This window comes from Aotus nancymaae, unplaced genomic scaffold (assembly GCF_030222135.1).
Source record: "Aotus nancymaae isolate 86718 unplaced genomic scaffold, 86718_ANA_hifiasm-v0.15.2.pri h1tg000007l, whole genome shotgun sequence".
In the NCBI taxonomy this organism is placed as follows: Eukaryota; Metazoa; Chordata; class Mammalia; order Primates; family Aotidae; genus Aotus; species Aotus nancymaae.
In genome coordinates this window covers 23,962,094-24,106,272 of record NW_026988418.1, presented here as the reverse complement: position 1 = coordinate 24,106,272, position 144,179 = coordinate 23,962,094, and the positions used below count along the sequence as shown (strand labels likewise).

Genomic DNA, 144,179 nt, shown 5'->3' with positions numbered 1-144,179 from the left:
GCATTACAGCCAAGTGATAAATTGCTTAAAATTATTCTTAAATGAAAATGCTGGAAAAATGCAGCTTTTTGAATGGAGGGAGGGCAGGACACTTTCCAAACTGCATATATGAGAGATTCTTTCAGCTGATTGATTTCTTCTTCATCAGTCACATTACCAACCTTCAGAGGTGATCGTCAGAACCAAGGGCTTACCCTATTCATGCTACTCCGATCGTACGTGGCAGATGAGTTTTCCCCCATCACCAGTCTTTGCTCCATGCTACCCTTTCTCTCAACAATTACCCCCTCCCTTACTTCCTTCTCCCAGCATATAGCAGAACGGTTCTCCCTGGAAAGCTCCTACAGCTCCAGTGACTACTACATAATTAACAATAACTTGTAGTAATGCAATTTAGGAGTCCCTTTAATGGGCAGCAATGGTAGAATGTATAGCCCATCTTTCTTTGTCATCTGAGAAAAGCGGCCTCATGCAGAGCTGCTGGTTGCTGAGTGACGCTTTGTTGTTTGCACCAGACACAGTACCAGCTGCACTGGCAGGTAGCCGAAGTGCAAGGAGATAGCTGCCAAACTATGCTATACAAAGGGAGCCGTGCCAGAGAGAAAGGGACCTTTGCATGTGATGACCTTTGACCCCCAAGCCAGCATGGATCCCATATTCATCCCTTCCAGACAATTGCATCTTTCATTCCACCACAAACTATGATTAGAAAGGGACCATTTGTGATCAGGGTTGGTTAGCTTATAAGTTCCCACCAATGGAGTTACTGGATTTTTCTTCTCTTTTAACTGTGACAATATTTTCCTTAATCTGGGGTAGGAAGAGATAAGCAATTAAACAAGGGAAAATTATAAAAGCAAAACAGTAATCCAGCCAATGGTGAGGGGCAGGGATTCAGGGAAAGTGAAAAGGGTTTAGATAATGGCCATATGGCATTTAAAAAGTCAAACGGAAATTGAACTCTACCTGATCATGGGACCTTCCCATAAGGAGATCAATAGAGCTGTGCATTTTTAAGGAAATCGCTAACTTTCTCAATACTGCTATATAATACTTCCTTTATTCCACCAGCAAAGCTTTTGTTTGGGCAACTTAGATTAATGAGAAACTAACAGCTTGCATTTGAATATGTCCTAGCAAGTTCACTTTTGTTCTTCTTTGAAAAACATTAGTGATCTTTGGAAAAACGGCTTTTATTTTGTGTTTTAAAGCCATTCTCCATCAGGACCTGTGAAAAGAGGCCTCAAGCTCAAGTAAAGACCACCTCAAAGTCACAGCAGCCTTTTTGAACCTAACTCTTCACCATCTTGTCGAGTGGGCAGGGGAATCAGTTGTCAGCGTTACATACCTACCACAGCTGCATACCAGAGTGCACCTAGGAAACGTTCCCACAGCAGCCAGAATGTAACGATGCAAAGTTTCAAATTCTACATCTTTCCAAAAAGAAAAAAAGAAGTCTGTGGTGCATGTGGGGGTACACTCAGAGCTTTTCCAGCAGCAGAGGCGTTTCTGGAACAGCCCTTCTTTGATCTGCCTCCCTATCAAAGGCACTGTTCCTTTGAGGTAGGAGAAAAAATTGACACCTGCCGGCCAGCCTGGAGGAGCCTCACCTGACTTCAGGCTCCCACGTGAAGCCGTCTGTTCTTTATTTTCACTCCGTATGAAGCTAATGGAATTTGCAGTTGATTAACCTCAAATCTGGAGAAGTGATCCACTCTGGGATTGCAGCTGGCAGGGCTAGGGCTACTTGTACTTCGTAACTGAGTCAGACAGCAACAAGTGTTTTTCCTCAAAAGTGGAGGCCCAGAGAAATGGGCATGAGTGAGAAAGAGTCCCACAGGCCCAAGAACAGCCAGCAGGCGTGGAGGCAGACTGTCTAGCATCTGAGCTGCAAAAATAAGATGATGGTGTCTAGCTGACAAATGAAACCAGGAAGCTGAGAGCCTCTAAAAAAAAATCACAAATAAATACATGGAGGCTGTGCTCTGTGGAGAGTCAGCAGTGTGGTGGTTAGAGCATGGATGTTGGAGATCAGATTCCCTGGCTTTGAAACCTGGCTCCCCTGCCTATTGCTGTGTGACTCTGAACAAAATACTGAACTTCTCTGTGCTGCGCTCTCCTCATCTGTCGACTTGGAGTAATCAAGAATTTTTAATGAGCACTAAATAAATTAATAATGGTAAAATGTTTAAGAATAGTGCCCATCATAAGCTTATAGGTATTTCCTTAAATATACATAGATTTGTTTTTAGGAAAATATGCACACATATATTTTTCTATTAAAGTCATTACTCTTATTCATAATGCATGAAGAAAAATTAGAAAATTCTTTATCGGCTTCTAAAAGAATAATAGTACAGGTATACTAATATTATGTTTGGCTAAACATTTCTACAAAACTCTCATGTTAAAATCAGTTGAATAAGCAAGTAAAAGACATTGGGTTGTTTCTTATTGTTCTGCATCAGACAGTAAAGGTTGCTGCTGAATTTTCTGAGGGGAAGCTTCCACATATGGAATATTTAGTGCATGAAATGTGGCATTTGGATTCCTGTGTTTTTTTTTTTTAAATTGTCATATAAACAAATAATTCCAAACATATTTCTTCTTTGTGGATTTGTTTCTATTTTGCAAATTGTTTCAGGCATCAATAAACAGGATTACACAAATGTGCATACAACTGCAAAACTCATTTAGTTTAGCAAGTGCTTCTCACATATTCATTTACTCAACAATGCTACTTTCAAGTCATGTCAACATTACTCCATTTCTGCCTCATGACTAATACAGTGTTACTTAAACCCATTTCACATCTTGCATCCCAAGGAATACCACCAACCTTTTTGGTTTGTACCACCTGGTTTCTAATTAAAATCAAATTGAGAAAGAAGCCTTCTGCGGAAGTGTAGATTCTTCCATAGCACACTTATGAGGCCGGTGTCCTCAGTAAGGATTTAAAATATAAGACCACTAATGTGAAAGCTCATTATAAGAAAAAAAGCAAAAAGTGAAAAGCACATTAGACCAATTAAGAGGCTGTGAGAGAGAGGCATATGGGTATCCAAGAGTGTGATGCTTTCATTGTCCGTTCTTTCTATAAGGAGAGTGAAAAGAATTTTTCTTTTGTAACATAAAACTCTGCCAATTTCAAAAAAATTAGGTCCATGATATATGTGAATGATAGAACAGGGGGAAACACAAACGGAAGCCCCTTCCCCTTAGCATAATAATAAGAGAATCTACTATTTTGTGTGTGGAGTCAGAGATTTCCAAAAGCTCAACCACTCTAACCACCGTAAGCAGGGAAACAATACCCGTTATTCACTCAATTTTCTTGAGCTAAAAAAGGCAAATGATAACAACATATGCTCCAAATGTGACCCATGCAGTTTAGCTTAAAGGCAAAATAAGATAAAAGTCAGCATTGCACACAGAGTTTAAACAGAAACATACGTATCTATACACTTTCTTTCCCTCTCCATATGTTACCCTGTAGTGGGAATTATAATACTGTGCATCACACCTTTCACTCAAGGATCTCAAGCCCCTCTCAGAAATGAACACAAACCCGTACACCAGCTCTGAGAAGCAGGTGGTGAGTATTATTATTACCATTTTACAAATGGAGACAGTTAGTGTTCCCAACTTCTAGTTGATTGAACTCAAGGCATTGCCACTCTTTATTTTGGAGGGGGGGGCACGGCCACTCTCTGTCCCTGTCTCTTTAATTTCAGTGACAACACAAATGAATGGTAGCTCTTAAAGGTGGCCTTATTCAATGGTAGTGTAAAAGAGTTTGCTTCCCTTACATTTACTTTCCTTCACCCCTGAAACTGCCAAATATAACTCTTTATTCTAAAGAAAATAATCTCAAACTTTCTTCTGTGTATCCCTTTTGGATAGAGCTTGGAACACTAACAAGTGAAAGTCACAATCCAGGAAAGTGAGTTCCTGAATTGGATGTTTTTATTACCAAGAGTAGAACGTGGGTAGGTTAGAATTGAAACTGACAAGTAGCACCCTCTGTGATGCAAACTCCCGTGTTGCAGCTGGGGAATTTGACTTGGACAGCTTTCCAAAGCAGCCCAAACTCTAAATCCAACAAAGAGAGGTATGTTTCGTAGCAGCATTACCAGGACAGAGTTTCAGTTGAGGTTCTCAGCTGCTAAATTTTAACCCAAGCGCAACTGCTTAGGAACCTGAGGTCCAAGTGGGCACACACAGAGGGTGGTTTTTTAGAGCAGCCTTCCCAGGGAAAACAGATCCCTGATCTCAGCAAGTTAAAGCTTATGAATCATGGAGCTTCCTGCCAGTTTCGCGTCCTCTGAAGTTGGGCTTCAATGTGCTGTAAAACTGGTCTTGTGTAAGTGACATGCTTTCTGAATTTGACACAACCGATTACTGGGAAAAAGAGTTTTTAGAAATTATAAAAGTCACTTTGCTTTTCAGGTCCATGTATCCAATTGAGAAGAGCTCATTTTTACTGATATCACGTTTATAAAAATTTGTGTCAATGGTAGAGGCTATTATACTCCTCATGAGATCCAGCACAGGGTGAAACACATAGACACGCTCGATGGGGGCTTGGGAAGTCCTTGATTTTTAATCTTTAGGAGGGCCACACATAGCCATAGGAGGGTAAAAAACACGCATCAGAGCTCCTTCCTCCTCCCTTCCCCTGCTAAAAACAAAAACAAAACAATAAAACCACAAACAAAGGAACAACAAGATGTATTTGTCTAATAATAATGATAATAATAATAGCTAACATTTTTGAGTGGTTATTATGCATGAGGCACTGTGCTAGACACTTTGTAAGCTCACATCCTTTAAAAATTATGAGAAAACTGAGGCTAAGAGGGTTTAAGTAACTTTCTCATGGTCACACAGGAGGTAATTTTGGACTCTAGGTCTGTTTGTTTTCAGAGTTCATACTCTTAATCACTTCTTACATTGCCTAAGGTCAATCTATATTATTTATGTGGGTCACTATGGCCTAATTAAAATAGGATATGAGTGAGGAGGCAAATAGCAGTTACACATAAAATAATTTCTTTATGAAGATCTGCCTTTACTCCTCTGGATGGATCTCATCTGAATCAACTATTACAAGCCTTCCCAAAGGCTAAGGGACTGTATCATAATTGTCTTTGTCTTCTCAATTACTAAGCCAGTGCTAGTCGCACATGCAGGCTCAATAAAAGTTTATTTAATAAATGAATGAATGAAATGACTCTTAGTTCTTTGAAAACACTTTGACCCATCATTGGATTATTGGTGACAACTTTTAAAACTGTGGCTAGCTTTTCCAGGCATTGACCCAGCCTCCCCTTTCCGCTAGTCCATGTGTGTCCATGGCATGTAAAAGGAAGGCACCACTGTGAAAGACAGCATGGCAGTTCTTCAAAAAGCTAAGCATAGAATTACTATATGATACAGCAATTGTACTTCTAGTATATACCCCAAAGAATTGAAAGCAGGGATTGGAATAGAACTCTGCATGCACACGTTCGTAGCATCATTATGAACAATAGCCAAAAGGGGCAAACAACACAAATATCCATCACCAGATGAATGGATTAAACAAACGTGGTGTATATATACAATGAATGTTATTCATCCTTAATCAGATAGGAAATGCTGACATATGCTACAACATAGATGAACTTTGAGCATTATGCTAAGTGAGATAAGCAAGACACAGAAGGACAAATATTGTATGAGTCCACTTATATAAGATACCTAGAGTAGCCAAATTCATGGAGACAGAAAATAGAATAGTGATTGTCATAGGCTGGTGCTGTGAGTGGGAGGTGGAATGCGGAGTTGTTGTTTAATGGGTACAGAGTTTTAGATGAAACAGTTTTGGCGATGGATAGTAATACTTGTTGCAGAACAATTTAAATGTGCTTAATGCCACAGAAATGCACACAGAAAAGGTCACAATGATAAATTTTATGTTGTGTATATCTGACACAATTAAAACGAAAACCCGTCCTCTAAGTCAGTGGGCAGTGTGTGGATGTGTGAAATTGATGGCAAGCTTGGGACAGGCCTAATCTCTCACAATACGATAATGTGGGGGCCCCCAACTCCTGGACCATGGATTGGTATCTATCAGGTCTGTGGCCTGTTAGGAACTGGGTCTCACAGAAGGAGGTGAACAGTGGGCACATGAGCATTGCCACCTGAGCTCTGCCTCCTGTCAAATCGGCAGTGGCATTAGATTGTCATGCCAACTCTATTGTGAACTGCACACATGAGGGGTCTCGGTTGCGAGCTCCTTATGAGAAGCTAACTAATGCCCGATGATCTGAGATGGAACAGTTTCATCCTGAAACTGCTGCCCCCACCTCCACCGTCTGTGGAAAAATTGTCTTCCATGAAACTGGGCCCTGTTGCTGAAAGGTTGAGAATTGCTGCTAATGGATTCCTGGTGCCCACCATCATAGGAAGTGTGCGTTTGGTGAGGGTGCTGATGGCCCCTTGGCAAGCTCTCAGGGATGGGGAAGTGACTGGCAGATGCACAGTCCCAAGGGCATGGTGTTTCCTGAGCCTGTTGGTAAGGTCCACCATCTGGCACACAGGGCTGAGAGTTCCCAATCTCTGCTTTGAGCACCTTTTGGATTTGAGGGGTCTAGGAATGCTGAGCATAAAATTTCTGGGCTAACGAGTTGGTTCCCTTTTATCACTGCCTTTGACTTTTAACATGATTTCTGTGCCACACAAAGTAATACCTTTTATGCAAGATTGACTTAAAGGACGTCTCTCTTAGGCAAGGTCTTCCTAATAACAATGAAGGCATTAATAAAGCCAACTGAATCAGATGCCTAATGGTTTTTCGAAGATGCAGAATAGCTCCTTTCGTGGGAAGTGGCATGATAGTTTAGGAATCTAGAAAAGCTTTGTAATGATGAAGAGCAAAGGCACAAAACTGATGATCACTTCAGAGCTAAAGTGTCAGGACTTAAAACTGCATGGATTATGATAGGCATCTCTTCCTATTTGTTTTATTTTCAACATTTTACAGCTTTGCTTTCACATCTACTATTGCCACTAAGCCTTTGAAGGAGGCAAGGCAGGAATGTTGTCTAGTCTACACCTGAGAACCCTGCTAAAATTTCCTTAAGATCAGAGCCCGTGCCTTGTTTCCCATTGTAGCTTAAGTACTTGGCCATTCTACTCCAGCTCTGAACATAATAAGTTTTCCAGAAGTTCTGTTGAATGATTCTGAATATACAAGAAACTTTCAATTGACTGTTTAAGGTAGTTTAGTAATGAGAGCAAGGGCTGAAATTTCTTCTGCTTTCTTTTTCTATAACAACATCTTGATATAAACACAGTTTTTCCTGCCAAAGTCCTTCTGGAGAATCTGTCCAACTGTAAGGTTAAATACTTCTTAGCTAACTGGCCACTAGCTTGGTGGGCTGAATGCCCTAGTGGTTTCCCCATAAGGAAAAGCTGTACATCTCCATCGAAAGCTGGCAAGGTAATGGTGTTCCTCTAAGACCCCTGCATGCCACCCTGCACCTCACTGCCCTTCCTCTTGTGCTGAGCCCTCTGGTTGGCCAGCTTCTGTCACCCTTTGCTGTCTGCGTCAGGTGATTCCCTGCCTGCCTCTAGACTAGCTGCGGCTGGCCAGACTTCCTTTATCTCCTGGTTTTCTATCGCTGTCTTATCAGGCAACCCCACTCCTGTTGTATCCTTCTACTCGCCTTTGGTAGCGGGGCTCTCCTCCTGCCTCCCCCGCCCCCATTTGCAGTGAGCTGCTTCTCTCCTTCCCTTCTCTCTATCACAGTCTGCTCTGTTTCCTATTAGTGGAGAGTGCATTTTAAATGTCTCGGCAGTGTCTGTCTCCACAGTTCCTCTGCTCCCACCATCCCCCTCCCAGCCCCTTTCCCAAGTCAGACACTAGAGCGGGTAGCATCAATTTACAGTTTCTGGCCAGATACCAGATGTTCTGGATGGAAGCAAATTGTCATAGAAATGTTTGTAATTTCAGATAAAGATCAATGCTGAAACTGGTAAGGATGGAAAAAACAAAGGGGAGTACAGTTTTTACTGTTGTTATCACAATTAATAATAGTCCCAAGCAGTCCTTCTTTCTTTCTTTGTTTTTCTCGTCTGGTTGGAAATGATTATAAAGTTCCTTTCTGAAGTTTGCCCAGTAGACAGTCTTCATCCTGTCCTGATGTCCACAGTAACATAGCTGGGAAGGGATTTTTATTAGATAGCCGAGAAAAGTGACAGGTAATATCTCTAGGAGAAACCTTTGTTTTAATGAAAAGTTGTCATAGACTCTTAGAGATGGTACATGGAAGGTAACACTGTAACAATTCAGTCTAAACACTTAATTTTGGAGGTGAGGAGACTGAAATTGAGGCTCATCAAAAATAAAGTAACTGGCCCGCAGTCACACAAGATTGAGAAATGTGGCTTATTACAAAATTGTTCTTAAAAAAAGTCACGAAGTGCAATTGCATGTTAAAGACACTGAAATTCAGCAGTCAATAAGTAAGTTTAATTCTAGCTGGTTTAGCACGTTCCTAATCCATTTCACCATGGAAACTTTATTTTCTCCAGGTGATTAGGAGTTGGGGTTCTGTAGGATATACTTTTGGAAAATCTGGCTAATATAACAAAGACCAGCACTATCTCTAGCCATAGAGGTTTTTAAATGGTATATTTGGATTCAAACAAAGATGCTTCATAAATAACTGGAATTATTCTGGAAATGATTTCAGGGGGCTTACAGAAAATACCGTGCCATTTCTCTGTGTTCTCTGGAGATGCTTGCTGGAGATAACAAAACTCTCACATTGGTTTGCGGATATGTGACTAATGTTGATGTTATCTCTGAAGTAAGAAAACAACTCTTACTGTGGCATATCCAATACACGCTGTCTTATAAAGTTAGAGGGAGAAGCCCGGGAGGAAAAATTCAAGTGAAGATTAGGTGAAATAAAAGTCACCAGAGTTAGTATGCTCCAGGTTTGAAAAATGATAGCTGCTTTCCCGTGCACGTTTACAAGGGACTGAAGACAAGAACAAATATTCTGTGATATTTAAAGTTTTTAGAGGTGAGATAGTAGAATCAATAGCGAGTTTCTGAGAGGAGAAGTGGGTGATATTTGTCTTTAGACCTTTATGCCTCTGATTTCCAACTGCTGCTCCTTCTTTCTTTTGGCCTTCTCTCTCCTTCCTTGGTGGGTGCAGGATGGGTGAAACGACCCAAACATTCACATTTGCTCAGACTATCCTGACACTCCACTGGGATCTAAGAACTGATCTAGTAAACTGATTCACTCATAAGGGGAAGGACAGGCTGTGCCCACAGGTGGCATTTGAGCCATGTGATAGCTTCTTAGAGAAATAATTTAGGCTCTGCACCTTGAACTAGAGTGCAGTTAGTTACCTATCTAGAATGTAAGTAATTACCTACCCCTCCTGTGTGGGATCATTGAGAAAATAATGTGAACAAGGTAAAATGGTGGACTAAAGGGAAAGAGCTAGGCAAGCAATAGGTCAAATACAGTCATTGCCCTCATTTTTAGGAGCAGAGGTTTGGGGCAACTTCAGTTCCTCAGAACCCTGATCCACAAGAAAAGTATGGTACCATTCTTATGTTCTTGCAGATGATGGCAAAGGGAGGAACAGACAGCATTCAAAAAAGAAAGTGATGCGGCAGTAACCAGATCTGTAGTCCTCACTGATACCAAAGCCACAGACACTCACCCACTTACACAGGAAGCAGGGATCACTCACTCTACCACTGCAGTATAGCACAGAAGGCATAGCACAATGTGGATAGAGAGGAGTTTCAGCAACAATTTGAATAAATGAGAGATTGCGAATCTCATAATGAGCTTATATAGATATTGTTGTTAGCTTTAATTCATATTTGTGAATTTCATTTTAATTTGGCTCATGGCACACCTCATTTAATCCACACAGCCTGTAGTAGTAAGAGAATTCATCCAAAAGCAAAATAAACCAAGCACCTTGATTATTCTGAACTAAATTTTTTGTTTTTTTTTTAAATTCATTTTACTTTCTTAGAGACAGGGTCTCACTCTGTCACTCAAGCTAGAGTGCAGTGGCACAATCATAGCTCACTATAACCTTAAACTCCTGGATTCAAGTGATCCTCCCACCTCAGCCTCCCAGGTAGCTGAGACTACAGGTGCATGCCACCATGCTCAGCTAATTTTTTTTTTTTTTTTTGAGAAATGAGGTCTTGCTATGTTGCCCAGGCTGGTCTCAAACTCCTGGGCTCAAGTGATTCTCCTGCTTCAGCCTCTTCTCAAAGCACTGGGATTACGGGTGTGAGCCACCATCCCTGGCCTCTGAATGAAATTAAGCAGAAATGTGAATATTTCCCTTGCTTTCTAATTCTTATAATAGGAAAATAGGCAACCATAAGAATAGAAAATGAAATCAGTTTTTCTCAAAAATATCATTTGGTATATCAAAATTAACTGGGAAGACATTTCAAAGCATATCTGCTTGCCACCCCACCCCATCTTGGATGGCATATCAGAGTCTGTGGTCTATGGGCATGTGTGGAGGGGAATCTCCAACTCCTAGGTGTGCTTATAATGCCCTGTTCTAGAACCACTGTTAAGGGATTTGCCTCCAGCTTAGTTTCAAAGAAAGACCATGGGATTTGGGACCACCTTGGAGTAGTTTTATGATGTGAGGACATTTATTAATTTTTTGAATCTCAGTTCTTTTGTCTGGAAAATGGAGATAACAAAACTTAACACTTGAAAGGGTGCAGATCAATGTGTTTGAAAATGTCAAGCAAGTGCCTGGAACACAGTATAGTGTTCAATAAATGTGAATTTCCTCCTATTTCTAAATTTAACATCCTATATAGTCACAAATTGATGCTCAGAACAATGACTCTGAACTCTGCAAATCTTTAGGCATTAAATAAAGATTCAACTTAATGCCTTGTTGAGGCAGAAAAGTGTGCTGTTGTCTTTGGGTTAACCTTCAGTTAACTAGAAAATAAAATCAAGTAGACTAGTTCTTCTCTAGAAATGCTAACTGGCTGAGATATTTTTGTAGATATTGACAAGTGCCCAGAAGATAAACGTAAAGCAGTAGTCTGGCTCAGGAAAGGCAAAAGTTCTATAAATAATATTAAAGTTCTCCAGAATTAACCCTTTCTCAGCACAGAGTGTGCCCTTCTTTTGAGAAAAGTCAGTATTTTAAGAGTTGAACTTTCTCCCTTTCCTTCCTTTCCTGTCCCTCCCTCCCTCCTTCCCTCCCTTCTTCTTTTCTTTCCTGTTTCAAGTTGGGGTCTTGCTATGTTGCCCAGGCTGGAGTGCAGTGGTTATTCACTGGGCTGATTATAGTGTACTACAACCTCAAATTCCTGGGTTCAGGGGATTCTCCTGCCTCAGCCTCCCAAGTAGCTAGGACTACAGGCACATACCACCACACTGGATTTAGAGTTGAGCTTTCAAAGCAAATATAATTCAGGTTAGGATGCGTGGGTGGGGAAGAATGCTCACTTAAAAAAATTCTACTTGTCATTTCTTTTGGCGGCAACCTCTTTAGAAACCTGATAATTGACTTGTTCACTTAGAGATTGAGTAGTACTTGTTGACTTAAAGACTGGATGGAGGACAGAAACTTAACATACTACTAATTCAATACCAATTAAAAATGAAGAGCATTCCTTAACATGGTCTCTCCCCTGTTCACCCCATCAGCTCACCTCTTGCCAGCCCTGGAATGCTGGCTCTAATTACGTGTATGAATCACATTGGCTGCTCTTTCCACTGTCCTTTCATCTTGATGTTTCTATAGGTTCAGTTTACTTCTCTAAGGTGTTCCCATTTCTTCTTGGTGGATTTTCATTTGGTCTTTAAGATTCAGATCAGATTCTGCTCTTAAAGGGTTCTCTGATAGGCCCCAGACTGGGTGTTCATTTTTTTTAGCATTCTGTCCACATTTTTATCATACCACTTATCCTATTGTATGGTAATGATTATATATGTTCCCTTATCTGTGTCTCCTAATAGAAGGTACTTGGCATTTCAAAACAATTCAATGAATGTCTACAAAATTTATGTATTCCACAAATATTTATTAAGCTTATTATGCTATATGCCAGGTACTTTTCTAAATATAGAAGATACAGCAGTGAAGTAAATTGTGTTCCTGCTTTCCTGAAGTTTCTCTTCCAGTAGGAATAGAAAAACACTAAGGAAATGCTGAAAAATAGAAAGGAGAAAAATAAAATTGGTAAGGAGGAAAGGAAATATATTTGTGTATATGCAGTAGCTAATTTAGCTAGGGTAGACAGAGAAAGCACTGGTCAGATGACATTTGAGCAGAGATCTGAAGGAATTAAGGGAATACACTCTGGATAGGTAGAGGAAAAGCATTCTAGGAAGAGAGAGAGGCAAGTGCAAAGACCCTGAGGTAGCTTTATACTTGTGCTGATGGCAGAACAACGAGGAGGCTGGTATGGCTGGATGGAGGAGGGAGTGAGCAATGGGGTAGTAGGACGTGAAATCAGAGTGAATGCAGGACATACCAACTTGCCTGTGTGTCCCCAGTCTCAGTTCCCTCACACTCATTTGTTTAAAATGGGAAACTTATATTACTTTCCTGTTAAAAGTTTAAAAACAATTCAGAACTTACAGAATGACTTTCACCTGACTATAAATGCTCTTCTTTCTGGCACCTCAGGTCCCTTGCCTGCCTCATGCTGGCCACTTCCAAGAGGGATGAATGGATGGCTCTTCCAAGACGCTAGCTTCTTTCATAGGGGATTGGTGTGCTGTTTTTTCTCTGAGTAGTGAAGTCTATCCGCAATGCGAAGTTTCATGTAACTCATCAACCTTCAAAATTCAGCAGTAATGGTCATCTCTTCTGTTTCCCGACACTGAACTTTAACTCTTTCCCCATTCTTATACTTTCCCCTAACCTAAGCCTAAACCCAAGTCGAACCCAAACTTTAGCTGTAACCCCAATCCTAACTGAATCCAAATCTAACTGCAATGCTAAACTCTAACTTCAACTTAATTCTAACCCTAATTTTACCCCCAGCCAAAACCTTAACCCTAACCCCAACCTTGACCCTGTATTAGCCAGTCAAGGACACATTTATTGAGATATGTGTGGTTCTCAGAAAGGGAGTGTGTGAAGTCCAAAATTCAGCTCGCTTCTAGGGAGGAAGGGCTGTTGCACAGAATATGCAATGCTCCTCAACTTGGGGAACTGCTATTGAATTATCAGGGTCTTCAAGTTTCTCAGTTTGAGAGAAATTCATCTCTTCCTCTTTATTATTATATCTTCATACATTTGATACGTTACTAAATCTCTTTGTGTTTCAATATAGCCATCTGTAAAATGATGAAAATTAATTTTTGTGCAGGTTTTGTTGTAATCAAAATACCAAAGAACACAATGGGCCCTTGGAAGGCTACAGGAGTCTGCCTCCTTAATGAACTTGGCTTCTCTCTGAGGTCTTGGTCTTCCCTTAGACCTCTTAGTAGTCTCTATGTTCAGTGAGCAAAATATCTTCCATATTAGAAAGTATACATTTTATTTGATAACATTGTTATCTTTGAACCTTGGTATAATGATATTTCATTCCAATGAAAAAGAGAGTACTCTTGCCTCTTACATTTATATATAATTTTGAACTTAAAATGTTTATTTTCTGCTATGTAAATTCCAATAAGCTCTAGCACAGCAACAAACAAACAAACAAACAAACCTAATACTTCAGGATTTTGACCTGAATGTCATGGAAAGTATAAGCCAATTTCAGGGAAAATTGTTACACTTGAAATGTTTAGGATATAGTAAGTTATAACCACACACTGGGGATATGTTTAATAAACTCTTCTTAGTAATGACTTACAGTTAATTCATTTAAGTTGCACATATTTCTTCTGGGGGTTACTTCTAGGTATTTTATAGTTTTGTTTTTGTTACTACTGGGAATGGAGTCATTTTCCCATATGTCTTTTAACTGCCATTGTTTTCTATAATTAACTTGTGGCTGTCATTTTAGTATCGTATCTTATTAATTTCAACAGTTTTATGTGGTGCTTTTGGATTTTCTAAGTATTTAATAGGTCGTCTGAAAATTATAATTTTTTATTCTTCCTTCAATAATTGTACTTTGTATTTCTGTTTCATATCATTGGAGGTGGTCAGAATTTCCTTGACATTAAATAATAATGGTGATTGTGGCCAGGCATGGTGGCTCATACCTGTAATCCTAGCACTTTGGGAAGCCAAGATGGGCAGATCACTTGAGGTCAGGAGTTCGAGACCAGCCTGGCCAATATGGTGAAACTCTGTCTCTACTAAAAATACAAAAATTAGCTTGGCATGGTGGCTTATACCTATAGTCCCAGCTACTTGGGGGGCTGAGGCAGGAGAATCACTTGAACCTGGGAGGTGGTGGTTGCAATGAGCTGAGACTGTGTCACTGCACTCTAGCCTGGGCAACAGAGCGAGACTCCATCTCAAAAAAAAAAAAAATAGTAGTGGTGATTGTGGGCATCCTTACCTTGTTATTGCTTTTAATGGCAATAATTCTTATTTTGCCATTAAGTATGATGATGACAATTCTCTGTTACTTCCTAGCTTTATTGCATGTGACTAGACAAGAAAGCCTGTGCAATTTTCACTTTTGGAATATATTGGGGTGTGTGTGTGTGTGTGTGTGTGTGTGTGCATGTCCACACATCTGCATAACAGTAAATTTTTGGTTGATTTAAAAAATGCTTTTAAAGATGCCATATTCTGTTTATAGAGATCAACGTTGTCTAGGAGCCTTAATAGTATTAATTATATATACTCATATTGTCCATATAATTATTTCTTGCCTAATTAAAACTTCAAAATTAAATAAATCTGTGTTTAAAATTATATACAAAACAATTGTGGTCTTGTCAGTTTCTCCCTACTTTTTGAATAGTTTTCAATTTATATCATTTGATATTAAGTTGGTTGTTTCAGGAAGAGACTAATTACTACTTTAATTTCATTATCCCATTCTCCAGTTTATCAACATAAATAATACAAATAATAGATGATATATATATAATCTATTTGTTCTTATTTAATTGCTTTTGCTTTGAAGCCTACTTTGCCAGAAATTAATATCGTCACTTTTATTTTTCATTTTATTGTTTTCAATACATCTTTGCCATTCTTTTTATTTTTAATGTGAACACTTTTGTTTTAGGTATGCCTCTTGAAGGCAACAGATATTTGGATTTAATTTTTTATTCTAGTTTGGGAACTTTAGTTTCTTAATAAAGGGGATTTAAACCATCTATATTTATTGTTGAATGGGTTGCTTTGTTAACTTCTGGTGTTCTGTTCTACACGATTTGTGCTTCTATTTTTTTGCTATTTTGCTTTAGGAGTTTGCATATAGGGAATGTTCCATGTGTTTTTAACTTTCTTAGTAATTGGGAAGGTGTATGTCTTCTTTTCAACTTCATTTTAGTTTTCAGAAGTCAGTCTTTGATCTTCATTTTTCTAATTATCAGAATCAACAATTAAATATAATTTTAGAATCTCTTCTATGTGAGATAAGACAGTGAAATTTTACTCCTCTTCTTACTCAATTTTGTAAATAATTCTTTTTTCTCTTTCTGGAAAGCAGGATGAGTTCAGGTGTGGATTGCTCATTTATTTTGGCTTGGAGTAAAGTGAACATGGCTAAGTCTATTAATGTTTTGCATGTGCATCCTTTTTTATCCTTTCTTAGTTCAGAAAGTTTTTTTCCTTCTGTTATGTCTTTGATTGTTGTTTCCTACCCAATTGTTCTGGTTTTCTTTGGAAACACCCTTGTAATTCTTGAGTTGGATGCTCACTTTCTGGGATAGGTGTCATTCTCTTTCATGTGTGTTTTGCGCTTTGGGTAATTTGTCTGTATCTGGGAAAGGTATTGGAAGTATGACTTTCAAATTACTGATCAATTTTTACAGGTTTAATTCTGCTCCATAGCAGTCTTAACACTACTAAGCATTATTAGTTTTATTGCATTGCTAGTTTGTCAGTCTCATTTACAGTTCTATCCTCTAGTTTTTATTTCTTTTTTTTTCTTCTAATGGCTTTTGACTTGTGTTTTAAAGAAAAAAATTTTAAATCTGCTTCTTACAGTTTTTACACTTTATTATTTTCAGATATTTTTATTCTGAGTCACTCTTTGCTTTTCTTCAGCAGCATTTAATAATTTTCATTTTTGCATGTGGAAAAATGCAAAATTTTTATCAATTTTCAGATGTAGAGAGAATTATCTGGATCTAGTATTTGCTCACATTTGGATGTGCAGATTGTTTCTGGTGATCCACCCATTCTCCAACTGGGTTCTGGTGAATCCTATTCTTAGGTCTATAGCTGTACATCAGATTGATCTGCTGGTCTGATTTCCAGCGTAGTAGGACTTTTCTGTGATTCTGCTGGTCTGTGATAAGAACTTTCTGGTAACCCAATGCTTGACTCCCTAACAGTCAGAGCAGATGGAATATATAAAATTAAAATTCCCAGCATGCATGTATACTAGGACTTTCTCCATTTCTTGCCCGTCTTTTGGGTTTTACTAGTGAGACCACACTTCGGACGCTGCAGAGTGTCACTGCTGGCTTCCCTGCCATCCCTACTTAATTGTTTTGTGGTGGTTACATTATCTGAATGATTGTAGAAATACTAGTGGCAAAACAGGAATGGCTAACTCTATGTGTTTTAGAATCTGTGTTTTTGAGTTAGTAGAAAGACAGTGTAGACATGACCAAAGAGCTTCTATTTCTGTGAACACATGGGCCTTTTATTTTATTTTTGCAGCATAGCAGTCATGGGCCACTAATTGCATGTGTCTATTCAGTATCATAGACATGTGGTTAGTGATGATTCCTACCAGAATAGCCAGTGAGTCAATTTTGGGTACCACTTGTCAGTATTTTAAAGATGTCTTGTCTTTGTTTGTGTCTTAAGTATTAATAAGGCTGGAAAGGTTCCATTAGGGCCTCCTAGCTAGAAGCCCTTTTAAACCAGAGGTCTTTAATTCTTTTAATTGACTCAGCATTGAGAGGGGCTAAAGGGGTTTAATTATTACACTTTCTAGATCTTTAGTTTTGCAACTTCAAGTCCTGGATTCTCATGACAACTTTGTGGTTATTATTCTCCATGTGCAAAAATATTAATGATATGATTAATAACTAATGTAAATCTTAAACAGCAAACGTTAATATAATAACATATTAAATTAGTCAGTATATCCAGGTGGTGCAGGCTGTAAACTTTAGAGTATGAGGTTTGGACAAAGGTTCAAATTCTATACCAGTCACTAGCTTTTTGAATCAGTCCTAGGTAAGGTTACTTAACATCTTGGCTTCTGATCTATAAAATGTGAATATTTCATAGGGCTATTGTAGGAGCAAAATGATGTAAGACCAGTAAAATAGGCAGTGGAGGGTCTAGCTCATGGATGTGTTCGAAATATACAATCTATTATTATGATTTTTAACATTATTATTGAAAACATTCTTTAAGTTTCCTAACATACTTTTCTTGAATAATAAAACAAAATGAACTCAAGATTAATACATGCATTGTGGTTCTATCTCCCAAGGGAACAAAAGGTCATGGATATTCCATAAAAACTGTTGATTAAAGGTTATTGAGCTGAACATGTGACAATTCCAAGTATCAAAAGCATGCTTGTAGTTCAGCATGAATTTAAGTGACACAGGAAGTTTTTTATAGGCCTCTCTCACTAAGCAATTGTCTTGGGAAGTGAATTGTACCTTGAGAAGGGAACATATTTGCTTGGATGGAGTTTTACCATAAAATGCAGAATTTCTACACTGTGGGATAAGTCTATTGTTAGTTGGATGTTTTTCATAAATTTTCTGTTATAGAGAAGACGCCTTAGACACATGGCACTTGTGTTATGCAGTCTCAGTTGATAGGGCCGATTAATCTAACACAGTGGGAAAGTGATTTCTTTGCTTTAAAATCCAAATATACCACCTTGGAGGAAAAAGTTTGTTAACTATTCTTTAATCAGCTTGGTAACTTTCTGGGCCCCTGAATATTGATCTCCTAAAACATAATAGATACTAAAATAATAACGATGATGATGATAACAATGAAAATAATTACAACCTTAATAATAGCTGATCTTTATTAAGAGTATGACATATGTTAGGCAATGTTCTCAATGATTTATACACATAATTTAATCTTTACAACAACCCATGAGGCAGGTACTAGCATTTGTCCAATTTACAGATGAGCAGATTAAGCAATTTGCCTGAAGTCACATTGCTCATTCAAAATGCGCATTCTCATTCCAGAGTGTGTGCTCTTAAACTAAACTCTCTTTATTAATTTCTCACTCTTCTTCCCTTACAAACTCGTGCACATCCCTTCAGTGATCAGTACTTGAAGTCATTGTTGACTAGGTGTGTCGAACTACCTTTCTTTCCCCCCATGTGGTCTATCATGAAGAGAAGATAAAAGGCCATGAAGATGTTGGTCGAATGTGTCTACTTGGAACCTGTGTTTTAAGACTTAGCAATAGTACCCTCTTCTAGTTGGATCCCACTTTTTAAATTTTCAGAGAGACTTTTTCTCCCTGCTGATTCATTTGATCTTTGAAATGGTCCCATGAACCATGTGAGGAAAAATGACACTATTATTTTAAAGATGACAAAACTGGCAACCAGAAAGGTTAAGGGGCTTTTTAAAGGCCATACAGATTACTGGAGGAAGATTTGGGACCATTTATAATGTAGAAAGTAATCATAACACATTTATTAAATGTTTACTGTGTGTCAAGTGCTATGCTAATCACATCAATGGCATTAACTCATATAATGTTCTAGTCGTAGACGTGAAATCACATGGCCAGAGTCCCTTCCTAGCACACGACAGAGCCAGGTCCCAAACCCAGGGTGGGGCTCTCACCTGGGTTTTTAGTCTCTAATTTCTATTTCACTAGAGAGAATGGATTTTATTTAAAGACATCAAAGGGGAACTTTACCCACACTGAAACGCCTTTCTGTTTGTGGCAAATATTAATGATGACAACAATGGTTAATAATATCTCAGTGTTCACTATGGCAGCCACTCTACTATCCATGTGCTCTTTGAATCAATAAGCATTTACTTACCACCCAGGTGCTGTCCTGGATTCAAGAAAACATGTATGAGCAAGATACTGTCTTTCACGGAGCTTATCTTATTTTGGGATAAACATGAAGTAATCCAGTAGTCACACATATTTATAAATACAACAGTTCTATTTGCTTATATAAAGGAACATCTGGAGTGCCCTGAGAGTTTATCAGTAGTGCTCTTTGATGAAGTCTGGGGACAGGGAAATTTTCATGAAAAGGCCACATGCATATCGAGAATGGTGTGGAAGTGTTAACTACAAAGAGAGAAATGTTTCTAGGGAAAGCAGATGAATGCGGGTAGGATTTGAGATTTTGGGGGTTTCTAGGGACTCACAGAAGATTAACTGGCTAGAGTATGTTTAGGGAGAAGAAGAATGCCTCTAGACAGGCTTGGAAAGGCAAAACTATGCAGGTCTCATTAAGGATTTTGCTCTTTAGGAGCAAGAGTAATCCATTGAAATGGTGATTACGTGTGTTTGAAAAGATCCTTTAGCCTTAAGTGTAAGAACAAATTGTGGAGGGCAAGGATACATTGAGACCAGTTAGGAAGCTACTGTGGTAATGTGGGCTAGACAGATAGTAGCTTGGACGGGGAAAGAGTCGTGGAGATGGAGAGAGTGGATGGATTTAGGAATTATTTAGGAGGTAAATTTATCAGGATTTATTTGGGATTAGATGTGGAGTAAGCAAGAGGAAGGTGTCAGAATCCTTCCCAGATTTCTGATATGCCATATGCATTGTTTCATCTAATCTTCTGAATGCACTGTGATTATTTGATTTCCAATTTGAAGACACAAACAAATTCAGAATGTCACTGTCCATTCCATGGTTATTTGCAGCACATCCAAGACAGAACCAGGATTTGACCAGTGCAATTATTCGGAAATCAGTGCTCCTGACAGCTGCTACACTGGGAAGTGGGAAATGGGAAGAACTATCTGACCTACTATAGAAAGAGGAGTCTTGGCCAGGCGCGGTGGCTCACACCTGTAGTCCCAGCACTTTGCGGGGCCCAAAGTCGGGGGTCGCTGGAGCCCAGGAATTCAGACCAACCTGGGCAACATGGAGAAACTCCATGTCTACAAAAAATACAAAAAATTAGCTGGGGGAGGTGGTGCGTGCCTATTGTCCCAGCTACTCAGGGAGGCTGAGGTGGGAGGATTGCCTGAGCTCGGGAAGTGGAGGTTGCAGTGAGCTGAGATTGTGTAACTGCATTCCAGCCCCATCCTGGTGCCAGAGTGAGGCCCTGTCTCAAAAAAAAAAAAAAAAAAAAAAAAAAAAGTGGAGGGAGTCTTAAAAAACAACAGTCAAGTAGTTGAATATGGATTTTAATGAAAAAAAAAAGGGCACCACTCAATTTTGAATATATGTACATCCTCAAAGCCCAAAGTCTTATGACATCTGCTACTGCCATTTTTATGAGATCAATGAGAAGAGGACTAATATCTTCAGTGAGTATGATTTTGTTAAATGTCATTTTATAAGGAAAAAGTACATGTTGATTGAACAAAAATTAAAAGATACAGAAAAGCCAAAAGAAAAAGTGAAATTCTTCTGTTAACCTGCAACTCTAGGAAAGGAGAAAACGCTTGCCTGGTTTTAATTAAATAATACCATATGCTATGATTCTCTACCACGGGTAGAGTACGAAGCTCACTCTTCCAGACCCAAACTTTGTCACGACTTTGGCTTTGGAAGAACTTTAGCCTTTTAGAGCTCCACTCTTCTCCTTTACAAAATGAGGTGAAACTTTGCCTGCATTTAATTATCACAGTCTTTTTCTAAGCCTAAGTCAGAACATGACAGTGCTGGACCTATTAGCATCATCACAGCATAGGAGAACACAGCTTCGGGGTTTCTCAGACTATTTACTGGCCTCTTCAGCCCCGTGACTCAGTTTCCTCATCAGTGGAGTGGAAACAATGATAATGATATCAAAGGGATGTTTTGAGGGATGTCCCATGTGTGCAGAGCACTTGCTGGGCTCAGTGCCCACACAAAGCAAGCAGTTAACACACAGGCCTCACAAATCTCCATCAACACATGGCAGGCAGCCGTTTGCTGGATTATCTACCTCCTGTAGTCCTGAGGCTCCTGCTGAGTCCTGGGAGGCCCACTAGCCCTTCTTGCCCTCACTTCCCCAACTTTACCTCCTGCTGAACTACACTGTTTTTTATTTTGGTGGGGATGTAGGGAGGCGGTACATGCCACAGGCTAGGCACTGGAGATATGAACTGTAGGATCCTAGACTTTCTTCTTCTTCTTTTTTTTTTTTGAGATGGTGTCTTGCTCTGTTGCCCAGGCTGGAGTGCAGTGGCGTGATCTTGGCTCACTGCAACCTCCACCTACTGGGCTCAAACGATTCTCCTGCCTCAGCCTCCCAGGTAGCTGGGATCACAGGCACATGCCACCATGTCCTGCTAATTTTTTGTATTTTTAGTAGAAACAGAGTTTCACCATGTTGGCCAGGCTGGTCTCGAACTCCAGAACTCAGGTGATCCACCTGCTTCAGCCTCCCAAAATGCTGGAGTTACAGGCGTGCGCCACTGCGCCTGGTGTAGATTTGAATCTTAAGCAACAAGCAATGTAGTGGGTTGGATAATAAACAGAAAAACTGCAACATAATTTAATCCGTGTCATAATACTATGAGCAAAGGGCTGTGAGGCCAGAGGGAGGGAGTGAGGAAGTGACTCATTTTGCCTGAGGGGACCTGGCAAAGGGAGAAGAAGCCTTCATTTGCACCAAGCCTGGCAGTAGGGGTAGAGTTTGTTGGGTGGATAAAATGGGCATGAGCATCAGCCTGCATGCGAGGGAAGAATCTTTTTCTGGAACTCACAGTCCATGAGACCCTAGGGATGTCAAGGCTACTTTGAAAAATCTGGAGCCTGAGTGGAGGGAACTGGAGTGGGCAGGTAAGGCTCTGCAGGTCTCTATCATCACCAGCCTTCTTTTTCTGCATCCCCTCTGAATCCTCCAACATCTCCCAACATCCCTAGTCTGCCAAGTGTCTTTCCTGCTCTAGGGCCCCTTTTCCTATTTTAGATACTGACTTGGTCCTCTGCCTTTCTTCTCCCACCCACAAAAGCCTGCCAGGAAGAAAAGAAGAGACGTGAATGCTTTCACCTGTAGTGTAGTATTTATGTGGGTTACATTTGCTGTGATCCCTTTCCCATGTAACCTTTAAGTTTCTTGCATTTTGTGGAATAAAACACTTTGATGCCAGACCTCATTCTTTCTTCTGATCCATGGTGTATGCGCAATAGCTTTAGGTCCCAGGCAGCGAATACATTCTGTTTGGTTAGTACAGTGTTGTATTCACTGTTGTTTGTGGTAAATGGATATCACTTTCCAGTGTATCACAGAACCCACCACTCCCCACTGTCTTTATCACAGCCCCACTGCCTCTTCTACTGAGCTGACCTGCCTGGTCTGAAGATGTGCGTATTTGTGACCCCCGTGTTTATTTTTGTTATTTCTTGACTTTTCCATTAAGAAATCATATCAACCCCTTTTACAGTTTTTCCTCCCCCACCCCAAGTTATTTGTCTCTTTTTTTTCTTATGCAGTATTACCAACAATACTGTATTGACGTGGACCTCAGTATTGGGCAATGTGTTACAAGCATTCAAAGATTCCTTACTGTTTGCTAGGATGGAGTTCAGACTCTAACACCTGATAACAGGTTGTTTCTCACATATTTACAAAAATGGGAACTGATGTTGCCATTTTTCTTAAAGTAAGACACAACGAAACAATTTATGGTAATTTTACAGAAGTCCACCCTCATACATGGTTTCACGTTCTGCGGCTTCAGTTACCTGAGGTCAACCACATTCTGCAAATAGGTGAGTATAGTACAATAAGATATTCTGAGAGAGTAAACAAGCGAGCATGTTCACATAACCTTTTTTAATAGTATATTGCTATCGTTGTTCTATTATTAGTTATTGTTAATCACATACTATCCCTAATTTGTAAATTAAACTTTATCATATGTATGTATGTATAGAAAAAAAATAGTATTCATAGGGTTCGGTACTGTGATTTCAGGCATCCGAGAGGGGTCTTGGAATGCATCCTCCTTGAATAAGGTGGGATGATTGTAACTGATTCTTAAATGAATAGATGAAATCAATTATTTAGCCGACACTGTTTATCTTTTCAACATTTGAAGAGGGCTTATCAAACCCAGCCGCTAAGCCATTTCATCAGCAGGACTGAAAAGCACGCATCTGTGAAGGAGAGGGTGGTCGAAGGATGTTGGGAGTCGGGGAAGGCAGATGGGATTATTCTCGGAACAAAAATGTTTCGTCTCCTAGATGGGTTTAGATTTTGTCTACACCTAGGTCACGTGGGGGAGATGGGAGGTGTAATGTGATATCTATTTGGCAAGAAGGGCCAGCCACGTACATTGTGTGCTCAATTCAGCTTATAAGTGCCGGTTTCCAGCTCTAGGGCTTCATGTGCTTTGACTTGGTGGAAGGCTGCTCTGCCCGGGATTACACATCCCTACCTCTGACCCGGTCATTATTCCCAGTTATCATCCATTTAAAATAGTCAGTAGGGCAATAGCACATGCACATGAAGGATCACAAAAGGAACTTGGATTAGGAGGAATAAAAAATCTCTCCCACATGTGGCACTATTAAAAAGCTCTGGCTGAGACATACTGTTTATAGTCAGCAGTTGTCTGGAAAATAGATGTTTACTTGTAATGCGTATATTAAGATCTTTGCCATTAGGCAATATATATCCTGCATTGTGTCTTCTCTTACAGAAAACTCTACGTTGGGACAAACCTTTAATTAGCAATTCTGTGGCAACAGAAAGTATTCAACACCAATACTGTTTGATGTTGGCATTTCTGCTTGTTTACAAAAAAAAAAAAAAAAAGACAGAGATCCAAAACCTGGAACTTTTCTTTGGAAAGATGGCCTCTTTTTTTTTCTTTAATGGCATGCTCCATTTAAAACTGTAAGTGAAATATTTGCTAAATAAAGATTAAATTACTAGCAGGAAAAAATATTCTCAATATTTGGCAAGAACTTAGACACACTGGGTTTCCCTGACCCATGCATGCATCTTCTGATGAAAGGTGCATTTTAATATGCCTAGGTGCATTCTTTGCATCAGACTCTGGCATCTCTCTAATGAATTTCTTTTGTGGTTGATAAGACTAGATTTTTCTGCTGCAGAACAGAACAGGAATGTAGACAATGCTTCTGGAACAGGGACCAGATATCACAAGACTTGTGTCCTATTCTTGCCTTTGACACAATATAAGTCTTTTCTGCCTCTGTTATCTTAGCAAACAGAACTGTGCCCTCCAAACACCATCCTACCAAGGGATGGTCCTACGTCTGTGAAGTTCTGAATAACATTACATTCTAGTGCTAAAATCATAAATTCATTTCAGACAAATTTGGTCTAAGATTAAGCAAACGGACTGTACGGTCTGGGCAGCCCATCCTCGGCCTGTGCACATCCTTGGGCAGTGGGCCACTTTTTTTAAGTTTTGGTTCTTGTGTATATATAAAGCAAGACAATAATGCTTACTTTATAGGTTTGTGGTGAAGATTAAATAGAAAAATAAAAAAAATACGTGAAGCCCCTAGCACGGATTCTCACAGATAGTTATCAATCAATGTTATTCATTATATGCAGAGGGATTCCCTAGTGCTTTTATAACTTGAATGATGGCAGCTGGCAGAAGCAGCCGCTAATTTTCTCCCACTCTGGACCTTAGTGGGGGCCCAATACATATTTGGTGAGTAAGTGAAGGAATAGAGGACTGCCAGAACAAGCCCCTAAATGCTAACTCCCAGCTCTACCAGTCTAAGCAACCAACTCCTTTTGCAAGATCACACACTCACTCCTCTTCATCTTCTATATCTCTCAGTAGAACCCACCATTGTAATTAGAAGCAGGAAAAATGGTCACATACTCATCTAGAACTCTCTTAAGCCAAATCAACACATACTTATTAAGGGCAAGAGAGGTGAGCAGAGTGAGGTCAGAAATGACAATTCTCAGCATGGTTTCCAGAGCACAGCTCTGCAAAGATATAGGACACAGTAAAAATCTAGAACAGTGGTTTGTTTTTGTTATTTATTTTTAATTTTAAGTGATCTGATGGCATAAGATGAATCCTTACCCTCTTGTCCTGATCTGCTATTTCATTCCCTGCCAAGCACCCATGTCATCATATATGCTCACCTGGAACATTCAGACCTGCTGCCACAGTTAGAAAGATTCCTTTCTTACTTGGTGCCAAAAGGATCTCAAAATGGTTTTGAATGCCTGTTAGATTAACTCCCTCAACTCCTTACAGGTCCCCTTCTCTACTCATTTACTAATATGGGTGTTTGGAATTTGAGCAGAACTGAGGAAAAATGGACTGCATTAGGGCTACTGCAATCTATTTTTCATTTCCAAAATAGTGTGTCTTGCTTTCTCCCTTATAGTATTTCATTGTTTGCTTGGTTTCATAGAACTGTTTTAATAAGAAAGTTTTGAGAATATCCTGGGATTATAGTCTTTGAATGAACTTTCATGCCTATAGTATAAGCCCCTTTGGTTTAAAACTATCCCACTTAAAAGCATCTAGTTATAACTACCAGCTGCTGGTTCTTTTCTGTTTCTACTCATGAGTACACACACAGACACATACAGACACATGTGCATGCCTGGTTGCGCATGTGCGCAAGCACACACACACATGCACACACGCACACCCTCACATGCACTGTATATATGTAAACATCCAGAAGAAACAATGCATTGTAAAAATTGCCCTGTTGAGTTTGTAATCTAGAGTGAGTTACTGAGTGCTGATAAGTAAAGGAAGTGCAACCAGACAGTTTAATCCTCCAATTTCCTGTCTTCTAATCAGCCCCTGACTCTTTTGGTTTTAAATTAGAACCATTCCTGTCAATATTCAGTACAGGTGAAGGAAAATCAACTAGAAAATAAGTAAGGACAAAGCATTTATTTCACTGTCTAAAGTTCACAGGAGAAATATGAGCATAACAACAGGAAATCAAGATTTTAAAAAAGATAGAAGTACATAAGCTTGCTTAAGTAACCAATCACAATTCTGAATGAAGTACATTTGGATCATAATTTGATTTAAAGAAAAAAATGATAGGAACATAGTTCAGTGTATTTACTTCTCCATAAAAATAGTAAATGGTACTTTAAAAGATGTTGTACAAGGCTAATCTAAAAGAAAATGGTAAAGATAACCTCTTAATATATGTGAGAGAGACAAAAAAAGAACCTACCCCATTCAGATTTTACTTGCAATCTGCTTATACTGTGAGAAAATAATGTTGGAGTGTACAGAAATCTTGTAAGTTAATGCATATTCTTAGAAATTAATATACTTACATATATTTATAATGATCAATAAAAATAAAATTGTGCATTTAAAAATAAACTCAGGTAGAGCCACTGCACTGCAAATATCTGCAAAATATCTGTGAGAATACTTAAAAATAGAGTGTGTAAATGCATTAAATTGAATGTGTATAAATATGTTTATCATGGACTCAAAAAATATGCTGAGTGATGAGGATATAATATGCATTATAATTTATTGAATCCTCTCATTTTGAGTGTTTTTATTTATAGACATTGTAGCAATTTCCTTGTCTATCATAAAAGCATAAGTGCAAATTCACAAATTTCCATTAGACCATGTCTTCAAAGAATTATAACAAACAATTATTAACAAGAGTTGTTCTGCTGAGAATTTTAAAAATTGAAATGGTATATACAACATAAGATGTGAATCCAATGCATCTTAGCAACAACAAAAGGTTTCCATGAAATATGAGTTCTTAATTTTGTGTCTGCAGTGGTTAAAGCTGCCAATCATTTGGGAAGTAAGCTGGAGTTGAGGGTTTTATTTTTTTGAATTGTTGAACATAGTAAGGCAGTATTTCATAGAAGTATCTTGCTATTTTTTACATGTATACTTTAAAAAGTAGGCATTTATACTACAAGGCATGGCATATCCTTCTTGCCCAAGTGTTTTCCTGGTATGCAAAGTTGTACAAGTTTGTGTTAAGTGACAGACAGTTCTTGATTTTAAAAGCGTATGTCAAATTTTTAAAAGAGAATGCTCCCAAAATAAGTGCTTCAGGGCCTAGCATGGGGTGAGGGGGTTGTAGGATAATTTAGCTGCCTTCATTTCACAGTCACTATGAGTTTTTAAATTGGAGGGCAGAAGCAAGACAAGTGCATTTTGTAATTCACATAAAAATAGTCCCATAACACATTGTTATCACTAAATCATTACGAAGAGGAGCATGTTCATTCTGCCTTCATTTTATGCCATATGGGTAGGATGGAGATAATTCTGCTGGACAGAATTATATTTTGAAGCAAATACATGCTTCCAGGGTGCCTCCATTTCATTTGGAGCTGACGAAAATTTCATGAGGGTTTTCTTTACTTTTCTATGGGAGGGTTTCTACTAGCGATGTCACAACAGAGCTAGATTAAGTTGATATGTAATATCTATTTCTTGATTTGCATGATTAAAGCATTAGAGAAGTGGCTCAGATATCAAAAGGTTTCTTATAAGTGGCAGCGCCAAAGGTAATTACTGTTAAAATGTACGTGCTCGAACCCTGGTTGCTTGTTAACTTCTAAGTTGTTTACAACTCTGTGGGTTTGAATACACGTTTTTATTTGACTTTTCAATAACAAGACCCCTTTCTTGCTCCATTTTGATATAAAAAATGTATTTATAATTCTTATAGCCCATGTCCCTCAAGGCAACCTTAGCTTCAACCACAGAAAGCAATAGAGGACAGAGATGGCCCTTCTCAGTATTTCACATTTTAAAATACCTCTTTCTTAAACAAAAGTAGTCTTTTAAAGACAAAGTTAAAATTTATACTTAAAAAATTAAAGATTAATCTAGTCAACTGATTATTTCCAGTTAGTTGTCAAAAAGTGTAGCTAAAGCCGTACTGTAAGTCTGAGTGAGTTATGAGAGGGGGTGGGGAAAGAGAGGAAAAGAGGGGAGAGAGAGAAAGAGAAGAGAGGTTGTTATTCTCGGTCTTTTATTAACCGGTTTCTTTCATCCTAGTGTGTCTTTATTATTTAGAAAAATAAAAATGATCCGGGGCTCTACCCACTCTCACCTAAAATTCTGGAGTAGGTAATGACTGTCTACAACCTGGTACAACATATGCCCCCAAACTAAAACAAACAAACTCATTTGCCATACAAATTGTTTACGATTCATTAAAAAGCAAAATTGCATATCCTGTCGCTGGCAGCTGAGGCCGCGTCTCCACGGGCGGAGGGGGCATTCACTGAGTTGCCTTTGTATGCTGGGAGGACCAAGCCGGAGGTTCCCACTATGAGCCGGGAGTCTGTGCAGCCAGATGACGCATGAGGTAATTTTAAAGCTTTATTTGCCTTTAGTGTGAAACTCCAATATTGTACTATCCTTTGGTTAAAGAACTATATCAGGCAGAGGGAAGTTTAAATTTTTCTTTCAGCTGGGGAAAATTGTTTGGGATAACGAGATGGATGAATGGAGGGAGGGGGAGAGCATATTATTCAAGGAAAGAGATCTAAGAGAAAATATGAAATTTGTATTATCTTAATTAGTTCCCTCCTCCTTCATCAAAGTCCTCAATTTCCCATCTATAATGGGAAATTTACATTAGAATTATTTGTAACTGGCAGATCTGAAATGCTATGGTATGTGGTCACCTTTGAGGGAAAGAAACAAATTGATTTACTCCCTATGATAACTTGTATAACTTCTTTAGAGAGCACTCTGATTTCTCACCCCTTTTCAAAGCAAAGATCTAGAAGCATTGAAGTTTAGAGAAACTTCCCTGTAGTTTGCAGCCTAAACAGCAGCATGTGAGCTTTCAACATTGTTTATTTTTAGGCAACTGCATTGCTAAATGTTTCCACCACTTTTATATGTTATATTCCCGGCGGTAAAACATCTGTAAAATAATTTTAAATGAAAAGCAACTTCCAAGTAAACTTTACAAAAAAGAAATTACAGTTTTCCAAGTTAAAAAAAGAGAAGCATTTGGTGATCTTTGCAAGGAAAAAAAAGAGATGACACAATTTGCCATAAAAAGTAACAGTCTATAAAATCTATGAGCTCTTGAAATACAAGGAAGTAGAATGTTTCACCCAGAATATGACATCAGCGTGCACTTTTTTTTTTAAAAAAGCTTACAACTTAGAAAACAATTACTAAACCAATCAGTATATTCATTTCTAATGTTTAACAAGCTGTATAAAGTGAAGCAATAGGCAACATCATAGCATACAAGTAAACCTTGTTCTTGCTGGCAAAAACTCTAATGGGAAAATAAGTGCCCTGAACAAAAGTTCAGGGTCAGAGTGGATAGTCTACTGCTAGTCTAATTAGCCAAAAGCTGCATGAAACATTGTTCTGAAATTACTGGTAAAATTTCTAATGTCTAGTTAAGAAATTACAAGTTAAAACACACATGTACACACATACCCACAACCACTTTAACTCAAGAGTCCTTAGGATGGACACACTGCATCCCAAGAAGCAGCCGGATAGAATCCTGCAGTAGCTCACTTTTAACAGTCTCTCAGTCCTCCGAATTCCTAAAACTTGCCAAAATGATACACCATTGGTCCAGGAAGGGGAAAAGAGAACTCTTTCTGCAGATCATACAATGAAACCGACCATGCCCTGTTTTGTAATTCCATTCGCCAGTCTCCCCCTTCAACATCTCTCTCGCTCTCTTTTTTTCTTAAACTGATATCTATGTGAAATGAGCTGAAGTTCACGGTCCAGTTAGGAACGGATAATACATTCATTGTCCTGGCAGCAAACTTTTTTTTCACTCCCTGGAAGAATTCACGCTTGCCGCAAGAATAATAATTACGGAAAACTAGAAATGCACTGCTAACAAATTAATCCTTAACGGACACCATCCTAACGAGGGCAGTAATGATTTGAGGACTCTCTTCCTCATAGGACTTGCATCTCCTGTGACAATGAGCTATTGTGCATCCTCCCAACTCACTCTACCTCTTATAGATCCAAGATGTCAAAGGTTGCCTGTCCTGGTTGACCATGACATGTGAGTTAACTCATTCTGCCGCTGCATGGCAGAACTTTATTAAAACTTTATTTATATCCAGAGTAACTGAAAGATAAGAGTGTGCAGGTCTTTCCCACTCAGAGCTAGAGTGCCTAAGAGACGGAAATCTGCTCTGACATAAACGGGGAAAAGTTAGATGAGAGCTGTGGATCCCCTGATGGAAAATAGGGAGTGGGGAACCGGGAGTTCTCTCACAGGTGACTTCAGGCAATCCAATTAATTGGCCAGGACTGGAATTCACTCAGGGCTTGCTTCTCTTCAGTGCCCAACACTCGTCCTCAGAAAATACCACAGCCAAAGAAAACCATACACCCCAGGGTCCCCGAAAACAAAAGTAAGGGGGATGTGAAATTAGAGAGAGGGGGCAAAACCTGAGGACTGGGACGAATGTTTCACTTTTTCCCCCAAGACTGACTTGGCTAAAATATCCACCTCCACCTTACAACTGATACTCTTTAAAAAAGAATTAAAAAGAAAAAAAAGAAAGAAAACCCCAAATACTGTCCCATGGAAAATGAGGGCAAGTGTTCCTGGGAACTCAAGTCGCAGAGTGGCAGAGAGAGGATGGCAAGAGGCAGCAGTGTGAGGCTGCCTCACTGAATAGTGTGAAAAAAATCAAATGTGAGTTTGATGAATGTGAGGTCTGGGACATTTTGTCAAAGAGGGAGGGAAAGTAGAAAAGGAAAAAAAAAAAAAAAAAAAAAGCAGCCCCGGCTGCCAACTCACCATCCACCAAGTTCTGGCCGAGATGTCGTAGCAGAGCTGCCATTTGATGGAGCCGTCGGAAGCTTTCCCTGCCATTACGCTGTCAGCAAGCTTCATCTGATGCTAACTCACGGGAGATAAGACACCTAATTGAGAAAACATTTGCAGTGGCATGTGGGGCAACATGTAGTCCGGTCCATACCATATGGAATCATGGGTAAAAAAAAAATCTCCTTGACAATGAACCAATCTCTCACAGACCCAGTGGCAAGGTGAAGTGGAGATGAAAAGTCTTCTGCTCCTAGCACTGTCTTCTCCTCTCTCCTTTTTAAAAAACAAGAGCCCACTGCTACACATCAAAGTGAGGTGGTTAAAATTAGGGCTTCATCACTCAGATGATTTTGGTCTGCAGGGTTTTTCCTTTCCTTCCAACAACCACCCCCCCCCCAACCTTTTTTTTTTAAGGAGAATAAAGAGATTTAATAGGACAAAGGCAGGTAGTGGACTGCGGAGGGAGATCGCCACAGGCTATTAGCCTAAAATTTCTGCTTGACAGATGGAACTGCTTAGAGACTATCATGCAATGTTTTGGGCTTTTTCCCCCCTCTTTACCCCCCCTCTTTCGACTTCAAGTCTGATTCAGTATCTGTTTTTCACAGCCACTTTTCTCAAGAACGTGAGCTGCGCATTTAAAAAAAAAATGTTTAGTTCAGTTTTGCTGTCTTACACATCTCTGTTGGAAAAGCCTCAAATTAAATCTGGGAACAACTGAACAGGTTTTCCAAGGAGTTAAAAAAAATTCCGGAAAAAATATTTCTCTTTCCTTACTTTATTTAAAAAAAAATAACTCATTAGTTAATTTAGTCATGAAGGAAGATAAACAAGAGATGGCAGCATTCAAGTCTCTTGATTTTTGGTTCGGCTGGCATTGTGTTTAGATGTGTGCTTTTATGTGAGTAAATAAATACATTACCGATATTTTGCAGGTTCTAACTTATGCTGGGCTAGGCACCACCGATATTTTTTGGTGTCTTTTTAAATAAATTAATTTTGGACTTTCTCATTCTTTGTAAACAAAGTGATCAGTCATTATCAATTCAGTTTAGCACAATTCAGGTTAAACTTGACATGAGCACTTCCTTAATCAGAGAAAGTCACTTCTGATTTCCTTACTGTAACCTAGCCATCTTCTTCACAGGGGTTTTTAACCACACATTCTTTCTTTAGTATGGAAAAGTAAACCACAACGTGGACCTACCAATAAGAATGGTTGTAAAAATATATTTTTTAAAAAGTGAGAAAAAGTCCAGACGATTGCTGAATTTCAAGTCATTTTACTTAGGACCAAGAGGGAGAAAGAAGCGGAGAGAATGACTTGTATTTGTTATGTTCTTTCAAATTGTGTGACATTAGGAACTGCAGAAATGCCTTTATCAGGGTACCCAACACTTTCTAGTTTTTGTGGATGTGCAGCAAACACATCCTAATTTTTTCTGAATATAAGCAATCCTTCGATCTCCAAGAACCTACAGTTTACTCTGCTATGGGCCTTCAATATAGGTACTCCAGAGCATGGGAAAATTTGTCCATCACTATTTCTCAGGGCTATTGAACTGTGATTATTAAAAGTTGTGCATTTACTGCCTAATTATCCAATGGATTTTTTGTTCTAGTCATATTTTTGACTGAATAATATTTAGATAAACTTATTCAGGGCATATTTTAAGTTCCAAAGAGGTAAATTTGGTGCATTTTGTTTTCTTATTTCTGCTCTCTTCCTTAGTAGGTATGATTTTAATCATTTAGCATCAGGTATATTTATGTTGTTTTGAAAAACATAACTGTATTAAAGCAAATTTTATTCCGTTTCACCAAAAATATTTCTAATTTAAAGCATGATGCACATACTGCTTCTAGGAATGACCACAAATACAACAAATAAGGCATTTCCTTTTTTTTTTCTCATCCTTTATTGTAACGGGGTTTCTTCTAATAATGTTGGGGAGAGAGGCAGTAGCCAGAATTATTATCAAATGTAAGTACTGCCATCACTCTTAGGAAGTATCTTTGTATACTTTATTACCTTGATGTCACCTGTCTGTTCAGAAGAAGAGTCTGCAGTAGCATAGGAAATGTCTTTAGCTTGTGTCCAACGAATAGCAAATGGACTTACTACCAGAAACTTGCCCTGAGCTTGCCAATGAAAACATTTATTGCCATGTGTAACTGCAGTATTATTAAAATTACTTAGTCTTTCTTAAGTTTATCATGTAGAGAAAGATAAGGAAAAATGTTGGAAATTCTCTATAAAATGTAAAATATCAACAAAACAAAAAAAAAAAGGAGGAAAATAAAAAGCAGCAAAGAAATGAAGTAACATTCTGTCTTTGAATCAACCAACCTCTGATCCTACTTCATTCATTCCTACTTGCCTCTGACAAGCAGACAAAACAAAATTTCCTTGTTTTAGGGTCTCCTCTACTTTCTCCCAGGGCACACAGGCACATGGACATCTTGGACCTGTGGGTCCACAGCTTTACAATCTCTAAGTTTGTCCTGCAGCAACCTCTGAAGTTGGAGCTGTTTCTTGTCCAAACCGCTGCATTTTTGAGACTCAGAACACCCTCTGCATGCCCATTATTTATGAATGAATGGAGCACAAGGTAAACTGGAGCCCAGATTTCACTTTGTGAATGATAGAAAAGCTGGGAAGATTTTGCAGGAGAGGGCACATAGTTTGAACAAAAAAAAATGATACATATTATTGGATAATAGTATTTTAAATCCCTAACAATTAGGTGCATTTAACTTTATCATTGTTCTCTAAGAGGCTGGTGGAAACTGTCCTTCCCATGCAGCAATCAGTCTTTTCACAGTGTGGCCCGTTGTTAATAGCCTTAAAACAAGATTAAATAAAACATGTTAAATATTGCAATTATTGTTGGGAAATAATATTATTTGGTGAGCATAATGGGGAGCAATTCAAGCATTTAACATGATCCAGGAAATGCTACTCCAAACAATTGCATTTGCTTTATGCATTTTTCCCCTTTGATTGCTGACAGATGCCTTTTTGGAAACAAACATCTAAATGGTTTGCCTTCAGTTAGAAAAAAATATAACAGAAAGCGGCTACATGTTTTGAATTTAACTCTTGTCATTTGAATACTTCTTCCCATTGCACATGAATGAATCCAAGGCAAAAACAGTGCTCTCCTCAAGAAATAAGCCCATCAAAATTTGGCCTTTCTTATTTCCTTTGAGCATATTTTATAAGAAGTGGGAATTCCCCCTAGATAGGGAGTCAAGTGATGAGGACTATTTCCTGGGTGACAATGGGGAAGCATTAGAAAGGGAATTGTCTCCTTATAATATAAAGCCTCAGGTAAAGTGCAAGTCACTTTCCAGCCTCACTCAGGTCAGGGTGGCCAGTGCTCCCTAATAAGCTAGCCCCTTTTATTGAACGGGAAGAACCCAAGAAAGCTCAGAAGATAGTGAATTCTCATCTGTGTCTTTGCTGCAGTGCATTTGGATAAAGGCCTCGAAGACTCTGCTGTCAACAGGTGTACAATACCAATACCAAGGAGAGGTTTTGGTTTTTGTTATGTATTGCTAACAGGAGATAGGATATGGAATATTAATGATTTTCAGAGGCTGGGTCATAGAGAGATTGAGAACACTCTTCTGCAATCCAGTTGTCCATATCTGGGCTCTCTTGGTTACTGTGTGACCTCTCCCAGGTTAGTTAGCCACTCTGATTCTGTGTCCTATCATAATCAGGAAAATGAAGATAATAGTTATTAAGTGTGTGAGTGTGTGTGTGTAGTGTAGTGTAGTTAGAAGCAAAAATATGCATAAGGTACACAGTCCCTGATATGTAATGAGTGCTCAACTAAAGTTATTGTGCTGTTATTGATGTTTTGTTACTATTATTTCCCTGATGAGGGAAGCCCTCTTTCTTCCCCCTTCTGGTCCTGTGCTGTGAGGCTCAGTTGGATCCCTTCCCTCTGTTCTTCCGTAATAACCTGTGCCTTGCTCCGCTGCAGCTCTTAGCACCCTCTTCTGGAATCATCTGCCTCCTAGTCTGTTTTCCCTCCTGGACCTTGAGATTCTTAAGGGCAGGGACTGTATCTTGCCCATCTGAGTAGCTACAAGGCCAAGCATGGTGCTGGGCAGAATAGGGGCTCCCTACATGGTTAGAGAACGAGAATGAAAAGTCACGGGACATTAGCTGCTTTGAAATTTGCATTCTTCTATTTACACAACCTTGTCTTTTACCTGGGCTCAAGCTATTGCCCTCCTTGTACATGACACCCTCCTCAGGACACCAGCTCACAGTGACCCCAGAAACCTTGGTGCCCTGCTGCCTTCCTTATCTGCACCATCCGTTAGTACTTTGCATCAACTGACTGTATTATTATTTGTCTTTCTTTTATTTATTCACCCACTTAATAGCAATGTATGTGATGCAGGCACTAACACTTATTTTCTCTTTCTTTTCAAGCTCTGTTTCTAGGACCACTGGAAATTTGAAAGTCTAGGAGAAGAGCAATTTAATTTTGTACATAATTAAGCTCATGTTTATTGAGTGTTTCTTCTTGGTCAGGCACTGTTCTAAGATCTTTATATGTTTTTTTTTTTTTTTTTTTTTTTTTTTCAGGTAAGTCCTTATGAGGTAGGACCTATTATTAACTCCATTTTACAACCAGGATAACAGGCTCCAAGAGGTAAAGTGACTTGCTTAGAGCTCCAGAGCTAGCGATAGAAGGAGGACTGAAGCCCAGGAATGATGACTGCAGAGCTTCACCATTCTGGTGTTGCCTCCTGAACCAAAAAAGGAGAGAAGTCACAGGATTTAGCACCTGCTACACGCCATACAGTTTTTAAAGGTGGTTTTGGGATGATATGTCACTTAACATTTACAACAACCATAGGAGGCTGTTATGACTATTTTTAACTTGCAGATCAGGGTCAAAAAGGTAACAATCTTGGCTAAAGACACATGCTAAAGAAGAAGAGCCAAAATTCAACCCTATGTCTGTATAATAAAAAGCTCATGCTTTTGCTATTCCAACCAGTTAGCTCTCAGAAGACAATTTTTATTTTTTATTCATTTTTTAAAGATAAGATTTCTCTGTCACCCAGGCTGAAGTACAGTGGCCTCGAACTCCTGGGTTCAACTGATTTTCCTGCCTCAGCCTCCAAGTAGATGTGACTATAGTTGTACACCACTACACTTGGCTAATTAAATTTATTTGTTTATTTAGCAGAGACAGGGCTTTTCTTTGTTGCACAGGCTGGTCTTAAATCCCTGGTCTCAAGTGATCTTCCTACCTTGGATATTTTTTATTTCTTATGTAGAGTTGAATGTTGAGCTTAACAGATATGTATGGCCTTGAATCATCAGGGTCATGGAAAGCATGAAATTAGAAATGGACCCTGTTGCTGAAGCTGCAGAAACATTCAGTTTAGAGCAATAGGTAGATTAAAGATTAAAAAGAAAGAAAAGAATAGAATAGAAAATAAAAGCTGTATTAAGAGGCATTATCGGGTGGGTGCGGTGGCTCATACCTGGTAATCCCAGTAATTTAGGAGGCCGAGGTGGGTGGATCGCCTGAGGTCAGGAGTTCGAGACCAGCCTGGCCAACATAGTGAAACCCCATCTCTACTAGAAATACAAAAAATTAGCTGGACGTGGTGGTGGGCACCTGTAATCCCAGCTGCTTGAGAGGCTGAGGCAGGAGAATTGCTTGAATCCGGGAGACGGAGGTTGCAGTGAGCTGAGATCGCACTATTGCACACCAGCCTGGGCAACAAGAGCAAAACTCCATCTCAAAAAAAAAAAAAGGCATTATCTACTATTAACACCTAGACCTTTCCTCTAACCTTAACCAGGTGGAAAATCCTAAAGTGGTGTTCAGGACATCACCATCTAAACCTTCAAGTCAAGGCGTATTCACATGTAAGTGTTGGGATAAAAAGAAGAATCAACACAAAAGTATAGAAAGTCTAGTTCCTCCAAAGCTCAGAAAAGTGTTAAGGTCTTTGGTGGGAGATTTATCCTTTGTTGATGAAGGCAGCAAAATCCTCCATACAGGTCGTTACTGGGTGTGAGTGTGGTGACTTAAAGAAACCAGCATCCCAAGTCACCTGGCATGGTTTTCTCAACGTATGGCAGAAGTGAATGCTGCAAAGCTGAAAAGGGCAGAATTGAAGAAAATGCCAGAGGGTCCACACAGCCCCATCTATTTTAATAAAATGCCCAGAGATTGCCCAGATTTTTGACCTGGCATATTGCATATATATGGATATGGATGTCTATCTATTGATCAATCACTCAATCTATCTGTATTGTGCAAGGAAAATGTTGATAATTTATTTTTGGCAGAAACTCACACACAGTGTCCTGCAAAGAATCAGTCTTCTTCTTGGCGGCCGTTTTTGTGCCTCGTTTCCATTTAGAAATTCTTTGACTTTTACTTTCTCTGCATTTTCTGTTAGCCGGCTGCCACCCAAGATTGGACTAAACCCTATGCCCCCTGTTAAAAAAGAAAAAAAGGAAAAAAAAAACCCTCAGACGATATAACCCTCTAATAAGGATATTCACAACTTCTATGCAAGGCGCTTAAGAAAACTAAAGGTTAATATATTCTAACTAGATGTTGGGTATAGAATGTCAGATCTGTCAAATTTCATTATAACTTGCTGCTCATTGGAAAAGATTTGATTTCTTTTGCCACTGTCCTACTATGTTCAAGTCACAGACTGCCAGCAGCAGCCCACAGAAGACCACAGGCTGGCAGTGAGCGGGCTCGAGTGGGAAACCAGCCGCAAGGACCATCTGTTTCCGATTTCTAGCTGAGCCAAGATGTGCAATGAAGTGCATTCCATTCACCAGGCCAGCTTCTCCCCTGCTCAAGTTATTAGTGTTACAAGTGAAATTATCTTTTCCAAACAGCAGGGGAGCTATAATCCTTATGGAACAGGACACTTTAAAATACACACACACACACACACACACACACACACACACACACACCCCCCATTCAGACATCTTTTGTTAAAGTTGTGGGGAAGGCTGCTTGTAAATTTAATTACAGCCTTTGTGGGGTTTACAAAGTATGTTTTATTAAGCATGATAACTTCTGAGGCAGCAGTATATACCTTGGCCTCGTTTAGTGTAATTGAATGACCAAGTATCTTTAGGATGCTTTCTGTGGGCATGCTTAAAAATGATAAGAAGGATGTATTTAAACTATCTGAAAATGAAATGGCTTTCAAAAGCATAATGGTTTTTTAAGAATAATCAATGGAAATCCTTGCCCAGCTGGCCCAAGTCAGCCAATCTCACTCATGTTGACAGTGCTGAGGCTTGTCAGCCAGCTATTAAATCCCAAGGGGGCCAAATGACGCCTATCACCGTGTAAGTTGGGAGACTGTAATAAGCTACATGTTTGTTATTTGAGATTGATCTTCTGACTGTCTCAAGATGAATAATTTTTAGAAAAATTTGGAGGTCAAGGAGCAAAGTCGGTTGCATGATAGTGTGATGGAAATAGCCAGAGGAGAAGTCAAGAGACCTTAATTAAGTAATGCTGTAAGCGTGTATTTGGTAACAGGTACTTGCCATCACACTAGGTGTTCAGGATATGCAGAAGAAAGCAATAGGGGCTGCCCGCAAGCAGCTCCCAGCTCTCACTGAGGAGACAGACAGAGGAGCAGGCCTGTACATTACAGTGTGACAGGACCACGCTGGGGTTCTAGCCTTGGTTCTTCCACATGCTTGCTGCTTGACTCTGGGTTGTCACACCCTCTCTGCAGCTTCATCTGAAAATGGGGATGGTGATGGTTGACTTTCAGGGACTGTTTTCAGAAGTAAATGAACTATAATCCAATTAAGAGGACAAAAATTCCTGATAGGCACTTAGCCAGTGCACAATATACGTTAGTTTCTATTTCCTTCTAGTTATTCTTTGAATATGCGATAGCCTTGTAAATGATGGCAGGTTTCTCCCTTGTGGTTGAGTGGCACATTGAACTAGGGAGTATGCCTCATTCAACGTGCCACTCATCCACAAAGGAGAAACCTGCTATCATTTACAAGGCTATCGAATACTGTAATTTACAAGGCTGTACTGGTGACTCCCAGTACTGGTCAACCAGCCTCAGACCACATGTTCTCCAAGGGCAAGGGCTGCAGAGGGTGCTGTGCAGGGTCATGAATAAAGAAATGCTTAATGTGAGCTTTTGGTTCATGGTGAGTGACGGAATGGTTTTTCCAAAAATTAACTTTTTCCCTTTTCATAGCAGAAATCACATAAATATATCTAAAATGAAGAGAGGGGAGAAATATGATAAAGCCTCTTATTTTGTAAATTAATAAAATGAAGCCCAGCAGAGAGAATTACCTGGGGTCACTGAGCAAGTTAGTGATAGAGATAGGGTTCCAACCTAAAGACCCCAAGTTTTGGTGTCTCTATTTGCCACTTCACTTATTGTTTCAGAGTGTTTGAAAGATATGTTCTGAATCAGGTAATTCAATTGCATTCAGATGCACATGAGCCCCTGCTGCTGCTGCTGATTGTATTGTGGGCCTGGCAGTGGATCATTGTACTTTACTTATGTTTACAGTCAGAAATGGAGGTCATCTGGTAGAATCCTCTTATTACACAGATGGGGAAGTCATGGGCCAGGTCCCAGATAGGTTCTTTGAAAGAGGACTTTGAGATTTGTATGAGAATTGTCAAGACTTGTGTGCAAGAACTTTATTGGGATGACTGTCAGGATCAACACCTGCAGGTAAGTAAAAGAAGGAAAATTGAGCAGAGGAAGGATATGGCTAGATGAAGTTCTAGCTAATTCTACAGGAAATGTGGAAACTGGGACAGCATTGCAGAACTGTCCCAAATTAGGGCAAGGGGACAAAGATATTGTACTCCTGTAATGGCTCACCAGCAATTGAATGAGAGCTATTTCACAGAAAAGGAAGAGACTCTGGGCTGGACAATTCTTTCTAAGCAAAGAAAAAATGCAAAGGAGTTTCAGTGAAGAGCTGTCAGCTTCTAATATTCCCAGTAGGTGGGAGGGAATCTCGGTGATACGCCACAGGATCCACCTGAACCCAGAGAAATCAAATGGCCTACTTAAAGTTAGTGGCAAATTTAGGCTTAAAATGTATGGTCCATAGTTCAACTCTTTTCTCCAATGACAGTGAGTAGGCTTCATGCCCTATTTGAACAGAATCTACCTGGTAGATCCAGGAGTACCCCTTCTGCTTCAGAAACAACAGGGGATGGGGAAAGGAAGGTAAGGCAATGAGGAAAATGTTGAGCATTTCTTGGGTTCTTCTTCAGTTGTCCAGTGATAGTCACCTTTCTTGGCAGATGCAAGAGTTGAGTGAATGAATAAAAGAGATGTTTGGAGTGTGACTTTGTTTGAGCCTCTAAAGAGCCTCATGGTAGAAGCAGGTGTTGGCATCTCTCTGAGGCCTTGCACCTGTGAGGAAGAGGATTTGGGAGAGGGGAGGAGGAAGCACAAAGCAGCAGTGGTGTGAACTACTGGTGTTTCTTATTCCACATGTTTTCATCTCAAAGAAGCTCTCCCTTAGAGCATCCAGTCAAGAAAAGAAAAAAAGAGAAACCCCCAAATCTGAAGCATTAATGGTGTGTGCTGATTAAACTCTTTGCTTCAAAGGAGTGCTTTGGAGAACAAATCCAAGCTTTCATAATCTCTTAAAAAGAGCAAATCTTTTTGATACAGAGCTGAAAGAGGTTTTAGAGTCCCTATCCCCTCATACCTCCACCTCCTGCCTCTTTAATTTCTTTTTCCTTTGTGTCCTCAGTTGGATTCTTTCATTCGTTACAACATTTTAAAAAAGAAGCCACCTTAAGTTTTGAGCTATTGCCGTCTCTGCATTTCACTATCAGGGAACACGATGCAAATGACTCAGCAATACATGGGCACTCGGATTCTCTAGTTGGTATCTCTTCTCTAGTCCTTGCTGGGACAAGTCTAAGTGACTAGTTTCTGCCTTATTCTTCATTGTCCCAACACCATGAACAGACCTTTTTACAGGGAATCATGGACTGCCCCTCACGAGAAGTAGAGAAAGGGTTTCCACATTCACGTTTGGCGATTTTTCACCTTTTTCCTAATGGCCAGGTGTAGATTCCTCTTCTACTCTCTCCATCTCTCCTTATCTTGTTCAGAGCTTGTATTTACAGCTAAGAACTTTGGTATGTCTCTTCCCTCTCCCCCACTTTCCTTTCTCCCACTGTTCTTCATTCCTACATGTATTAAACTTCTCTTATATTCTGTACACTGTGCTAATTACTAAGTGGGTACACTTATCATCAAGACAGAAGCTTGCCTTTATGGCACTCGTCTTTGGATCAGACAGTCTTGTACCCAAGTTTTAATTTTTTGTGATAGATCCTATGATGGGAACATATAGGGTGCTGAGACAGAGCAGGAAAGGGGTACCTCACTTAGTATGGAGGTGGCGGTAAGGGTGGGTTTGTTGTGTTTCCTGCAAGAAGTAACAGTGCAGCTATTTTGGTTTGAAAGATGACAAGGCATATGGCAGATAAAGGCAGATGCTGGGGAGGAGGGGTTGCAGGAGTGTTACAGGCCAAAGGGATAACAAAAGACCTGAGGGAGAGTCTAGCAGCATCACACCCCTGAAAACTGTCCAGTGTGGATCCCCACATTTCCTGATAATTGTATTCTCCCCGTAGATGCATCTATAGTCCACCTACTATTTTTTATATGACTCATGAACTAAGAATGATTTGTACATTTCTAAATGGTTGGAAAGGAAATGAGGCTGGGTGTGGTAGCCCAGGCCTGTAATCCCAGCACTCTGGGAGGCCGAGGTAGGTCGATCGCCTGAGGTCAGGAGTTCAAGACCAGCCCGACCAATATGATGAAACCCCTTCTCTACTAAAAATACAGAAATTAGCCAGGTGCGGTGGCATGCGCCTGTAATCCCAGCTACTCAGGAGGCTGAGACAGGAGAATTGCTTGAACCCAGGAGGCTGAGGTTGCAGTGAGCTGAGATCGTACCATTGAACTCTAGCCTGGGTAACAAGAGTGAAACTACGTTCCCATTAGAAAGAGAAAAAAGAAAAGAAATGAAAAGAAGAGTCATATATTGTGACACATACAAATTATATAAAATTCAAATTTTGGTGCCCATAATAAAGTGTGTTGGACATAGTTGTGTAATTCATTTTTGTATTGTTTATAGCTGCTTTTGTGCTGTAATGGTAGGGTAGAGTAGTTATGATGGAGAATGTAAGGCCTGAAAAGCCTAAAATATTTGCTACCTGGTTCTTTACAGAAAAAGGTTTTCTGATCATTGGCGCAGGGGATGGGTCTTAGAGCTTGGATTAAAACAGTCTTGGACTCAAATCTTTGCTCTTCAACTTCTACCTGTATGACCTTTAGTGTCACTAAATTTCTTAAAGTGTCCATGTCAGCTTGCCCATTTGCAAAATAGTAATAATAATACTTCACAGCCTTGTGAAGATTGAGGAAAATATTGTCATGTAAAGCTTGTGGGAATATTAAGCACTGAAATATTCTTATTTATTAAAATAGTTAATGACAATTTCAACTGCTTTGAGCTATTAATAACATTTGTAATAAGATAAATATGATAACATTTTGAACTGCTATATTCATTGCCATAATGACCGCTTTGGGAATTATCAGTCAAGAAATATTTTCTGTTAATAGATCAATGAAGAAAGAGAAAGTCATATTTGTGAGAGTGAGAGTAGAAAGCTGCTGCCAGAACTCAAAATAATAATTACAGTTAAAATTAAGTGCCTGCAATGACACAGTGCTGAGTACTTCACATGCATTGTCTCGTCTGATCATAGCTTCAAACCTATGAGGTAGCTACTGTCATTTATTTTTATAGGTGGAGAGACTGAGGCTTAGAGGGGTTAATTCAAGTTTCACGGACAATAGGAGGTACAGTCATGACTGGAACCCAGGGGAGTCTAATGTCAAAGTTTCTGTCTTAACCACTCTGCTTTTGGAAACATCTGACGTTTCAGGGTCCAAAGCTGTTCCTGGGGGCTGGCACAGTGGCGTGTCACTCTACGTTGATCTCTGTAGAAGTCTCAAGTTAGAAAAATGCTGTTGCAACAGCCTATATTCACTTGTGAGTCAGTTTCTCAGAAGAAAGCCAGTGAGAACTACAACCAAGATTGTGTCTTGAGAGTTGTCTTATTAGGGGTGATCTCATATGTAATCTCTCTGTTACTTGGGTATGGCATGTGAATATGGCTGCACTAAGGGTGGAAAATGGGAGTGTGTTTGGCTGTGTGATTGGGATAATATGTTGTGATTAACAAATAAAATGTTTGGTGTCTAACTTTTATTTATTGTCATGGTAATACATAATGCTATCTAAAACCAAACTGTTATACACCCATGCACAACCGTTTCAATTTGGTAATTATATGTGCATATGTATGTATTTTCAAGAAGATGGGGAAAGACTATACCCAGATATTCAATAGTTATCTACCTCTAGGTTAAAGAAATAATGGCAAATATTTCTATTTCCAGAGTTTTAAACCATGTTTATGTAAGTATGCATAAATAAATATATGTGATTTGATGCTACATACCAAAAGACTGAAACATTTTCAGATTCTTAAACTTAATTCTACCTCTAGTATACTACCATACACATTGTTTAACACCATTATATACACAGATGTATATAACATTATATACACATGTTCATTTTGGTATTATTTGAAGTGGTGAACAAATTTAGAAAAAATATCTTCTGCATGATGACTACTTCAAAGCGTATTATGTAGCCATGAAAGAAAATGTTATTTACAAATGGAAAATGCTTGTGCTCTAATATTGTGATAAAAGCATGATACAAAATTGAACATACAGAATGAGCACAATTTGGTGAAAACCCAACAATCTGTTCATTAAGAGACAGAAAGAAGACACATTCAAGTGTTAACAGTTGTTTATGTAATTGGTAGGATTATAAATTTTTCTCCTTTTTTGTTTCTGTGCAATTTCAAAAGTTCATTTAATAAATGGATATTGTTTCTATAATATAAACAAATTCGATATTAAAAAAACCATTGAAACCGGAAATCTGTTGGCTGATTAGGCTTAAAAACTCTCTCTCCTTCCATAGCTCAATTGTGTGTACCATCAACTGTTACCATTTATGGTTATCTTGGTGTTTTTCAGATTAGGCCCAAGAACTTTAATGAAAAGTGCAAGGAACACTAAGCTGGGAACCAGGAAATGTGGATTGTAGCCAGGGCAAACCATTAACCCACCGTGTGCTTCACGGTGAATCCCTTTTCCTACCAGGGCCTCAGTTTCTTTGTCTATAAAATGAAGAGCTCTGGTTCCCTCCCATCCAACACAACTCAACACACACAGTTCTACTTTTATGGTTTCGTTATTGAGTTTACTGGAAAATTTTAAGTGAAAGTGATTTCACTGTTAAAGTTTTAAAAACCATCGGAATGGATGATCTAGATTAGTATAGATGACTAACTGCTTTTAGACTGTAGCTATTGTTTACATCTCTCTTTAAAAATTTATTTTTTACTGCATTGAAGAATATAAAATCTACCTTATTAACAATTTTTAAGTGTACAGCACAGTATTGTGAACTATACACACATTGTTGTACAGCAGATCTCTAGAACTTTTTCATCTTGCATGACTGAAACTCTATAACCATTGATCAGCAACTCACCATTTTTTCCTACCCTCATCCACTGGCAACCATCATTCTACTATCTGTGTCTAAAGGTTTGACTACTTTAGATATCTTGGATAAGTGGCATCATGCAGTATTTGTCCTTCTGTGACTAGCTTATTTCACTTAGCATAATGTCTTCAAGGTTCATATTTTTAAAGCCTGAATAATATTCCACTATATCTTTACATCACATTTTCTTTATCCATTCACCCATGGATAGATACTTAGATTGTTTCCATCTCTTGGCTATTGTGAATAATGGTGCAATAAACATGAGAGTGCAAATATATTTTTGGGATCCTGATTTCAATTACTTTGAATAAGTACCCAAAAGTGGATTGCTGGATCATATGCTAGTTTCATTTTTAATTTTTTGAGGAAACTCCATGCTGTTTTCTATAGTAACTGTACCAGTTTACATTTCTACCAATAATGTACAAGGGTTCCAATTTTTCAGTATCCTTGTCAGCACTTGTTATTATTATAATTTTTAAAAATAATGGCTATCCTAACAAATGTGATGTGATATCTCACTGTGGTTTTGATTTGCATTTCCTTGATGATTAATGATGTTGAGCATTTCTCATGTACCTGCTGGCCATTTGTATGTCTTTGGAGAAATGTCTATTTATGTACTTTGCTCACTTTTTAATTGGCTTGTTTTGTTGTTGCTGTTCTTGAGTTGTAGGAGCACCTTATATATTTTGAATATTAATACATTTTAAAATACATAGTTTGCAAATATTTTCTTTCATTCTGTAGATTGTCTTCTTACTCTATTCATTCTTTCTTTTGCAGTGAAGAAGGTTTTTAGTTTCATACAGTTCTACTTGTGCTTTTGGTGTCTTATCCAAACAATCATTGCCAAGATCAATGTTTTGAAGCTTTCCTCCATGTTTTCTCCTAGCAGTTTCATAGTTTCAGGTCTTACATTTAAGTCTTTAACCCATTTTGAGTACGTTTTTGTGTATGGTGTAAGATAAGGGTCTGTTTTCATTTTTTCGCATGTGGATATCCAGTTTTTTCAGCACCATTTGTTGAAGAGACTGTTCTTACTTCATTGTGTAGATGAATGTCTTTGTCAAAGATCATTTGACAATTTATGTGTGGATTTATTTCTAGGGTCTCTATTCTGTTTCATTGGTCACATCTCTGTCCTTATGCCAATACCATACTGTTTTGCTTACTGCAGCTTCATAATATGTTTTGAAGTCAAGAAGTGTGAGTCCTCCAGATTTGGTCTTCTTTTAAGAGTGTTTGGTCTATTTAGGGTTCTTTGTGAGTCCATATAAATTTTAGGATTGTTTTTACTATTTCTGAAAAAAAAATGACATTGGGAATTTTGATAGGGATGGCATTAAATCTGTAGATCTCGCTGGGTAGTACAGACATTTTAACATTATCCATGTTCATTATGGATAGAACATTAGAACATTCAGACATTATCCAGTCTAAGAACATGGATACCTTTCAATTTGTTTATGTTTTCTTTACTTTCTTTTATCAATATTCTTTAGTTTTCAGTATTTAAGTCTTTCTTCTTCTTAGTTAAATTTATTTTAAATATTTTACTTTTTTTGATTCTTTGTAAATGCGATTATTTTCTTAATTTCCTTTTTGGTTTATTCATTGTTAGTGTATACAAATGCAACTGAATTTTCAATGGTGATTTTATATCCTGCAACATTAATGAATTCATTTTTTAGTTCTAACAGTATTTTTGTGTGAAATCTTTATGGTTTACTCTATATAAGATCATGTCATATGTGAACAAAGATAATTTTACTTCTTTTTATTTTTCTGAATTGGATGCCTTATATTTCCTTTCCTTGCCTAATTGCTCTAGCTAGGACTTAACAGTACTATATTGAATAGGAGTGGTGAGAATGAGCACCTTGCCTTGTTCTTGATCTTAAAGGAAAAGTTTTTTAGTTTTTTATCATTTAGTATGATACTAGTCATGATCTTATTATGTATAGCCCTTATTATGTTGAGGAAATTTCCTTCTATTTCTAATATTTTGAGGATTTTATTATGAGTGCATGTTGAATTTTGTCAAATGATTTTTCTGTATCTATTGAGATGACCCTGCAATTTTAATCCTTAGTTCTGTTAATGTGGTGTATCACATTGATTGATGTCATGTGTTGAACCATCTTTGCTTGGTCATGGTATATGATTTTTTTCAATGTGCTGTTCAATTCTGTTTGCTAGTACTTTATTAAGGATTTTAGCATCTATATTCATCTGGGGTATTGGCCTCTAGTTTACTTTTCTTGTAGTGTCTTTGTCTTTGGTATCAGAATAATGCTGGCCTTATAAAATGAGTTTGGATGTGTTCCCTTCTCTTCAATTTTTTACAATAGTTCAAGAAAGACTGGCATCAATTCCTCTTTAAATGTTTGGTAGAATTAGCCAGTGAAGCCTTTAGTCCTGGGCTTTTCTTTGACGTTTTTTAATTTCTGATTCAATTTTCTTACTAGTTATAAGTTTGTTCTTGCTAGTCTAGGTTTGTTCTTTTTATTTCTTCAGCAGTCAGACTTGGTAGGTTATATGTTTCAGGAATATCCATTTCTCCAGGCATATAATTTGTTGGCATATAATTTTTTTAGTCATATCTTATAATTATTTTTATTGCTGTAGCAAAAGTTATAATATTTCCTCTTTCATTTTTGATTTTATTTTGGTCTCTCTCTTTTTCATTTTTTTTAGTATAGCTAAAGGTTTGTCATTTTTGTTGATCTCTTCAAAAAGCCAACTTTTAGTTTCATTGATTTATTTCTGTTGTTTTCTATTTTCCATTTCAGTTATTTCTGTTCTAATCTTTGTTTTTTCTTCATTTCTGCTAAACTTTGGGTTTAGTATGTTTTTATTTTTCCTTATAGTTCTTATAGTTCCTTAAGATGTAAAGTTTGGTTATTTATTTGAGCTCTTTCTTCTTTTTTAATGTAGGCATTTATCACTATAAATTTTCTTCTTGGTACAACTTTTGCTTATTTGCATAAGTTTTGGTATGTTGTGTTTTTGTTTTTATTTGTCTTAAGATACGTTCTAATTTTCCTTTTAATTGCTTCTTTTGCCCCTTGGTTGTCCAGAGGTATATGATTAACTTCATGTATTTGTGAATTTCCCAGTTTTTTTTCTGTTATTGATCTCTAGTTTTCATTCCATTGTAGTTGGAAACTGATATGATTTCAGCCTTTTTAAATTTGTTAATACTTGTTTGGTGGCCTAATATGTGATCTACATTGGGAATGTTCATGTGCGCTTGAGAAGCATGTGAATTCTGCTGCTACTGGGTGGAATGTTCTTTATGTGTCTATTAGATCTGATTTATAGGGTTGTTCAAGTTTGCTCTTTCCTTATTGATTTTCAGTATGGATGTTCTAGCTATAACTGAAGGTGAGAAAGGGGAAGGAAATGGACCTACAGATTAAAGAAGACTAAAGGATCCTGATTAAGATAAATTTGTAAAAGTCTACATTACAATTGAATTGCCAAAAGTCAAAGGCAAAGAGAGAATTTTGAAAGCACCAAGAGGAAAGATATCTACTTTGATTCAAAATCTCCTACTATGATTGTGTTACTGTCTGTTTCCCCTTCAGTTCTGTTAATGTTTGCTTCATATATTTGAGTGCTCTGATGTGGGGTGCATACACATTTATAGTTGATTTACCTTCCTGGTAAATTGGCCACTCTTATAATTATATGATGTCCTTTTTTGTCTATTGTGTCAGTTTTTGACTTATAAAATAAATTTATATTTTCTGATACAAGTATAGCCACCTCTGCTATCTTTTGGTTACCATTTTCATGGAAAATCTTTTTCCATCCTTTTACTTTCAGCCTACATGTGTCTTTAAATCTAAAGTCAGTCTCCCATAGGCAGCATGTAGTGAGATCTTGATTTTTACAAATTCATTCAGTCACTCTATGTCTTATAACTGGGAATTTAGTCCATTTACATTTAAAGCAATTACTTATAAAGAAGGACTTAAGATTGCCATTTTGTTAACTATTTTCTCTCTTGTAGCTTTTTGTTCTTTTTTCTTTCTTTCTTGGTGTTGTTATTTTGGTAGTGACATGTTTTGAATCATTTCTTAATTTCCTTTATGTATCTTCTATATGTATTTTCTTTGTAGTTAACATGATGTTTGTATAAAATACTTATAACAATCTGCTTTAAGCTGATAACAATTGCAATCACATACAAAAACTCTAATCTTTTACTTATTTCTCTTTCATACTTTGTGTTAACTCTAATACTATAATTAAAAGTGATTTATGGACCACCATTACAATATTCTGTATTCGTTTATACATTTACCTTTACCAGCAAGTTTTATACTTTCACATTTTTGTGTTTCACATGTTTTGTGTTGCTGTCTACCATTCTTTTGTTTCAATTTGAAGGATTCGCTATAGAATTTCCTGAAAGTCTAATGGTGAGGAAATCCTTCAGCTTTCAGTGTTTCTGCTTTATTTTTGAATGTCAGTTTTGCCATATATAGTATTTTATTTTTAGCACTTTGAATATATTCTCTTATTCTCTGCTGGCCTGCAAGGTTTCTGCTGAGAAATCCATTGATATTCTTATGTAGAATCATTTTCATGTGGTGAGTAGCTTTCTTCTTGCTGCTTTCAAAATTCTTTCTTTGTCTTTGATTTTTGGCAATATGATTGTAATATAGACTTTTACAAATTTATCTTAATTGGGAATCCTTTATGCTCCTTTAATCTGTACGTCCATTTCCTTCCCCAGATTTGGGAAAATCTCCGCCATTATGTCTTATGCCATTCTCAATAATTCTCTCTCTCTCTCTCTCATTTCCTTCTGGAATAGCCATAATGTGTAATTAGTCTGCTTGATGAGGTTCCATAAGTCCCTTAGGCTTTATTCATTCATTTTCATTTTTTCCCCTTTTGTTATTCTGACTGGGTAATCTGAAATGATCTGTTTCTGAGTTTGTTGATTCTTTTTTCTGCTTCATCATGCTTACTGTTGAATCCTTCTAGTGAAATTTTCAATTCAGCTGTTGTGTTCTTAAGCTCCAAAATTGCTGTTGGTTATTTAAAAATTTTTCTCTTTGTTAATATTCTGTTTTTGTTCATTTATCATTTTTCTAACATCTTTGTGATGGTTATTTTGAATTCTTTGTCAGGTAATTCATGTACCTCTATTTCTTTAGGGTTGGTTACTAGAAATATATTTTGTTCCTTTGATTGAGATATGTTTCCCTATTTCTTTATGTGTCTTATAATTGTGTTGGCATTTATACATTTGAAAAACAGCCATCTCTCCTAGTCTTCACTCACTGGCTTCATAAAAGGAAATAACTTCACCAGTTATTTCAGCTAGAGATTGTGAAGTCCTCTCACATCTTTTCAGGAGATGTGTTCTCTGGTTTCTCTCAATTAGAGAGGTTTGCAAGTTGTTTTTTTCAGGGCTTGTAATCTCTTGCTCCCTCTGGTGTCTGTTCTGTAGTATTATAAGTTTTCTGGTGCAACCTTGAGCAACTGAGTTTTCAGTTTTTGTTTTTTCGTCCTGTGGCCCTAGGCAAACAAAGTATGTTGGTTTCCCATCAGGATTCTGAATCAGATGAGGCAAAAACTCATCCTTCAGGAAACCCCCTGAAAAGGCAGAATGCTGGATGTACATACCACCCTTCTCTTTTTTCCCCAGGGAAAAAAGCCACAGCTGGGTGCTTACTCCTGATTACAACAAGCCAAGCTAATTTCTATCTGTGGTATTACAAGTTCTCTGGCACTGCTCCAAGCTCCTGACTCTCTTTTGCTTTCTGTGGCTCCCAGGCATCCAAGGTATGTCAGTTCCCATGAATCTTCCGAGTCAGGTGAGAGAGAAACCAGTTCCTTGGGCAGTCCCCCAAAACCTGAAACTTTGAACATACATTTCATTCTTTTCTTTACCTCTCATGAAAGAAGCTGTATATTGGGCTTTTCTTCCCAGAGATGTGCTGGCTTGGGGGAGGGGTTGACATGGTTGAAATGAAATGGATTTCTTACCCATTTCAATGTAGCTGCTCTTGGCTTTGAACTTGCCTGGGGGTATTGTGACTTCCTAACTGATTTCTAGAGTTCTCATAAAAACTTTTTATCTGAATATTGTTGTTTAGTTAATGTTTCCATGAAGGAATGGGGTCTGGGGTTTCCTATTCCCCCATCTTGATGATATCACTCTTCTATATCTCTTAAACAATGAGAAATTAAAACTTGCTCACTCCACACTCATATGTGCAAAGACACACACACACACCTCCTATCCCCTTATTATCCTACCTATGGCCTCCTTTTTATTTATGCAGTTCTCCCCTAAAGTACTTTCTCTCTCAACATTGGCCAGCAAATATGCCCCAAGTTTTCATGAATAGGTTTAATATCATCTTTAGACCCAAGCCATAGGAATCCCTGCTCTAGGCCTTGTATTGAAGGATAATATATACCACAAATACAAAAAGACGGAATTATTTAAGAGCACATAAGCACCTCTGTCACTCAGGATCTGGTGTTGAAGGCTGACATATGCAACCTTACACATCTGTTCTTATGATGAACATCTTCTGGACCTCAAGGTAAAAAAAAATTTTAAAAATATCTCAGTGTATGCCCTTGACACATGCTTTAAAGGTTTGTGGTTTGTGCCATTGCCAATGTTGAAGCTAGTCCCTACTTTAGAATGTGGGAAATATTTGAACAACAGAAGCATTTAAGTAAAAAAATGAGGCAAATTAGTCAATCTTTCTTTCCAAAAGCTTGAATGTGGAGATTCCTGCTCAATAAAGAATCATTTCCCAGTGATATGGAGGGTACTTTTTCTTGCTTCTCTGACTTCTGATTTTGGAGATACATCAATTGGTATGGTATTTATAGTGGTTATAAGTGGCAGATAAAGAACTGTTAACTTTGTAATGGTTAAAATTTATATTCCTCTGAAATTTATATATAGGAAGAAGTGACATGTACGATGTCTGATACTGATTCTTTACCTTTTTATCAAATCTGGTTACTGTTTCAAAAATGGTGAAAATCATGAGACAAGTGATAATTTATACAATGAAATTATAATAGTTTGTAGTTTTCTATGATGATGATAATTTATCATATGTAATTCCATTATAATATGTGCATATTATATCCACAATTTACAGATCTTTCTAAATCTAAGATAATAATTATTACTCTAATAATTTATTGATAATTTCAGTTTCTCCTGCCTCTGAAGAGTGAGTTTTCTCTAAACTGAAATTAGTATAAACTTACCTAAAAACTACAGTGACTCAGGAATAATTGTGTAATTTGGTGTTACTACTAAAAGAACAAAAATTATGTGACAATCTTGATTATAATAGCATAAAAAAGGTTTTGCCAAAATGAAGGAAAGTAAATTTTGTGAAATTAGTGTATAGCAATTTGTAAATTATATTCCTTCATTTTAGTAGTCAGCAAACATCAACCACTGATTAGTGGAACAGGCAGACATGTATGATAATAATTGAATTCTGTTATCTTTGATAGCTTGTTTATTTTCAATAACATAGAAAATCACAGCTTTGTACATATTTTTAGATTTTTATTTCTATTAAAGTATATTTGTCAATGTAGGGATGTAGAAGAAAGCAGTTTATGTAACAGTTTACTAGTTTGATTATGAATTTTGAATTTAGATATACAGTCTAGGGGCCTCTAGCTATATTCTTGTCCTGAACCCATAAAATGTTCGAACCTGGTCTGAATCGGTTATGGCATGACAGCCAACATGTGTGACTGCTGTGACACTGAAAGTGTGGATGAGCAGGTGTCTTACAACGTGGAGCTGTACTTCAGCATCCTGCTGATCATATCTGTGGAGCTGTTTGAGGGTGCTCTACAAGGGCAGTGCTCAGCCCAAGGAACATGGGTGAGGGGAAGAGGATATTGTTGAGGGTCCTGGTAAGGGTTTTTCTTTTTGTCCCCTTTGAGTGGTCTCAAGCAAGCTGCAGAATGACTATTCTAATTATACAAATTTATTTGTAGCTTCATCACTGTTTAAAATCCTGGCTTTGAGAAAGTCTGACTGATATCCATATCAATTCACATTTTCTTTTCTTTTTTTAAATTTTAAAGTTCTGGGGTACATGTGCAGGATATATGCAGGTTTGTTACATAGGTAAACATGTACAGTAGTGGTTTGCTGCACCTATCAACCCATCACCTGGATATTAAGTCCAGCTTGCATTAGTTATTTTTCCTAATGCTCTCCCTTCCCCAACCTCACCCCCTGAAAAGACCCACTGTGTCATGTTCCCCTCCCTGTGTTCATGTGTTTCTATTGTTCAGCTCTCACCTGTAAGTGAGAACATGTGATGTTTGGTTCCTGTGTTAGTTTACTGAGGATAATGGCTTCCAACTCCATTCATGTTCCTGCAAAAGACATGATTTTGTTCTTTTTAATGGCTGCATAGTATCCCATGGTGTATATGTACCACATTTTCTTTATTTAGTCTCTCATGATGGGAATTTGGGTTAATTCAATGTCTTTGCTATGGTGAACAGTGCTGCAATGAACATATGTGTTAATGTATCTTTGTAAGAGGATTATTTATATTCCTTTGGGTATACACCCAGTAATGAGGTTGCTGGGTCAAATGGTATTTCTGATTCTAGATCTTTGAGGAATCGCCACACCACCTTCCACAATGGTTGAACTAATTTACATTCCCACCAACAGTGTAAAAGTGTTCCTATTTATTCACAACCTTGCCAGTATCTGCTGTTTCTTGACTTATTAATAATCACCATTCTGACTGGCATGAGATGGTATCACACTGTGGTTTTGATTGCATTTCTTTAATGATCAGTGATGTTGAGCTTTTTTTCATATGTTTGTTGGCTGCATAAATGCCTTCTGAGAAGTGTCTCTTCATGTCCTTTGCCTCCTTTTTATTTTTATTTTGTTCTTGTAGATTCTGGAAATTAGACCTTTGTCAGATGGATAGGTTCCAAAATTTTTCTCCCACTCTGTAGGTTGCCTGTTCACTCTGATGATAGTTTCTTTTGCTGTGCAGAAGCTCTTTAGTTTAATTAGATCCCATTTGTCAGTTTTTGCTTTTGTTGCAATTGCTTTTTGTGATTTTGTCATGAAATCTTTGCCCATGCTTGTCCTGAATGGTACTGCCTAGATTTTCTTCTAGTGTTTTTATAGTTTGGGGTGTTACATTTAAGTTTTTACTCTATCTTGAGTTAATTTTTCTATAAAGTGTAAGGAAGGGGTAGTTTCAATTTTCTGCATATGCCTATCCAGTTCTCCCAGAACCATTTATTAAATAGAGAATCCTTTCTCCACTACTTGTTCTTGTCAGATTTGTCAAACATCAAATGGCTGTAGATGTGTAGTCTTATTTCTGAGTTTTCTATTCTGTTCCATTAGTGTATGTGTCTGTTTTTGTACCTGTACTGTGCTGTTTTTGTTACTATAGCCTTGTAGTACAGTTTGAAGTCTGGCAGAGTGATGCCTCCAGCTTTGCTCTTTTTGCTTAGGATTGCCTTGGCTATATGAGCTCCTTTTGGGTTCCATATGAATTTTAAAATAGTTTCTTCTAATTCTGTGAAGAATGTCAATAGTAGTTTAATGGGAATATCATTGAATCTATAAATTGCTTTGGGCAGTGTGACCAGTTTCACAATATTGATTCTTCCTATCCATGAGCATGAAATGTTTTTCCACTTGTTTATGACCTCTCTGCTTTCCTTAAGCAGTGGTTTGTAGTTCTCCTTGAAGAGGTCCTTTAGTTCCCTTGTTAGCTGTATTCCAGGTATTTTATTCTCTTTGTAGCAATTGCCAGTTCACATTTTCAAAATAAATTTCAACATTATCTTTGTCAATGAAAGAAAATAAGGCTCTTAAAATCTTATTAAAATTTTTATTTTTAATCAACAAATAATAATTGTAATTTTCATGACTTTAACTGTTTCATATTTTTAAGTTGTAAACGTGGTTTGAATTTTTTATCAACTACTTATAAAACAGAGAATTTCTTTTTCATAGTGATTATTAAGAATTTGAAGAGACTTAAAAAAATCTTGATCAAAGACTGTGTGTAGACTGGGTGTATGTCTCATGCCTGTAATCCTAGCACTTTGGGAGGCCCAGGTGGGAGGATCATTTTAGGTCAGGAGTTTGAGACCAGCCTGGCCAACATGGTGAAACTCCATCTCTACTAAAAATGCAAAAATTAGCCAGGTGTGGTGGCACAGGCCTGTAGTCCCAGCTATTCAAGAGACTGAGGCAAGAGAATCGCTTGAACCTGGGAGGTGGAGGTTGCAGTGAGCCAAGATTGGGCCATTACACTCCAGCCTGGGTGACAGAGTGAGACTCCATCTCAGAAAAGAAAAAGTGTGTGTAGCTATTTCAGAAACATCTGATAATGAAGTTCTAGTCACAGACACAAACTGCAGTCTTGTATTACAATATGCAAAAATATTTTTTTAAAATATAATTTCAACTTTTATTTTAGATTCAGATAGTATATGCGTAGCTTTGCTACATGGGTATACAGTGTGATGCTGAGGTTGTGGGTAAGAATGATCCCATCACCTAGGTAATGAATGAGTGTAGTACCCAATAGTGAGTTTGTGAAAATATTTTTCAAAGTTATTTATAAATTCTAAATTTGTAATCATTGCTAATGTTTTAAAATCATAATTATATGATAAAATATATTTTCTAAAACCATGAGCTCCATATTTTCATATACCAAACCCTTAAATTTCTTCTAATTTACCCTTGTGTGCCTTACGAAATAGGGTCATTTTCTTTTCTTTTTTTTTTTTTGAGATGGAATCTGGCTCTGTTGCCTAGACTGGAGTGCAGTGGTGCAATCTCAGCACACTGCAACCTCCATCTGCCAGGTTCAAGCAATTCTGCTGCCTCAGCCTCCCGAGTAGATGGGACTACAGGCATGTGCCACCATGCCCGGATAATTTTTTGTATTTTATTTTAGTAGAGACAGGGTTTCACCATGCTAGCCAGGCTGGTCTTGAACTCCTGACCTCGTGATCTGCCCACCTCGGCCTCCCAAAGTGTTGGGATTACAGGCGTGAGCCACCGTGCCCGGCCTAATGGTCATTTTCTATGTGTGCCATAACATACAAAACACTGGAATCCCTGCTTTGTCTGATAAACAACCTTGGCAGTACTACATAGTCACCATGGGAGGTTTACAAAACACTCAGGCCTGGTCCACCCCAAGAATCTGACATAGTTGGTTTGGTCTGGGCTAGGGGTTGAAAACTCAGTGTTCTCTGTTCTGAGTAGATCTGAGCATTAGAATGACCAGGAGAGCTTGAGAAACACAGATGCCTGAGCTTCACCTCAGAATATCTGGATCACGGGTTTTGGGCCCCATATTTTTCAAAGAGAACCACTGCTTAAGGTGATATGATATCCTGCTCTCTCCTTCTATGTGGCAGTAAGCCTCATTGCTCAGCCTTCCAGGTAGAAGACTACAAAGCGAGGAATTGAGGTTTACAAAATATTAACTCCATTCTACCCAATGATTTGGGACTTGGGTTGCAAAACATTTGGGAGTATTGGAAGCTGTCTTTTAAGTGATGCCAGTTGCATAACACCGGTGGATTCTGATGGCTTAGACAATGATTTCCAACCCTGGCTTATGTTAGAATTGCCTAGAGAGCAATAAACAAACAAACGAAAACGCAAACATGCTTGGGCCTCATCCCAGACCAATTAAATGAGAATCTCCAGGAATGGGACCCATATACGATCTGGTTTTCAAAAAGCTTCTCAGATGATTTTAATAAATACCCAAAACTGAGAACAATTGGCTCAAGGGAAACATGCAGGACTTGATTTCCAACTGTTTCCCTGACCCTGTTTGTCCAGTCACACTGGTCTACTCAGTTTCCAGTGTCCAGTGTCCATACCTATTCCTAACTCACATTCTGTGGTTCTCCTGGACTATACTATCTAACATGGCCTTACCATTCTTGCCCCCTGTGTTCTTTATTGCCCAGTTAATGACTTCCTTTGTCTGCAAAGCCTCCCTTTATTGCTCCAGCTCTCAGTGACTGCTTCTTCTGTAATTTCCTCTAATTATAACGCATATTCTCATCTGTGAGAGAAGAAACAATGCTGTCTCTATCATTATGTCCCACCATGAGGAAAGTCTACCCATGGCAGGTTTTTAGGAAATGCTTGCTGCTGCTCTTTCTGGGTGTGCTTTCCTTAGGAAAGGTGAGCACATTTCACTTTGTGGAGATGGTAAAGAACTGGAGAAAGCCAAACTCTTATTCGTCTCTATTTCTTCTCCTACTGTTTGAGGAGGGAAGGTGAGAGTCCAGAATGTTGCAGAGGGATCCTACAGTGGTGGGATTTTCTATTTTACCATGCTTTACACCCATGCCACGTATGAGTAGGTGCTCGGTTTGTTACAATGAAAAACAGCTTACGTACAAAGTCACTGCCCTGGTAGAGGCCTGGAATAGCCCATAGCTTGAATATGCACCTCTTGTTTCTATATCTCCATTGGCATCTTCTAAATTCGCTCAATGTTCCCTTATTTTCAAAAGGAATCTTAACTCTGGCCCAAAGCTCACGTGAACCAGTTTTATATTCATTCATTCATCTACTCACTACACATTTGTTGAGCACTTTGTGTGCCAAGGCTCCCGTTAGTCTCTGTGAAGCTCTCGTTAGGCCTGTCTGCTAGCTAAGTGCCTACAACTTTCAGAGCTGGGATTTACAGAGTAACAGAATACTAGTTTCTTACAAAGTTTTTTTCTTCATTTTATTTTAAAATTCATTTAAATTTTATTAATGAAACACTTTAGCTAAATTGTGCAGGCTAAACATATTTAGAAAAACAAAACTTTTACCTAAAATAAAAAAGATGTTATCTTTGTGAATGTTTACAACTGTGAGGTAAATAGATCCATATTCATGCAAACACAGACTTATAAATACAATGCAAATGCACATATGATATGTGTTGCTAATGCATATGCAGACCCTTGTAACATGTCCATTTCAACACTAAATATTTAAAGTCTTAAAGATGCCAACAAGTTGCTAATTCATGGTAATTTCATTCTTCTTTAAAACCTTATAACAGTTCCAAGTATAACTGGTACATAATTTTCAGTGCGGATATTGAAGTCTCAAGTTAGAAATTGCATAATTATTGTGTAATTATGTGGCTTTTGGTATGTATACACACTGAGTGGCTGAAGAAGGGCTTGGTTCATTTTGTACACTTATAAAGTATTCACCTGCTTTGCTGGCTTTCTTGAATTTCCATTCGTATATTCAAATAATACTGCACTTTATGAGCATTTACCCATGGCCACCCCCACCCCAAAATATATATATATGGAGTCTAATGAAAACATAACTGAGTCATTGGTTTGTTATACAATGTTCCCGAAACATGAATCTTATTTCTAATCTTTAGATCTTTTCACTTGAATTTTGGAAGCAGAGCCTTGTTTTTTAATTTCTGACTTTAATTTTAGGTTCAATGGGTAGATGTGCAGATTTGTTACATCAGTATATTGCATATCATGGGTGCTTGGTGCATAGATAATGTTGTCACCCAGGTAAATGGCATAATACCAATAGGTAGTTTTTCAACCCCTACCCTCCTCCCAGCCTCCATCACCATGTAGACTCTGGTGTCTGTTGTTCATTCCCTTCGTTATGTCCATGTGTACTGAATATTGGGCTCCCAGTTATAAGTGAGAGCATGCAGTATTTGGTTTTCTGTTCCTGCCTTGATTTGCTTAGGATTATGGCCTCCAGCTCCATCTGTGTTGCTTCCAAGGACATGATCTCATTCTTTTTTATGGCTGTGTAATATTCCATCGTGTATATGTACCACATTTTCTTTATCCAGTCCGCTATTGATGGGCACCTAGGTTGATTTCATTTTCTTTCTATTGTGAATAATGCCGTGATGAACATATGCATGCATATGTCTTTATGGTACAACAACTTACATTCCCTTGGGTATATACCCAGTAATAGTATTGCTGGGTCAAACAGTAGTTCTATTTTAAGGTCTTTGAGATGTCCCCAGACTGCTTTGCACAGTGGCTGAACTAATTTACATTCCCACCAGCAGTGTATAGGATTCCTTTTCTCTGCAACCTCGTCAGCACATTATTTTTTTTTTCTTTTTAATAGTAGCAATTCCGACTGGTGTGAGATGGTATCCCATTTTGGTTTTGATATGCATTTCCCTAATGATTAGCGATGTTGAGCATTTTTTTTATATGCTTGTTGACTGTGTGCATGTCTTCTTTTGAGAAGTGTCTGTGCATGTCCTTTGCCCATATTTTAATGGGATTGTTTATTTTTTGCTTGTTGATTTAAGTTCCTTATAGATTCTGGATATTAGACTTTCATCAGATGCATAGTTTGCAAATATTTTCTCCATTCTGTAGGTTGTCTGTTTACTCTGTTGATGGTTTCCTTTGCTATGCAGAAGCTCTTTAGTTTAATTAGGTCCCACTTGCCAATTTTTGTTTTTGTTGCAATTATTTTTGGAGTCTTCATTATGAAGTCTTTGCCAGGGCCAATGTCCAGAATGGTATTTCCTAGGTTTTCTTCTGGGTTTTTAGAGTTTTACATTTAAATCTTTAATTCATCTTGAGTTGATTTTTGTATGTGGTAAGAGGTAGAGATCTAGTTTTAATCTTCTGCCCTATGGGCAGCTGGTTATCACAGCATCATTATTAAATAGGGAGTCCTTTCCCCATTGCTTGCTATTGTTGGCTTTGTCAAAGATCTGGTGGTTGTAGGTATGTGGCTTCATTTCTGGGTTCCATAACCTATTCCATTGGTCTATATGTCTGTTTTTGTACCAGTACCATGTTGTTTTAGTTCTTGTAACCTTGTATTATAGCCCTTCATATAATTTGAGTCAACTCTCCAGTTCTTTCTTATGTATTGTTTCCTAGGCAAAGCAACCTCATTTCCAGCCATGTTCTTGATATGTGTTTCAATTCCTTTACTATGCTCTTTTCTAAAAGCATCATGGATGAAGTGTTGCTTCTACTGTCAAAGGATCCTCAGAAGAATTGAATTTGGTCAAGGTCCTCAACTTCATTGGAATCTGCCCACATGCACCATCCTTTTTTTCAAGGTTCTCAGCTTTTCTCATTCAATACCTTAACACTAATACAAGATATGCTATAAGCTTATGATACATTTTGTGTTGTAGTTCAGCTACCTTTAGGATTAGATTTTTAGTTTAGTTTTCTGAAATTTCTACCTGTGGTTTCAAGAGATAGGGTTTCTTTTAGTATAGAAGCATTCTGGCTCTTTAACCAGACATGTAACTGGGAATTCAAAGCCCTAAGTTCATCATTTCCACTCCCTACCAAGTTCTCCAACACTCTTAGGAACAACACACCAACTCTGTTTTTACTAAAATGTTCTATGGCAGCAGCTGGTTGGTCACCCAAAGACCTTCTGTTCCATAGGCATTTGATTCCAGGTGCTACAGATGATAATTTAGGGAACAATTTTCCACTTCATGCTGTGGATTAGCAATGTCCCTTTTACCAATGACAATTTGGTCATTAAAAGGCATTAATGACCAGTTAGGAAAATCAGGGCCTAGATTTAGGGAAGAGACTGCAAATACTTGGAGTACAAAATATAAGGAGCACTTGCACCACCCTGAGAGTAAGGCCTCCTTAATGTTTGCAGCTAAGTAACTCACTTGTCTTACCCTAGTTTCTAGTCCAGATAATGAATTCCAAATTTCCAGTTGTAAAGTTTTGTGTTCCTGAAACCACTTCAGTTTTCCATTGCTACACAACAAACCACCTAAAAATTAGTGGTTTTTCAAACAGCCATTTATTTATTCATGATTCTGTGGGTTGGCAATTTGGACTGGGCTCACTCATGCAGTTTCAGATAATTGGTGGGTTTTCTAGGAAGTGGCTGGTCCAGATGGCCCCTTCGTATATCTGGGGCACAACTGGGACTCATCTAGGGTGGCTGCAGCAGTTGGGATGACTGCTTTTCTCCATCTCTACTTGTCTTTCTTACAATGTTAGTGTTTTATCCCCAAGGAGGCTAACCTGAGGTGTATTCATAGAGTGGCAGTGTTCTAAGAGATAAGAATGAAAACTGTACATTGCCAGTGATGAGAGCAGAAGCACTAAGAAGTTAAAAAAGACAAAAAACAAAAACTAAACTTCTCTTGCTCTTTATCTTGCAAGTTGCAAGGTCATCCCAGATGAAAGAGGTATGGAAATAGATTTTCTGCCTTGGTGGTAGGAACTTTAAAGGATTTATAGTCATTTTTACCCTCTCCCTCCTGAGTGTATCCTCTGGCCACACTTATTTACAGTCCTCCCCTATGTAAAATATATCAATTATCTCTGAAGAGCTCCAAAGTCTTATCCCATTTTGGCATAGGCTTGAAGCCTATTATCTCACTATGTGCATCAGGTCTCCTTGGAGATGAGACTCTTCTAATGTGGCTCCTTGTGGGTGGTTGCTCTTGATCCAGAGTCCTATGAACTAAAAAGACAAAGACTCTTTCCCTCACACATCCCACATACAGTAGTGATATTGGGAAAGGATAACTGCAAAAGTCATGCACATTAGAAAAGGAGAGATTTGGAAGGTAAATAGCATTAGCTGATCCATAGAAATACTGGAATCCAGCAGGGTGCATGTCAGAGCACCCTACTCCAGAGGTTAAATCGTTTGTTGACTAGGGTTCAGTTCTGTTCCCTGAGTGTGGTTCTCAAACTCACTGTTCTCTTTGCTCTTCATTTCTTTCTTTCTTTTTTTTTCTTTCCAGTAGAGCTCTCTGCGGTCTTTCTTTTTCTTTGATAAGTGATGGCCTGTGTATGCAGATAAGCATATTATCAGTCTAGATAATAGACTGCCCATAGAAAGTTTCAGAATCAGCCATTATCTTTAACAAATGAATGCAGGAGCAGGAAACCAAATATTGTATGTTCTCACTTCTAAGTGTGACGTAAATGATGAGGTTACATGAACACATAGAGGGGAACAACACATAGTGGGGCCTGTTGGAGGGTGCAGGGTGGGAGGAGGAGAGGATGAGGAAAAATAATGGGGACTAGGCTTAATATCTGAGTGATAAAATAATCTGTACATCTAACTCCAATGATACCGCTTACCTATGTAACAAACATGCACATGTACCCCTGAACTTAAAAATAAAGTTAAAAAAAGAAAGTTTTGGAACCAGAGGGCTCTTTTCATTTTGAATGTTTTTTTTTTCAGTTCATTTTTGCAGTGCTTTTCTTAGTACAAGTCTCTTACAATTTTTTTTGAGATTCCTATGTATCTTGTTAGTTCATATCCCAAAGGCATATCAAGAAGTCTTTTTGAGAAATACTTCTATCTCATGGTGCAAACGTGACTCTTATTGGTCAATATCCTTAAGATATTTAACCCTCATTTTCTAACTAAAGAAATCTATTAGTCACTGACTTATATTTTCCTGAGGTCTTAATAAAACATCTTGTAACCACATGCTTAGTTGGATTATTACCCTGAGGCTAATTCTTAATTTTAGAATCTTTCGCTGGTTCAAGAGACTAGGGGAATGTGAAAGTTTTATTTTACAATTCAGCAAATTCTGAGATGTGCGTGCATGCGCACATACATGTGCACATGCACACACACAAAGTGTTTTCTCATAGTCTGATTTGCATATATATGCAAAAACTTCTGCTTGAAGATTCGTCATTTTTCTCTTTAGTTCTTATCTCTCTCAATACACCTTATTGTATGTAGATAAAAGATGTCAACAAACATATGAAAAAAAGCTCATCATCACTGGTCATTAGAGAAATGTAAATCAAAACCACAATGAAATACCATCTCATGCCACTTAGAGTGTCAATCATTAAAAAGTCAGGAAACAACAGATGCTGAAGAGGATGTGGAAAGATAGAAATGCTTTTACACTGTTGGTGGGAGTGTAAATTAGTTCAACCATTGTGGAAGACAGTATGGTGATTCCTCAAGGATTTAGAATCAGAAATACCATTTGATGCAGCAATCCTATTACTAGGCGTATACCCAAAGGATTATAAATCATTCTATTGTAAAGACACATGCTTATGTATGTTTATTGCAGCACTGTTCACAATAGCAAAGACTTAGAACCAACTCAAATGCCTGTTAGTGATAGACTGGATAAGGAAAATGTGGCACATATACACCATGGGATACTATGCAGCCATAAAAAAGGATGAGCTCATCTTCTTTGCAGGGACATGGCTGGAAACCATCATTCTCAGCAAACTAACACAGGAACAGAAAACCAAACACCACATGTTCTCATAAGTGGGAGCAGAACAGTGAGAACACACGCACATAGGAAGGGGAACATCACACACTGGGACCTGTTGGGGGTGGAGAGTTAGGGGAGGGATAGCATTAGGAGAAATACCTAATGTAGATGATGGGTTGATGGGTCCAACAAACCACCATGGCCTGTGTATACCTATGTAACAAACCACAGGTTCTGTATATGTATCCCAGAACTTAAATTACACACACACACACACACACACACACACACACACACACACACACATAAATATATATAAAAGATGCCAAGTGAGGCTTTCAGAAGTCTGTCTGGAGACTGGGCATTACTGGCTCATGCTAGTAATGCAAGCACTTTGGGAGGCCAAAACAGAAAGGTCGCTTGAGTCCATGAGTTTGAAAACAGCCTGGGCAACAAAGTGAGACATTGCTTCTACAAAAAAATAGGAAAAATTAGCCATGTGTGATGTTGTGTGCTTGTGGTCCCACCTACTTGGGTGCCTGGTCTGGGAGAATCACTTTAGCCTGGAGCGTTGAGGCTGCAGTGAGCTGTGATTGTGCCACTGCACTCCAGCCTGTGTGACAGAGCAAGACTCTGCCTCAATTAAAAAAAAAAAACATCTGCTTGGAAATCTTTTGAGGCAGATCCACTAGATTATTGGGTATATAGTCTGTCTTCCAAATTACTACAAGTGACAGCTTTGCCAATTGTTTCACCATTGCATGATATGTTTCGCTCCTTATCTGCCCTTCAAGAACAATTTGATCACTGCTCTTTTAGTTTCTAAAAGCAATGTCCTAATTGCTCTTCTAACCTTTGCTTGCTTGCCAATCTCACATATTTTAGGTTTTATGTTATGGTATCTTTTGAATTTTATGCAAAATTTTCTTTATTGGCCAGGGACAAGACAGGGAAGCAGAGTTCCTGTGAGTGTTTGGGTAAGGGATTGGTTATAGGAATTGGACTTTACACAATTGTGGAAGGAGCTGATGAAATGAAGGTCCAAATAGAGGGCTGAAGTATTAGAGAAATGTGTCACTAACCAATCTTTTTGAAGCATTGGTGCAGGCAAACAATCTGGAGCTTGCAGGGGTACCCCCAAAAAAGGTGAGCATGATCAGCCACTGAAATAGGACTATGAGGAGGCAGCTCACGGTGAAATCAGTGGGAATTTGTTGCCTCTGTGTAGCCACTGCGTGTGTGACTCGCCCAGCAGTGTCTTGACAATCAGCCTGAGGCTGCTATTGTTCAGCAAAGCTTGTGTTATGGAAGAAGAATTGGACATGGATAGGAGAAGAGTGAGGATAAACTGGAAGCCACTGGATCTGTGTGTCTGCCTGTATGTCTGACCACAATATGACCTTCAAAGAGTAATGCTCGTTATTTCACTTCTGCTACTCAAATCTCACACAAATTCCTCTTTTAACTGACTTGAACTCAGAATCATATTAAGAAGGAATTCTAAGATACAAAAGTTCCAGTTTAACAAGTTGACAATAGAACAATCCAGCATGAATGCATTCATATCTTATGCCATTAATAGTTACTACATGAACACAGGATTAGAACATTTTGATGCTCTCTTGTTATTTCTTCCCAGCTGCACAGTCTTTTCCCCCTTTTTGATTATCTAGACATCAATTTTATATAGCTCATTTTTCCCACTGGAGAAAAATTAATGTCCCTTACAAGAGCACTGTTTAAATAGCCCATAAATTTTAGTAGCACCAACAGTGGCTTTCTGTGTACCATGTACTGTCTGCTGGTACCCACTTAATTCTAGGAATGTCAGAAAGAGTCTCTTACTATACGTTAGTGGGAAATTAAATAATCTTGCAGGGAGTTTCCTTCTTTTTTGATTTTTTTCTTTTTTGGGAGAAAGCTGTATTTATTTTATTGTAACCAATTCTTCCTTTGATCTAAAGTATTTCAAAGCATTTGATGCTTTTCCTACTATCTTTTTTTGTGGTGAAAGTTCAGTCTGCACTGAAGAACTTCCTTCTACTCCAGTAGCAATTTCAGAAAAAACTAATTTAGTGCTTGAAAGTACCTCAGAGAACATCTAACATAATTCATGAATTTTATACATGAGGCAACTGCAGACCAGAGTGGCAAACTAATCCCAGAAAGTAGGTATTACCATTTCATTTTACAAATGGGGAAAGACAGGATAACAAAAGTTAAACAAATTGCTCCAAATCACACAGCTAGTGCGTGGTGGGGCTGGGTTGTAGCCCAGATGTGTTTGCTTCAAGTGTTCTTTTAACTAAACCATGTCACTTGAACCATTGGGCCATCATTTAAGCTCCTGACATGTCAGGGTTGTATTTTGTGCAGTGCAAAGGATCAGCCCATGAACCCTTAACTTAGGGTTGGGAAGAGTAAAGGTAAGCATTTTGGAAGTGTTTACTTTTCTCCCTAAAGAGCCCTTCCTCTTTTTAGCACCTTCTAAATTCATAACCTATGATGGCTGATTTGAACACTATCCTGGACACTAAATTGTTGTCACCTAGGATTGCTCTTGTTCTAGCTATCCTTTGACTATCTCTTATAGTGAGTGTCCTGTATTCCTTCTTTAGTCTTTGGACCAAAAAGTAAATTGCTTATTTAAAGTCTCAGGCCATTTTGATGCTAAAGTCAGTTCAGTTATTCTCCCAGAAAACTGTTTGATACCCACAGTTCGAAATAACTAACCCTTATCTGTACATAGCACCTTTCATCTTTTATTATAATAATTCAATTAGTTTCCTCTCTATAGCTCAGAATGTGAACTTCTTCATGGCAAGCATTCTGTTTTCCATTTTTGCCTCCCAAGATGAAGACGATGCCTGACTCTAAGTGTATGCTAATAAATATCTGTCAATGTGAATGTGTGTGGAGGATCCACTCAGGTGGAATCAGTCTGATAAGTGTTACAAGCATAGTGAAGTGTTTTATACTGTCAGAACCTCCTCATTCTATTGATGAAGAGACTGGGGCTAGGGTTAAAATGAATGACTCAAAATTACACATTTATATTTTAAGAAAGTTGAGAATAGAATTCTGGATATTTCTTATCCTATAGGATCTTCTTATGGCATCTGTGTTTTTCAAACACTTTTTTTTAAAACTGCAAAAGTCTTTGAATGAAACAGCATCAGCCCACCGCATTACATGGTTAGAAGTAGAACTGCGCTGAAGGTTGTAGTTAGTGCATGGGGTGAGGTAGACAAAAGGCCCTGGACCGTGCCTGCTGCTGTCACCCCCAATCCTCTGCTTCCACCCCTGGGGTCTGCAACCCTCTAAAGGGTTCCATGGAATACACTTTGAAAAACGCTATGCTCCATTGTGCTCCTTTGCTTTCTCTTTTAGCTCTATAAATAGCTAAACAAATTCACAAAGAAACAAAACAAAATCACACAACCCCCTCTGCTGCCTATGACCCCTCCTCTAAGCAGGAAGTTTTGCCCACTTGGTAACCCCAGTGGGGATCAGAGGAGTGAGTGTCATTTTCAGCCCAGCAGTACAAAGTGCCCATTCTTGCACTTTTATGGATGGCAGTACAGCCGGGTGGGTCTCCCACGACACATCTGCAGGGCTATATCTCACAGGAAGTAGTGCAGCTCTTCAGAGATAAGTTTCACTGGGGAACAAAGAGGGATTTTGTTCACTGCTTCAAGAATGATGCATTGAACCTGGGCCTGGCTTTTCAATTCATGCAGCTAGAAACAAGGCAAAAATGACCCAAATGTGCTTCTTTCTTCTTCTCAAGTTAGGCAGAGTCATTTCCAAATCACCCTCGTCCTGCTGTCCAAAGAGATTGAGAAAGCATCTCTTTCCATTTCTGTACTAATCACCTCAGCTACCCCCACTATACTCCCCGAAATCAATCTTGAACATTTACAAAGTTGTTTTTATTTCACACAATTTTCCTCTTTTGGGAATCTGGGCTGTTCAGTCTGTTGAGATTAAGAAGTCTCGAATTGTGGAAGCCATTGTTAAGGGTTCTTAAACCTTATATTTCTAGCAAAGTACCACAGAGACATGATGTTAGAGCTTTTTTATTTTTGGAAAAGCATGCTTGGGAGTCAAGACAGACTTGGGTTTGATATCCAGATTCCCTTTGACTAGATATTTGACTTTGACCTTGAGCAGTTTACTAACCTCTCTGACTTTCCTCATTGGCAAAACGGGAATAATGATACCCCAGCTGCCATTTTGAAATAGAAAACAGAATCTCAGAGAGGTAGAGTGTTTTGCCCGATGTCCCACAGCAAGTTAGTGCCAAGGATAGCTGGGCAAGGCTTGTTATGTGCACTTAGGAAGCTATACTGCTGGTGAAGCAAACATATGACTCTTTGCTTCGTGTCTCTATTTCAGCTTTGGAGGCACAGATCTGACCACATTTGACTTTCCAGAAGCTGTACATTTCCTGTGAGATAATGAGGTGTGGTATTGAGGCAGGCAGGATTTATATGGCAGTTAAATGTAGTTTGGTATCAAAAATATGATTGCATTATTCACTGTGGCATAGCAAAGATCACCTCTGCCCCCTTGCTTTTGGCTGGATCAGCAGATGTAGACCACGATTAAAGAAACACTGTCAAATATTTCTTTATAGTTTAATTTTCCTCATACTCTCCATTGCTTGCAATGCCCTTGCCTCTGGGAAGAGTGGCAAAGTAAACATGGCTTTTCTTACTGGTTTTGTCCTTCCTGCTTTTAGAGAGTGATTTAAAAATTCAGATTGACGCTGGATTATCACCTTTGGTGTGTTGCACATGAGAATGGGTTAGCTAATTAGGGACCTAGAATCTCTATTTGAAACAAACCAAAGGCCTTTGGGCAGCTGAGACAGGGCTGGGATGGGGAGATCACTACTCCCCTGAAGACACCCGTTTTATTTCCAGAATGCTTTCATTGTTAGATGCCAACACTGAAAGAATGAGAGAAGTTCCATGATGGGTTGGGTCAACCGTGGAGCTAGCTTATGAGCGTTCAGTCCCAGGATGTGGTTAAACATAAACTGAAGGTTCCCTTTTCAAGGAAGCTATCAAAGGGATTCCTCCTTGGAGACTAAGCTGTCCTGGGTTTAAATATTAATTCTGTCACTTCTAAACTCTTCGTCTTAGTTTCTCATATGTAAAATGGGGCTAATAACGCTCACCCTATTGTTCTGGGGGATACGGTGAGACAGTCTATATTAAATGCCTAGCAATAAATGTAGCTCTCTATTTACTACTTTTTTTTTGAAACAGAGTCTCCATTCTTTTGCCCAAGCTGGAGTGCAGCAGTGCAGTCACAGCTCACTGGAGCTTCACCTTCCAGGTTCAAGCAATTCTCCCACCTCAGCCTCCAGAGTAACCAGGACTACAGGTGCACACCACCACATTCGGCTAACTTTTGTATCTTTTGTAGAGATGGTTTCACCATGTTGCCCAGGCTCATCTAGACCTCCTGAGCTCAAGCAATCTGTCTGCCTTGGCCTCCCAAAGTGCTGGGATTACAGGTGCATGCCACTGTACCTGGCCTCTGCTTACTACTTCACAGGCATAGATATATGATCTTTGAGTAAATTCCTTTATCAATGGAAAGATTTATAATGGAAAACTTTCAGGAACTGTGGGAAACAGATGGAAAAATCATTTCGGGAATGCTAATATGAGCATGTATGTATAAAGTCAAGACTCTATTGAAGATTGATCCGTCTCAATGTTCTAGGTCAATGTAGAGTTATTGGATGCTCAGGAGAGCATCTGTGGTCCAGAAAGTCTAAGTTTTTGTTGAAGGATGGGAGTATTTATATTAGCAGTAATACCACGAACTTGAGTTAGTTTGGATGGTGAGGGTAGGATGGGGCACAGAATGGAGAGAGGTAAGGGTCCATGTTTTGGTGAAATTAGTAGAGCGTGATTCCTATAGTTCTTTATAATCTATACTTGGAATAATTAGAAAGAAGGAAAATAAATGGTTGGAGAAAGAAAAAGAGATATAAAAATGTGAAAAGTCAGAGTTCTGTTGCTACAGCTAGGATACTCTGTGCAAGAAAGGCGAATGGGAGGTTAACTTACACCTAGGGCTTGAAATCAAACTATTTGAAGGAGGGGTCTGGGTCTTAGGTAAGAGGGACTGATATCTTACAGTTTAATCAATGCAAGCAATGATAATAACAGCAGGGACAGAGTATACTGATCTATTCTTATAGAAGTTTTTCATGGGCTTAATAAAGGAAAGAAAGAAGAGCAAGGGGAGGAGGAGGCAAGAGTAGGAAAAATTGAATTTTCTGTTCCATACGTAACATTTACACAATACTTGACACATATTTATAAATTTAACTGAGAAAATTTGTTAGGTAGGTCTTACTATCCCACTTGCAGATAAGGACATTAAAATTTAGAAGTAGAATATTGTTTAATGTCACAAAGCTAGTGGGTGGAAAAAATTGGCTTTGAAATTTGGTTTGCATAACCCCAGACCCTGTGTGCTTTCTATGGTTCCATGCTGTGCCTGAGCTGTATAAATCCTTTGATTGGCTAAGAAAGCAGGACTAACCGTCTGTGTATTTGTGGGTGGTCCCCTGAGTGAAGAAAAACATCACTTTGATTGTACCCTAGGTGGCAAAGTTGCAGATGGGAGAGAGAGAATGAAATCTACCCTCTTCTTGGGAAGACTTTTTCTCCTAGATCTCGGCCCCTCAAAGGGTGGTCCCCAGACCCTACCAGTTTATAAGCTGTTGCTAGTCTGGGATGAGAAAAAGACCTTGAGCCAAACTTAAAATCAAAGTATATAAGTAGAATCAAGTAGTGTGGTTGGTACTCTTTGTAGCAAGACTGGATGAAAGAAGCAACAAATGGACTTACATTGTGATATAATCACCTCATCACATCTTGGAAAAAATACAAACCTTTGACACATTGGCTACTTAGCAAAGCACTATCAAAACCATCCGTCACCAGGTCATGGTTAGCATTTTAGCTGATAGTCCCCCGGGGGCTCTGCCCCTTTCTCTCTGTTTAGCAATCTTAACTGAGAAGAGTACAGATCATGTATGAATTGAACCAGCAGCTGAGGGACTTCCAGAAAAATAGAACTCAAGATTCTGTGAAATGGGAGATTTCAAAGGACACAGATCTGTGTTATCCCTCAGAAGTCTTTACTTAGCCTCTCAAGTGAGCTGCTATTATGAACAAATTTGACATACTCTAACTTAGCCTATGATTTTCCTATAATATCTTTCATTATTTTAGGAGCAGGAGGAATCCAGGATTTATAAGAAAGCTATTTTTTTCCCCAAGGAATTTATTCTGAGCTGATTAAAATTGAGAGCTGCTGGTGATCCTTCAGAATTTAAAAAGAAAATGTTTTCTTTAAGAAAACAAAAGAATCTCGAGACTTTGGTGTTCTTTTGGTCAGAATAGATACTTAGACTACCATATGAAAGGCAAAGGCATCTTATTTTCAGAAAAGACAAAGGTGGAATGAAAGCAAATATATATATCAGAGAGGTTCAGAGTTCAAAAAGATTTTGTATGCAGGATTAAGAAACTGCCTTCATCAAGATGACATTATTGGAGGAAAATATGTATAGTCATTAACTGATATCGTCAAAACATATTTGTATCTTACAGGATTGGTTTACAATAGGTCATGCCTCCACTGCTCTTCCCTTTTTGTGCTCTAGCACAAAGATCTATCCTGAAGTTCACCTTTCCTGTGATGTCTTCTACTTTTCCAGGGAAAACATCTATCATTGGTATTCCTGCATTGCAACACCCTCCATGGGCAAACTTTATATTGAGCATTTTTTATTGCCTCTGCTTATTTGTGAACTCTATGAAGCAGGGGTAGTGACTTATTTACCTTTGCACTTCTAGCCCTTAGCACAGTGCTTGACCCGGAAGGCACACAATGAATTGGCTCAATTGCTCTGTAGGCTAAGAGCATGAACAGGAACACGGAAATGCCTGGGTTTGCAGCCTGGATCTGCCACTTATTATTTAACTGTGAGTGAGTCAGTCACTTAACCTCTCTATGCCACAGTTTCTTTACCTCTTCACGGAAGGTAATAATTTTACCTATAGTGTTTGAAGACATAGTGTGATAAACAATACGTATAAAACACCTAGGACATACCTGGAAAATAATGAGAGCTTTAAAAAGGTTAGTGATTGTGTTGTTGCTGATCATGGGATGCCAGAGGGCAGAATTAGGATGAGTGGTTAGTACCATTATGGAGTATATTTCAGCAACAGGGTAAGAAAAAACTTTCTAACAAGGGGTAGGGATATCTGAAGGCTAAGTAGGCTGCCTTAAAAAGCAGTGAGTTATAGTTTTAAAATCACTGTGGTAATACCATAGGGATAGAATATAGATCAACGGTACAGAATTAAGAGTTTAGGAATATGCCCACACGTTGGTCAATTGATTGTTGGAAGGGTGCCATGAATATTTAATGGCAAAATAACAGCCTTTTCAACAAGTGGTGCTGGGAAAACTGGATATCCACATGAAAAAGAGTGAAATTAAATTCTTACCTAGCACTATATACAAAAATTAAGTCAAAATGGATCAAAGACTTAAGTGTAGGAGGTGAAACTATACAACAACTCTAAGAAGAAAACATGGGAGTAATCTACATGACCTTGGCTTTGGCACTGATTTCTTAGACATGACACTGAAAGTATAAGCCATAAAAGAAAAAATAGGGAAGTCTGACTTCATCAAAATTAAAAACTTTATTGAATCAAAGGACACTATCAAGAGAGTGAGAAGACAGAATGGAAGAAAATATTTTCAAATAGTATTCCGATTAAAGGTCAAATCTCCATGATACATAAAAAATTGTTATAACTCAACAATAGAAACAAATGGCCCAGTTAAGAAAATGGGGATAAGACTTAAATAGATGTTTCTCCAAAGGAGACCTATCAATGGCCAAGAGCCCATGAGAAGATGCTCGATGTCATTAGTTGTTAGGGAAATGCAAATCAAAACCACAATGAGATACTCCTTCACATGCACTGGGATGCTATAAACAACAACAACAACAAAAATGGAAAATATCAGGTGTTGATGAGGATGTGGAGTAACTGGAACCTTCATCCATTGCTGGTGGGAATGTAAGATGGTACAGCTACAGTGGAAAAAAACAGTTCCTCAGTAAGTTAACCATAGAATTCCCACATAAACCAACAATCCTGCTCCTAGTTATACCTAAAATTTTTGAAAACAAGTGTTTAAAAATGTGTCTAGTAATGTTCATAATAGCACTATTCACAATAGCCCCAAAGTGGAAATAACACACATGACCATCACCTGATAAATGGATAAAGAAAATGTGGTATATCCATACACTGGACTATTATTCAGCCTTAGCCGGAATGAAGTACTGACACATGCTACAACATGGGTGAACCTTGAAAGCATTATATTGAGTTAAATAAGTCAGATAAGAAGGCCACATATTGTATGATTCCATTTATATGAGCCATCCAGAATAAGCAAATCATAAAGACAGAAAGCTAAACAGTGGCGGAGGGAATGGAGAATGGGGAGTGGCAGCTTAATGGGTATGGGGTTTTCTTTTGGAATGATGAAAATTTTCTGCAACTAAATAGTGGTAATGATTGTACAAACTTATGAATGTACTAAATGCCACTGAACTGTTTGTTTTAAAATGGTTACCTTTGAACCTTTGTACACTGTTGGTGGGAATGTAAATTACTATAAGCACTATAGAGAGCAGTTTGGAGATTCCGCAACAAACTAAAAATAGAGCTACCATATGATCCAGCAACCTTACTGCTGAGTATATACCCAAAAGAAAGGAAATCAGTATATCAAAGAGTTATCTTCACTCCCATGTTTATTACAGCTCTATTCATAATAGCCAAGATTTGAAAGCAACCTAAGGTCCATCAGCAGACAAATGGATAAAGAAAACAGGGTACGTATACAAAATGGAGTGTTATTCAGCTGTACAAAAGAATGAGATCCTGTCAATTGCAACAACATGCATGGAACTGGAGGTCGTTATGGTAAGTGAAATGAACCAGGCACAGAAAGACAAACATTGCATGTTCTCACTTATTTATGGGAGCTAAAAATTAAAATAATTGAGCTCATGGAGATAGAGAACAAGACTGTTACCAGCGCCTGGGAAAGGTAGTAGGAGGGTGGGGAAAGGGGAAGTGGGGATGGTTAGTAGGAACAAAAAAACAGAAAAAATGAGTAAGACCTAGTATTTGCTAGCATAACAGAGTGACTATAGTCAAACATAATTTAATTGTACATTTTGAAATGATTAGAAGAGTATATAATCAGATTGTTTGGAACACAAAGGATAAATGCTTGTGGTGACGGATACTCGATTTACCCTGATGTGATTATTATGTATTGCATGCCTATATCAAAACAACTCATGTAACCCATAAATAGGTACACTTACTGTGTACCCACACACAAAAATGAATTGGTTATCTTTATGTGTATTTTACTGATATAAAAAGAAACAGTGAGCTTTGTTGTTGTTGTTGTTGTTGAGACAGAGTCTTACTCTGTTGCCCAGACTGGAGTGCAATGGTGCAATCTTGGCTCACTGCAACCTCCACCTCCTGCATCCAAGCAATTCTCTTGCCTCAGCCTCCCGAGTAGCCTGGACTACAGGTGTGCACCACCACCCGGCTAATTTTTGTGTGTTTTTAGCAGAGATGAGGTTTCACCGTGTTGGCCAGGCTGGTCTTGAATTCCTGACCTCAAGTGATCCACCTACCTTGGCCTCTCAAAGTGCTGGGATAACAGGCGTGAGCCACTGTGCCTGGCCGTGAGCTTCTTTTTGTAGCAGTTACTCAAACTGAAACTGAAAAGCCACCCATTGGGAGTGCTGTTTGGGGTACTCACACAAGGTGCTGAAGCTCAGACGAAGAAATGACTTCAAAGGAAGTCAGTGACTGTGAGTGAGCAAGGCCTCTGCCTGTGGTGTCAGGCAGGCTGGGAGCCAGGGTCCTGCATCCTGGCTCTGTGACCCTGGGTGGGACTTAACCCTTTCTAAGCCTCTTCTGTAATTCGAGGACAATAATTACATGGTTGTTGGAAGATTTATGGTGGGAGCACAATGCCTGACTGTGTAAGTGCTCCACAGTGGCCAATCCCTCTTACAGTTTTGAGATTCTATAATGCCTTAAAAGAATCTTCCTCGTAATCAAAACTACATTTTCAAAATAATTAAGAAGTATTTGGGAGCTGTGAGAGGCTCCAGACATCAGGGATAATCCCTTTTTTTCCATTTTCTTCCTAAGGAAACCCACTGCCACAAGACCTGTTTTCCAGGCCCCAAATGCTTTGTGATTAATCTCTGTTTGGGTTTTCTTCTCTTTCCTTCAGCCTCTGCCTCTGAATGTGAAGGAAGACTAGACCAGGTCAGTGTCAAGCCTGTAAGTAGAACACCCTCTGAGTTCTTTCACAGTTGGTTTCTGGAAAACATCTCTATGTCCAGATTACTTTGTGGGTCTCAGCCCTCACTGCATTTTGGTTTTATGTTTTCTGTAATTCTTCAATTCAGTATGATGTGACTGTAAATGGTCAGTCACCTTCACTTTCTGTAGCTAATTACACCCACAAGGATTTCCACAGGCCTGTGGCATTTTCAAAGAGCTCACTCTCATGGATTTGCCAGAAATCTACAATGGAAATTTTAAATACAGGCATTTTTGACTTTTGAATGCCTAATTTACAAAGGTCAAATATCTGTGGAAGCTTGGCCGGTGGTAGGCAGAGAGCTGGGGCAGGCTCCTCCTTCTGTGGGTCCTGAAAAGGGAGAATGAGTTTCAATTACCATCTGTCTTTCCTTCTTCCTGTGAGGTCAATGGCTGAGGAATTAGTGAAGGGGATTTGGAATCAGGGAAAGATGTGTTTTTGAGAATCCTCCATCTTCATAGACATTGAATGATGGCCATACATGATAGAACCTGGAGTTTGGGTATCAGAACTGGGTTAGAAATCTGGCTCTATCTTTAAACATTTATCTCTCATGAAGGTTTCCCTGGAAAATTATGTAACTTCTCTAGGCTTCAGTTTCTTCATCTATGACATGGAAGATAAGTATATTTATCTTCAGGGGTAATGACAAAGATTAAATGAGATAAAATATGTACTACAGTGCCAATAATATGGACTTTTTTTTTTTTTTTTTGAGACAATGCTTGCTCTGTCACCCAGTCTGGAGTGCAGTGACACGATCTTGGTTCACTACAACCCTTGTCTTTCAGGTTCAAGTGATTCTCGTGCCTCAGCTTCCTGAGTAGCTGGGACTATGGGCATGCACCACCATTCCCAGTTAATTTTTGTATTTTTAGTAGAGATGGGGTTTCACCATGTTGCCCAGGCTGATCTCGAACTCTTGGCCTCAAGAGATTTGCCTACTTTGGCCTCCCAGAGGGCTGACATGAAAGCTGTAAGGCACCATGCCTGGACAATAGCATTCTTTTATTGAGTGCTCACTTTGTGCCTGGAATTATTCTGTGTGTTTTAAAGTAATAACTTACTTACTTACAACAAGGCTAAGTGTCCTACTTTACTTCCTGTTGTATGGATGTGGGAGCTGAGGAACGGAATAAAGGAAGAGCCTTGTCTAATGTTCAGATCTGGGAAGTGTTTGGTGACAGGAGTCAAATCTAGGTAATCCCGTCCTAGTGCTCATACTATACTGAGCTATACTGCCTTCTCCTTTCTTCATACAAAAGCTGAATTCTCACTATTACATGGCTTTCAAAATAGTTGTTGACAGGACAAAGGGAGTTGAGATGTAATTCTGATGTTGCCGAGATTTCTAGATCTTGCCTCAATGCTGATCTATGTCAACACCATGACTGGGTCGGCTTTTGTGAGCCTTACTGGGCATCCGACTTTTGTTCATAGTATTCTTTTTATGGGAAAATGCCTTTGACATTCTAGAGAACAGATTCACACGGGATACTTTTCACTAGTACTTACAGTAGTACTAGTGGTATAGTAATAATTGTCCTTACTCTTAGTGAAGATGTATACTTAACATCTTTTTTCTTTTGCTTTGCTTTCTTAAGGGTGTAGTGTGAGAGGCAGCGGGTATTGGAAAACTGGTTTTGGTTTTCTTTTCTAAAAGTAGAAAACAGTGTAATTAGTGGGAAATTTACTCATAATCTTGATCTTTAAAATCTTCTGCCCTTTCATTCCATTAAGATTGCCTTTTTTTTTTTTTTTAAAGAAGGAAGAAAAGAAGCATAAATAGCCAGGCTACTAAATTCTATTTAATGACTAAAGCTAATAAGAAATGGCTCTGGTATTTCATCCAGCCTCACAAATAATGGGTCTGTTGTTTTGATCTCAGAAGTGTAAGGGAAGCTTTATATTCAGGGATGGGCGTCCCTGTCTCAGGCACCTGAGAGACTGCATTATATATTTGAAAACCATTTTACAATGTCCCTTCCCAGAGTGTGAGGCCATTGATGCTTTGATGTGGTTAAGTAATTTAGTACAATCATGTAATAGATTAAATTAGATTTCAGCTTCCTTGAAAGTTTTGAAGAGTACACATGAAATGAGTGTATGCATAATCTTGGAGCACTGGGAGCATTTTCCATTTTTTATTTTTCTACAGGCTTCCTTCCCTTAATCTTGAATGGAAGCAGAGGAGAAATTGCTGAATTTCGTTCTGCAGTATCTCTGCTCGAGTGAGAGAAAAGAAATGCACATGGGGAAGAAAAGAGGGAGAGATTTTCTAAGATGGAGTGGAAGAGGCTGTTTCATTTTCCATGAAATGTGTTATGTGGTGGTGAGAGGGCACAGGGGCAAGAACAAAGACTTCAGAAGGGATTTGTATAGGCAGACCTGAGTTTTGTCTTGAGTCTACAGTTTTTTTGTTGTGTTATTTCATTTTCCTGAGCCTGTTCCCAATTCTGTAAAATTGAAATCCTAATATTAAAGTTGTAAATGAGATGATGTAGATAAAATACTTGTCATAATGCCAGTTAGAGTCAACCCTTAATAAAATGATTGTTTGCTTTCCTCTGATTTCAATTTATTCAGTTATATATTGAATATTGATATATCAATATGTGTTGAATATTTATTTTGAAATATACACTGTATTGAGCGCTGTATACTGCATTGAGTTAGATACATCAACTATGCACCTGACATTTTCAGGGAATTAGAGTAGCCCAAACTTAAAATATTCCCAAATGAACTCATGGTCTCCACTTTGCTAGTATTGCTTAGCTCAACAAATGGTACTATCTTCACCTGACTGCTTCACCTTCTTTTCCTAAGAAAACTAGGAATCACCCACGAATCACTCCCTTTTCCTCACCCCCTATAACCAATTCATCACCATATCCTGTCAGTTTCTTCTAAAATATTCTCAGATCCATTAATTTCAGAATAATGGCTCCAATTTCACTCTTAGTAGCCTCATCGAAGCAATTTATCTCTTTCCTGAGTCATAGAAATAGTCTTATACCTCTTCTTCCTGCATCTGTTCTCATCTTTCTCCATCCTGTTCAAGAGAGAGCTTTCATAAATATAAACCTCATCATGTTACTCCTCTGCTCAAAAGCTTTTACTAATTTTTTGTTGCTTTAATGAAAAACACAAAATTTATTCATTACTGTGTACTAGGCACCTAACATTAATGAATTGCATATAGTATTAATTCAACAAATATTTGTTAAATAAGTGATCCCTTTTTTCAGGATCAATCTGGCTGCTTTTAATGGCAAAAACCACAGTTACCTTTGCATCAACCTAACAGATTCATCTCATCCATTGCTACTCGATATGATAAAGTTTTCACACATATAAACCTGCAAGAACAATAGTATGATTTTTGCTTTAAGTCATCACATATAAAGCAATTAAGAGGAAAAACAATCTTTGATATTTACTCAGGCATTTAGTACTCCCAGCGATCTTCATTCCTTTCTGAATATTTGCGTTTTCATGTTATCGATAGCCTTCAGTCTAAAGAGCATTTGAGAATATTTTTTAAAATGACAGATTATCTTAGTTCTCTATCAAAAAACGTCTTAATTTTACCCTCATTCTTGAAGGATATTTTTGCTAGGTTAGGATTCTGGGTTGGCAGATTTATTTATTTATTTATTTTGAGATGGAGTCTTGCTCTGCCACCCAGGCTGGAGTGCAGTGGTGTGATCTTGGCTCACCGTAACCTTCGCTTCCAGGGTTCAAGTGATTCTCCTGCCTCAGCTTCCCTAGTACTGGGATTACAGGCACGTGCCACCATGCCTGGCTAATTTTTTGTATTTTTAGTAAAGACGGGGTTTCATGATGTTAGCCAGGATGGTCTCAATCTCCTGACCTCATGATCTGCCCGCTTTGGCCTCCCCAAGTGCTGGGATTACAAGAGTGAGTCACTGGGCCCAGCCTTATTTATTTTTCCAGCCATTTAAAGATGCTGATACACTCTTGACTGGCTTCCATTATTTCTGGTGAGATGTTAGCAAACATCTGAATCAATTTTTGCTTACATGCCACATGTCCTTTTTCTCTGACTGCTTTCAAAATTGTCTTGCCTTTGGTTATTAGTAGTTTAACTATGATATGCTTAGGTGAGATTTTTCTTCATATTTATTCTGCTTTGAGTTGATTGAGCTCTTGAATCTGTAAATTTATGTCTTTCAGAAAGTCTAGAGAAATTTCAGTCATTATTTTCTCACATCTTTTTCTGTTTTGGTTGTCTTCTCTTGCAACTCTAATTACATGTATGTTAGATAATTTATATTTTTCTATAGGTTTTTAGGATTTTTTTTTTGTCTTTCTTCTTCAGATAGGATATTTTCTGTTTATTTTCAAGTTGACTAACCCTACCGTATTCTCCATTCTGCTATTAAGTCCATACCGTAAATTTTAAAATTTCAGATATTGTTTTCAGTTCTATGATTTCCTTTTTGTTTAGTTTCTATTAATTTTCTGATATTTTCCAAATTTATTTATTATGAGCACAGTTTTCTTTATATGATTGGGCACAAATTATGATGGGTTTTTGAAATAACTGCTTTGTAATTCCAACTTCTGGGCCATTTTGGGGGTTGGTCTTTGTTGATTACCTTGTATCTTGAGAATAGATCACATTTTCCTGTTTGTGTGTAGAGTGATTTTGGAATATATCTTGGGCGTTGTCCCTGTTGTATTGTGCAGACTCTGTTCTGTATATTTTTCTTAAGAGTTAAATTTTTGTTCTGAGAGAATGTTAACTTAATTGGGCTCAAATTGAAAAATTTGCCCCTTTGGAAACTATGCAAATTTTAGTTCAGTTCTATTATTCTCATTTTAGCTATTAAGAACTTTCCCCATGTGTGCATAATTCAGAACTCAGCCAGAGATTTGGATGGAGTTTGTACACAGAATTTGGGGCTTCCCACACTTATTCTTTCCTTTTTGAGACCTCCCCCACTGACTTTACAGCAGTTATGGTTACAGTGAACTCTGTTCTCTAGTTTTTCGGGACAGAAAGATGCTAGGTTTTCTTTCGGGATTTCTATCGGAGTTTTAGCTATGCAGTGGTGTCAACTGTAGCCTGCCTTCAGGGTTAGATCTATTTAAAAAGTGATACTTCTTCTGCTTTTCCCATCTCTACAGTATGCTTTTCTTTCATTCACTCTCTGGTAACATGAGGTAGTTGTTTCTTCATATATTGTCTAAAGTATATAGTTACATGCAGAATGCTTCGTGCAGTTGGAGCTTCTTCATCTGTAAGAGAAAAAGAACCCTATATGGCAAATTTTGAATGGCTCAAATTTATGGACAATACAAATCATTACCATATATCTAAAAAATTGTGGTGGTGTATACATCTGTGTTATACATTGGTGACGTATAATTCATATTTGAACTGTAATGTATGCATATCAAAGTTTAGTGTTAAGACCATCTTAAAAATATGCATATATTCGTTATTATATACTGTATGGTAAACCAAACAACCCACAAAAGATTAAAACTGATGTTGCTGTTAAATGAATAATAAATGATAATTACAAAATGAGAATGGCAGAAATAAGACCATGATCAACTCAAAGCAATGCTAGGAATTCAATGATACCAGCATTTCCTTTGTGTATCTGTAAATTTCAGGCATTATGAATTATCTATTTGAGCTACAGTAGGGTGTAACATATGCAAACATTTTGAGGAAATTAGCTTTCTTAATAGAAAATAGAATTCCTGTCTTTGGGAGACTCTAGTGATGTGCTAATTTTAGTTTATGAATATTAGCATTTAAAACCTTTAGCATCTTACTTAGTAGATAACTTACTAGTAAGTTGGAGAGATATCAAAGTTTCACCCTGAAGAACTACAGAAAAGACATGTATTTAAGGACTTTGCATAGAAGGTAGTCACTGACCACTCACCTGTCTCTATCTTGAGAAATTTCAGGGACTGAGGTATTGCCTCACTTTGGCACATTTTCCTTGCTCTTGGCTATGGAGGTGAGATAGGTAAAGGGGCCACTTTCACTGCACAGGCCTGAGAAGAACTGAGGTGGGTGGGGTCAGGCAAACTATGTTCTGGACAATAAAGCCAAATCTCTTTTGCTTTGGCTTTCATTTTAAGCTTAATTCTTATTGCATGGTCTCTATAAATCTTCCTTTGACTTTGGAAAGAACTGAGAATTGTGTGTTAGCTTGCAGTAAAAGCAGGCAAAGTAGGACAAAAATTGACAAAGAAGAGAAACTTCATATTGGCCCTGGAGTCCATTGCATATTTAAATATTTAAGAGTTACCTCACTTTGCATAGCCTCATTTTCTCATCTACAACATGCGGACAGTACTAGGAGGAGCCAGCTAAAGATTTACTGGTAGAATTGAATGATATAATGCGTGGAAGGCATGGTTCCGTTAGGCTATGAAGACAGAGGCCACTTTAGTCCTGCTCACTGTCTCCAAGGTGTTTGGCACAGTGTGTGGCACACGGTAAATGTTCAATAAGTATTTGATAATTAAGTCAGTGAATAAAGAGTACAGTGCCTGAAACATAAAATTCATAATAAATAGGGGTTCCTTCTTTCTCCAACCAACTGGTGATGTAACAAGAGGGATAGGGTTTGGGCAGAACCAAGTAGGATCACTTGTGAGATGTGAGAAAATCTGGCTATCATTCAAGATTTAGGGCAGGAAGCAGCTGGCAATTGGCATCAAGAGTCAACAAGACAGATCAAGACCTAGGAGACTGGTCCCAGGCAAATTTGTGATAAATGTTAATCATTATTATTTTTATAGCACCTTGCGTGGGTCTATTTTACATCTTTCAAAGCACTTTTTATGGCTATGATTTTGCTTGTTTCTTAGGAAATACTTGAAAGGAAAGCTGCTGGCTGTTCATGAGCACATGTGTTGGTGCTATGTGTGCATGTGTACAAAATTTAGTTTCCTGTGGCAGAGAATCCTGTAAATTATGTACAAGATTGAAGTTAGAGAATCTAGAATTGTTTTGGCTCTAATGACTTTATTCAACTCACGTGAAGTTTATGAGAATCACTTTCCCTTTTGTGAATTTTGGTTCTTAATACTGACTACAAAATCTTGGAAATGAAACATAGTTGCTCGGTGCCTCTGTTTATTTATCTGCAAAATGTGCACGTAAATATATACTGCCCAGTATATATTTCATAAAGTTGTTTATTCACATAGCACGTATTTATTGTGTCCACTGTCTACCAGTCTATATTCTAGGAGCTTGGGACACACGAGTGAACAAGCGAGATGGAGATTGTTGTAAGGTGGAAAGTGAATACATGTAAAACATATCAATCAGTGCCTGTCATAAAAGAGCAATCAATGGAGGTATTATCTTAAAATGAGCAAACAACATTTTCCACGGCCTATGTCAGCCTGGATTTTAACATGTATAAAGGGAACTATTATAATTCAGAAAAACTATTTTGTTCTCACAAATCCTGGCTTTTAAAACTATTTACTTCGATTTGCTAAGGACTCAAGAGAATCAGCTTTGAGTTGACAAAAGATTGATTTGTTGTAGCTTATGCTTTCTTTCCTGGGTTGATCTTTCTTACTTAGCATGAATGGTAGGAGACTGTCAAAGTATGTGATTTTCATGGCAAAGAGATTTGCAGAGGAATGGAAAATGATTTAATATCATATCTATGAAGTAAAAGGCATAGGAAATGTTCAAGAACTATTGTTGACAATTATTTCTTTTAGGAATTTATGTAAAAATAATATAACAAAAAGCTTAGGACAAACAAATGACTTGCCAGTGGCAGAACCCTTTGGCAATGCAGCTTATTGTAGGTGGAGATTATTGAGGGTAGTGAATATGCATAGAAAACCATAAAACCTAGACTATGAAAGCCATTTTACTTAGACCATTATGGTCTAAGTAAAATCAAGCTGTCTTTGGGAATGGTCATTTTTCTCAACTAAGAATCCAGTGGATTAACTAGGAGTGTGTTGGAGGGGCAGAAATTTCACATATTTGTTTATCTACTTCAGCAAATAGATTTACCCTCTTATTTCTCAAGGCATTCCTGCAAAGCAGAGTTGAAGTCAATATTTGGACTTCTGGTTCAATACAAATAAGTTTCTGAACAATGTAATATCAAAATGCAGAAAAAAGATTTTGATTGTCTTCTACAACAGTGGGAATTAAGGGATGTAACCTAAACTGCAGTGATGATGAATTTCAGTGTGTTTGTGGAATACATGGCCGGTTATCTGCACAGCAGATGCCTTGTGATCTGTGCTTTCTATTGGAATGCCATCAAATGGTCTAAATGCTCCTCTCTTAGCTGAAGGACTAGAGTTGGTCTGTTTGGTAGGCCTGGTATTATAGGGAGTTTCATACATAAAGTTGAACATCTTGGCAGCTTAGTGCATGTAGACTAGATTTCAGCAGGAAGTTGAGTATAATAAATAAAAGAAGTCTCTCTCTATATACTTGGGAAATTGAATACTGTTCCAAGATTGGGAGAACTGTAGAGATCAGTGAAGATCAGCAGGATGAAAATATGTGAGGGGTAGTCATAGACATTTTGGTGGGACACACATTATGGTTTTGTTAGCCTTTATGTCAACTTGGTATGTCAGCTTAGTACTTGGGAAGGCAGGCTGCAATGACTGGTCTAGGCATGAAATGGACACAATAGCTGTTATGCTTATTTAAAAATTGCCCATTCAGTTATTCCTCATTATCTCTAAAAACTAAGTTGGAATCTGTGAGTCCCGTGGTGCCTCTTTCTTTTTATTTTCCTCCACAATAAAATGAACAGTTGCATGAGATGTTCTTGCCTAAGAACTTTGCTATCAGCTGTGCATTGTGTGTGTTTGTGTGTGTGTGTGTGTGTGTGTGTGTATGTGTTTAACAAACAGACAAAAATGTGAAGACTGGCCTTAAATCTCAGCTGGCTGTGGAAAGTAAAGTCATTATGAACATCTATGAGTAATGGCTTATTCATGAAAGTCTCTATTAAAATTAATAGTAAAACCCTTCCACTCCTGCAGAGAAATAAGGTCCAGTGCAGAATGGCTTTGGGTGATTTAGTTCAAATTAGCTGTTGAAATCAAATGGGTGGGACCACACCACTGTGAGACAAAGCATTTGTTTCCAAACCTGGCTAAGTATCAGAATTGCTGGTGAACTTATTAAAATACATACACTAGACCCCACTCACTAAATTAGTGTCTCTTAGGGTAAGGGACTTCTAAATTTTTGGTTTGAATTTTTATCATATTTGATTCTGAAGCACATAATGGTTTAGGAGTTATTGAGGTAGTGAATTGAAACCATTTCTTTCTATTAGGATTTTTCCAAGTGTGGGCTGTAGTCCAGTTGCATCTGAGTCTTGGAGTGGAAGTGTGAGAGTGGAAAGTGAGGAAGAAGTGCAGATTAAAACACAAATTCCTGGGTTTCACTTTAATCCTGCTGAAGCTGCGTCACTAACAAATACCTCAGATGATTCTTATGTCAAAAGAGTTTGAGAATTATTATTGTATATTCTCCTGTGGATGGACCATGGATGGAGGAGATTTGAACTAGTTGAATTGACCCTAAATAATGGGAAATATTTCATCCAGAGAAATGGGGAAGAGAGCTAGCTATCCTGGGAACCTATTGAATCCTAGGCAAGAAAATTTATCAACATAATCTAATTCTTTACTTAATAACCATGTTGGGAAGTAGGTATTAAATTACTCATTGCAGAGGGTTTTATTTAAGGTCCCAGAGTTAGAAGAAATGAAAGCAAGATAAAAATTTGGGTCTAATTGACACCAAAGCGTTAAACCTCTCTATACTATACAAAATTACCAGTAAATCTATATTAACCTGTGCATAAATCAGGAGAACTAAACTTTAATCCTCACTCTGAGTGTGTCTGTTTCTGTGGTGTTAGCTATGTCTCTGGTCCTTAGTTTCCTTACTCTTCAGAGAGTAAGTGTTATGTAAGAATATGGCTCTATTTCCTATAGTGATATTTCTTCTTAGATATTGAATAAAAGACAATGAACCACAAAAAGAATATCCTTGGGAACCGAGCCTGGCATGTGAAGGTCATAATATTCTTCTCTCATCTGAAGGTCATAGTACTCTTCTCTCTTCTGAGCAGTGTCTGGAGCCAATTTTGGAGTGTTTAAAAAAGAATTCTATTTTCCTCATTTGTGCAGGCAGCCTAAGACAAAAATTCAGTGTGTTGAAGATGTATTGGCACTATATATTTATTTTTATAATTTAGAATGCTCCCAGTCACCTGCCCTCTAAGTGGGGCCATATATATTAACACTAACACAATCTCAAGAGACTCTTCAGCAGAACTAGAGAAATAAAAAATGGTCTCACATTTGCTATGGCTATTTGCCTTCTACAGTCCTGGATAAATTATGTCCAACCCCTCAGAACCTCTGTGTACCAGTAAAGGTTAAGGGCCTTTTTTTCAGAATGCCAGTTCTATTTATAATAGAGGCTGCCCATCCTATAATTAAAAGCCTGTGAGAAACATTAGCAGTGGCATCCAGGCAAGCAGGAGTTTTCCGACAGCCCCTTAAGTCATTCCTACCAACACCCACACGATCCTCAAAGGTCAGCAGGGGACTGAAGTCATGACCTTGAATGTGTAATCCATGCTCTTCAATGTGACTTGACGTTTCTGAATGATATCTTTTGGTCCCCAGTCAGTTATAAGGCCTTTCCAGACTTAGCACTCATAGCCCAGATCTTCTTCAGGTCCTTGGCTTAACTCTTTCATCTCCTTGCATCCCAGTTTCCTTACAACTGGCCCCAAGGGACACTGTCCATGGCCAGGGTTTGGCACTCAACACTCAGTCAGTGACTGGCTTTGTTAGTCCCCTCACCATTCCACAGCTTCCTGACCACTGTTGGATAAGATAGATGAGGGCCTTAGTGAAGATGACAGTAACCATACATGGGTTTGCCAGAAATACTGCTTGTTTATTTCCTTATCCCTTTTAATAATGTTCCCTTTCACTTTCAAAATGGTTCTGGTTTGAGTGATTAAATTATATTGTGATTCCATATAGAATGTTCTTTGTTTCATAGAAATAGTCCTGTAGTGTCACACTACCCTCAGTGTCCAAAAGATACAGAATTTCACAAAAAAACCTTTCTCTGATTAATTTTCATGGATTATGGAGCTTTTAAAAACATAACTGCTTCTGTGTACTGCAGGCCTAGATAAAGGAAGTTAACCATATTAGTAAATCTGGTCACTCGTCATGTTACCTGGGTTAATGTGAAAAGTGAACCTACAGCCAGTCAGGCCAGCACAGCTTCTTCTTCTTCTTTTTTTTTTTTGAGTCAGAGTTTCGCTCTTGTTACCCAGGCTGGAGTGCAATGGCGCGATCTCGGTTCACCGCAACCTCCGCCTCCTGGGTTCAAGCAATTCTTCTGCCTCAGCCTCCCGAGTAGCTGGGACTACAGGCGCACTCCACCATGCCCAGCTAATTTTTTTTGTATTTTTAGTAGAGACAGGGTTTCAGCATGTTGATCAGGATGGTCTCGATCTCTTGACCTCATGATCCACCCGCCTTGGCCTCCCAAAGTGCTGGGATTATAGGCGTGAGCCACGGCGCCCAGAGCTTCTATAAATGGTCCTGCTCACTCCCTATAAGCATGTGCCAAGCTCTGTGTTAAAGGAGGTTCCAGTATATGCCATTTTCAAACTAATTCCGAAACTTCTTTGACCAATTTCTACTTTCTACCTTCTGTTGCATGATCCTTTACTCACCAATTCTGTAATTCATTTTTAGATAAAGAGAAGTGTTAAAATGACAGAAGATGCCATTGCAGAAGAGAAAGAACTGAGATATCTGGATGTAATAAATGTTTAGTAGCTGAAGCAATCCAAGGTAAAGGAGGAGAGATAACACATGAAAAGAATATCTGGTGGAATTTTACAAGTGACGACAATTTTATTCAAAAAGAGGAGGGGTTCAGGGTGAAGGGAATGGTAAAGATTGGGGGAGAACTCTAAAAGTCCTTTTTTGTGATCATTTGCTTTAAGATGTTTTGGTTCCAGTGAAGGCTCTGTTTCAGATGCTACAGGAAAAGTGCTCTCCTGTCTTGGGCCCAAAGGAAGTATACACTCCCCCAGGCTGCCAGATTCCAGGTCTTGGAATGAATGGTGAGTCTTGGAGTAACCACATGTCCTCTGCTAGGAATGCATTCCTAGAGATTTGTGGTCTCCCCATCTGGGCTGCAGGTGATGGATTAGATCAGGGAGGAGGAAAAGGCCCAAGAGGGGATTCATGACCCTGGACTCAGCAGGGGATCTAGCCAGATTAACACGAAGACTGCAGTCATGACTAGGCAGAGAATCTCGCAACTCCCAAGTGCGGCATGCTTGGGTCCAGTGCTGGGAGCAGGTGGTGGTAGTCTAAATGACAGTGGAGGAACACTGGCATCTGGAAACAACTAGATCAGAAAACTTCCTAAGCAACAGAGGTCACAGGAGCCATGCACAAATACACAGGCAAGCACAAGGATGAAGGACAAGGAGTTGATTATAAAGAAAGAGATATCTTTTGGCATGAAATTAGCTGTGAATTACTTGGGGAAAGATCAGAGCCTGTGACCCCTGAAATATGTGAAGTGACTTGGAAATGAAGGTCCAAATTTCTAAATAGAAGTAGCATGTTCTGTATCCTAACTCAGAAATGGCTGATTTAGAGAAGGCTGCACTTAAAAAGATTGGGTTCAAGTCCTAGATTTACCCTTAACTTCTTAAATGTATTTGGATCTGCTCCATTTAGGCTCAATTTCTTAAAAAGTTGGACTCTATATCTGTGTTGTCTGATATGGTGGACACCTATAACTATTGAAATGTAATTAAATAAAAATTCAGTTCCTTAGTCACACTAGTCACATGTCCAGTGGTCAGTAGCTACATGAGCTTAGTGGCTACCATATTGGACACAGGTAGAACATTTTCATAATTAGAGGAAGTTCTTTTGAGCAATGCTGTCTAGATTATCTCTTAGTCAATTTGGGAACCATGAAGCAAATCACCATGTGTCAGCGATGAAGCTAGAAGCCATTTCTGCCCAGCTTAAGACCTCTCTGTGGGAAACTTTGCAATGAAGCTTCTGTTCGAGCTGGTGGAAACTTTCTTGATCTGATCCGCAATCTGAGGCTCTGCTTTTCAATCCTCCTGCCTCTCAGTCTCCTTTCACAAGTATCAGGCCTGCATTGTAGCATAAACACTTTCCCTGCCTACTGTTTCTCCTTCTTCTTTCCCTTATACAGGCATTTGTCCTCAATAAATCTCTTACATTTCCATCTCCATCTTGGCATATGCTATTTGGAGGACCTGAACGAATACATGAAGGAGTGTTCTTCATGACAGACAATTAGGGTCACCAGAGAATATTAGCGTAAGTCATGATCTGAGCAGGCAGCCAGGCCTGTATGATTTATGAGCCCTCCATGGCTTTCTTCTCAGCCATACACTTCCTACAAACACCCTATTAATGATTTCTTGCCTCTCACTTTTCTAGCCTCTGCCTTCAGGTTCCTCTAACTTTGTCCTGCCTATTCTCTTGGAGCAGATTCTATAGTTCAGAGCTCATATTTGATTTCTAATCACTGTCTTGAGCTTGATAATTTTGGCCATGCTTTTTTTCAAGGCCTAACCTTGCTCAGTTAGAGACCTTGATTCTCCTTTCCTCTGTACTCCATGATCATGGAGTTTTGGAATCCCAGAATCATGATCACGATCTTGGGTTTTAGAATCCCAGCTTGGCCAAATCAGCAGGCACCTTCTTCTCCAGAAGGGAAGGCGGGCAAGACTGCAAATGAAACTGTTTAAGAAAGTGAGATATTCCAACAGGTGGATGGGAATCAGATATGCCATGCCTGAGGATCCAGTTCACCTGCAGAAGCATACCCAGGAGGGTATAGGCCAGTCAACAGGATTACTTAACAGTCCTCTTAGTTTTTGAAGTAGAGGCTAGGAACACATGAAAGGCTCTTTAGAGGGTAATGGTGGTATATATCATACCATTCATTCACTTGAAAAAACAACATTTAATGTCTGCTTGTATCATGCTAGGTCCTGTTCTAGCTGGAGATGGAAATATGAATTAACAGGGTCTCTACCGTTGGGTGTTCCTGGTCTAGATTTTAGAACTGAAACAGGAGCTCAGGAAACACATCAGAGAGAGGCAGAAAAGCAGCAATGAAACTGCAAAAAAAAAAAAAAAATTATAGTTAAACTATCAGCAAGAGAGAATTGATCCTGTGGCAGTGTAGGTGAAAATTATAAAAAAAAAAAAAAAAAAAGGAGTGGGGAAATTGAGATTGAGACCTAGGAGGTAGTTCCTGTAACTCTCCTACCTCAGATAGCTTTGGAGTTTGGACTCAAGCAGTTGTTGCTGGCAGGGGAGAAAAGGAGCAGAAGTGAGATCCAGGGAGCTACCCTCTTGATAGAGACTTTGCAGATTTCAAGTTGCTACAACCCCTGAGTGACATGCAAGCTATTTGTGGGCTCATAGAGGGACTCAACTGGGCTTCTGATTATAATTTAACAGCTAGTGTTTAGAGAGTTCTGCTGTTTGTAATATTTGTCAATTGATTTGCAGAAATACACAGGGTTCATCCAGCTAAATAACTTGCACTAGTGTAAAAGAATTCAGATATGGCTGCATGTAATGGAAACCCAAGATACTAGAAGTGAATGTAAGATAGAGGTTCAGTTCTCTGTTACATAAATGTCCTTGTGGTTATGGCAGATCTGTTTGAATTCATGAAAGAAGGATCCAGGCCTCTTTTCTTGTTGTCCTGCAATTCCTCCATGCTGTTCTCAACCAGATGGTCCAAGATTTTTTAGTACCATGCCTGGATTCCATCTACAAAGAAGGTGGGAAGGGGAAGTGATGAGCATGCCTTTTCCTCAGTGGTAGAGCTTGGATGTTACATACACATAATCAGCTATGCTTAGATTTCACTAGCCATGATTTACTTTCAGCGTTCCTGGAAGAGGTCACGTGTCAAAGCGAAGACAGGGAATGTGAGGGGGTAATTGTCTTCAGCCATGGGCTTGTGTGCACTCTTAATTTACAGAGTGTTGCTCACTTCCAGCACTGCCCCTGGGGACCCGGTACTAAACCTTCTTTTGGTCACCACTATCCCTCAGACTTACCTCTATGAAGACATTTTTCACCCTGCGTTGGAACTCTGTTTATTTGCATCTATGAGCCTGTTGCCAAGCAGAAGCTATTCATATCTATTGTGTGCCAAGTCTGGCACAAAGTAGATGCTCAAAACACAGGATATCTGGCTCAGTAAATGGCTGGTGAATGAATGAAATCCTTGAGAAACAAAATGTTAGAAAATCTCTGCATGAAAAGAGATATTCACCTAAACACCCCCTCCCCTGCCCTGTTTTACCTGCTAGGACAGGGTGGGCTCATGCATTCTTTTTTTGCAATTATTAGGTATGATTAAAAATAGTCTATTTACATTAGGTACGATTGATGGAAGGAATGACTAAATAGGTGTGGAAGTTAGAGATTTGGCATTCTTAGAAACCAAGGTCACTGTGAATTTCATCCTCAGGCCTCTCTGAGCCAGTGACTTTACTCCTCTGTGGGTAGAAGCTGGGCAGCCTTTCTGACTTGGTTATACCAAGCGGAAGTAACATCCTTTCCCACCCCCTGCCACATCAAAGGGGCCCTGGGAGCCAGGAGGAGTGTTATTGTGGCTTTTCACTTCAGGAAGCAAGCATAATAATGCTATTCATGGCATTAACTGCAAAAAACTATCATTAAGTCGTTGAGTGTCTTATAATCATGGGGAAGGGAACTAATACTTTGGAGCTCCAAATATGCCAGGCACTTTGTGACTGACCTCCATCTTTTTTAATCTTCTCAATATTCCATGAGAAAGGTAATTTGAGTCCCCATTTTACAGGTGGGAATCATTTCAGAGAGATAAAATAATGTGCTCAAAGTGGTGCTGCTACTGAGGTCAAAACTGGGATCACCCTGCCCAAAAGCCTGCATGCTTACCATAATGTCAAATGGCTGTTGCTTGCATTCCTAGCCTATTCTGCAGTGCATAGCTTTTATAGCACTAACTCTCTTGGCCTTGACAATTATCCTGTGAGGTAGGGGAGGCAGGAGTTTTCATGCCCATTTTGCAGATAGAGGTTCAGAGATTAATTGACTTGCTATATATCACACTGCCGTTAAATGACAACCAGAACCAGGTCTTCAAGTCTAGAATTCTTTTGCCCTATCCATGCTCACCTTATGAGGAGGTTATGTAGTTGATAGGAATAAAGAAAAGAATTTGATTTCTTAAAGACATAAAACATTTTCATAATGGAGTATAGGTAAGATTACCAACTATCCTGATTTTCCTAGACTCTCCTAGGTTAGTTCTGAAAGTCCTGTGTCCTGGGCTTACCCAAAGTTATCAGAAAACTAGGCCATTGTTTCACCTAGTCAGGTAAGTTTCTTGAGTCTCATTGAAATCAATAATTTTCCTTAACCATGCCATGTCTACAAAATAGCATCATAGTGACATTAGGTTTACATTATTCTGAATAATAATGTGATCATTGTTGGCCCAATGTTGTTTATTAAAAGAAATTAATTTTGGTGGGGAATTCCAGTATCTCAGAGTTCAAGAACTTGCCCTTGGCTCAGCTTTATCTTGTGATTGTGCTTTTATTACATCAGTCCTTGTCTTAGAGCCAAGGCCAACTTGCCCCACTTATGGATTTAGCCATCAGTGGTTCTCAAAGTTCATTGTCCATAGAATTATAGGGAGAGCTTATTAAAACACCAATTGCCCCAGACTCAGAAATTGTGATTCAGTAGGTCTAGGGCAGCACCATGTACTTGTACCTCTAACAAGATCCCACATGATGCTGATGCCACTGGTATGTGAACCATACTTTGAATAGCACTTGGCCTGTCCAGTGGTCTCAAAACTGTAGATACAAGGCAATCCATTGGGTGTGGAAAGAAAATAGAACTTTCATGTTTATTTTTAAAAAGCTAAATACTTTTATGATTTAAAACAATGTATTAGAGGGAGTGGCTCAGGAGGGCTGAAGAGAGGCATCTGGCACCTGCCTCTTCCACAAAGAACCAAAACAGTGAGTAGGTCATCATAGAATAGATCATCTAAGAGAGAACACTGTAATTCAACAGAGAAATGACAGAAATCACCTAAGGCAAGGAAGAAGAGGAAAGAGAGGCAGTTTGCACACAAGGATTGGCAGGAAGCCTGAAAAGGCTCCCCAGTGTGGGGCAAAAGTAACTAGAGATGCCCAGCAGTCCACGTTCTCACTGAAGACTCCTATAATCCCAGCCATGGAAGAGCTCCTCAACACTTATGGGCCCTGAGAGTAACAACATAGGGAGCTGCTTAGAACCTTGTGGTAGCATTGCTTTGGAGAGGGAGCTTACACTGAGCCCCACACAACCTTTGAGTCCTAAGCAACTATAACATCATGCTATTTTGAAAGCCCAGCTCCCACCATACTGCATCCTGCCATGAAGCTCAACAGTCCCTACATCTCCACAGTCCTGGGCCCCATTGAGAGTTCCTGCTTGTAGCTACTGCTGCTACTAGCTTCCACTACTGGGCCAAAGTGTACCCCACTGGTAGTGACTGACCCTATCATCCCCAGCAGTGGATGCATTTATAAGTGACCTGAGGATAACCTTCTCAACCCTCCTCAGCAGCAGGGCTGTGGTGCAGCTGCTGCTGCTCCACTCTACTGGGGGTCCGGGATCACCCTACCCTTGCCCATCACAGCCAGCACCTGGATGCATCACCAGGGATCCTGAGGACAGGTCTATTTGGCCTCGCTTTCCCCCTAATATTACTCAGTGCCTGAGCATGCCATCTGGGGACCTGGAGATTGGCCTGCCCCGTCCACTACCATTGGCACTTGAGCACTCCTCCCAGAGGCCTAAGGATGGGCCTACCTAGTCTGAAACTACCACTGTAACTGGAACCCTCCCATCATGTGCTTCTTGGGGGCCTGAAGACTGGCCCATCCAGCCTATTGTAGCCACTGCCAACACCAGCATGGAGCACTTGGGAGGCAGAGAGTTGTCCCACTACTACTACCATTGCTTATACCATGCCTGCTTTCCAAGAACAATGACCAGAGCACCTGCCTGGCCTGCCACTGCAACTGTCGATGCTTAAGCAAGCTGCCTGGAGGTCCAAAAATCAGTCTTTCTGGACCTACTAACACTGTTGTTAGTGTTTGCTCCCTGGAACCCAAAAACAGGCATTCTCATCCTGCTGCTGTTACTGAGGCCTAAGGACAGGTCCACCTGGGATCCCTGTCCCCAGAAAAACATAACAGCCTTCACTGAAAACCATACCCTAAGCCACTGAGGAAACCAAAGACATGACTGACACCATTTAAAGCTGAAGAAGTTATATTGAGACTACACTACTGCACATACCCAGAATGAAAGCCAAAGGGTGTTATGCAACCAAAATCATGCATATTTTCAGGAAAAAGCCGTCTTCTACAAAAGCATATCCAAAAATTAGAAGAAACTATTATACTAGATGTGCAGATATCAACGCAAGGACACAAGAAATAAAAAAAGCAAGGAAATATGACACCTACCAAAGAATACAGCAATTCTCTAGCAAGAGATCTCAAGGAAAAAGAAATTTCTAAAATGCCAAGGAAATAGTTCAAAATAATGATATTAAAGAAACTTAGTGAGATACAACAGAACTAAAAAAATTACAAAGAAGTCAGAAAACCAATTAATGATATAGAGGACACATTTACCAAAGAGATAGATATCATAAAAAGGAACTGAACAGAAATCCTAGAATTAAAGAATTAATTGCATGAAATAAAAAATACATTTGAGAACTCCAATAATAGACTAGATCAAGCAGAAGAATTTCACACCTTGAAGACAGGTCTCCTGAAATAACACAGTCAGACAAAAACCAAAAAGATAAGAAAAAATGAACAATGCCTATGTGATGTATGGGACATCATAAAGCAGCCAAATATTTGATTTTTGGTGTTCCAGAGGCTTTTAAATTATTAAATCAATTAATAAAATGACAGGAATAAGCCCTCACATATCAATAATAACCTTCAAAATAAATTAATTCTAATTTTTGGATTTGCTTTTGTAAAAGAGGGCTTTTTCCTGAAAATATCCATGATGTTGGTTGCATAGCACCCTTTGGCTTTCATTCTGGATATATGCAGTAGTGTAGTCTCCAGGTAACTTCTTCAGCTTTAAGTGGTACATATTCTAAACATATATGCACCCAGATAGGTGAAAAAGAAAACAAAGGGAAATAAAATTTAATTAACAAAATAGTAGCTGGTAACTTCCTAAATCTAGAAAGAGATTTAGACATCCACATACAGGAAGCTCAGAATCATCAAATAGATAGATACAGAGAAAACCAAAAGTTCTTCATGACACATTTTAATCAAACTGTCAAAAGTCGAAAACATAACTATAAAAAGAACAAGAGAAAAGCATCTCGTCACTTTTAAGAGAACCCCCATCAAATTAACAGTGGATTTCTCAGCAAAAACCTTATAGGACAGAAGAGAATGGGGTAATATATTCAAAGTGCTGAAAAAAAATTGTCATCCCAGAACACTATATGTAGCAAAGTTATCTTTCAAGTCTCTCCTTTATGAAGGAGCAATAACGTCTTTCTCCTACTACTACCCACTACTACTACCATTGCCTATGCAGTGTGTTTAAGGAGTCCTAAACCTGGAAGCAAAAGAGTGATATCTATCATAATGAAAACACACAAAAGTATAGAACCCATTGGTAGAACAAACACAGAAATGAAAAAGAGAAAGAACTCGAATGTTACCACTACAGAAAACCACCAAACCACAATGGTAAACAATAAGAGAGAAAGAAACAAGGTTATACCAAACAATGAGAAATCAATTAATAAAATGACAGGAATAAGCCCTCACATATCAATAACAACCTTGAAAATAAATTGATTAAACTTTCCACTTAAAGTATATAGACTGGCTGAATGGATAAAAACTGGCTGAATGGATAAAAATATGCTGCCTACCAGAAAGTCATCTCACCTGTAAAGACAAATATAGATGGAAAGTAAAGGGATGGGAAAAGATATTTACGCAAATGGAAACAAAAATTGAGAAGGAGTAGCTATATTTCTATCAGATAAAACAGACTTTAAGTGAAAAACAGTAAAAGAGATAAAGAAGGTCATTACATAATGATAAAGGGGTTGATTTGTTAAGAACGTATGACAATTCTAAGCATATATGCACCCAACAAAGCACCCAGATACCTAAAGTAAATATTATTGGATTTAAAACAGGGGTCCCCACCCTTCAGGCTGCAGACCAGTACTGGTCCATGGTCTGTTACGAACTGGGCTGCACAGCAGGAACTGAGTGGTGGGTGGGTGAACATTACTACCTGAGCTCTGCCTTCTGTCAGATCAGCTGCAGCATTAGATTCTTGTAGGGGCTCAAACCCTATGGTGAACTGCGTATGCAAAGGATCTAGGTTGCATGCTCCTTATGAGAATCTAACTCACGCCTGATGATCTGAGGTGGGACCGTTTCATTCTGAACCATGCCCCCTTCCCACCCTTGGTCCGTGAAAAAATTGTCTTCCACAAAATTGGTCCCTGATGCCAAAAAGTTTGGGGAGCGCTGATCTAAAGAGAGAGGTAGACTCCAATACAGTAAGAGTTGAGGATTTTAACACCCCACTCTCAGTATTAGACAAATCATATATAGAGAAAATTAACACAGAAACATTGGGTTTAAACTGCACATTAGACCAACTGTACCTAATGGACATTAGAGAACATTTTATCCAACAGCTACAGAATGCACATCCTTCTCATCAGCACATGGAACATTTTCCAGGCTGTGTTATTATGAGTTATGTTATATTAATGTTAGGACATAAAACAAGTCTCAACAAAATTTTTAAAAATTGAAATAATCTCAAGCATCTTCTATGATCCCATTGGAATAAAACTAGGAACTAATAACAAGATGAACTGTGGAAACTGTAAAAAGATATAGAAAGTAAACAATATATTCCTGAATGACTGTAGGATCAAGGAAGAAATTAAGGAGAAAATGAAAAAATTCTTAAATGAAAATAGAAGTACAACATACCAAAACCTATGGGCTATGGCAAAATCAGCACTAAGAAGAATGTTTGCAGCAATAAATGACTACATCAAAAAAAGTATAGCTGGGTGTGGTGGCTCACACCTGTAATTTCAACACTTTTGGAGATTGAGGCAGGTGGAATTTTTGAACCCACAAGTTAGAGACCAGCCTGGGCAACATGGTGAAACCCCATATTTACAAAAAAGACAAAAATTAGCCAGTCATAGTGGCATGAACCTGTAGTCCTAGCTGCTTGGGAGGCTGAGGTGGGAGGATTGCTTAAGACCATAAGGTCAAAGCTGCCGTGAGTCATGATTGCACCACTGTACTACAGCCTCAGTGACAGAGTGAGACTCTGATTTAAAAAAAAGGTAGGAAGGTTTCAAATAAACCATCTAACAATCCACTTAAAAAATTGGTTTTATGAAAAGATAAAATTAATAAGCTGCAACATGGACTCACAAAAGAAAATACAGAAGACTCAAATAAACAAAATCAGAAATGAAAAAGGACACATTACAAATGATACCACAGAAATAGAAAAGATCATCAGAGACCATTATGAACAATTATATACAAAAATCTGGAAAAATAGAGAAAACATACAAATTCTTGACACATACAACCAGAACTAGAACAAGTCAAGGATACTCACTTCCACCACTCCTATTCAATATAGTACTGGAAGTCCTAGCCAGAGCGATCTGGCAAGGGAAAGAAATAAAAGGCATCCAGATTGGAAAAGAAGTCACATTGTCCCTCTTTGCTGATGATATTATCTGTGTCTATGAAAACCTAAAAATTACACAAAAATGTTTATATCTGATAAATAAATTCAATATAGTTGCAGAATACAAAATCAACGTGTAAAAGTCAGTGGCATTTCTACACACCAATAATGAACAAGCTGAGAAACAAATCAAGAAGGCAATCCCATTTATTTTAGCTTCGCAAACCCACTTAGGAATAAATTTAACCAAGGAGGTGAAAGACCTCTCTAAGGGTAACTACAAAAGCACTAATGAAAGAAACTGAAAAGGATGCAAACAAATGGAAAGACATCTTATGCTCATGAATAGAAGAATTAGTGTTGTTAAAATGATCATACTATTCAAAGCAATCTATAGATTCAGTACAATCCCTATCGAAATATTAATGTTATTTTTCATAGAAACAAAAACTAAATCAAAAATTTGTATAAAACAAAAAAGAGTCTGAATAGCCAAAGCAATCCTGAGAGAAAGAACAAAGCTGGAAGTATACTACCTGACTTCAAAACATATTATAATACTATAGTAACTAAAACAGTATGGTACTGATACAAAAGCAGACACATATGCCAATGGAATGGAATAAAGAACTCAGAAATAAATTTGTGTGCTTATGGTCAACTAATTTTTGACAAAAGCACCAAGAATATACACTGGGGAAAAGATACCCTCTTTAATAAATGGTGCTATGTAAACTTAAAATGGATTAAAGATTTAAATTAAGATCTAAAACTATAAAGCTACTTGAAGAAAACATAGGAGAATAACTTCATGTCGTTGGTCTAGGCAAATATTTTATGGCTAGGACCTCAAAAACACCGGCAACAAAATCAAAAATAGGCAAATAAGACTATGTCACATGAGCTTCTACACAGCAAAGGAAACAATTAAGAGTGAAGAGATAATCTCTTGAATTAGAGAAAATATTTGCAAACTAGTTATCCAACAAGAGAATAATATCCAGAATGTACAAGAAACTAAAAAAATCCTCAACAGTAAAGAAACCAAATAATCCCATTAAAAAAGACATGAGCAAAGGATATGAATAAACATTTCTCAAAAGATATACGATTGGCCAACAGGTATTTGAAAAATTGCTCAACATCAGTGATCATCAGGGAAATGCAAATCAAAACCACAGTGAGATACCATCTTATCCCGGTTAGAATGGCTGTTACTAAAAAGATAAAAAATAACAGGTGCTGGCAAGGACATGGCGAAAATTAGTACAGCCATGATGGAAAACAGTATGGAAATTTTGCAACCAACTGAAAACAGAATTACCACACAACCTAGCAATTCTACTCCTGGGTATTTATACAAAGAAAAGTAAATCAGTAGATCAAATAGATACCTGCACCCCGATGTTTATTGTAGTACTACTCACAACAGAAAAGGTACAGAATCAACCAAGTGTCCATCAACAGACAAATGGATAAAGAAAATGTGGTATAAATATAAAATGGAGTACTATTTGGCCATAAAAATGAAATTATGTCATTTGTAGCAACAAGGATGGAATGGAAGGTCATTATGTTAGTTGAAACAAGCCAGGCACGGAAAGGTAAATGTTCTCACTCATATGTAGGCGCTAAAAAAGTTGATTTTATGAAGGTAGATAGTAGAATGATAGATATGATACTAGAGGCTTGGAATGGTGTGTGGGTTGGTGAAGGAGAAATGAAAAGAGGTTGGTTAATGGGTACAAATATACAGTATATAGAAAGAGTAAGTTCTAATTTTCTATAGCAGAGTAAGGTGACTATAATTAACCACTACATAATGCATATTTCCAAACAGCTAGAATAAAGGACTTGAAATATTCCCAACACATAGAAATGATCAATACTTTAGGCAATAGATACTCTAAATATCCTGACTTGATCATTGTACATTCTATGCATGTAACAAAGTATCACTTTTATCCCACAAATATGCACAAATATCATGTATCAATAGAAAATAATGCATTAGTACAACAGTATATGTAGATAATTTATATTTAAATAAATATATAGAGTTAAGTAAAAAAAAGCTTGATAGAATCGAACAATCATTTTTCCTCCAACAGAGCAGTGTCTACCTCCTACAGCAGAGTCATCTGTATGCATCTGAACCTCTGTCGTAGGGAAGAGGCAGGGACTTCACTTGTAGCAGGTTACCCACATGATTCTCATGCACACCAACACTGGAGAAAGTCCTGATATAAATTCTGGGATTCATTCGCTGGGCCAGTGTTTTTCAAAGTATGACCCTATTAGCATTAGCCACTCCAGAAATGTGTTGGGATTCAAATTATCGAGTGCCATCCCAGTATACTGAATCTAAGACTCTGGGTATCAGGCCCAGCAACCTGTGGTTTAACAAGCCCCTCTGGATATTCTGGTGTGAGACAAAGTTTGAGAAACATTTCTCTGGACAGGAGACCTTTAGAGAAACTTAGATGTAGTGATTTAATAACAGGTTGGTCTTCTAGGCCCACTGTTTCTAGCTTTTTAAGCTGCAGCCAAGTATCTCTTGAAGCCTGAATTCCCTGAGAAAATGTATTCCTGGCTACTTTTTTCTCTGTCATAATGTTTAGCTACTTTCTTTTGTCTCCAAAGTTGTAGCTCTGAGACACTACTATTAGTTTGCTGAATGTGAATATTTTCTCTCACCTCTGGCTTAGAGTTGCACAGTTAAATCTGAATTTTCAATAATCAACAAATGAAATTTTGAGCACATATTATGAAGTATTTGGGATACACTTAAGTGAAAAAGCATTTGTCGTTTATCCAAATTTCCAATTTAAAACCTACTCTGATTACTCTTCCTTCTCCCTTGAATACTCCTCTCTCTGGCTATATTCTTCTGTCCTTCAAGACTCATCATCTCCTTTGGGAGATCTTCAAAGACACTCTTGCTAAGACTGGCCCCCTATGCTGTTCTCTCATGGTTTACACTTCATTGAAATTGTTTAATTACTTGGTAGTCTTTTCCGCTAGACTGAAGCTCTCTAAGGATAGGGACTAAATCTATCTTGTTGGTCATGGTATCCCCAGTGGCTAGAACCAATCTGTGGGCCTTCAAACTTTGCTTAGTAGATAAATGAATGGTTCTTTGTGAACCCTGGGATTTCTAGAACCAAGAGCAGATGCTGGTGGCGTCCCTGATGCTGCCTGCCTGCCCCTTCGCTGCTGACCTGCTGCTGTGATCCTGACTGACCTGTGCAGTGCCTGGGCATGGACAGAAGCAGTGTGCTGTGGCAGGGAGAACTGGCGACAGAGACAGGAATATCAGCCCTATCTTCTACATGCTGTGTGATCTGGCCAGAATCTCAGCTGAATCTCTTTTGATCTGTAAAGTGTGGGAGTCCTAATAATACCTTGATTTTGAAGATCCAATGAGACAATAGGTGATAATGGAATTTTACACATTATAAAGAACTATGAAAATAGCATTTAATTTTCATTTTGAGCTTTTAATTTCTGGCTCAAAACAAACCTCTTTAGGGTTTGTACATTCCCCTCATTCTATTCATCTCTGCTCCATTTCTACTTGTATTTTTTTCTAGTATTAATAATATATACCATTTACTATTGTGTGCCAGGCACTTTGTTATTGCTTTGCACACATTAAGTCTCTATCAGCCAAGTAGGCATCCCATATTACAGATAAGGAAATTGAAACCCAAAGAGTTTATGTACTTTTCCTAGTGAATAGCAGAGCTTAAATTTAAACTCAAGGCTGCGTGACTGTGGAACCCACACCCCTTGAATCACAGCATGTTAAATCTTGACTCTGGTCTCATGATTAGAGTTGACCTTTGCTAGCTCCTTCAGGGGTCCAAACTGTCCTAGGGTGGCCTGTCTCCCCTGGCTCTCAGCCCTGATTTGGACACTGCTGCAAGGGGCTGGCAATATCCCGCTGGAGTCAGCTGATTGCCAGAGGCACACATGAGAATCTGTAAATATCACTGCATCACCCCAAAGCAGTCGCATTTCTGGTTCTGCCTTAAAGTCCATCTGAATGTCCAGCATTTACAAACTATGTATTTCTATTTCCAGCACAGCTCACACAGGCTACCTTAGGAGCCTGTCCTATGTACCTTGGGCTTACTTCTATTATAGTCCTAAAGCAGTGAATTCTGTGCTGAAGGCCAGAAGCTATTGCCCATCCAACAGCCCTTCCCCTCCTTGCCTTGCTGGTAGAGGCTGATTCTATTGATCTGTCCACCTTTTCCCCATGTAACTCAGGAGAAGTGACCCAATCCCAGCTCTAGGAGTAAGCCATGATGATCTGTTCATGATAGCACCATTCCTCTTTCCAGTCATTGGTTTAGGGATGGGCATGTAACATAGCTATGGCCAATGGACTAAGAGCAGAAGTCTCCTGAGGGCTTTTGGGAAAAGCTGCTTTACCAATAGAGGTGTACAAGAAGATGCCATTGTTTCCTCTGCTTCCTCTTCCTCCTCTGTGGCTCTACCTGTGGGTTCCTAGAACTAAGGCAGCCCTATTGTGTCTAACAGAAGTGCTAGTATCCTGGAACGCCAATATGCTGAGAACGTAAAGAAACTAAGCTTTTATAACATCACTGAACCATTGCATAAACCTTTCTTGAAGGAGTCCAATCTGAAATTTATACAAGATCATAAAAGCTACATAGATGTCAAATCATGTTTTCAATTAAGAGTTTATATTTCCATTATTTGCAACTGACAGCTTGGTCACTGATACCCTGTAACTCTCTACTTTCTTCTCCATTTCCACCCTGGACTACAAGCTAATAGAAAGCATAAATTTCTTCTTGTTTAAAGTTGTATCCTCAGTGTCTATTGTTATAATTGACACACAGTAGTTATTAATCAAGCACTTCTTGACTGAATGAGTGAAAACTCTGCTGGGGAAACTCACTAAACATGAAAATGCAACACTCTTGCATTTGATTTCATCCTGAGACAGGTTAAAATAAAAGCATGAGGGGGTGCTATGCTTGATCTATAGTATTTACAGTAGACCAGTAAAGGTTTCTGCTGGATAATTCTCATGTAGAGTTGAGGCAGAATTCTTGAAGATCAGAGCAGAAGGGGACTTGGACATGACTATCCTGAACAGCCTTAAAAAAAAAAAAAAGACGAGGAAATGAGTTTCAAAGAAGGCAAGTAACTTGTCCAAGGCACCTATATATTTCTTGACTCTGTCCCTTTAAACCATCCCAGCTCTTCAGTTGCTATGCAGCTGGGTCACATAACATACACTCTTTAAGCCTTTTTCAGACACAGGTAACAAAAGGGTAGTGATTCCTGTTTGCTCACTTCCAGATGCATGGTAAAAAGATGCTGTGATGGAAGTGGAAGAGTTTTGTAAGTTATACCATTCTAAGCAAATTTGATTTACTATTACAGTAGATATTAAATGTATGTGTATCGAAGTGAGATGAGGGAAGAAGCTATAACCAGGGTGCTAACAAGTCTTGGTATGAACTTGTGGGGAACATAAAAGGAAGGGACTCAAACAGAAAAGGAGGATAAAGACAGGATGTTGGACTGCAAAACTGTGAGTTTTTGAGATCTTGTTTGTAGCAGACGCTGTGCTAGACATAGTACATCTTTATCACTATTTAGTGCGATCATTGAACCATAGGTTTGGTTTTCACCAGTGAAGAAGCTGAAGCTGAAGCTCCAAGAGGTTCAGTAAGTTGTTGAGGTAGTCAGTGGTCTTCATGGCCTGGCTTGACATCCATACTCTTTCTGCCATACCGTGGGTCACTCCAGAAACTTGAGTACATCTATCTGGATGACCCAGTCTGAGGTCCTCCTGCTTCTGGCACACTAAGACTTGCCATTCCCCACAGGCCTGCCCTGATGGAGCAGTGGGAATATGCCAGGCAAGATGACTTGGAAACTGAAGGTTGAAAGATCATCTTGTAGATGATCACAGTGACCGGCAGCATCAATCTCCCCTCTCCCTCCCCATTGCTTAGTCCATAAGTCTAGGCATAGACAATTCTTGTTTTTTTTTTGTTTTGGTGCCTAGGTCATGTCATTTGTCTTTATTTCAGTTGGGTTTGGTGTCCAAATACAAGCTCTGGAACAAGGACAAAAGGAGCTAGTGCGTGTGATTCCAAGTCATACAACCTGGGTTCAAATTCTAGTTCTACCATTACTCATTTGGTGGCCTTATGCAAGTTTCTTTTGGGTCTCGGTTTATTCACCTGTGACATAGAGGTAATACCTTACTTATAAGGTTATGTTTTGCTTCTCTTCCACATATGGTAGATAGTAGGATAATGAGAGCTATTCTTTAAATTTATTTGTAAGAAAAAAGAAAAAACAATTTAGCTTTTCTTCCTCTCTATTAGTACTTTAGGTCTTTTAAGTGCAGTTATACTATCATTTTTTCCTGTCTCTGTATATTTCTCTTTTGTTCCCAAATCAGCTTGTACTTTCTAGAATTATGTTTCTGATAGGTCCTTCTCCATATTTTCTCTACTTTCCTCCCTCATCTATATTTATCTCCCAGTATGGATTCCTTTTTTCTCAGTCTCTCTCTGTCCACTCTGTAACAAAGGGCTTTTCACCCCAAACCTCTTAGATGTGGTCATATAAACAGTTGTGTTTGCCCTGAGTTTGTTTCCATCTTCGTTCAGCATCCATTCTGCTCCAGGAATTTCTGAGGCCAAAACATTTGGCTGTGGAAGGGACTCCCATGGCATTTGTTGAGGTGCATCTGGATTCTGCAGTCAGCAGCCTTTGAAGCCCTATAGTGCATCTGGTTGCAAATGTTTTTGGCCAACAACGAGCTCAATTATCTAAGCACTTTTTTCCAATCTCTCTTTCAATCTGTTAAAAACATCCAGATTTCTTGGGTTCCATTTAGAATGGAAAACTATAACCACTTGGGAATTCTCTGATAGTAAAAACCTTTGCTGGCTTTCCTTTGCCTATGGAATAAATGCTAGAGCACTCTGCAGGCAATCAAGGCCCTCAGAGTCCAGCCTCAAATCAATCCTTTAATCAGGGGTTCTTAATCTGAGGTTTGGAAATCCCTTGAAGTTCCAAGCAAAATTGTTTGTATACACTTTTTATTTTTCTGGATAGAAAGTCCAAAGCTTTCATCATTTTCTCAAAGGGGTCTAAAAATCAAAATGATTAAGAAGCCATCAGTCCATTAGGCTTGCCCTTGAATTGAGTAATGGGCACATCAAGCTGTTATCTTCACAGCTCTTGTTCTGAAGCTCTTGTCCTGCTGTGCCCCACCAGCTCCCTTTGTAGCCCACATTTGCTGCCTTCTCTCACTTCCCTACCTGCTGGCATCTCTCTTCTATTTCCCCTTTATAGCATTATCTTAATCATTAAAACTGACCTTTGGCTCTATTTCCTGATAATCACTTACTTTGCCATTAATGATAATTTCCTGATAATGTCTTAGTTTGGCTTCCCCACAGAAGCAGATCCTAAGATTCTAAGTCACCAGCAAATGATAGCTTTCTGGAATGAACCTAGAAAACATAAGAAAGGAGTGGAGAAGGGACACCAGGTAGAGAAGGAAGCGGATAGAGGATCATTATAAAGCAAATTAACAATGTGGGCAGCCTGAGGCTAATCCTGTTGGGAAATACATGCCTTGGGTTTCCCCCAGGGTTGTTTATTCACCACTAATCATTGCTTGGGGAAAGTGGAGAGGAGAATAAAAGCCCTAGCGCTCTGCCTTCCCAGCATGCAGGCTGAGCGGGACCTAGCATCCAGATAATGCCCTTAGTTGAAGAGTTGGAAGCTGGGCTGGCTGGTAGCAAAGCAGTACATTCTGAGGGCATCCAGGTGTGGCCCAACAGTGTCTACTGCATGACCTGCCTCTGGACGAGCACCCCTCCTAGTCCAGCTCTACCTCTGAGCTCCCCTCTGATACGGTTTGGCGCTGCGTCCCCACCCAAATCTCACTTTGAATTGTACTCCCATAATTCCCAGGTGTTGTGGGAGGGACCCTGTGGGAGATAATTTGAATCATGGGGGCACTTTCCCCCATACTGTTCTCATGGTAGTGAATAAGTCTCAGAGATGTGATGGTTTTATCAGGGGTTTCTGCTTTTGTATCCTTCTCGTTTTCTCTTGCAACCACCATGTAAGAAGTGCTTTCTCCTTCCGCCATGATTCTGAGGCCTCCCTAGCCATGTGGAACTTTAAGCCCAATGAAACCTCTTTTTATTGCCAGTCTCAGGTATGTCTTTATCAGCAGGGTGAAAATGGACTAATACACCCTTCCTCCTGGGTTTACAGCACTGGACTTCTTGGCAATCCCCAGATGTGAACAATATTGTCTTGTCTCTGTCTGATTTATTGTTTTGTTCCCTTCACCTAGGTTGTCCCTTTCTCTTGATACTGAAGACTTAGTCATAATTCAAGGCCAAGCTCAAATGCCCTCATTTCCATGAAGACCTCACAGATCCATCAACATTAACAACGAAACCCATCTTGCTCATGTGAACCCTTAACATTGCGCGTTTGCTTATGAAACGAGCTGAACATGATGGGTGGATGTACTGCCTTCTCCCCTAGAAATGGAAGTCCTGAGGTCAGGTGTTGGTTTATCAATCTTTATGTCCCAGAGATGAAGCAAATGTTTGGCACACAGTACGTATTTGAAAAAGATTGGCCAGGTGCGGTGGCTTATGCCTGTAATCCCAGCACTTTGGGATGCTGAGGCAGGTGGATCATGAGGTTAGTTCAAGACCAGACTGGCCAACATGGTGAAACCCCATCTATACCAAAAAAATGCAAAAATTAGCCGGGCATGGTGGCTCGTGCCTGTAATTCCAGATACTTGGGAGGCTAAGGTAGGAGAATTGCTTGAACTGGGACCCGGGAGGCAGAGATTGCAGTGAGCTGAGATAGCGCCACTGCACTCCAGCCTGGGCTATAGAGAGACTCCATTTCAAAAAAAAAAAAAAAAGAAAAGGAAAAGATTTCCTGAGATGAAGTTCACAGTAGCCAAGAATACAATTTTTGATTAAATTGTATCATACCCCTGGAAATGAACTGTTTTGTTTTGCCTCTAAAAGCTGACTCCATATGTGGTTCATCCCAGGGACAAAGTCTTTTTTCTTGCATTGATCTATTAAAATACCTTTTTTAGTTGCTTCTCTGGAAATCAATACTTTAGAATTGGCCTAAATATTCTTCAGAGCAATATGCAAATTAATGCAACATATATATACTGAGCACTAACTATATTCTGGGAACTAGAAATACCTACTTGAATGTGTCAGACCACACTGGGTTTATAATCTTGTGATGGTCCCTGTAATTGTTCTGTGTGTATGTAGAGGTCTTCTCTATGGCCACATTGTGAACTCATTACAAAGGTATCTAAGTGTCCATGCATGCACTGGACCTTGTTACTATAATACAATGAGGAACTAATGAAAATCTTTTGGGTGGTTTCAGGCCAATCCCAATAATTCTTACTCAACCTTCAAGGCTCGGTTCAAATGTGTCCTTTGGGAAGCCTTTGAGTATTGGGGTTGGGTTAGGTGACCATGCAGTGGGCTTCTAATATCTGGTGCTCACCACATTATATTAAAATCATTAGCTCTGTTTGTACCTATTCAATCATCAGCGCCTCAAAATTGGGGGTGAATTTTCTTTGACTTCTCATGTGGAGTGTCTGCTGTACAGAAGAGTCTCAGTGGCTGTTTGTGAAGGCCTTGGACTCATGTATGTGTTTTCTCATTTGGGAGGCAGAATTCATAGTAATTCCAGAGATGGGTGATTTTCCCAGCAGACCTTCCTCTCACATCTCCTCTTCCCCTTTCATTCAGGCTTTCACTTCCTTCCTTGATTGATTTGTAGAATAGGTTACACATAACTAATGAAACAACAAAAAAAATTACAGTACTTTGGGGATTGCCGTACTTAGCTTCTAGAGATAATTTTTCACTCAGGCTCTCATTTCACCTTTTATTCCTTTATTCAGAGAAGGAAATGATGTATGCTTTCTGGAGAATGAGAGAGACTACAAGTTATTTAAATGAAAGTATGTTGGTCAACATAAAAATTTGGTGAAGATGGTGGGTGTGGATATGCATATCTGTTTTCTGGTGAATATTAGTAATTTTAGAAGAACATTAGATAGATTTTTAACTCTTCATGTGTATTGGATCATTTTTATAGCCTTTTCCAGACATTTCTTTGATTTTAATTTATTTTCTGTTCATTTCTCCTGCCCCTGAAGATTTTGATATATTATGAGCACGCAGTTTTGAAGGCTCAAAGGTATGTTCGGGCCTTGCCTGTACCAAAGGATTTGGTAGGGGTCCTCTCCAGAATGGTAGCAAAGACATCCAGGCCTGAGGAGAGGAGACTGGTTACCCAGGGCAACCATAAACAAGGTGGCCAGTGGGGAGAAACAGCTACTTGACTCACATTCTGAGTAACTAGAGTTCTTGACTGCAGAATGCCAGTGTAAGTGGAGTTGGGAGGAGAGAGAAGAATGCAGAATGAAAAATTAAGCCATGAGCTAGAATGCTCTAGCTCAGAACAGTCTGAGATGTGTGCCACAGAGAATAGGAAGTGGTTACACAATGAAGTTGGGAGTGGAAGATGCCATTCACACCATCCATTTAGCTAATGCCTCATTTATGATGTGCAGATAGGTGCAGTACCTTGAAGAGACCCCAGTAGTCTGGACAGAAGATACAGACAAAAGTCCCTGCTCACAGGGTTTTGGCTTTACCTCATAACACTTTCCAGCCCTTGAAAACTATTCTGAGCAAGATCATACTATCCTTGGAGAGAGTAAATATCTTGGGCAGTCATGCCTTTTATGATTTTCCTCTAACATCGATTTCCCATTCACTTGAATTTTACTTAAAAAAAAAAGTGAACCCAGAGACCTGCCATGCCTGTACTTCTGTGTGGTATGTGAGCCTGTGGGATAGCTATGAAAAGTCAAATAAATACAAAACAGGTGCCCAAGTACTGGAAACAAGGGGAGAGCAAGACCAAATTGATTCCAGTACCATGCAAGAGACACCCTTTATTCCAATTTAACCCCAAGTTCTGCCTCTGCAGCCACCATTTCTCTTGTTGTGGCTTCCATCCTCTCACACATATGTAGCATATTATGAGATTGCAGTGCCACGGGAAAGGCAAGGCTTCCATGTAGTTCAGCCCACAGGTCCCCTCTCTCCTCTCATATGAATGCTGGTGTGTTCACCCTAAGAATGGGTGCACTCTCCCAACCTGCCTGGACCACAATGCCACATTACATTTTAAGATTTAAACTCTATTCACAAAATGGTTGTCAAAAGGCAAATAACCCCTACACTCATTCACTACAAGCTTGAAGTATACACCAACATCAACTCTAATTTGCTATTTAATAAAAAGCATAAATTAAAATCTACTGAAATCCATGGACTGAAATGGAAGACCTTTAATTCAGTATCTCTTGATTTTATAAGGGAAGTAAAATAAATGGAAACTTCATGTCTGTCCACAGGAAGCTTTGTGTCTCAAGTGATTCAATATACATCTTCAGAACTAACAGAATTAGTCAGGCTCTGTGAGTACGACAGACATTGTTTAGATAGACATTGTGCCTGGCCTCAAGGAGCTTACAGTTTAGTAAAAGAGGTATTCAAGGGTACTACCTCTTTTGAGGTATAAATACGACATAGAGGTACAAATTAAATATTCCTGAATTCTAGTCTCATTTATTACAATAAGGACTTTCTTTTCTACTTGGAGTCACCTGTGTGACTGGGTAAAGGATAAGGAATTTGCTTATCTCACGGGATCAGTCTCGATTACTGTTGCCCTCCAGAGAAAAAATAAGAAGTTCTGAGCCATGACCTGTATGGTCCTGTTTTCTGCTGCAGTTGTTCTTTTTTTTTTTTTTTTTTTTTTTTTTGAGACGGAGTTTCGCTTTTGTTACCCAGGCTGGAGTGCAATGGCGCAATCTCGGCTCACCGCAACCTCCGCCTCCTGGGTTCAGGCAATTCTCCTGCCTCAGCCTCCTGAGTAGCTGGGATTATAGGCATGCACCACTGTGCAGTTGTTCTTATAGAGTATTATTACTCAAGCAGGCACTCCAACTGACCTGATCATTGCAGTATGAATGCTGCAGTGTCCTATACACAGTCATGGAGATCCCGCATACCTGTCTGCTGGAAGGTCAGGCAGTCAGGTGCAAGGAGCACTACAGATACGGACCTGCCCCCCACCCTGCCATTGGTTAATAAACATAAAGCTGCCATTGGTTTGGAGTTTATGGAAGTGAGAAAGTAGTGTATTTGATGTGTCTTCCATATTAATGTTTAAGATCCCCAGTTTGATGGAGATACTGGGATGGAATTGTCGTGAGCTTTTTACAAAGAAACAACAGAGAAGGCACAGAACTGAGGGAGACAGTCATGGGTTCAGCTTTTTTGTTGTTGTTGATTTGGGAGCCCCATGAAACATCTGAGAGAAAATTTTGAGTAGATATTATTTACTTGTTTAATTTTTGATATAGAGTCTCACTCTGTCAGCCATGCTGGAGTGCAGAGGCCTGATTTGGGCTCACTGCAACCTCTGCCTCAGGTTCAAGTGATTTTCATGCCTCAGACTTTCGAGTAGCTAGGATTACAGGCATGCACCACCACACTGTGCTAATTTTTGTATTTTTAGTAGAGATGGGGTTTCTCCATGTTGGCCAGGCTACTCTTGAACTCCTGACCTCAGATGATCTGCCCACCTTGGCCTCCCAAAGTGCTGAGATTATGGGGATGAGCCACCACGCCCGGCCTTGAGTAGACATTTGGATAAAAGGCCTAGAGTTACAAGAGTGGCTGGGCTGGAGACATAGACTTGTGTACTATCATCATATTATCATTAATCCTACATTATAGATGAGGTTCTATAACTTGCTCACAGTTATACCGTGCTAGAGTCTCTCCTGTATCTTATATAATCTCTCTCTCTCTCCCTCTCTCTCTCTCTCTCTCTCTGTCTTTCGGTCTCTGTCTCTCTCATATCCCTCTGTGCCTAGAGTAGTGTCTTACTCACAGGAGACGCTCAACAAATATTTTCTTATATCCCAAAGACTCCCTAGATAGACATGTCAGACCTATTTAAAATCTGCTGGCCACTCTAGTCATTTGGAAGAGTGTGTTTTGAAAATATGAGCTTTCTGATGGTTGTATTCAGGGAGACAACAGACGAGGAAACAGGCAGCGAGACTGCTAATTGCGTTTACTGGACAACACGCCTTCCCTTATTCTCAGAGGAATACACGTTTCCAAGAAATAGGGGTTTTTCTGAGTTCCAAGGGCACTTACACAATGGAGAAAACAAGCCTCTCAAGCTGTGGTTAACGTCCCTGTCTGAAGACCTCATCCACTATTGCTTTATTTATATCTGAATAACTAGCACTTCAGGATGCTTGTGTTTAGATTATATGTATACAAACTTGTTTTTTTCCCTAGTTCTGGTAAATGACTCCTTTTCGGCATTTTCAATTGTGTTCATGTAAATTGAATGTGGGGTTCTGGATCTGGAGACTGAACACCAGGCTTTGTATGTTGCTTCTGATTCCTAGAAGCACATGACCTTAGCCAAGTAACTAATTGAGCTGTTTTTTTTTTTAACCCATAACAGGGGATTTACATTATCTGTCTCCTAGGGTGGTGGTAAGGGTCAGTGAAATGGCCAGGGTGAAAGCATGTACTACATGTTTATTTAAAAAATCTGGCGGATTTTAGCACTCCTAGAAAGCACACTTTTCCAAGTCTCAGAGGGTTTAGGACTTCTTCTCATCTTCAGTTGGGGAGGGACTTCCCGTCTCATACTCTATCCTACCTATGGATGAATGGAGCTACTCTGCTTCAGAAATTGCCACTGAAATAAGATTTTAACCACTATAGTTGTTGCAAATTGCTTTGTCTCTCCAGAATAGCTGTTTCTTTTGGGGCACATTTCTCTTGCTCTCTTATCATATATCTTGCTGTTGGCTAGAGGAATTGGCCACTAGCTTAGGCCATTCATAGACTTCCAGTCCTCTAAGCACAGTTATTAATCCAGGAGTGTGCACAAGATCCGCTGCGCCAGTGCCTTCCCCTGGAAGTTTAAATGAATACTGACCCCTGGGAGAGACAGGCTTTCTTTCCTGCTGATGTGGAGAGAGAAGAAGAGGTGGCAGGCAGAGAGTTCTGATAACAAAATGAGTTCCTGGACTATTGTGCCTGAGACCAACTCAGCCCCTGCTCTTGACAGACTCATGAAACAATAGATTCCTCTTTTTACTTGTTGGAGTTTTGTACTTGCCCCCATCATAAATATCCTAGTTGTCTATTGTTGCATGACACACTACCTCCAAATTTAATAGCATAAAGCCATCACTGTGGATTCTGCCATAAATTCTGTGGGTCAGTAATTCAGGCAGAGCATCCTAGGAATGGTAAGTCCAAGTTCCACAATGTCTGATGACTCAGCTAATGAGACTGAACAGCTGCCATAGCTCAAATAGCTCAAATGCTAGGACTAGAACAATGGGGCTGAAGATGTCTCCTTCACCAACTTTGCTGACGTCTGAACTGAGATAACTTGTAGGCTGGGCTCATCTGGGACTGTTGCTTGGAGGAATAGTGTGTCACTCCTCTACATGTAGCTGGAGTTTCTCACAACCTGGGGGCTGATTTAAGCACACGCATCCCAAGGAGAAATATTAGGAGAGCAAGAGTTCTAAGACAGCCAGGTGAAGCTGAATGACCATTTGCAGTCTAGACTCTGAGGTCACAGAGCACCACTTCTAATGTACTCTACCAGTAAAGCCATCAAGGGGAGGGGACGTGGACCCCACCACTTGACAGACGAAATATTGAGAAACTTGTGACCATTAAAAAAAAATTGACAAGTACTACAATCTTAATACATGTCTTCCATTTTTGTATCCAGGCTGACCACTCCATCCCCTCCTCTCTGTCAACCCTTACTCTGATGTCTTTAAAACGCATCTCCTCCTGAAAGCTGTCCCTGACTTTCCTTATTTTACTCAGAGGCCCATTTTAATCCTTTAATAAAAGGCAAAAGATGTATTTAAATGGAAGAGAAACCAGAATATTCTTACTAATCCTCATCTCCTTGATGCTAGTCATAGACAATTCTAGTATAATCTTAGGTACATCTGTGCATTACAGAGCCATAGATGCTGAAAGCTAAAAGAATTGTGAGAAATGATCTAGTTCATACCCTTAATTTTGCAGATTCAGTTCAAACGACCTTTATTAAACTCAACTCTCTGTCAGCCATTATGCAAATACAGAGCATGCAAAGTTGAACTACGTGCACAGAATAGCCAATAAGTATAGGTCAGGTGCAGAGGCTCATGCCTGTAATCCCAGCACTTTGGAAGGTCAAAGCAGGAAGATAACTGGAAGACAGGAGTCCAAGACCAGCCTGGGAAATAAAGCGACACCCATCTAGAAGAATAAATTAGCTTGGCATGGTGGTATGCATCTGTAGTCCTAGCTATTTGGGAGGCTGAGGTGGGAGGATTGCTTGAGCCCAGGAGGTTGATGCTACAATGAGCTAGGATTGTGTCACTGCACTCTAGCCTGGGTGACAGCAAGAACCTGTCTCAAAAAAAATTGTAACCCAGGGAAGCATATCCTAAAGTATCTTTTGAAAACTTGGGTTCCACAGAATGTTAATTTTATGGAGAAAAAAGTTACTGTAATCAATATATTTGTGAAATTCTAGTTTCAATAAAATTAAACAATTACACATGTTCTTTATTGTAAGACTTTTTAGGGCCTTTGCTGTATATGTATTAGCCTGAACAAATGTTTGTCAATTGGAGTTCTTGGATGAAAGCATATTGTACATCTCTAAGGTAGTGAGGTGAGGGTGGGACAAAGTATGCTATGTCTCTCAAACTTCTCTGAACACATAGCTCCTTTTTTTGGAATACAGGCCTTAAGTATTGTACTTTGGACACATTTGGGAGTGAGAACAGAAGGGCGAAGGAAAGCATTCCTTTTACATTCCTGCCTTTCCATTTCATATTGGCCTTGTCCAACTGGACTCCCTGGACTTCTGCCTCAGTGTCTTTTGCACTTCTGTTTCTTCATGAAATGCAGGTACAGCCCTGAACCCCAGTGTGCTGGTTGGGAAACTCAGACAATCTAGCTTCACTCTTACTAGACCCCTGTCCTGGATGTTTTGAAGTTCCAAGCCATGATGTCAACGTTCACCAGAATTTGAAAACTACCCATCTGCTAGATTGAACCTTACATGCTGTCTGCCAGAAGCTTCCCCGAATTAGCCACCTTCTTCTTGGCAACTGAATTACCCTTGGCAAGGAATTACCCTGGTTTAGGTCCTGAATTACAGTAGTCTCAATACTTTATATTTGGATTGAGCCACATGAAATTACTGTTTTGGGGGAATTAAAAACAGTTAAGTATTGGCACTTGCATGGTTTTATCTAATATCACTTAATCTTTACAATGTTTCTATGAATGAAGCCTGAGCTGGGCTAGACCAAGGCACATGGGCATTGCGGCAGTCCAATAATTTGTACCTTTTCAAATTGATCCTTTAAAATCCCGAGCACCTATAGAGAGCCTGCATGTAGTATGGCAAAGTGGGTAAAGGGCATCCCTGTTGGCCATGCCAGTAATTCTATTTTACAGAACAATTAAGCTCTGGCCCAGGAATTCATAAAGCACTCTGTCAAACAAAAGCCCTACTGTTAACCAGACACACCTGTCCTTAGAAGGTGGTTTGGCAACTATTACTATTTATTATTACTTAATACTGTTCTTCCCCCTCAGCAATTGAATAAAATATTTCTTCCAGCCAGATATTCTTCTCTCTATGAAAGAAATAGTTTTTTTCTTCTTCTATCTCATTTTATTTTTGGTGATATTTTGGTGCATTGTAAATAACTGCCTGGAGGACATGATAGATTTCATCTGGCTCTGGATAGTTTATCCCCATTTTGCAGATGAGGAACTCAGAGTTCAGACAGGTTAGTTAATCTGTTAAAGGCCACAATGTCAATAATTGCTGGAGCTGGGATTTGAACTCAGGCCTGAAGGACTCCCAGTCTGGTTATCTTAACCACAACATGGTCTAGCTTTGTCTGCTCTCAAGCATGGTTTCCCTTGTTACATTAACTAAAAACATGGGGCTTAGAGCTTGTTACTCTATCACTTTGTAGTTGTATGTCTTGGGTAAGTTACTTAACCTCTCTAATTCAGGTTCCCTATTGGTAAAGTAGAAATAATAAAGATCCATCTTTAAAAATGTTATTGTGAAGATGCAATGGCTTAAAAATAATAGCTACTGCTACTATTATTATTCCCTATCTCCACCCACTTATTTCTATTTTCCCCGCTTTTCCAGTGGCTGATGTTGCTGAAGACCCAGTCAATATGTCTTGGGCTAGAATTTACTTAATCTGGAGCCAGCCTATTTGAGAGGCCAGAAAAGCTGCATCCTCATTCTCGTCTCCACTTGGAACTGATTCCCAGGAATTCTAAATGGCCAACATTAGGAGTTTAAATGATAGAAATTAAATAGCCATCAATAATACCCTAGAATTCGACATTTAAGTTGTGCCAAATGTTTGCAATTATACATACAAAGAGCAGGGACAATTAGTGGAAAATGAACTAGAAAATTAAAAAAGACTGAGGAACTGAAAATATAAACAGACAATGACCCGACCATATATGACAATAGAACTCTGACCTACAAACTCTACGGCAAGCAACCTGGGAAGTCACACTACTAACTCTGGAGCAATCCACTCAGGACTTGGTCAGTGACTGCCAACTTCCGTGTTATTTCCCTCTACTGCTAACTCAGGACCAACTAGAGAGAGCCAAATATATCCCCCGCAAACCAATGACATACGATGCCCTTCCTGTAGTTATCCTGCCTCCAGCTTCCCAATCCCAACAACCTCCAATCGAAGCACACTTGAAGCTTTCTCTCTCTCTCTTTTTTTTTTTTACTATAAACATTTCCTACTTCCCCACCTGACTTGAGTCTCTACCAAACTCAAGTGAGGGTGGCTGACTTCCTTGCCCTCATAAGCTCGGAATAAATAGCCTCCGCTTGTTCTAATTTGAGTGGTCTTTGTTTATTCCTAGAGATTTCCTGGGGCTTCCACTGACATATGGGCTATAATGCCCAGCACTGTGGATCCCAGCTTTCAGCCAGGTGCAGCAGCTGCAGAAGGACCTGGTACCTTACTGTTCACAGTTTGTCAAGTCAACGCTTATGTGGGAAGTTAGCACTGGGTCTGAACTCCATGCTCTTGTGTTGTGTTCCTTAGTTATCTGTTTTCAGTTTAGCACCAGGGTTTTATTTTGTTTTATTTTATTTTGTGATGGAGTCTCACTCTTGTTAACCAGGCTGGAGTGGCAATGGTGCAATCTTGGCTCACCACAACCTCTGCCCCTGAGATTGAAGCGATTCTCCTGCTTCAGCCTCCTGAGTAGCTGGAATTACAGGCACCCACCACCACACCCAGCTAATTTTTGTACCTTTAGTAGAGATGGGGTTTTGCCATGTTGGGCAGGCTGGTCTCGAACTCCTGACCTCAGGTAATCTACCTGCCTCAGCCTCCTAAATTGCTGGGATTACAGGCGTGAGCCACCATGCCCAGCCACATATAAGTTTTATAATTGGTTCCCATTTGTTTGTAATTCTTGGTGGAATAAGGCCATTTCTTTTTATCTCTTTCTTCTCTTCTTTGTGTTTTTACATAGGACTTGCAGGCCTGTTGTTTGAGCCAGCCTAGTAGATGGGTGAGTTTATGGTTTTCACTGAACTAGCATCTATACAGACAAACTTTGCTTGGGTCACCAATAAAACTGGATAAGTTTCTGCTTCTGTCTAGATTGTTTTGTCTTGAATGCTTTGATCCAGAGAGACTCTTTTTTCTAGTTTTATAACTGCTGGGGGTGCTTCCTGCTTTTGGAGGCAGCCAACTGTCAGGTAGGGGTCCTGGGACTTGAAGTACAAAAGCATCACTTTTGATTGACTGTCACCAGCTCTTGTGGGTTGTTTAAACAGAAACCCTCCCCAAACTCCTGGAAAAAACTCCTGGTTCTTATGTATATTCTAATAACAATATGAATTTTTGTGCTTATCTCTCTAAAAGGTAGAATTTTGCTACAGATGATTTGGGCAATCAGTGGCTACTCTGTGGAATGTTTGAACTTGAACAAAATTTTGAACAAAATTGTTCATTTGAGAGATGCTTTAGAAAATAAAAGGAATTAAGATTTCTCAGGCCCAGTTGGTAGCATTTCAAAAATTTAATTGTTATTTAGAGGCCTCAAAACAAAATTAGAGAAAGGATTGCTTTACTAAGGGTTTTGTTTGTTTGTTTATTTTGCCAAAGCAAGTGAACAATTTGACATACTTAGGCAACAATATACAATGTTTATTTTTCCCTAGGAAATTATCTTCCTCTTTGTCCTCCAGGTACCTCCCTATGTCCAGTTCTACTTTTACTCTCTATTTTTCAAATCTGTCCTCTTCTGCTTATTCATGGACTCCTCTTACCTATTCACCTTGTCCAGATGCCCTATCTTTTCTTAAAGACTCTTTTAAAGGCCTCAAAATGTCAGTAGCCTCTAAACATCTATTATCTTGCCCATGAGCCAGATGAAAGGTACAGTAGAATTCAAACCTTGGAGCCAAGCTGAATTAAGAAGTATAATTATGAAGTTCCCTAAATCCAGGCATGACTAGCAGCTATAAATAGAAGAATTTAGAATTGTTTTGAGTGCATATACCTTGTACACACTCAATAGAGTTAACTGATTTATATCTGCTTGTACTCATGTTGGTTGGAACCTTAGATACTAAATTCTTGGTTGCAAAAGAAATGAGACTGACCCAAAAAGGGGTCTATAGGATCCCCCTTTCCACAATAAATATCAGGATCAAAGATTAGGGCTGGAAAGTAGGACAAGGTTTCCCAAGCACCGTACCTGAAACATTTGCAATAAAAATTAATTGGACTGCAATTAACTCATGCAAACAGAGAAAAGATGAAACTCTAGAAAATTTTAGGATAGGCTACAAAATACCATCTGACAACATCTGGTAGTTAAAGAAGATGTTGACATAACAGCAGCCCTTTCATTGCGGACCTAATAAGGAAACAGAAATTAGAATGGAAACTAAGCCTTTTATCTGAACTACAACACCAGGTAGAATGCCTTGAAAGGGCTCTAGAACAAAATGAGACGGGAACCAGACAAACTTACACCTCTGCAGACCAAATAGCTGGTGGCTAACTCCTTACCAGACTATCTATTAACAAAGATACCTGTAGAAATTATAAACAGAGGGAACAATGGAAAAAAGATGGTCTCATATTGGAAAAGAAAAACCAAGATAAAGCAAAATTTCTTAATTCAGATCAACAAGAGTTCTCTAAGGAAGAGAACAGTGCCCAATATTATGCCTTAGTCTTAAACATACAAGATGAATTAACTGTAAATATAAATATTCAAACCTTACCAGTTCCTGGTAGATATATGGGCTACTCTTTCTACATTAAATTCTGCCATCTTTACTCAACTTTTTCCTTGGAGTCAACATACCACACAGGTGGTAGGTATTTCAAATAATGAATAGATTCCCTATCTCCTAGGCTTTAACTATAACCTTGGCCCTGATTGAAAAGCATTCCTTTCTGCTCTGTGATACCACTCTTGTAAATATAATAAGAGACTTACTTTGGAAATGGAATTGTAATATTGAATGAACACCAGAGGAACAACTTCTTTAGGATTCTGAGGTCTCCTCTATTCATAATCAAGTTGTGCCTGCTCTGGGTATGCCTTTGCTTCTTTCATTATTGTTGATGTATACCCCATGTAGAGAGATCTTGACACTCTGTGGATGAAAAATGGCACTAACGTAGGGAAAATAATTGGACAGACCTATTAATGTTCTACCAAACTCTTATGGAGCAAGAGCAAAAAAAAAAACCAAAAACCTATAGTTATAGTTGAAGGCTTTTTAGCCAAAGGCCTTCTCATACCCCAAAGTGGGCCTGGTAATGATCATGTTCTTCCAGTAAAACAAAACAAACAAACAAACAAAAAGCCAAAAAACAAACCAAAAGCAAACAACCAAAAGGATAAAGACATTGATTAGTTCAAGATGTCAGAGCCATCAACAGAATTGTAATTCCTCGGTTCCTGGTAATATCTACCCTAAATATCATCCTTAGGCCACTTGCTACACTCACTATAGTAGACATTTGTTCTGCCTTTTTCAGTTTGTCTTTAATCGAAAACAAAGCAAAAAAAAAAAAAAAAAAAAAAAAAATTTGCCTTCTCCTGGAAAGGAAGACAAAGTATTTTAATAGTGATGCCCCAGGTATTCACTGAAATCACCTCCTGTTTTTCCCAGGTCCTCAATTAAGACTTAAAAGACCTAAATTTTCCTTATGATTCTGATACAATATGCAGATGATCTACTTTGCTCAAAGAACAACAAAGCCTGTAAAAGGGATAACATTTACTTCCTCATATTTTAAATAGAAAAGGACATAAAGTCCTAGAAAATAGAGTAAAATTTTTTTCCAAAACATCATCCATTATTTAGGACAAGATCCATCTATGGGGGGAAAAAACACAATCTCCTGATAGACTAAAGACCATCAAACTTATCCTAGACACCTCGATAAATGACATTTGAGAGAATTTCTAAGTTTAACTGGATATTGCAGTAGAGTGCCAAATTTTTTCTTAGATTTTCTTACTTAATTATGAATTAAGTCCTCAGTAAGAGACCTGCTCCTCTGGGAATGCAAACATGAAAAGGCCTTCTAAAATCTGAAGAAAGTTCTTCGACAGCCTCCTTTCTTAGGCATCCCTAACTACAAAAATTCCTTTGGTCTACTTGTGCATGAACAATCTGGACAAGTGCTGAGATTTTAACTTGACCTTATAGGAGTCATCACAAACTCACCACTTACTACAGCCTTACCCTTGATCCTATTACAAGAGCTTAAGCCTTTGTATATCTTAGGATAATAGCTGCTGCAACCAAACTCATTCATGCCTCTGATGAACTAGTTATAAGCTCCTTGCTTGACCTCACAGTTTCTCACCCAGCACATAGTGTGTTCTCAATTACTGCTGATTGAGAACACACTATATTTCCCAGCTGTCTGATTAACTACTTAAGAGATTCTGTTATGTTCTCCCTCTCCTATTACTATTTGCCACCAGAACACTCTGAGTCCTGCCATTCTACTGCCCCTAAAGGAAGCAATGGAAATCATATCATTCCCCAACCTCAGTTAAGGAGCTGTATTTATTTTACTGAGATTTATAAGATACTCCCATCAAAAACTTTACTGAGATTTATAAGATACTCCCATCAAAAACTTGGTCCAAATATTATTTGTTGATGGATCATACTTAAATTAGAAGATAGTAGTTATCAAGCAGGATATGCTATCACTAATTTAAGCTCTTCTTTAGAATATGGTTCTCTACTTAAGGTAAAATAAACCTGAATGGCAGAACTTCCAGGATTTACTAGAGCATGGAAACTGGCCAAAGACCAGAATGTAAACATATGTACAATAACAGGTAGGTTTTTGGAGTAATACTTGACTTTAAGATGCTTTGGAAACAGAAGGTTTCTCATCTCCTCTCAAATCTTCACTAAAAATGGGCAAGTTAAGGAACTTTTAGATACTACTTCTTCTTCCTAGGGAGGTAGCTATTATATAGGTTGAAGCCCATAGAAAAAGAGCTGGATTTCATCCAGCTTCCACTCTCCATGGAGTTTATGTTTTAGTTATTATATGTCTATTTTCAGTATGCGTTGATGTTGAAGTAGTTCCTTGCCAAAAAGCTACAGAACTTATAGCTGCTACAAAGCTGCTTGATTTTTTTTTCCCAACCTGGGATATTCCAATTTTTATATATTAAATAACTGAGACCCACACTTTACAGAAACCATTATTAAAGAACACTGTAAGGCATTATCAGAGCAGAAAAACTACACTGCTTTTTCCATCCAAATCTTTTGGAAAGGTAGAAAGAACCAATGTCATCCTTAAGTTAAAAGCATCATAATTATACAACCTTTCAATAATCCTTTTTCTCTCTTGACCAAAGGTATTTCTACCAGCCATTATGGCCATATGATCCACTTCCTTGGGGACAATAAGTTGTTTTCTTATTAATTGGTAACTGGAAGTATCATGAATTAATAGATTCATCTTTAATACTAGATTCTTCCCTGCTGCTTGAAGACATGGCAAAACACTGCAAGGTACTCATGTACCATCCCCATTTCTACCACCAATATTTTAAGGCCATCCTCCCACAAATCTACCCAAGCAAAGTTTTCATGACTTGCAATGAGGAGATTTCATCTACTGGAAGAAACATAATAGAAAAACTGTACTCAAACCTCATTGAAAGGTACTTTAACGACAAATGCAGGAGTGGAACTCCTGGAAATTAATCCTTGAATTTCTGTTTTACAATGAAAAAAGCCATACAGGATTCCATACAATTGGAAGGCAATTATACGGAACCTCAAACAGGATTTTCAGAGATTCTCTAGGAGCAGGTGATCTTTGGAAGTAGTCATCTGACCTGAGACCATTAGAACAATCTTAAGACCTCAAATAATGGACAGCTTCCACTCCAGACCAAGATCCCTGTGTAATTCCTGTTTTGTTTTTCATCTGCTTGCTTATAAACACTTACCTTCTCACGTTCTATAGAGCGCTGAATGTTGTCCATCCATGACGGCTTCTTTTTTATTTTCATTGGATAGCTATTAGATTGGAGCGTTCTCATTCACTCATTCTTTGATTATTCCAAACCATAGCCCTGGCTTCAACTTTACCAACTTTTGGATATGCCATTAATCAATGGACCCCATGATATCTTAGGGCAATTTCAGTCTCACTGAATAAGGCCATAAGGAACTACAATTGATTGCATTTCCATTTGCACCTACATGGACAAATGTGCTAAAAGGAATCAGGCTATAACTTTGCTAGTGTCCTTTTTTCTTCCAGAAAAGAAATACATTGTTACAATCTATTAATTGGAACTTAGGTAATATAAATTTGAATTCAGCAACCTTCTTAAGGTGATTGGCTAAATTCTTGCCACTTGGAAGAGACTAATAAAGATAAAAATGTGTGACCTAGCTAAAGTAAAGCATTGCTTCTGACCTCATGTCATAAACAACAAACTTTTTTCCTAAATGTCCATGTGCCACTACCATATACTTCTGATTTCCTCAGAATACAGAGATTCTAATTCTATAAATCACCAAGGCTGGAAATTCTAACTCAGATGATAGCTCCATCATAAGTCCTCAACTTGGGGAAATTACTTACTCATTTTTTTTTTTTTTTTTTGAGATGGAGTCTCACTCCATCACTCAGGCTGGAGTACAGTGGTGCAATCTCAGCTCACTGCAAACTCTGCCTCCTGGGGTGGAGCAATTCTCCTGCCGTAGCCTCCCAAGTAGCTGGGATTACAGGTGCGCACCACCACACTTGGCTAATTTTTGTACTTTTAGTAGAGATGGGGTTTTGTCATGTTGGCCAGGCTGGTCTTGACCTCCTGACCTCAGGTGATCCACCCACCTTGGCCTCCCAGAGCGCTGGGATTACAGGTGTGAGCCACTGCGTCACCTGGCCTACTTACTGATTGTTTATGTGAACAATGAAAGGAGTGTTACCAGTGGTGAGACTCAAACAAATAGAAAATATTGAAAGAAACTTAGAAGTAACTCAGCAGAAGTTATCAATTAACTTACCCCTCTTGCCTTAGATAGAGTACAGATCAATCTCAACTTGTTGGCAGGAATAATGATGGACAATGTCATTGCTCTAAATTTCTTGTTGACTAGTCAGGGTGGTACTTGTATCATTATTAATATTCCTTGCTTACTTAGATCAATGAAGCAGGCGTAGTCAAGTAGGCTACACTTGACTTTAAAGAAAAAGTTACCTGAGTCTCTAAGATTGATCCTTATGGTCTCTGAGATTCATTCTGTTTACCTGAGTTAGGCAATTAGAGTTACTTGTTCTAGCTATCTTAGTGGGACTATTACTTACCTTTGTTTTTGTCATAGTGGCTGTAATCCTGGTTCATTACATTCTATACAGAGTCTTAAATGCTTCTGTACAGCAGCTCTCTCATCAAATGATTGTCATGATGATACAGCAGTAAAAAGATCAAGAAAATCTTGTGATACAGCTGACTATGGAAATAACCTCCCATCAGTGAAGATCTGCATTTCTGGTCTTTTTGAATTGGCCAACCTCTTACAAGTGAGAGAATGACTGAAATGGGGGACTCAGACACATTGTCTGGACAATGACAAGATCACATATGGCAATAGAACACTGACTCACAACCTCTGCACCAGTGGATCCAGGAAGGCAAATCATAACCTTGGCATCAATTGACCCAAAACAGTTAGAGCTTCGTTAATGACTGCCAGCTTTCTCATTTGTGGCTCTCACTTCTAATTTGGGACCAACCAGAGAAAACCAAATATGCTTCCTATGTTAGTCCATTTTCATGCTGCTGATAAAGACATACCTAAGACTGGGTAATTTATTTTACAAAAAAGAGGTTTAATGGACTCACAGTTCCATGTGGCTGTGGAGGCCTCACAATCATGGTAGAAGGAGAAAGGTGAAAGGTACATCTTACATGGCAGCTGACAAGAGAGAACTTCTGTAGGGGAACTCTGAATAAATAGTGTCTATTGTTCGCATTTTGGTTGTCTTTGTTTCTACAAGAAAAAAGTAAAATCCTCTTTATAAAACCATCAGATCTCATGAGACTTATTCACTATCAAATTTGCTTATATAAAAAGATGGTGGTCACATTTAGCTTGCTGGTTGTATTTGCCAACCCTTGGTTTATTTCTCTGTAAGTAAGCCTCTCTTCTTTGATAAGCAGAGAAAAATGGAAGAAAAGTAACATTGACTGAGTATGTACTATGAACTAATTATCGTATCAAAAAATTTTATAGTTATATCATTTAATCCTCACAATATAATCTCTATGCTATAGATAAGAAAAGCGGAGTTTCAGGAAGCTGAAATAAATTGTCCACAATCGCATGGCTGGTAGAAGCAGGACCTTCTGACTCCAAAGGCTCTTTCTTCTCATCATTGCAGCTTCTCTTCTTTGCCGTCCTTATATATGCCTTTCCCAGCATCTCTGGCCACCCTTGCTTCTGACTTTATAACAAGAATGTTGAGAAAGAAATGATGATGAAAGCAGTTAAACTTTATGGATGGATATTATTCAGTTCCCAGGAGAATATATATATATGTATTTATGAGATTCTCGTGGGGATATAACCATTTACATATATATATATATATGTATATATATCCATATATATATATAAAACACCATATATATATAAAACCATATATATATATACACACACACACACACATATATATGTATGGTTATATCCCCACGAGAATCTCATAAAGCATATTTTCCCCATTTCACAGATAGGGAACACCAACGTCACAAAATGGAAACTGGCAACTCTAGGAAAAGAACCCCCATTTCTTAACTCCTGACTCCCTAACTAGGACTTTATTTCCTAGTCAACATTGATGAATTAACACAGGAGAATATTTTCCTTTCTCTGAACCTCTCAAAGTATAGCTGCCAAGTCAATTCCGACCAACAGAAGTAGCTGAGACTGGATTAATGGTTTTGAGGGGAATATCAAATTCAGTGCAACAAAATCCTGTTAAAGCAATATGGATTGGTGTCCCGGAAATATCAGAAACTCTTGTGCTTTGTCAACAACTTGGCTATTAGGCTGACAGCCACCTGCATTTCTCTTTAAGGAGTTCCCCACATGAAAAATGGCTCCTCAGAACATCTGACTCTTAGATTGACCAAAGATCTGGTCAGGAAGAAGCCTCTGTCTTTGCTGACAGTTTCCAAAATATAAATACAGAGGCTCAAGGATAGGACATCTTTTCATTTTTTAAAGCTGTGTGTTGAAAGAGAAAACCTGGGACTCTTCCCTGGTGACGCTACTGGAAACTCTTCAGTGCTTTCTTTTTGCAGCCCCTTTGGAGGCAGTTTTCTGCTTGGACTTCAGGACAGCCTCTGAAGAAAATAAGCATGCCTATCTCCCAGTCTTCCCATTTGTGTCCTGGGCCTCTCATGGCTCAGGCTGGTAAAGGAGAGGAAAAATTTATCAGAAGTATCAGAAGGTATTGGGCAGCTCACAGAATGGTTGGAAAGCTGCAGAGCAGGTGTGAGATGAGGGCTTGAGTGGAATGATCTGATGAGGAAAGTGCCCTTTGAGCCCCCAGCATCACTTGACTGTGTCAGGGTCTGACATTTCAAACTCAGGTATTGACAGGGGGGAGAAAGGGAGGATAGGAGAGGAGAGGGGAGGAGACAGAAGGGGAGGGTAAGAGAGGGGAAGGGAGAAGAGAGGAGAGAGGCAAGGCAAGGAGAGACATATCTACTTGTGTCCTTAAGATCTTGATTCAGTCCCGTGCCTTAGATGCAAGTGAAACCAGGAAAGCAAGTATCTAGCATTCCTGCCTCTTTAATGAGAAGCAATTTATCCTCTAACAAGGCTCATACTGGGCAGCAACATAAATGACTAATATCCATGACAGTTTTCTGCTTCAAAGTCTTGGCCTTCACCAACCCTTGGTTTCCAAGGAACCCTCTCACAACATCCTCTCTGAAGGCTGTGAGTGCTGCACCCTTTCTTTTTGTCTTCTAAACCTCAGAGCTTTCTCTTTTACCAGGGGCTAATGGGTCATCCACAGAATCCTGGCATCTCTGTTGCAGAAGCACCTGAATGTTCATCTAGGGCAGTGTTTTGAATATGCTCTGGGGAGTCACAGGGCTTCCTCAGACACCCCATGGGAGTGAAGGCTCTTTCCTCCCTTCTCCCACCACAAACAGCCCGCTGTGATTTGGAGCAGGTCAGTTTGGGACTGTTTTGCATATTGGGCTTTTGCGTTTTGGAAGACAGATTTCAAGGCTAAAAAAGTCTTATAGGTGTAGCCCAAGCCCCTCTCTCATGCCGTGCTCATCTTTGTAACTCTAGCACCTACCACGGGACCTGATACAACAGAGGTGCTTCATAAATATTTATGAATGGAAACAAATAGATATTTTATTCATTCATTCATTCATCTACTCACTAGAGAATCACTTGTTCAACTTCTATTAGGTCGCAAGGACCATTTACGCATCACTTCCATTGACTGCCAGTCTTGGGTTAGCCAGTGTATATGACTAGAAATGTCCCATTCATCCCCCACTGCACTGTCTCTGTGCAACCCATGCTGAATTTCAGGCTGTGTCAGTCTGAGGGTTAAAAGTTAGGTCTTATTAATAGTAACAGACATTATTATTTTTATTGGCGTTACTCCCAATCTGCTATTGCATAGTTTTTCTAGTTTGGTGACCTCATTTCTCTTTGAGGCACGCTCTACTGTAAACTTTGTCTCTTACTAACATACAGATAGAAGTGGTGGGAAGAGCCTTTTGCTGCAAATATTATGGAGCTTTAATGGAATATATATCTGAAAGTGCTTTGAGCAAAGGAAAACTGGTTTTCAAGGGTCAGAGGTTGTTATTAAGTAGGGCTGCCTGCTAGGTGGCTGGGTACTTGTAAAAAAATTAGGATGCCAGGGAGAAGATACTCATTCAGAATAATTTATGCTGTTGTTAAAAAAGCACTTTGCAGTCAAGTCTCAGTCAAACCTTAGTCTTCCCCATGGGAAACCCCAGCTTGTTGGTAGTAACTTTATTTGGTACTACTATCATTGTGCTAGCTATTTGAGCTAGGCTATGGCCTTTTGCTTCATTCAGCTAACATTTAATGAGTACCTTTTAGTGTTTCATTTGCCCATCCATCCATCCATCCTTTCATCCATCCATCCATTCATTCATTCATTCACTAACTCATTCAACAAATACTTACTAAGGCCTCATATGTGCTATGGATTAGAAATACGTGAAAAGTATTCTAATTAGAATCCTTGCTCTTTTTTGAGTTTCCATTCTAGTGGTGGCAGCACACAAATGGAAAGAGAGATACAGATGTACAAATATATGGAGTGTCAGATGGTGGTAAGTGCAAAGGAGAAAACTAAAAGTAAGGATGAGAGGGAGTGTTTGAAGGTAGGAATGTAATTTTAGCTATGTGGCCTATTAGCTAAAAGGCCATGTTAAAAACAAACAAACAAACAAAAAACTCCACGAAGATGACAGCAACTCTGAGTTAAGTGTTAGTTCTATTTGATAGACGAAGCACTTTGACTTGGAGAGGACAAGGAACTCTTTTGAGGTCACACAGAGAGTTGGTGGCTGAGTAGGTATTTGGACCCAGGTATCAGTGACCTTGAAGTCAGGCTCTTTCTACAATGCTACGCTGGTCATATTTTAAAAAAAAAAATCCGCATAACTTTAGATGGGGCTAAGTCAAGACAGAAAGAGTTTTTCCTTTCTGGCTTTAACATGCCTTGAACCAGTGGTCTTCTCTGAGGGCTACAAAACGTTGTTAGCTGCTTTCAGCGTATCAGAGATGACTGACATTATTTTACCCTGTCTCCTGCTCACTTTGGAGTGATTATTTCTGGCTAGAGATTTGGTCTGAAAGTTAAGCCCTTAACACACATCCGTAACACTGAAGACCGGAGCAGAAGAGACTCCCTGATGCAGCAGGATGCTGTTAAAATTTTGCCAGTGAGGGAAGCAACAGTGTTATTCATGATTAAAAATTATCTAGATTTAAAAATCTTTATAAAGATTCTAGAAGAACAACATTGAAGAAATCTAAATACATAAGGAATTTCAGGAGGTGGGCCCACACAATCAGTCTGTGGGTGGGGAGTGAGAATGCAGGGGGCCAGGGGATCCCATGATGTCTGTTAAAAAAGACATGCTGCTGGCTTGAAGTGCCTTGAAGGTAGAGCCTCCAGAAGCACAAGCTGGATCTTGTAGCTAAATTTCAACCATGAGGGCAGGGATTGCCTTTCCATTCCCCTGCATCTGTAAGGCCAGGTGCTATGCCTGGCACTTAGCACTTTGATAAATGTTACATGAAGGAATGCATGCATGATGACAGGGAGACTTGAAACCATATAATACAAGAGATGGAGGATGGAACTGAGAATATACACTCCTTTTTCCACATTCCTTCATCTACTCCCAAACTTCACTTGCTGCCTTGTGTTTCCTCCTAAACAAATTATTTACAAGTCCTTCTCTCAGTTCTGCCTTTCAGGGGAATGCAGCTAAGCTAAGCCATGATCTCTCTGCTATCTACTTATCTATTTATCTATGTGTCTATCTATTATCTATCACCTATGTTTCTATCTATCATCTATATATCTATCATCTATGTATCTATCTATGTATCTTTGTGTCTCCATCATCTATCTATCTATCTATCTATCTATCTATCTATCTATCTATCTATCTATCTATATCTAGTTTGTGTGTGTGAGAGATAGAAACTGCATTCAAATAGCAGATCTGGTCATCTCCTCAAGAAGTTTTGTTAGAAAAATTATAATAGTGTCTGAGAAAGGGCAGACTTTTTTTCACGCGTGATATTTAAGCAGCTTTAATCGTCTAGTAGCTTTGACAATGCTCTGCTGATTCCTGAGTTGTCATGTGCTGTGTAAGCCTCATTAAAGGCTATATAAACCCCTTTTGAGCTTTCTCACAGCTGAGTAATTATGCCTTGATTGATGGAAAAGTAAGCACACCTTGATTGCTTATGTAATTTTGAATTAATTACATTACTTCCAGATTTGTGTGTTATTGAGAAAGATGCTTATAGACTGATTCTAATTAATGTGTAATAACTTTATGATATTTGTAGAAGCTTTAAACACTTAAGATATTACAGCTCCCCAGGTTGAATTCATTCATTCATTCATTCATTCATTCAACAAATATTTATGGGATTTTTAATATGTAGAAGGTGCTTTGGGAGTTGGTATGGTAATGTAGTGAATGCATAACACTTGGTGCCTACTTCCTAAGGTGGGACTCAAAGATATACAAATAACCACGAGGTGAAATGGTGATACAGCTGCTCTGGCTTTTTGTTGTCACCTTCACATGTATCAGTTCATGTGATTTTTTTTTTAAAAGAAAGTAACAAACCAAGTTGAGGAAATTTCATGTAGGGAATTGGTTATACAGGTGATGGAAAAGAGAAGAAGTCAGTGAGGGCTGGTAAGACCATGGCAGGAAGTCCCTGCTTTCTGTAGTCCAGACTAAAAGCATTGAGTGTTTCTGAAGCCCTGGGGCAGAGGTCACCAGAGAAGGCTGGACTGTAGCAGGCTTGGCAGATGGGAGCTGGAGCCATGGCAGTGATGCAGTGATGTGTCTCTTAAGCATAGAGATGGGATGAGGGATGCTTTGGTCTCCCCCTTCCTTTTGCTCTCTAGTCTCTGCAGTTCCTCTCCCAGGAGCCACAGCCTGCAGAGGTGCATCTCTGTGGTATAGAGAGGAGAAAGGCAACAAATTGTTCTGAAGGCAAACTGACTTGGGACTTGCAGAGAACTCTAAGACTGAACATGCACATTACACTTAAATGTGTAGAAAGTATTTATATCATATAGAAGCCACACACAAGGCCTGTTGTTGGCTAAGGGAACCCTCAGTCTGTGTGCATCTGTGTGTGTGTGTCTGGTGTGCACACTGAGGGCTGGGGTGGAAATAAGATGGGGTAAACCACATGCTTGAAAGAAAGAGGAAAGAGATTCCTTCCAAGCAATGGATCAAATGGAGATGCTCAGTAGTAAGCCTGTTGGACATCAAGGTAAGATATTTGAAAAGAGAGAAGAAGGATTGAATCTCACTTTGTGATTGAGCTGAGGTGAGGATCCAGTGATTTAGAGAGTGTAAAAATACATACTTGCTGGGAAGTACTTAGGAACTGTTTAACTCATTAACCAATTAATTCAACAAACATCTATTAAAAACTATGAACTGGAGACCAGGTGCAGAGTTAGGTTAGGTGCTAGGGAAAATATGATGGATGAAAACAGACTAGCATCTGGCTTTATAGATTTTACAGCCTAGTGGGGGAGAAAAATGTTTATTTTCAAATAATCACCAATGTGAGTAAGTACTAACTGTGATAACTGCAATAAAGGAAAAGTGCAGGGAACTAAAATGGTATATGGTAGGGGGATCCTGGTTAACCTGGGTTCAGGGAAGGCTTCTCAGAGGAAGAGGCAAGTCACTTGCATTTTTAAGTATCATAGGAGTAGGACTAAAAAACGGTAAGAAAGGAAATGGAGAAGAGTGTTACAGGGACAAACATGAGCCATGCAAAGGCCTTGGGTGGGAGCGAACATGCCAGTGGAACAGGCGATGGTGGGAAGGAGAATCTTTCAGTGGAATTTTTTCAACAGTTTAAACAACTGTAGGTGAGGGGACTCACATATAACACTTTACAGTAACCTTTCAACCCTAAAATTGCATGATTTACAGCATTTGATTGCTTGCTGATGCTGAGTTCAATCCAATGAGAGATGCTTTGAGAGAGAAAAGGACAGCATGAGATGAGGTGCTTAGGTGAGTAGAACATAACATGCCAACAAGTCAAGTAACCATATATGACAACATATGATTAACTACCACAATGATGGGCTCATATGATGGGGAAGATTGGAGGTCAGGGAAGAAAGTGGAATAGGATGGAGCTTCCCGTTGTCACATCTCCTGATCAAAAAGCTGGAATTCTCCACTCTATGGGAGAAGATCTGACTGAAGAGAATTATTGGTAGCCAGTGGTAATCTGTATATCAGCTGTCAGCTGTGCAACTATCAGGAAGGAGTAGAGACACTGGGGATACCATGGCTGCTTTTGGCTAGGTGCTTTATATGTATTGTCTCAGTCTTCAAACCAACTGTATGAAATAGTAAGCAATATTCCCATTTTGCAGACAAGGAAGCCAAGATTTAGATGACATATGATTGAGATGACATGCCCACAGTCATACATTAAGATAGTGGCTGACCTGGGGTCAGAACCTGGCTCTGTCTGGCTCTGAACTCCATGCTTCACCACAGCCCTAAACTGTATTCAACTGTAGTTTGTGTGTCTTTGTGTTTGTGTGCATTCTTTCATTATCATCATTAAAAACATATGCATGTACTATAGCAAATGTTCTTAATGATGGAGGGAGAGTATAAATGAGGCAGGAAAGTAAAGTTTTAAAAAATCTGTTGTACATCAAGCAATATGCCTGCCAATTACATAGAATATTTCACTTAATGTTCATCCTTAACTTCATGCTCTATATTATTTTCTCCACTTTACAGATGAGGAAAATGAGTTAAGTATCAAGTGTAAGATCTTTCATCAATCAGGGCAACAGAGCTGAGGTTAGATTCTAGGTATAATCTAACCTATTATACCTAGGTTAGATTCCATGTTCTTTCCCAGTTCATCACATTAGTCTCTGGAACCTTTTAAGTCAGTGTTTGTATCCTGTACAGTGTCATGGGCTTTCTAGTATCTAGTAAATATTTGTTCATGTATTACTTATTTAATAAATATTGCTTGTGCACTTATTTTATGCACAATTATGTGCAATATTTTTGTGCATAAATTGATTTCTACACTGTAGAAAGCATAGAGAATGGAAAGGAATTCTTTTAATTACTTTTTTTAACTTATGAAAACAGTGTGGCATTTAATTGTTCTCATACTGTCTTGGATTTTACTCAATGAACATTAGAACTTAAAGAGATCTTAAAGACCATGTAGTCAATGTTTCCACACTAAAAAAAATTTCTTGTAATCAAGATGTGAAAGTTCCCAATAAAATACCAGCTTACAGAATCTGGCAGCATATTAAACAATACTATACCATGAGGAAGATGGGTTATTTCAGAAATAAAAGGATGAATCAATATAGGGACATATGTTAATAAAAGCCTGCATATTAATAGATCTAATGACAAAATCTCCATAATCATTCTTTAGAGATAATGAAAGGTAACTAATGCAACATCACAAATGTCTCATGTACATACAAACTATATATGTTACATGTACATATAGGTGCAATCACATACACACACACAGTCATGCACTGCATAACAATGTTTTGGTCAACAATGGACTGCATATATGACAGTCCACATATAAGACTGGTACAGTTACAATACTGTATCATATTATTATGTGACCACTATCACTATATTATGATATGTTAAAATACTGTATCATATTCTTATGTGACCACTACCATAATATAGTAACTTTTCTATGTTTAGATATGGGATTTCTAAAATTTTCTTTTTTTTTTTTTGTTTTTTTTTTATTGCATTTTAGGTTTTGGGGTACATGTGAAGAACATGCAAGATTGTTGCATAGATGCATACATGGCAGTGTGATTTGCTGCCTTCCTCCCCTTCACCTATATGTGGCGTTTCTCCCCATGCTATCTCTCCCCAACTTCCCATCCCCCACTGTCCCTCCCCTATTTCCCCCTAACAGACCCCAGTGTATAGTGCTCCCCTCCCTGTGTCCATGTGTTCTCATTGTTCAACACTCACCTACGAGTGAGAACATTCGGTGTTTGATTTTGTGTTCTTGTGTCAGTTTGCTGAGAATGATGGTTTCCAGATTCATCCATGTCCCTACAAAGGACGCTAACTCATTGTTTTTTATGGCTGCATAATATTCCATGGTGTATATGTGCCACATTTTCCCTGTCCAGTCTATCATCGATGGGCATTTGGGTTGGTTCCAGGTCTTTGCTATTGTAAACTGTGCTGCAATGAACATTCGTGTGCATGTGTCCTTATAGTAGAACAATTTATAATCCTTTGGATATATACCCAGTAATGGGATTGCTGGGTCAAATGGAATTTCTATTTCTAGGTCCTTGAGGAATTGCCACACTGTCTTCCACAATGGTTGAAGTAATTTACACTCCCATCAACAGTGTAAAAGTGTTCCTATTTCTCCACATTCTCTCCAGCATCTGTCTCCAGATTTTTTAATGATCGCCATTCTAATTGGCATGAGATGGTATCTCAATGTAGTTTTGATTGCATTTCTCTAATGACCAGTGATGATGAGCATTTTTTCATATGTTTGTTGGCCTCATGTATGTCTTCTTTTATAAAGTATCTGTTCATATCCTTTGCCCACTTTTGAATGGGCTTGTTTGTTTTTTTCTTGTAAATCTGTTTTAGTTCATTGTAAATTCTGGATATCAGCCCTTTGTCAGATGGGTGAGCTGCAAAAATTTTTTCCCATTCTGTTGGTTGCTGATTCACTCTAATGACTGTTTCTTTTGCTGTGCAGAAGCTGTGGAGTTTGATTAGGTCCCATTTGTCTATTTTGGCTTTTGTTACCAATGCTTTTGGTGTTTTGGTCATGAAGTCCTTGCCTATGCCTATGTCCTGAATGGTTTTGCCTAGATTTTCTTCTAGGGTTTTTATGGTGTTAGGTCTTATGTTTAAGTCTTTAATCCATCTGGAGTTAATTTTAGTGTAAGGTGTCAGGAAGGGGACCAGTTTCTGCTTTCTGCATATGGCTAGGGATGGTGTCTTGCCATGTTGCCCATGCTGGTCTTGAACTCCTGGGCTAAAGTGATCCTCCTGCCATAGCCTCCAAAAGTGCTGGTATTATAGCTGTGCACTACCATGTCTAGCCTAGATATAGTTAGATACACAAATACTTCCCATTATGTCACAATTGCCTATAGTATTTCATAGTATGTAGCTTATGATCAATAGCTATAGGTGTGTAGGAGGCTACACTAAGTTTGTGTAAGTATACTCTATGATGTTCTCAGAATGATGAAATTGCCTAAGGATGCAACTCAGAACACATTTTTGTCATTAAATGACACCTATGTGAATGTATGTGTGCATATCTATACATGTTTAACACATACACAACATATTTGGGAAACTGCACAAAGGAAGAGCTAAACAAACAGAAAGCATATACCAAGTTGTTGGATAGGAAGACTCAGCCAAATAAATATATAATTTTCCCTTGTATTAATTTATAGATTGAATATAATTTTAATAAAAATACACAAAAGCTTTAACAAAATTTTTCATGGAAAAAGAAATAAATAAGAATGGCCAGAAAATATGAAAATAGAAGAGCAATAAGGCAGCACCTGTTTTAGGAAATCTTAAAACTTATAATAAATCCTTAATAAAACAATGAGATATTGGCAGATAAGTAAAACCAATGGAACAGAATAAAAAAACTAAATATATATGGAATTCAAGTGTATAGGGAAACGGGCATGTAATAAAGTTGGCAGCTCAAATCAGTGGTGTTTTGAGGTTGGGGGGTCAGAGTGGTCTGCAATAGTAACAGATGGGTAACGATTTGGAAAAAAAAGTGGCTTCACAGTCACACGGTACACCAAGATGAGTTTCAAATGAATAAACTATTTAAAAGTAAAAAATTAAATCATAATAAAAGCTATTTAAGACAAACCGCAGCCAATATCACACTGAATGGGCAAAACCTGGAAGCATTCCCTTTGAAATCTTACACTAGACAAGGATACCCTCTCTCACCACTCCTATTCAATATAGTATTGGAAATTCTAGCCAGAGCAATCAGACAAGAAAAAGAAATAAAGGGTATTCAATTGGGAGAGGAGAAGGTCAAATTGTCTCTATTTTCAGATGACATGATTGTATGTTTAGAAGACCCCATCATCTCAGCCCAAAATCTCCTGAAACTGATAAGCAACTTCAGCAAAGTCTCAGGATATAAAATCAATGTGCAGAAATCACAAGCATTCCTATACACCAATAACAGACTAACAGAGAGCCAAATCAAGATTGAACTGCCATTCACAATTGCTACAAAGAGAATAAAATACCTAGAAATGCAATTAACAAAAGATGTGTAGGACCTCTTCAAGGAGAACTACAAACCACTGCTCAAGGAAATAAAAGAGGACACAAACAGATGGAAAAACATTCCATGCTCATGGTTAGGAAGAATCAATATTGTGAAAATGGTCATACTGCCCAAAGTAATTTATAGATTCAACGCTATCCCCATCAAGCTACCTATGACTCTCTTCACAGAACTGGAAAAAACCACCTTAAACTTCATATGGAACCAAAAGAGAGCCTACATAGCCAAGACAATTTGGGGAGGAAGGCAGCAAATCACACTGCCATGTATGCACCCATGCAACAATCTTGCATGTTCTTCACATGTACCCTAAAACCTAAAATGCAATAAAAAAAAAAACAAAAAAAACAAAGCTGGAGGCATCATGCTACCTGACTTCAAACTATACTACAAGGCTACAGTAATCAAAGCAGCATGGTACTGGTACCAAGACAGAGATATAGACCAATGGAACAGAACAGAGGCCTCAGAGGCAACACCACACATCTACAACCATCTGATCTTTGACAAACCTGACAAAAATAAGCAATGGGGAAAGGATTCCCTGTTTCAAAAATGGTGTTGGGAAAATTGGCTAGCCATGTGCAGAAAGCAGAAACTGGACTCCTTCCTGATACCTTACACTAAAATTAATTCCAGATGGATTAAAGACTTAAACATAAGACCTAACACCATAAAAACCCTAGAAGAAAACCTAGGCAAAACCATTCAGGATATAGGCATAGGCAAGGACTTCATGACCAAACACCAAAAGCATTGGCAACAAAAACCAAAATAGACAAATGGGATCTAATTAAACTCCAGAGCTTCTGAACAGCAAAAGAAACAATCATTAGAGTGAACTGGCAACCAACAGAATGGGAAAAAATTGTTGCAATCTACCCATCTGACAAAGGGCTGATATCCAGAATTTACAATGAACTAAAGCAGATTCACACAAAACAAACAAACAAACCCACTCAAAAGTGAATGAAGGACATGAACAGGCACTTTTCAAAAGAAGACACATATGTGGCCAACAAACATGAAAAAATGCTCATCACCACTGGTCATTAGAGAAATGCAAATCAAAATCACATTGAGATACCATCTCATGCCAGAGAGATGGCAATCATTAAAACATCTGGAGACAACAGATGCTGGAGAGGATGTGGAGAAGTAGGAAGACTTTTACACTGTTGGTGGGAGTGTAAATTAGTTCAACCATTGTGGAAGTCAGCGTTGCGATTCCTCAAGGACCTAGAAATAGAAATTCCATTTGATCCATCAATCCCATTACTGGGTATATATCCAAAGGATTATAAATCATTCTATTATAAAGATACATGCACAGGTATGTTCATTGCAGCACAGTTTACAATAGCAAAGACCTGGAACCAACCCAAATGCCCATCAATGATAGACTGGACAAGGAAAATATGGCACATATACACCATGGAATACTATGCAACCATAAAAAACGATGAGTTAGCGTCCTTTGTAGGGACATGGATGAATCCGGAAACTATCATTCTCAGCAAACTGACACAAGAACAGAAAATCAAACAACGCATGTTCTCACTCATAGGCGAGCGTTGAACAATGAGAACACATGGACACAGGGAGGGGAGCATCACACACTGGGGTCTATTGTGGGGAAATAGGGGAGGGACAGCAGGGGGTAGGGAGGTTGGGGAGGGATAACATGGGGAGAAATGCCAGATATAGGTGATGGGAGGATGGAGGCAGCAAACCACATTGCCATATATATACCTATGCAACAATCCTACATGTTCTGCACATGTACCCCAGAACCTAAAGTGCAATAAAATGTGTGTATGTGTGTGTGTGTATATGTGTGTATATATATATATATATAAATTAAATCATAAAGGTAGTAGAAGAAAATATGTGAGGATTATTTTATTGTCCAGGAATGAGAAAAATCTTTTCAATATTATACAAAATGCAATAACTAAACAAGAAAAACCTGATAAATCCCACTTTATATATTTAAAGTATTTGCATGCAAAAGTGCTATAGAGTCAAAAGACAAATGATCCAAGGCAAAATATGTGCAACTTATCACAGACAATATCTTTAATATATACATAGCTCCTACAAATCAATATGGGAAAAGATAATGAACCCATTGGAAAAACGGGCAAAGGATAAACATAGATAGGCAAGATAAAAGGAAAATTCAAAACTAGAGATTCCTATAAAAGTAAAAGCAAATTTCAAACATTTGATGATGCCTCATGTTGCCAATACTGTGTGGAAACACTCATATGGTGCTAGTGGGAGGTAAATTAGTACAATTTAAACAGTATCAAACAAAATTACAAATGCATCTATTCTTTGATCCTACAGTTCCAATTCTAGGAAATTACACTATCAGTACATTTTCCTGTGTGAAAAATGACACATGCAACATTATTCTTCACAGCAAAAGATTACCTAAATATTCATCAACAGAGGAATGGTTAAATGGAGTTATGCAGCTGAAGTTTTTTAGGAACTGTTACAGGAAGATCTCCAAGTTGCATTTTCAAGTGAAAAATCAAGATGTACAACAGTGTATATGGTATGAAAGGAAAATGGAAAAAAATAAATACTTACATTTGCTTCTATATTTATTAAAAACATCTTTGAAAGGGCACCTAATAGTGATGACTTTTTTTTTTTCCTTTCAGAAGAGCTATGCTAGCTAGCTGGGCTGCTTAAATGGGAGAATTATTTTTCATTTGATGCGTTTTTCTGCTTTTTGAATTTTGAACCAATATATAGATTAAAAACCCTATATTTAAACTGCATGAATGAGCAAATGCGATATTTCCCATTTTCCTTTCTGAGTGAAGTTTGGGGTATGGAGTCAGAAGCTCATCCAGTTAACCCTTTCCACTTTGCAACAGCCTCTATAGCACCTCTGTGGAATCCTGTTACTACAACGACAGTTTGAAAACCAACTTCAAAAATTCAGAAGTTAGTATATAGAGAGCATTTATAAAAGGCCTGTCATATCATAATTATCTCAGTAAATGTTAACTATTTGTTTTAAATTTATAAGTGGGCAAATAGAAATAGTGAAATTTTAAGATCCCCTTTTATAATCATCATATGGTGCATATCAATGTCTTGACACATATCAGATACTCAACAAGCACATGGTGATGGAGTACCTCATTCTGTAGTATTGTCAGTGATTAGTAAAGGTAATATTGTTGGTGAAGACCTACAGGCATGCAGGTAATAGCAAAATATGATGGCTTGTCCTGTTGTGGGCTTGAAGGTCTTCAGGTAATAGCAAAATATGATAGCTTGTCCTGTTGTGGGCTTGAAGGTCTTCATCTTCTGAGAGAAGTGTTCAGCAGGCAGAATTTAATTTCAAATTACAACCTATGGAGGCACTATGGCATGATGGAAAGCATATGGAAGTCAAGGGACCTAGTTTAGATTCTTGATCCATCAACACAGTAGCTCCCTGGGCAGGTCTTTTTACCTGTATCAATCCTCAATTGAATCCTTTGCAATATGATTCTTTTCTCCTCATAAATGTATATAAAATCCAAAAGACCTAATTGGATTTGAAAGCATTTTGAAATTTTCAAGCATCATCACATGTAGAAGATACATGACAATTTCATAATAATGTCAGGACTGTTCATACTCTCTGCATCAGTGATGGAGCATTTGTTGCTGGTGAGGACAGTGTTAAATTTACAGAGCGACCCAAGGAGAGACTCGCTTGCCATAAGGGGAGACCCAGGACTGATGGTAGGCACTTAACAGCATGTTCCAATTACAGCATTTAAATCTAATTGCATACTCTGTTAATCTCTGTCAGTGCGGCATCATTTAATATCATCATGGCAGCCTCTAATATCGTGAGCAATGTGAGCCGAGCTGAGACTATTGAAAAAGTTCAGTCCCAGGTCTTCATATCCCCTTTAATTCTCTCTGTCAATTATGCTGCAGCCAAGAGTTCAAATAAAGGTCTTGAGATCCGGGGTTGGAGCTACCTTTTTGAAGCAAAGCCTCCTATAAATATACAGATTGTATCAGGAGCCTCCAATTCCTTGCCTTGGTTATTTTTGACAGGTTAGTTGCAGTGACTAGTCCCTAGGGGTATAACTTACTAAAGGCTTATTTTAAACAAATATTGCAAATGCAATCTGTTCCATAGTTTATAGTTCTGGAAATAAAGTGATATCACTTGCACATGAATATTTTCCTCCCTCTGCAATCCCCTTGGCTCAAATAAGGTTGGTGGGGAAAAACCAGACACATACTTAGTCCAGTTCTTTGCACTTAGTAGTAAGCTTTTTAATCTTTGTTTACTCTTATTATAAATGACAGTTGATAAGCATGAAAGATCCAGTCAAAAGTTTAGATTTTAAAATGTAATTATTAAATCATAAAAAAATTCAGGAACATCATCAACTCTATTTAAATCCTATATAGGATTCCATGAATTAGTGGCTTACTTACTGTTCCTGGCAGTCCTATAGTTAGATGCCATTATTACCCTGATTTTACAGTTGAGGAGATTGAAACACACAAAAATCAAGTGTTTTGTCCATGATCTTACAGCTGAGAAGTAGGGAGCAGAAATTTAAACCCAGGCAAAAGGAATCCAGAGATGTGTTCTCTAAGACTGACTCCATGCCCTCAAGGACCTTTTCTCAAATCTTGCTGGGGCCATGAGACTTCCCAACAGGAGAAATTGGTTAGCCAAGTCCAGCCATCTGTGATTAAATGCTCAAAGGATTGGTAACAATACAGGATGTTAGAGAAGCCCAGAAAAATCAAGGTTTACCAGGTGCTGGAATTGGAGAGATGAGATGGGACATAAACCAAGGATGGAGGGACAGGTAGAATTTAGATGAGTAAAACACACACACACAGAGAAGGGGCAAGTCATAGGGAGGGCATTTTATAAACAAAGAGACTGGGCATATTTTCCTGGAAGGCTGTGAGACTAGGTGTGTTAGAGACCAAGCTGAGCTTCTCTGACAAAGAGCCCCTAAATCGTATGACGTAAGTCAGATATAAATGTGTTTCTCTCTGAAGAAGTTGTTCAGAGACACCGGGTCCTAGTCTCCTTGGTTTCATCTGCCATCCTCAGATGAAGGTTGGGCTCCAGGCTTAAGTTCTCCCCACCTGCAAAACACAATGGGCCAATGTAATGGCCAAGCCTCTGACACTTTCTGCCTGTGGGACCTTGAGCAGGATAACTATTTTCACTGCTAAATTTTCTCATCTAAAAATAGGTGTAACTAGAGGATAAGTGGTATAATTGAAAAATGTTGAAAATGGTGCTTGGCACAAAGTGATTGATATTATGTGTGTCCTTATTATATGCATATAGGTAGCTCTCAGTTTTTGCCCATCAGTTGGCTCTTTGAGACGGGTGTCCTCCTTTTGGGAGATGTCTAAGGTGAGGTTACTCATCAGAAATAAATAAAGTTTGTAGTTTCCCTCACCTGGAATTATTACAATGAATGGAGAGACCCAGATGAAGACTAGAGAAGAAAAAGACAAGAGATCAGCCTACATGTGAAGAGCTTAGGGCAGGCCTGAGTGTCTGTGGGGGCAGGGGATGGGAAGCAGTATGGAATAAATGATGGGACACCCTGGAACCTTCGGTAGAGGTGAAGGCCTATCCCATTTTCCCCGTCCTTTCTTCACTCATGGAGGGAAGATGAACTCAAAAGTTGTTCAAGGACACACCATGGTCCATGGAGCTAAGCAGGGATGTTTTAGCACCCTAGGCAGTCTTTGTTTTCGAGGATCTACCCAAGATCATTTCAAATGTGTTAAAATGCAACCACATGTCCTATTTCATGTAATTATGAATAACCATATGAGTTGAGTTGTAGTCTAATAGCTGACAAAATGTTAAATTTGTGTAGATATTTAATTCAACATTCATTCATTTTGATCTGTAGTTTTTGTTTCTCATTTTGGAGCCTATGAATATATATTTATGCATGCAAGTCTTAGGCTCTGAGTTCATAGTGCCAAATGCATTAAGTGGCCTTGGCAATGGTGTTTGAAGCAGATGATTTGGTCAAAACAAAAAATTTGTTGAAATGATGATTTTACTTTTCACTGATTTTTTTTTTTTTTTTTTTTTTGAGATTTTACCCAGAACCTTTGTGGTTGGAATGTCTTATGAATGGGAGGAGAAAAAGAGGTTATAAGCTTTGGCTTTTCTACTTCTATGGGGATTGTTCTTCACTCTTTGATGATGCGATAAGATAGTCTCAGGCTTTCTCTTACAGAAGAGGTGGAACCCGACCTTCAAAGTCATTGTAGAGTCTGGATAGGACTCAGTCAAATAAATCTGGAAATAGGTGATTAGATCTGATTTGAGTGGGGCAAGAAAGATTCTGGAAATATTTCATGTGGCTTATTCTGGATAGTTGGAAGAGAGGGAGCTACTCTAATAATGGTATGACTTTTAGTAGGGGTTAGTGAGGGTCATGGATGGGTGCAGAGTTGGAAGTTATGAGCTCAAGGATCCCAGTGGAAATACAACTGACTCCAGTGCCCCACAATGATATGACCAGTAGAAGGTTTTGCAAAGATATTTCTATTTGTTTAATGGGGGCCCAGAACCTTCTGGGAGGTCAGTGTGGGGCACTTAAATGTATTGTGGAAGGCAAGACCTTCTTTGGGGTCAGGATTGGGAGGATCTTCATGAGCTGGTCACTTTTCTTAACTAGACTGTGGCAAGCCCTGCAGGAGATTGGTCAATCACTTATTTTAAACTTTCTCCTGTTTGCTATTTTGGTGGCCCCCCTTGTCTACTTCTTGGCAGTGAGGAGAAAAAAAAAAAAAACAACTAAAACTCTTATAATAAAAAGAGCTAATGAGCTTGTCTTCCAGGCAGCAACATATGTTTAAAATGATACTTAATAATGTAACCTAAGGGAGAGGTACTTTTGGAAAAGCAGAGGTGGTTCTGCAAATAGGGACAGATTTCGGGTGGCAGATTTCAGATCATGGAAGAGAGTAGTGGTAAAGAACCTAGGTTTTTTATTTAAACCAACTTGTGCTTGAATTTTACTTTGGAGCTTATTGTTGGTGTGACACTGAGCAAATAATGTAACCTTTGTGAAACTCAATGTCCCTATCTGTAATAAAGAGTCTAATTAATTGTTGTGACATAATTTCTATAAAGTGCTTATCATAGTACTTGGTACACACAGAAATATAAGAAGTAAACTAGTGTAGAGATGGCTCACAGCTGGGAACAAAGATGCTACTGCTTCACCTTTGAAAGTCAAAGAAACAGCCTGGCCACACATAGGTGTCGCAGAGCACGGAACTCCAGAAGAAACTGACAACCTCCCACTACCATGTCTAAACAAATGAAGCTATGGATGCGTGGGTGGGGAAGTTACTTTGGTGAAGAACTTTAATGGAAAATGTTAGTTAGCCTCCTTTCCCCTTGCTAATTAAATTGTTGGGGTTTCTTGCAGAAACACCATTCTAGCTCATTCTCCAGATGGACGTTTGCTAGGTTTTAGACATATCCCTAGGATCCTGGAGTTTGGAGACAGAAGAAGGGGCAAAGGCCATTCCACTCAGGGAACAGAGGAAAATCCCACCTGCTTTCATCGGGCTTGTGTATGGGATGATGAAGACGAGGAGATTGGAGGTCTACAAGTTTGCTAGAGATTACTGCAGATACTGAAGAATGTGGGCTGGAGTCAGACTGAAGATGTTTCCAAGTGTCCTGGGCATCACTGCATAATGTAGGTCCATGCTGACTAAAACAATTCGTGCCTACCTATCACAAGTGAGTATATGGACCATGAATAGATGGGCAGTGAGAAAAACTTGATAAAGGTTACCAGAACTCATAAATGTGCCCCTCACATTCTCCTGGGAAGCAGATTTCCCCCTTACCACCTCAGCCCCCAGGTTAGCATACAACACAGAGAAGAAAGAAAAAGCACAGGACAATGAAATGAATGGTCAAGGGTGAGCAAGTTACCCTTCTCTTCTCTCTCAGTGGCTTTTGCAGCAGCTTAATGCAGGATGCAGGGAAGGAGGATGCGAATCTTTATATGGGATTTAATGCTTATCTGAAATGAATTTGAGGCTACAACTGGATCAGTCCACAGACTGCTGGACCAGGTTGAATTATTGGAAGGACTAAGATATTTTCAAATGGTTATTTGGCAACTTTAACGTATCACCAAACCTTTCCCTCAATTTCACCCTTCCACTAGCATATGATGGTGGGGGTGGTTGAAACAGCAATTGTGGTTACTAGAAAACATAAAACAACCTTATTCATATTTTCTTGAGTCATACTATACTTCTTAGTTATAGGTACTTGCTAAGCGAGTGGGAGTTAAACTTTAGTTGTATTTTTATGATTATTATTATGGCTATTATTATTTGTCCTTTCCATATTTACTGAAAACCTAGTGCTTTTTAGGAGCTTTATTATACGCTAGGCATAGAGAAAGAGAGGAAGAGTTTCTGCCTTTAGTAGGCACCTAACAAGTGCGAATAACCAGCATATAAATAAAAGATTCAAAGACAAGGAGAAAATAGTGTGGTAGGGGCAAGTAGGGGACACTATAGGTATGCAAGTCAGGAGTCAGAAACTAAGCCATGGGGTGTGTGGTATCAATATTTAACAATGGTTTTCTGGAAGGAAAAACCCTGAGTTGTAGCATTTGCCAATTTCTGTGGTGTAAATACTTCTACCATAGTTAACAGGATGTTACAAATGAGGACACGAAATGTGTACAAGCAGCTCTAGCCAGCTACTTCTAGCGTTTGTGTGTGTGTGTGTGTGTGTGTGTGTGTGTGTGTGTGTGTGAGAGAGAGAGAGAGAGAGAGAGAGAGAGAGAGAAGGCTTTCTGAGAGAAGAAACCCCTGCTTTGAGTCTGAAAGAATAAGCAGAAATTAATCAGGACAAGAAAGGCAGGAAGAACATCCAAGGCAGGAGGACAGCCTGAGCAAAAGAAGGAGGCCTATAACAGCGGATTTTGTAAGGACAGGAGGAGAGAACCATTCAATACACTTGATGTTGGTTACTGACCGTCAACATGTATTCTTTTTTGTTATAAATGACATGTATGTTAACTCAAATAAAATCATCATACTTAAATTTATTCATTTTATCGATTCATCATTCATTGGTCAAACACAGCAAACATTTATAGGAGCTTACGTTGTGTTTATCAGGAACTAAAGATTTAAAGATGAGTGGAACATGGTCCTTGTCCTGAAAATAATTGCAGTATAATTGTGAGCAGAACATAGACATACATGTATACACATACATAACATGGCATGGTGACTGTACAAGTTAAAATACACATACATTATTAGGGGTTGTGGAAGGTGGAGTAAGGGATCCCTCATGTCTCTGGAACATGTGACTATGTTATCTTACATGGCAAAAGGATCTTTGCAAATGTGATTAAGACCTTGAAAAGGGTAGGTTAGCCTTAGTGAAGGGGGCCTTAATGTAGTCATAGGGGTCCTTATAAGAGACAGTGAGGGTGAAAGGGTGGAACTAGAAAGGGAGAAGGTGCTACACTTCTGACTTTGAAGACGGAGGAAGGGGGTCATGAGCCAAAGAATGTTGGCAGCTGTTAGAATTTGGAGAACACAAGAGAACAGATTCTCCCCTGGAGTCCCCAGAAGGAACATCTTGATTTTAGCTCAGTGGAACTAATTTTGGATGCCTGACCTCCATACTGTAAAATAACATAGTTGTGTTGTTTTAAGGCATCACATTTGTGGTAATCCATTACAGCAGCCTTGGGAAACTAATACAGGGGTATTAAAGAAAGCAGTATAACATAGTGATTAAGACTCTTGATTTGTGAGTTACATTGCCTCTTTTACAATAATGTTCCCGACTCTTTGTAGTTCTATAACTTTGGGCAAGGTACTGCCTCAGTTTCCTCATATGTAAAATGAAGTAATTATAACTACTTCATAGGATAAGAGTGTGGATTGTGACATTGTATATATAATATACTGAATACACAGCAAGCAATTTATAAATTTTTACATAATAAATATTGTTTCCTCCTCTCTGTTCTCATCACTCAGGTTGGTGAATATAATTAAATATGTGGAGAATTAAATAGGCTTTTGCGGTCCTGCCTGGAGAAATGGCTACCATTTCCATTGTTAATTTTATGGGTAAGTATGATCCCAGTTGAAAAAATCAAATCCTTAAAATGCTGAAGCTACAAAACAATTTTAATTCTGTCTCTTGTCTTTTGAAAATAAACAATCACATTAGATCAAGCCAGTAAAAGGGTTAAGAGTTTTGTATGTTTCCCATCTCCCTGACACGGTCCCTCTTCCCCGCCCCCATCGATAAAATCCTTTTTTGTGCACCCTTTCTTTGGCCAGAGTGTTATTTTCTTTCTTTCTTTCTTTTTTTTTTCTAAGACGGCGACAGAGTGTTATTTTCTACTCCATGATTTGGAGTCGGCCTGTCTGTCCCCTCACTGAGCAGGAGCAGTTGAACAGCTGTGAAAACAATGGAGAAGCTGAGGATGGCTGTGATTAGTGGGGGACGCTGGGACAATCTGGGACCCACCAGGCTTGTTTCCCATGTCACACAGCCTGCAGAGTCTGGGTGTCACATGGCCCGGCTCGTCCTGGGGAGGCCTGCTCCAGGCTGGTGCTGCCTGATAGGCACCCTGGCAGCCCCTCTCCAGA

General features: G+C 38.8%; 1 long non-coding RNA gene across 6 annotated transcripts; it reads left to right on the top strand.

Moving 5' to 3' along the window:
• Positions 1-28,205: 28,205 nt before the first annotated feature.
• Positions 28,206-77,135, top strand: LOC135273405 (uncharacterized). Of its 6 annotated transcripts, none has more exons than XR_010341195.1 (4): positions 28,206-28,586; positions 72,970-73,132; positions 74,478-74,527; positions 76,729-77,135. It is a non-coding gene; the product is annotated as an uncharacterized LOC135273405 (long non-coding RNA). The 6 variants fall into 6 exon arrangements; XR_010341199.1 differs by lacking the exon at positions 28,206-28,586 and adding an exon at positions 36,930-36,969; XR_010341196.1 differs by lacking the exon at positions 28,206-28,586 and adding an exon at positions 51,527-51,645.
• The last annotated feature ends 67,044 nt before the right edge of the window (positions 77,136-144,179 follow it).